The sequence below is a fragment of the Phaseolus vulgaris genome, chromosome 7, assembly GCF_000499845.2.
Source record: "Phaseolus vulgaris cultivar G19833 chromosome 7, P. vulgaris v2.0, whole genome shotgun sequence".
NCBI lineage: Eukaryota > Viridiplantae > Streptophyta > Magnoliopsida > Fabales > Fabaceae > Phaseolus > Phaseolus vulgaris.
This window is the reverse complement of record NC_023753.2, coordinates 31,513,527-31,657,705: the sequence shown is the minus strand read 5'-3', so window position 1 is coordinate 31,657,705 and position 144,179 is coordinate 31,513,527. Positions and strand designations below refer to the sequence as shown.

Sequence of the window (144,179 nt, the reverse complement as noted above, 5' to 3'; positions counted from 1 at the left end):
ATATTTAATCAGTAGTTTGACCTTTCTTATGTGCTAATATTTTTTTCTTACTAAAATATAACTTTTCAATTTTTAAAAAATGTTAAAAAATAATTAAAAAAATTATTATTACTTGGACTGGTTGGATCCAAGGTTGAGAAATTTGACTCGTAGCTACCTTAGAAAGAGCTTCCATAATTCCATACTTACCTACCAAACATTTAAAAAATCAAACTTTGTTATGTCATCACGGTTTGTAGTTTGTGTTAGAACTAAAAAACTTTGTACATTTTTTTTATTATTCTCAACTTTCATTTTTACTTAACATGAAAGTATTTTTTTAAAGAAATAAAAAATTTCTTTTAAATTCCCACGATTATTTTTAAATATTAACTAAATTTTTCCAACAATTTCTATACACAAAATTTTATTCAATTATATTAAAAAATTAAAAAAGTACACTATCATGTTGGCCCAACAAGAGGCCCAATTGGGACTAAAATCCACGCCCAGAAAGGACCGTATTACCCTTATTCTCTCTTTTAATTTGAAATCTTCGTCTTTTTCTTTCTTTTTCTGTCTGAGGAAAAGTAGTAGAAAAAACACAGTGCCCTAGATTTGCTCTTCTCTGCTTCGGAAGAAAGTGAAACAAAACAACGCAAAATTGCAATGGCTTTCGCTTCTTTCCTTGGCAGAGTCCTCTTCGCTTCCGTCTTTATACTCTCTGCTTATCAAGAGTCAGTACTCTCTTTTTTTTCTTCATTTTTTCATATATTTTTCCTCAGTTGATTTGTTCCGTAAGATGTTGTTTGTGTAATTTTAATTCAAACAGATGAAGTAGTAAAAAGTTGTGGATTTTTCGTATGTTTGTTTAATAGATTCAGTTATTTACATGCTGCAGTAGTTGGATCCGTAACGTTTAAGGTTTGGAACCGTTTCTCCGAGTAAAATAACCGCGTAGATCTGCGTTTAGTTTGTGTTTTTTGTTCTACTTAGATTACGTAACGTTGTTGTCTTAGATTTCTTGTTTTTAATTTGAGGGAACTTGTGAACAAGTTATGCTCAGATTTGGTAGAAGTGCGAGGAACTCGATTCTATTTTTGCTTTTTAATATTCTTAATTGTGAGATTAGCCGTCAGTTATTGTCAAGTCTGCAGATTTGTATTTCTGGATTAGTTTTTATGGTGAAATATGGTATAGTTGTCGTTATGTTTGAAAGTTACCATATTTTTCCGTGTTTTTGTGCAATTCTGCGTTGACTTTATCCTGTTTTCTTTCTTACTGAATTGAGTTACTTTGAATTATTGAGTGTGACTTCATTATTACGATAAAATTGTGCTTGATTTAGAAATTATTCATTGTGAGTTTGGTGGGGGTGACGGTGTTGGTTGGTTGTACTAAATTATTCTTTACCTTTCTTTTTTATACAAGTATATATACAGTTCATCCCCTCTTTTTTGTGCTGAAGTGAAGTTTCTTTTTAACTCTGTCCTCTTCTTTACTATAGATTTAATGAATTTGGAGCTGATGGTGGGCCTGCAGCGAAAGCACTCAGACCAAAGTTTGATGCATTTACACATCGCGTGCATTCTCAAGTTGGCTTTCAACTTCCACAGATTGATGTTAGTCTCCCTTCTCTCTATCATTTGTATCTTTTTCTGGAAAATTAGGTCTGTTCATCGTGTCTTCATTTCAAAGTAATTGGTGAGTTAATTAAATACTATAATAAATATCTATTTAATACTTTCTCATAGAATTTGCAATTTATCTTGAACTTTTGCCCATACCAAATTTAGGGTCCTCGCCAGGCAAGATTTTTCAGTCTGTGTTGACCATGAAAAGTATTAGAGCTATCACCTTAGTTTACATAAAAAAATGTACTTTGTATCTGGCATGCATATTATATTATCTTGTATGGTAGAATTTATCTGATATTGTTGATGTCCTGAACAGACGAAACTTTTAATTGCTGGGGCTATTGCTCTGAAGGGCCTTGGAGGAGTTATTTTCATATTTGGCAGCTCTTTTGGAGCTCTCCTTCTGGTTTGTATTCAAATTTTCTTCAATACATTGGATTTCATATTCTTCTCACATGCTCCTTATTCTAGTTTTGACTCTTTATTTAATTTATTTATTGTGGCTGCAGCTCCTGCATCAGCTTATTGCGACTCCTATTCACTATGATTTCTACAATTATGAGAGTGAGGACAAAGAATTTACTCAACTTTTCATCAAATTTACACAGGTCAGAGAAGTAACTTATTTTTAAAAAAAATTATTTTCAATACAATGTTCCCAGATGTATACTTACACTTGTTAAATATATTATAATTCCTTGCAGAATATGGCTCTTTTTGGGGCTCTGTTGTTTTTCATTGGCATGAAGAACTCCATCCCTAAAAGGCAACACAAGAAGACCCCAAAAACAAAAACCTATTAGTAGCAGCAGCATTGGAGGACCCCCTTTCAAGGAGTGGGGGCTGTTGTTTCCTGGCTCTTCATCATATCCTCACAAATGTCCAGGATTTGTGTGGATATTCTCTTCTCTGGTTCAGAATCAATCTTCCTCCCTTTGAGTTTTGTAGTTTTTGGTTCACTTGGATTAAATTATTGTCTATTATTTTGTATGATCTTGTTATCACGGCTTTAGGAACTATCTTTCAGTTGCCCTTGTCTGTCAAAAATGAAAACAAAAGAATGAGAAGCCTTTACGCTTAAACTTCAGAATGTCAATTTCATTCTGTTCTATCTTTCTTGATGTAAGTCTTCAATGCCTGGCATTTGAAGTTATGTAACTTAACTAGAGTTCTCCACTTCAGCCCATGAGTGTGTGCCCGCTCTTCCCTTTTTGTTTCTTGTACCCATGTTTTATTTTTACCTACCTGTTGTTCTTCATTTCCAAAACAAGCTTATAATGTGTTGCGAATCGTGGAAAACTACGTGGACGGTTTGTATAAGCAAATTTAACTAGGTTATAACTTAATTTGGGAAATTTAGTAAATATCCGAAGAATTAATAATTTATGCCATTAAAATGAGAAATCAGAGATTGTCCTTTTTGAGTTTGTATATGCTAATTTGAATTTATGGGAGATATTTTATTTATATTATTTTTTAATCATTTTATTTTGTTCTCTCATAAATATTTATTAAAGTTTGTGTGAATTTTGATGTTGTATGTTTTGGCTTACGGTTTGGTTTAATAGTATTTTTGTTTCTTCAATCGTACTTAATTTTTTATTGTAATAATTTCAAATTGAATTTAGCTCTTTCGGTTTGAACCTGTTTATAATTCAAAATTTACAAATTTATCTTCTTCTTTTTTCTATGTAAAACGCTTACTTTTTTTTATGAGCTAACCTTATTATATTATTTTAAAACTGTTTTTATAAAAGATCAATTTTTAACCTTGCATTGATATAAACTTAATAAATATTTAAGTTTTGAAACATTTAAACGTTTTTAATCTCAAATTTATGTAACTTAGCTCTAGTAGTTAAGATTTTTCACTTAATTATAGTAATTAAAATATAAAGGAATTAATTCCAGAAAAGCTATATATCTAGAGATTAGAATAGTATACTACACATCCTATTAAATATTTTGCTCTTTAAAAATGAAGTAAAGTAAAATTTAGAGGAATTAATTCCAGAAAAGAAAACCAGAGATTAAAATTGTACATTTAAAACAATATAATTCAAAATCCTAACAAATCTTTTGTTTTTTAAGTTATAAAAGTATTTATAAATGAACAAGTTCCCAAGTTCAGTTAGACATGTCAGTTCTTATTCACTTGTATATATGAATTTGTGATCAAGTTCAGTTGTTTTTTTATAAGTATAATCAAGATCACTTAGGTTTGAAATTATTCTTTTCACGGGTTTTAGTTCATAACTTCTTTAACAGGAAGACTATATTAGATATGTCAATTCTTGATTCACATGTGTTACATGGATTTGTGATTTAAAAAAATGTTCCTTTTAAATTCTTCATATTAAAACAATTTGATGGGATTATTATGAAATGATTATCATTCGGTTTGGATTAGTGTTAATCTGATATTAAATTCATCTAATCTAATTTCATATTTTATGGCTTGAATCAGATTGAATAATTTTCTTATTAAATCCATTCAATCTAATTAATTTTTTAAGGTTTTTAGATTAAATAACTACATATTTGTATCAAATTTTAAATAAGTTTTGTACTAACGGGAAAAACAAGAAATTGTAACATCCTATAAATTCTATCAAATATAGTTATTGCTTGAGCGAAGATGTAACAGTAAATAACCTTATGCAACAACTCACACTACTTTCAAATTTCAACCAAAACCAATTCCATCAACTTCAACAATCTTAACATGTTCAAATTTAATCATATACCGCATTACTTCCACATTCATTCTTCTTTAAACATAATTGACCATACATGAGTTAATGTGTCATTCAAAATCAATTCAATTATGTGATGAAATCCTACATTTAAATTAATTTATCCTAATTCACAATTCTCGAACAAAATCAACTATATTAAAACTCATTCGCACATTAATTTAACTCAAAACTCCATTCAAAACTCAATCTAACATCTACTTCAAATTTCACAAACCAACTATTCAAAGGGTTGTGTTCAAAGAGGGGGTGTGTACTAAATTATCACAATTTTTCACTTTTTAGAATAAGAACCTTATCAAATCTTTTAATTTCATAATTTGATGATGACTTCATAGTAGTGCATTCAATAAAAAAATATAATAATTCAAGAATATGTGAAATTGTGTGATAGAGAGATGAAAACGACAAATTTTATAATGATTCACTTAATACCATACTAAGAATTACTATGGTTGTTCAGTTACAATCAACTAAACTTAGTATAATTTCAAAGTTTTACAAATACACAACCACAAAAGTAAAAGTTCAAACTATATATTTAACCCTACAAGATTTTACGGTTCACTTAGTAACACCATGTTAATACTTAGAAAACCTTATCCAAAAAGGATAGAAAGATTGAAAAATGATTTAAGAAACAAGAAAAAAGTCACCTCGAACATAATCATCACAACAAAAAAGAAAAACTCATGAGACGCATTATGCTTTTCAAATTAAGATATAACCATTCTATGAAATTTTGAACTCAATTTTGAACTCATTTTAATCTCTATCTCAGAAAGTAAAATATTTATAACTCTAAAAAAAATTATTAAAAAAAAATTAATCTTAAAGAAAAAAAAATAAAGGTAATTAACTAAAATCTTGATAATTAATTAATTATCAATTTAGAAACTATTTATCAATAATAAAAATAAATTTAAATAAATTCAGATATTTTTAATCTTTTAAAATAGTATCTAATTTAATCAATATAACAAATAATTTTTTAGTTGATTTTGAAATGAGGAATGTATATAAGATCTAATATGACAATTTTAATAAATTAAAACACTTTTAATCAATTAAAATAAAGCCTCCAAAGATAGCAGAGTTTTAATAGATTAAAATTATGTTTTACATGAAATTAATTGATTAATTTATTATTTTAACATTAAAACAGAAAGGTCAAAACCATTTCACATCATCCATGAACACTTTAATAGATTAAAATACATTTTAACCAATCCAACAACAAAAATCTTATCATCAAATCAAAAGTATATATATATATATATATATATATATATATATATATATATATATATATATATATATCTCCAAGGGATTCCAAAATATTTAAAAAAAATAAATTAATCAAAATAGTAGGAGCAAAATATTTACCATCTTTGGTTCTAAAGGGTATTTGCAATGATACTTAAACATAAGTGAGAAGAAATTCTATATATAAAATCTATACAAAGTAGATATGAAAATGATAAGTCTAACTATTGATAATATTTCATTATATAATAAGAGATATTTCTTTTCATTTGTGGAAAAATAATAACCTCAAGGTTACATCTCTTTTACCATGATTATCCTTTAAAGTAAAATAAGCAAGATTACCAAACTTATATTTACCCCAACGTTTGTTCACAAGGTCCCTATATATGCAAACAGGTTATCAAAAAACTCCATGAATCACATCACATGTCACTCCTCCAACAGTATACATAACACAAGTAGTGAACACAGAAATGATACAGACAATAGATTATGGTTCGTACAAGACAATATGCACTAAAGGTCTTCTCAGACAGATGCATCGAACCATCTTCACCAAGCAATTCATAAGAGCAGAAACCTTACATGAATACCAAATAAAATAATTGCAAACTTAGCACCATCTTCAAATAACTACAAAAAGACTTGCCAATTAAAATTTATTACAAGGTAGAATATTAGAATTTGCAGGACCTCTTGAATCAATTAGATTCAGAAGCAAAAACCATACACAAATGGCCACAATCTTTGTACACCCTAACTGCACAGTTAGATACTTATATAGAAAAAAAAGAAACAAGATGAAAAAAAAGACTTGCAGAGCAAAAATACAAGAGAACAAAAGAAGAATAAGATGAAAACCTGGATACTGATAATGCACGCAGTGGGGCTTGGAAGGATGGTAACTTGAAGAATGGTTGCATTGGAGTCATTTCACTCACGGTAGATTTTTCATCTTCAAAATTTTCCGTAGAAAACAGGAATAACATTTTATGTATTTTCTGATTAGGGCTTAATTTAGAAAAAAAAAAATTGAGATTCCTTTTCTAAAATTCAACCAAACATGTATACATACATGTTTCTACTTTTATTGAAAAAGAAAAACATAAACAGGTCCTAACATTTGGAGTATAATTTCAAAGATTGAGTTACAACAGTCACTGAAGTAGCTTTATAAGTTTCCAAGAATCAAATGGATTTTATGAATGCATTGTGCTCTTGGATTGCAGTAATTGAACAAGCGGCCACAAGATATCCAATCTGTGTAAATTTCTGTTGTTTTGGCCCTGTGGCAGACAATTCACTTTGCATCAATCACTTGGTAGTTGAACGTAATGCAGTGAGTTTGTTTAATTGAATTAGAAATAAAGCTTACTTCTGATCTTCCCTCAACCACAAAACATATACATGTCTTCTCACCATGAGCTTCTGTTGCACCATTCAGTATTGTCAGCCCCATGCTTCTGATGGCTTCTGCTATCTCAAGAAAATGGCTGCACTCCTCACACAGCATCTGCACCATAAGTCATAATTAGCATATACAAGGGACATATCTGTGGTTAGTACAATTTTAGAAGGGATTCTTGCCTCCATTTCCCATATGGAGATTTTCTCTTGTTTATTCTAGAAAAATATATTAGATTATAATTTTCAACTCCTAACACACCTCAACTAGCATCTGGCCATTCTTATTAAGATTCTCCACTAATATGGAACAAACTTTCAGATGGCCTCCTACTTCCATTGCCCAACTTGAACCTTGTTGATAACTTGATGATCCGTTAATGTCTTTTTGAATGTGATGCAACTGCGCAAGTTCAATAGTGTGAAACAATGGAGATAGTATAATAAAAATGAAATCACTCATTCATAAATCATTCAAATGGAGCAAACCAAACTTTTGAAATGGGTCATTCGACAATCAACACTATAAAAACTTGCTAGCTTAAATAGCAATTGAACAAATACATAAAATTTTATGATCCTGCTAAAGGGAAAATGTTGAGAATTAATATCGTTTCTAGTAAAACACATTTTCTTCTGAGGCAAAAGATACGTAACTCAGTCACAGCATAAATCAATACCAAAGTTAAATATTCAGTAAAGATTATATTTTAATATATTAAAAAATAATTTTGAATTTAAAAAACTGAAGTTTTAGTGCGGAAAACACAACAAGTGTCCTCTAAAAAATGCCAAAATCTTATTTGTGCAAGACAAAGGCCAAATAAGAAACAAGTGTATTTATAGGAATTAAATATCAATACTCATTAACTAAAGTATAATCAGTGAACTTCTTTTCAGCCCTATGAAACAGAGGCAGACTTCTAAAACTCTATCAAACTGTACCTTCGTCTTTGTGTCCCCAAATTTATTTAGCTTGTCAGCATGCTTAGTTACATTCTTGAGAAAGAGCATGTGTTTTATGGTGCACTCCAGTAGCGAATCAATACTGCACTGTTGACATGACCATATGAAACATTTAGCTATCTGAATTGGAACAACCATAAAAAAAAATCAAAACTTACTGAGACAGGACTATATACGACAGATACCTTTGCTCCATTGGGTACCAGTTCCCTCAACTCCTTAATACGATCTTGGATAAGTTGTCTGTCCCTTGGTCTAGGCCTACAACTTTCACCAGGCCTAGCCCTCTTCTTGCTGTTCTTAGTTGGTTCAGAAGATCTCTCAAACTGTTCACTACATGAACTAGGACATGTAGAAGAAAAACCCTTTGGGGACATTATACCACATATCCCAGATGAACTCAAACTATAATGTTTTTCCTCTCTACCAAGATGAGGCTGATCTATGGAACAGCTTTCAGAATTAATAGTGTGCACAGTGTGGATGGAACCCTCAGGATTACCTCCTGAGGCTATTGCAGCCTGCATTGTTGCCGAAACTGACAACTTGCTATTGACATTATTATTATGGCCTATGTTAGCCACCATAGCTTCCAAGAGATGCTCTCGCTGAGGTTCAGACGTCAATTGGCTACAGCTAATCTCATCTGATATCTCAGTGGCTTTAACATCTTGATTTGCCTTCACAGCCCAATCAAAATATTTGCTCTCTTTTAGAAAACTTGGCCCAAGTGCTTCATGTAACTCATAGCCAGCAGGAAACTTCAATGTGTATGTGGTATCCTTGGAACAAGGTTCAGTCTGAAACTTTGACATCCCAGTATCTTTTTGGGAGTATGCATCTAAAGGTCTGGACCAGTTCTTCACTCCTTTTTGGTTGATATCTACATAATGAAACTTTTCACTCTCACAAACAACTGTATCAAGAAAGTCTGAAGAGAAGGATACAGAATTAACTCCAGCATTTTCAGATGGACATACTAAATCATTGACACCATTATTATCTGTAACCAAATTGTGTAAAAAAGATGACAATTTTTTTCCTGATTCCACACTTGTATCTTCACGGCCACTACTGTTCCCTTCAAACTTTCTCTCATTTACAGGTCTCATCCCTAAAAGTTTCTGCTGCTCCACATTCATCATATTAGACATTGACTGAAGCAAAATGGAACTTCCATCACTGTTTAATTCAGGCCCCTCATGCTTGGCCACATCAACAGTCGTTTTCTCATATACAGCATGAGGTGAATCATTGTTCCCAGGACATTGAAAGGGCATTATGTTATCCAGTAATTCATGCTTCATGGTTTTCTCTGTAGTCTGCAAGTAAGCAGGCACACTTTCTGAAGTTTCTGAATCCATCTGAAAGAGAAAGATGAAACAAATCTTATGATTATGCTCAATGCATCCGTGATAAAAAAAAAAAAAAAAACTTTATACACATCATTTGCTCTGTTAGTGTGTGAAAAGATGTATATGTCAATGGTCACACAAGCACATTCATGCAGACTGAAGACACATACACAGAAAGAATGGAGAAAAATTACCACAGACGAAGAATTCTTCAGACTATTTTGTAATTGATTAGGAGCATGGCAAATTGTGTAATCTTGATTAGACAAAAAGAGACTTCGGATACATGTTATAACCCCCATATCTTCAGCAACCTGATATCAGGGATTACAGAAAAGGGGCGGATTATTAAATATTTCAATAATAAATAGACTTCTGCTTAAATATACATCTGAAAATATTCTAAATCTATCAATCATATCCATCTAAATCTTAATCAGAACATTAAGCACAAGGCCTACAAATTTACTGAATGCTTCCTTGTCAACGTGTTAGAATAGATCATAGAAGTAATTTCAGGAGTAAAAGGAACAACTAAGCACAAGTCTGTAATAAAAGCTAGAAAGCTTTCCCTAGATTAAGCAATCAACTTTCCAGCCAATTTACATAACAAAGAAAACAAAGACATGCCAAAAGCAAGGGGTTTCATTACCATTTAAATATGCAAGCATGTGATTTTCATAGTAGTAGCCTCAGTATTATTATATGTAGAATTGTATCCATAGAATCAGCACTAAAAAATCCATTTACATTTTATGGCCAACATGGACTACTAAGTTTACACAAATACAATTAGTGAAAAGGATTGACAAGTATTCAATCAATACCCTAATAACCACTCAAGCAGTTACCAAAATTAGATGGAGAAGAAATAAGAGGCAAATCATATTATTTGAATACTTATATTGTGATGGCAAATTACAAAAAAATCCAAACAAACTTTAAAATACTGAAACCAAACGTATGAAAGAGAATAGTGTATGATAACAGATGTGTTACTGAACTACAACAGCAACCACATTCACCAACAGCATGGGATTTAAGCACAAAAGTAAAAGAAAGAAGAATGTAGTCATCTTACTTTATTTAAGGAACCAAGTTGAACAACTCCAAGGGGGACTACGGCTATAACAACAATGGTCTACAATACAAAACAAAGGTCTGTCAATGAAAAATAATATTGCAGAAAAAATCATTCTCCAAAAGAGAACCACAGGTTTGCTAACAGAATACACTAGAAGTCCAGATTCCAGAAACCTAATTTTTCCTCACTTCATTACTATGCAACTACAGCAATCCGTCTATCATAGCACAAAAATCTAGCTCCATCTCCTTTATTTAAAAAATATAACTTTTAACAAATGAAGAGTCCTATTTAGGATCAAGTGAAGAACTCTAAGGCAAAATAATGTTACAAATTCATTGGCAATAGTGCAATACATGTGATTAATCAACATTTTATATAATTCTAAAATATGAATCACCAAAGCAGACTTTAATGCTCAGCAAGGTAAAATGATAACATGCAGATATCATTTGTTCATCTGAATCTACCAACTTTTGCAAATGCAGCACTCTAAATAAAAATGTACGGATGGGTTTGGTTGCAGCAAGTGAAATAGGAGCCAGGGTTCTTCTATGGCTAGATGATTTGTCATATCATCAAGTCCATTATCATAATAACTACTATTTTCCAAATATATTATTCAAACCAAACCATGCATTGAGCGTCATCCTTAGAAATGATAGGCAATTCCAATTTCTGGGTAAACATAGGAAATTCTGTCTAGCTATTTTCATTGAGATTGATTTCTTCACTGTGAGGATTATCTTACCCTAATTCCAGCAGAAAACTGAGATTGCCATCCATCAGCAAACTGAAAACAAACCAAAGAAGAGGGATGGAGATTGATTGGACGATTAGTTATGTACATTAAGCATCTTAGGTGTCAAGTTTCAATTATAGAATTTCAAATCTTACAAGGCAAAGAGAACACTAGTGTCTAGTGATAACATTTAAGAAGAATAATCTTCACCTCAAAAGATGGGACAGAGCTTGTAACTTGATTATCTACACAGATCCATCGATGTTTTCCTGTAACAGCTACCTGTCCAACAATTCTGTAAAAAGGAAGACATCAAGCTAAGAGCTGGAGCTACATAAGGATTATTTTTTTAATCTTAAGTATCCCACACATTCATTAGTTAAGTCATATACCCTTCCCCTAACGAATATACATGATATGACATCTTTGCCACAGCTAACCCTAGAGGATCATGCGAAAAATCTGCACTGCCAATCCGCTCCCATGTATTCTGGCAGCTCTTATTTTCAGAAGAGTCACAAATATTAGGATTGTCATAGTAAGCATCCTCCCATGTCAAGATCCTGAAGGCAAACATTACACCCAGAAAATAATTTGAGGAAATACGTTGAGTTTGAATCTTTAGCCTAAAGTACACGCAAGACCAACAAATCAATAGATGACTACACCCTACACAGTATCATAATAAAAACAATAAATGCAATCAAAAGGACGAAAACAGAGGACATCCAAGAGCAAACCCCTCCCGTTTGTCTCCTTCCAAAAATATTATGCATTCATGGATTCTGCATACTCAAGCTACGCCCTTTAGTTTAAATTCCAAAAGTAGATAATTCGAGCAAGTATCGTACATATATGCTCATACATGAAATCACCAAACTAAAATGAAGAAAACGTACTAAAAAGATGCAGTGAATAAATAAAACTAAAAAATAAGGTCAAGTTAAACTGAGAACATAAACCATACATCCGAGCCCGGTGTTTGAGCTTCCAAAAGATGGCATACTTCCAATCAGTACCCAAACAGAAGCTTCTGAGCAGTCGGTGCAAGTTGCTACCCATTTTCTCCTCCTTCACAAAATCAAAACTTTTTGACACCCTAAAAAGGGGTTGTCAATCAAAACCTCCAAAAAACCAAAACCACAACCACAAAACCAAAAACAACAACGACAACAACAAAACCCCTCCAAATCCCACTATACCACCTTTGCCTTAGCTTCCTCTATAAGACCCTCTTCCAGCCTGTTTCCTCCGCAGCCCTGCTCGCCGTTTTAATGGCGGTCCAACCGTCCCCGGTAGCAGCCGATCCCTACCCATTACTACTCACTCCACCAAGCTTCTAACTTTGCTACCTTAGGAGCTTCTAGAAGGACTCACACTGTCATTTGCTGCCACAAGAGATTCAACCAAACCCAACACACAGACACCAGCATTGCAAGCTTCCATGGCTGAATGCAGATTCCAAAGAGGTGAATGAAAAATCAAACTTAGCTTATATCTGAAGACATGGATGAAGCCAAAAAAAGAGAAAGCGTGAACTGAAGCCAGCAAGATATGTCAACTTAGAAAAAGAAGGTTATGGTGAAGATGGAAAAGAAAACACAAAGTTCAAGGCTTTATGGAAACTCAAATCATTAATTTCTACACTTTATGCTTCAATCGTTGGAAACAAGAATGCTGATTGTTTTACTTTCTTTCTCTAGAGAGAGAAACAGTTTCCTTCCGTAGCTAGAAATGCAGAAATGGAAGTGGTGGAAGAGAGTGTTTTATACTGGAGTTAACATGCGCACTTTGTTTCTTTCTAGCTTCTCAGTGGGGGGAAACGTGAGCACGCAGTGCACTTTAGCAAAGGGCAAGGGCATAATGGGCAACACATGCTTAACAATCAACACTACTGCTAATGAAGGGTTACATTAGAGGCTATAAAAAATTGAAGTGTAACACTGTAACCATGAGGCAAAAGGTGAAGGGAAGAGAGAAAATAATGAAGTTGTGGAACAACCCAATTGGGTTATGAGTAGGGTTTATGGTGTCAATTGATGTGGCCAACAACATCATACCAAATTGAGGAAAATGCATCCTTATCTTTTTCCATAAAATTTTCCCATCCATTTTTTTGAAACCCTGGTGAAGTTACTCCCTCTTGAGCCTTAACGTCCTTTTCAACAATGATCTTATAGCAGCAATGATCTTATTGGCCTAAAGTTGACACATTTTTCATCACATGTTGTAACCTTTTCCTACTTTATGCCTCATTATAATGTATATTCCTTAAGGATTCCTGGTCTTAATAAGTCATTTTTATCCCTTGAGGGTTCTCTTTGGGCCTACCCACATTCCATTTGTAGCGCTAGCAGCCATGCCCTGTGATCATGCCATGCACAGGTTTAACCGGGCAACTTCAATTTGATCCTGCTTCAAATGGGATAAGTCAAGCATGTTCGTCATTTCATTCAACAGGTTTTTTTCCAAGATGTTTTTCTCCTACCACCACCTTCAAATATGTACGTTTCCTTGCCCCGCACTAAACCCAACATCATTTTTTAAATCCCATTATTTGTTTTGACACTGCTTATTCAAGAGGGATTATTGCCATTGATCTTTAATCATTATATTTTTCTTCATCACATTGGTGATATATTAATTCATTTTGTTTTGGAGTAGTCTTTAGGGCAGTACTTCAAGCAGTATTTTAGAGATTCATAAACTTTCTAACTTTTTTTATATGGTTGAGTGTTTGATATGCAACTTCTATCATATACATTAAATGATTTTAATAAATTATTTAGTCTTTTATGGAATGTTGATTTAGGTAATGTAAAGATTCAATCTGTCGGGAGCAGTTAACTCATGGTTTCAGCAGTATTAAGGCACAATCACGCAACCTTGTATCTTGTTGCTTAAACATCTCACTGGACCCTAATAATGGCCCAGCATCTATCATCCCAAATTTGACTGCGAGAGAATGCTGCTGGAATTCAAATGGGTGTCTAGATATTGCTTCAAAATCTTATCTTGGTCAAAACCCACAAACAAAATAATTATACCAGTCTATAAAATATATAAACAAGCACAGCAGAGAGAAAAAAAATCATTACTATTATTTACCATAGCAGAATGAAAAAATAAAACAACTCTGAACAGCTGTTATTGTTGTTGTTATTATTACTTTGCAACAAATTTAATCTCAGTGTGATGAAAAGCTAGCTACAGGGTTGTGGTGATTGGATAAAGTCAACTAGGCTACATGCATGAATAAGCTTAGTGATAAGAAATGACTGTGGTTATCATGAATAATGCAAAGAGACAAACAACAATGATTTCTCCCTTGTGTTTTTTCTCCCTGTTTTCACCTAGAAAATTGAGTTTTTCTCTACTTTTACACTTTCCTTTTCAGTGGATTTCAATTAATTACCATGAGAAGGTAATGTAGTGGCAATATCATATCTGAGTTTTTTTCTTGCTTTTCCCTTTTTCTCTTGACATGGTTGGCAACCCAAATCATCGAAGTAGATCTTGTACTTGATCTTTTAACTAACACGTAATTTAAGGATGAGTCCTTAGCCTACAAAGTCATGAGTGGTAGTTTGATCTTCCTCTTCTCTCTCCTAGTCAATATAGATGGGCGTGAAAATGAACACCCATATGAAACTCAACCTTAAATATGATGAAACAAGTGACATTAGTGGCCACTACCTCAATCAATAATCTTTTACAAACAACTTAAGCAACCAACATTTACACTTTTAATGTCCAAACAAGATTTTTCTTTACCCTAACTTCCTTTTGCCAACACACTATCTTCAATACAATATTTCATTTTAACTTTTGCTTGTTTATTAAGCCCGTCCAACCAAAGTGACAAACACAGGGTATAAGGAATCCAAAGACTATCATCACCCTTCAAAATACTACACTCCTTCTTTGAACGAACTATGTTTCAAGTTTTGAGTGTAAAAGAAGATAGAAAAAGAAACTTAAGTTCTTGTAGGCCTTTGATTTATTTAGAAGAAAAAAAAGGTAAGTTTGATTAAAATTTTAAAAAAAGTGATTTTGATATATAATAGTCTATTAATTATTTTTTTTAGATTTAAAATATATGTATATATAATTTATGTTTGTTTACCAATTACAATAATAAAAATATTTTTTAAAAAGAAAGACCCTTGAACTTAATCACATCCAATTTTTTTATAATGGAAGATAATCTTTTTTTTATGAGAAAAAAAATAAATTTTATAAAAAACAACTGATTTGAATCAAAATGTATATTTATTTCAGCTTCGGTTTATATTAAAAAGTTAAGAAAATACTCGAAAAATTAAAAGAAATGGTATTTAAAAAAATTACAAAAGAAATTGTAACAGTACAAACATTTAATTTGAATAAGTTAACCATGCAAAAGAGTTGAGAAATGTTAGGAAGCCGTTTTCTATCCAATTTTTAAACAGGTTCTCTTTTATTAGTAAAAATTTATTTAAAAAATATGAGTAATACTGATCATTTTTATTATGATTTTATAACTTTTACTAAATTTTAACAAAAAATTTGAAAGTTATTCTTAGCATTCCTAAAAAATATTATATGTGTGACATTATTTAATTATAACTAGTATTACCTCATTTAATGAAATTATTGTTTGATGCATAAATTGTTGAAATTATTAGATGTGACCAGATATGTTGTGTTACTTAAAATTAAACTCTATAAAATGAATTTATTTTAATTTCCAGAAGGAATATCATAATTATATTTGCAAAATGTTGTAGTCCATTCAAGGACCACTAATAATAGTGTATGATGATAACAAGGACAGTTAAAATGGTCCAAAATCGAGTTGTCGCTTTCATGAAAGCTATATTTCTAATAGAATAATGAAGTTACTATTGATTTTTATTAGATTGTGCACAAAGTAGACATTGACCATATCCAACACCATGTTGTAATCTTAAATGATACAGTTGCAAGGAAAGTCAAGCATTATGTTGTTTTAAATTGATCAACTTTGGGCTAAAAGAGCTTATTCCTACCACCATGAAAGCTACAAATCCTTCTGTAACCAAACGTGATTTTGGCAAGATAAAGTGCTTCATAATCACATTCATCCCATACAAGACAAGCTAGGTTTAGTGGAATTTGTCACTTGTTAGATAGTGTCACCGATATTGTATACATCATATGCTCTCTTCTTTGTTTTATGTTAACTATTCAATGTTATTCACTCTCTTCTATATTTCTTACTTTAATAACTAAAACTGAAAATATTAGAATGCAAAGTTTTTTTCTTTTCCATGGTTATATCTAAAAGTTGAACTGTTCTTTCACATTATAACTAAAAATAAATTTGAAAATCTCACATTTACTAAATATAAGACCAAATTATAATATATAAGTGAAATAAATCTTTTTTTTATTGAATTCATTTAATGACGTTGAGTTAGGATTAAAATCATTATCCTTAATATGGTATTAGAGTCTACTATTATACAAGAGTTTATCATAGTCGAGATTTTGGACCTATGGTGCAACCTGCTATCGGATCCCATCGATTCTCATACTCGATGTCCTCAGCATGAATCTCACTTTAGTGAGTTGGTTTAGTATTAAAGTTACTCATGTGATGGTGTGAGAGTCACTACGAGTTTGTCCTAGTCGAGATTTGAGTCTAAAATATCATCTGTTATTGGGCCTCCATTGATTCCCACGTTCGATATCCTTGACGTGAGAGAATATATTGAAAATTTAGCACCATCTAAAGATAAGAGCAATTTGAAGTATATATAGATTAGGAAACACTTCACCTTATTAAATTAGGTTAGTGAGGTTGAATAAGGCATAAACTTCTTACATAAAATTAAAATATTTTTTTATAAAAAATAAATAAATTACTTTATTATTTTTAAAAATAATTTTAATTTAGATATAATTATTTCTTTGTAAGAGTAAGGTTTTGTTTTTTTCCTTCAAATTAAAAATTTATCCCCCTATAGATCTTATAGTTGATAAATTACTGTCTACTCATTTCACATTACAAGAAAATCATTAAATAGAAATTAATTTTACAGACCAAAATAATTAGTTATTATTTGACTAAATCAGAGATCATTTTTATAAACTAAAAAAATTATTGGTATCTAAAGTAGTTTCAATTATTAATAATAAATTATAAAATAGTTACTAAATTGTTATCTAACCATTAACTACCAAGATTTTAGCTACTTATTACTTTTTATTCTAAATTAGTTTTGTTAATATTTTAGAAACTAATTTATATATTAGAAACTAATCTTGGTATCTAATTTAGATACCAATGTTCAAACCATTTTATAAATTTTTATAAATAATAGAAATCACTTTAGATACGGTTACTTTTTTAGTTTCTAAAATAACATATAATTTAATTAATATAATGATTAATTATTTTTATCTTTAAATTTTATTATTATTTAATGATTTTCTTGTAGTGTTATAGTAAACATAGTTAAAGATTTGAACTTATATAATTAAAAAGTTTTAAATTTTTTATTTAATAATTCACTTTCATTTGTATTTTTATCACTAAATATCCAATAATATATTTATTTTTATTTCAAAATATTTGCTTTGGGAAGAATATAAAAAACATTCTGGCACAGGACTAAACCAATTTCTTTTTCAAATTATAAGAACTAAAAATATTATTTAAATTTTAAAAGAAAAAAAAAACTTAACTCAAATATAAAGATTACAAATATATTAACTCATGTATAAGTTAATTTTAAAGTTAAATACATTTTTAAATTTCTCATATATAAGGATATTATGTTTTAGTTCTTCAAACTGCTTTTCTTTTATATTCTTTCAAAAAATTTAAATGATTTTTTCAAATTTTTGAATACTAATACCGTTAAAACGTTTGTGACTGACAAAATTAATGCCCGAATGTTGAATTTAATTATTTATTTACTATTGGTAATTTGTATCAATAAATTTCCAAGTGCAAGATTCTCAAGTTAATTGATTATTAACTTATATACTCACGTACGAAATTAATTAATTGATTATTTAATTATATAATATATTACTTTCTTCATAGGTTTTATAAGTACGTCTTAAAAGAAGTCATCTATATTGTTTGATATTGAGGTAAGAAGATCTAGATTCTCTGATGCTGAAATTGTTAAGTAACGGGTTTGTTTATTAACTAAGGACTATTCTAAGAGAGAATGTGTAGATACGCATCCATTAAAATTCCGTTTGATTTTGTGGCATTCATGGATATAGAGTTGCAGCAGTTTAATATGGGAGTTTGAACAATTGGATGGAGTTGGAGCAGTTTAATGTGGAGTTTGAACAATTTGATATAAAGTCATCTTCCTCCATAGTAATGTAGAAGAAAATATTCTGATGTTTTAATGAGAAGGTTTTGGAAAAACACAGAAGGAGAATTCAGCCTACAAACTGTAGAGATTCTTGTATATGATTTGGAGTCTCAAATAGAAGTGCAATAGATTTCATCAATTTATTGTCTCTCATGATGCATGTATTTATCATAAAATAGTTGAAAATCATTTCGAGATTTATCTTATGTCGTATTATGTATGATATGTTTAAAATGTTATTCATAAGTTTGAGATTTAAAAGTTGAAGTCACTATCCGTAAAATTCTAGGCATGAAAATCAGATGGGATTGTGCTAAAAATAAGTTAAGTTACATTTAAGTATATTTAAAAGTTCTTGAGTTGTTTTGGCTGGTGTCAAGTTAGTTGCAATTTTTATGCTATTGTCTATTCATATATTTGTAATCAGTACCACTCTATTAGAGTCAAAGAAGGAATACATGACTTGTGTTTTTTATGCTAGTGCGGTATGGAGTTTGATGTACGCAATGGTGTGCACTAAACCAATTCTTGCTTAAGTAGTCAGTTTGATGAGTAGGTAAATGTTTAATCTTGGTAAGGAGAATTGGTTGGTGGTGAAATGTATACTAAGGTACTTAAGGAGTATGTTTGACGTGGGTCTGATCTATAAGGGTGATATTTTGTGTATTCTTGTTGGATATTCTAATTCAGATTATATTGGTGATTTGGATGCAAAACGATCTATAACTGGTTACCCTTTCATAATGAAGAATTTGTTGGTCAGTTTGAATTCAATTTATAGTTTAAAGTGACTTTGTCTACTACTGAAGCATAATATATGGCTTTTTGCAAAGGTAATAAATAAACAAATATGGTTGAAGGGTCTCTTTAAAGTAGTTGAAGAAGATGAAGAACTAGGATACGAATTAATTCACACTAAAGTCATTCAACATCTTTAAACATTCTTTCATTATGCAATGTATGATCAATCGGTAAATCCGAGTCAACCGAGTCTTTGTTCATCAACTTTTCCTGCGACTGTTCTTTTTCTTTTCTTTACTCATTGGAACCCCATCAAACGTAAACTAGAACACCCTTGTGTGGTTGCAATGTTCAGAGACCTTCAGACAACATTACATAATGAACACTGTTGTTCGCCTCCGCAGCTTCCTCCTCCTCCAATGGCTCTATGTTACTTACCCACTCCAATCCCTAAAATCTAACAATAACTCTGAATGTTAAAGAAGAGTCAGAGATTTTTTTTTAAATAATAATAATAAGTATTATTATTAGGGTTACTCATATTTTTCGTGAAGGGAATGCATATGTTGATAAGTTGACTAATTTAGGATTTATTCATAGAGAATCAATTCATTGGTATAATAGAATTTCATCTAGTATGTGCTTACAATTCTTTATAAAAGAGTATAGTTATTACGAAGTGGACTTTAAACCTAACTCAACCCCATAAAATCGGCTCATGAGGTTCAGGTTTGCACCCACTTATATATAATGAAAGACTCTAATCTCTAATCGATGTGAGATCTCCAACAATAGTCTATCTATGTATCGTTTTTGTTAACATATGAGTTTTGGTATAGTTTTCCCATATCTTTGTATTTTCTTTTTTTTCTTTTTTAATAATATTTTTTATGGGATGACAATGATTGTTGTTACTTGAGATGTAAAATTACATAGTAACACCTAACATAAAAACTTTTATTTTAAAAAAAAACTTGTCAAACTAGTGTGTTGAAAGTCAGTTTTTTTGTTAAATAATCAACTTGACAAATGACCCTAATTAAAAAGATAAAATATTGAGACATGATGTTAAAAGTCAATACGGATGAATGAAGAAAAAGAAAATACAAAGGAGATAAATAAATGAAAAAGAAAAAAAAAATTGACTTTTTGTCCCACAAAAATGCTTTTACCAAACTACACGTATTTAAAATAATGACTCTAGAGGCAGCTAAGTTTATGTTTGAAAAAAATATCTACATATACGATGCAAAACAAAAATAAGATATATGAAATAAATTAAAATTCATCCAATGGAAACAATGCATACACAATTTTATATTTTAAGTACTAGAATATTATAACGAGTTATAAAAATATCTTAATTTAATATCACAAAATTTTGTTCCCTTTTTTGAAAAAAAAATTCTCCAATTAAATACATACCAAAAAATTATAAAAAAATTCATTAAAATATCAATTATACACGTTTGACTTGAGATATGTATGGTTGAAATCTTTTAAATATTAAATAATACGAATTTTCCACTAGTTTTTTTTTTAATCTAAAAAATTTAGTTGATCTTTTAATTCAGAAGTAAAAAGTTGAATCTTATATATTTATTGCATAGTGATGTATTGAATGTGTATTTTTTTAGTTCCGATCACATGCATTGGACTAAAAACAACAATACATGATAATGATGACATAAAAGGCAACACATATGCCAAACATAAGAATTACAGTTTGTAAAGTGTTTGGAGGTGTATTTAGCTTAAGTGTTAGGAAGTGTATTTTAAGTCTAACTCAACCTCATAAAAGACGAGACGAGGTTTGCATCCACTTATATATTATGAAAGACTATAATCTCTAGTTGATATACGATCTCCAACAAGTCTCCATCCAATTCTTGTACTGGCTTCATTGTTCATTGGAGAAAATCCAAAGTCACAACAATCATCTGCATAATTCTGAAACAATAGTTGTCACTACGTTAACTCAGTGGAAGCGTGGCACAGAACTGTGTAAGATGATGAGTTTCTGGTTCTGTCATTAGAGTTTAGACTGTTCAACATTCTTTGCCCTATGTAATGATGTAAATAGGCAAAAAAGAAGAAGCACTAGCCGCAAATATAGGTTTTTCACTGTGTAGATTCAGCTGTGCTTCTTTTTATTTACTACTTTTCTGAAATGGGGTTTTTGTTTTAAACAAAGTCATGATCTCAACAGTGAAATTCCTTGGATTTTAGCAACCCAAGAAGAAACTCTAGTTATGCAAGTTTTTAAGTATTTTTTTTGTGTGTTTTCATAACTTATTATAATATTTGACATAATATTTTGTGTAATTACAACATCAACACCAAAAACATTTTATAAATTCTATCTACATTTTATTCCCTTGTTAACAAGTCCTTCAAGTTGCTTAAGATTTTAAAGGCAAAAGGATTTACTTAAGCTTTATATATGGGTAAAGTATTTACTTAGGAGTGATTTCATCCCATTAATCATAAAATATATTTTAAATATTTCACTTATTAAATGTTAAACGTTATTGTTTATATATTATATTCTATCAATATTTAGTAAATATAATACTTAAATTTATAAAAAAAAATAACAAATCACATTCATCAAATAATCTTAAACTAATATAATCCTCACTTTATATGTTAGTTTATAATGACAAGATTGATAAAACATGCAAGTCTTCTCATCAACTTTCCACTATCTTAAAAAAATATTCCGATATTACTCATGAAAAAATATTCTTTTTATCTTTAATATAAGATGTTTCTAACATAATCAAAATAAATCATAAAATCTAAACCAATTAAAATAAAGGTAAAAAAATATTTTAGATCCATATAAATTCTTAAAATATTAAATATATTTATAAAAAGTTAGTATTATTTTTATCCTTCTAAAAGTCAAACATATTTTTTCCTCTAAAAGATTTTCCACCTATTACTACTACTATTACTATCACTATTATTATTATTATTATTATTATTATTATTATTATTATTATTATTATATAACAATCACATTAGAAAAATATGTTTCAATTTTACAGCACAAAAACAATAGATTTTTTTTAGAAAAACATATTTGATACATTTGAATTTTTAAAAGGAGAACAAAACACATTTTACCCTAAAAATAATTAATTCAATTTATCTCAATATACCAAAATTTTCCTAATTATTAATCATTTCTAGAATTTTCTTATTGTTATATATTAATAAAAATGATCTATTAATAAAAATAGATATAATTATAATAGTTTTAATAGTAAAACTTAATATTTCATAAAGACAATGAAATGTATTATAAAAATAATTATCAATTTCTTTTAAAGTATGCTAAGGAGTAGATTATTATTTATTTCTCATATTTACACCACCGATCCTTTTCCTGTCATGATCAAATAACAATATTGCTCAACGAAAGAACATAAATTCAAATTAATAAATGTTAATTAGTTTCCATTGTGTATCTTAATTATTGTGAAACTAAAAGTCACAGGAAAGGAAAAGAAAGAATGACATTACAAAGTGAGCAACTTTTGAAAAGAAAAATAAATATATATTTTGGGTTATATTTTTAATTATATAATCTAAAAATATATTTTTAGTTTTAGATTACACAATTTGAAAACATATTTTGAATTATATAATTTATACTGAAAATTAGGCAATTGAAAATGTTTTCAATTCATCAGACAATTAAACTTTTTTTCACACCCATAAAGGTGCATAAAGAATATATGGAGGTGATAAAAGAAATTGTCCAAAATGAGGAAAGGAGTGTGTACATAAAGAGGGATAAAATAGAAAAGGGAAAAAAAAGTGGAACGTGAAAAGATGAACAAGGGGTGTCAATAGCATGGCCGTTCCTCATTACTCTTTTGGATCCAAGGAGACGTTTCACGTGCATTTTGTTGTGTTACTTTTTTTTAATCAACAACAATAACAATAATAATTATTATTATATTAATTATTATTATTCATCCGTATTTTGATTATACTAAAATTTAAGCTTTGTAACAAAAGTTGTTTTAAGAACTAAATTTTTTAAGAGAAATTATGTAAATAAAAGAAGACCACATTTGATCGAGTACATGAAACAACTCTTTTTATAAATGAGTATATTGCTTAATAAGTAATTATTAATAATTTTAACGTCCTAATTGTTACTTTAGTATAACAAATTTCAAAACTAAAATTAAAAAAAAACTACTTAAGAATAATAGTTTAATAGTCTCTTGAGAAATATTAAAATAATTAGCGTTAATGAATCATTTTAGAAATATAAAAAAACAATTGTAATTCTCATAAATTAATTTTAGAATAATTATTTTTAAAATTTTCATTTAAGGACGACAAAACAAATCATTTATATGTATCCATCTGATTCATTCATAAGAAAATACATTGAATCTCTTTATTAAAAAAATATAAAGAAAAATTATATCAAATTCATTCATTGAATTTTATAGATGATTAATATTTCATCAATTATTTATTAAAATCCAATCAATTTTCCTGTCAATACTTAACAAATAAAACAACCCAGCTATTTTTTTCATAATTAAACTGTTTTCCATGAATATACTTTTAAATTTGTTTTACAAATCTTACTTTTGAAAATATAATCTTTAAAGATATTTTAATTTTTTAAAATATTATTTTACCAATAGATTGAATATCCAATGAAAAAAAATCTTAATGGAGGATTGGAATATATTTTGATTAAATGAATTATGGACTTTACTTAGATCTATATGAATTATGGACTTTACTTTTATATTTTAGTGAAGAAAGGCTTCCCATGTATATCAAGAAAAAAAAAATCATATAATACACGAATGATTAATTATTATGCTTAAAACTAATCACACACATAAGATTGAAATTATAAAATTAATTCATCTTACATTCTTAGTTATGATTTCGCCCAAATGAAGCAACTCTCAAAATTGAGAAATTGTTGTTTCTATAGCATACAAATTGTGACTTAAGAATAACAGCATTTAGTGTGAATGAAGACATGTGATTCAATTTCAATCAAGACAAATTGGAAAACTCAAATTTGCTTGTTTGGGAATGATTAAAGGTGAGAAATAATAAGCTTTTTTTTTCCAGAAGTTCTCACAGGAAATTGCAAAAGTTAAGTGATTTTTTTTCTCAAATTATGTTGATAGCACGCACTAAATTGTTCCGCTGAGGTATCTAGCTAAAGCAGATATGAGAATAAAAACTTTTCAGGATGAAAGAGATTAGTTTTTTTTACAGAAGAAAGAGAGATTTAACAGCTGGATGGTGCAAACTTCCATTTGCATTAGGTGAGAAAATAACGTCATCAACTTAATGGAAGAAAGAAAGTTCTGATATAATTTTGTTCCTGATTTTATCTTTGATACACTCACCATCCATATACTAATAAAAATTGTAATAATATATAATCATTTCCTTTTGGTTGGGTGGATTTTGGTCCCTCTCATTTCAAGTATATTTTAGCAACACGAATTTCACTTAATGGTATAAAATTTTTAGATGAACCAGGAAATGTTGCAACTGCAGGAGAAATAGGAACATATTCCAGCGAATCTACTGATAGAAAAGGAAAGATTGCAGAGTTGGGAACTAAAAGCAGGAGAAGGGAAGGGAGAAGAAATGAAAAGCAAAGAAGAGTAGACGTTAGAAATATACATATTAGCACAAGATGTTCGCACAGATGAAATTTTGGCCTCTAGATATTTTGAATAAAAATGTTGAAAACAATGATGCACTAAAGAAAGAATCTGTTTTCCATCTTAGTTCTCTAGCCTAGATATTCCAACCAAGAAGAAATAACAATTTCCAGAAAATGGAAAAAGCTATGTTCATGCCATGGAATAAAATCTTTTGCATTACTTTGCATATTGGAGAAGCATAATTCAACGGCCTTAGTTTTAACTTCTACCTATGCATATCTGACATTTGCCACTCGGGAAACTTCAAAAGACCTTGAATCTGCTTTTCTTAATCACTACTTCCTCTAGCTCCTCTATATACCTCCGACAGAATATTTTTCACTTCACAAAAGACACAAAATATTGCTAAATTAAGGAGTAGTAAACTAGAAATACATTTGATAAACAATAAATAAATTACAACTCCTTTGTTTTTTTAAGATGTTGAATTTGTAGTATGTAACTGTATAATGAAAACTCACTTCATGACAACAAAGTGTACAACTTCTGTATCCTACTAGTTACTAGTGACAGTTCTTAACTCTTTGCATCTTTTGCTCTCTAATTGCTTAAGAATTAGTTCTGGGATGATATACATATACTTAAACTAATTTAAAACATTTTGCAGGACAAAGTAGTTAAATTTTAGTTTTTAATTAGCTGTTTTTATGGCAATTTGCTTATCATGAGAAGACTTACTCTTGGTGGATCAATCTAGAAGTTAGGGTGTAGGTGAAATTATTGGTACTAGTGTTTTAAATTGTTGTGGTGGTGGAGGTTATGTTGCAATGTTTGATATTGTGGAAAATTGCAAACAAATGCAAATACAATTGATGTTACCACAAACCAGATGTGGTTGTACAGAGCAGTTTAAAACAATGGTGACGAGACGACTAATTATTTTCTGTGATGACTATGATATGTGATCGAATCAGCCATCAACTTTCCAGGACAGTTTAAAGTTGAGACAAATATGCAAGAATATTATGAGAAAAGATCTTGCGTGTGTATAAATAAGTCTTAATATTTGCATCCCATGTTCACAAATAACCAGGGAGACCTAAGTTTAGTGCAGCATTCTTAAGCTATGTCTAACAATGAACGTGCATTTGGGGTGATGTGTGTGAAATTCAAGCCTCACCTTCTCATGTGTGTAATTCAGCTGCTTCTTTCGTTTCTCTATTTCCTAGTAGAGGCTTCATTAAACAAAGGGATGAACCCTCATGTCTTTGTTACCTATAGGCATGTTGTTGGGGGCATAGTTGTGCTTCCTTTTGCTTATGTTCGTGAAAGGTACATCCCATATATGTGTGTCATGTGCTTCCGATTGTTGTACATGCTCTTGCCTTCAAAAGTTTGCAAGAATAATGCTAGTTCATAGTTTATACTGCATATAAGTACTTTTTTCCATTTTAGCAACTAGCAAGTTATGTTTCAGCACTTGAAGAAGTACTCATGCTAGACCTATGACATTGTATGTTGATTAAAAGAACATACGCTCTGATCTCACATTTTCATCTTCAAGTGTTACCAATCATTCATATCTAACTTCCTTCTTTGCAGAAAATTATGGCCAAAGTTGACTATGACAATGTTCATTGAGCTATTTTTTCTTTCCCTCTTCGGGTACTCTTCTTAAGTCACGAGCTTTCACAGAAATACACAATTTAGTCTAACCAATTCAGGAAGAAACTTACATTTATCTTTGTTTTCCTTCATTGTGAAAAACAGGACCAGTCTTACCCTGAACATGTTTTTCGCAAGCTTGAAATATACCACTCCATCCTTTGATGCATCCATGACTAACACAATCTCATCCCTCACTTTTATAATTGCAGTTGCACTCAGGTGAGTAGCTGAAGTTAATATTATCAAAGTCTGACTACGAAAGTAGAGTTCTATTTTTGACTATTTTCATTCTTGCTTTCATGAATCTTGTAAACAGATTAGAGGTTGTTGATGTTAAGAAGCCTCGTGGAGTGGCTAAAGTTTTTGGAACCGTGTTATCTTTGTTTGGTGCATTCATAATGACTTTGTATAAAGGGCATACGATACAAAGCTTACGGGGTGCCCCGTTCCATGTCAGAGGCAATTTTGTTCATAATAACTGGATTAAAGGATCACTTTTGGCTGGTGCAAGTTGCATATCATGGTCTTTATGGTTCATACTACAGGTACTTTTATTTATCTATAATCAAGCTATTCACAGCATGGAAAATTGTGCAGTGTTTCATGAAGCAGCTTCAGAAAGCTTACAAGGGATTAAAATACCATTTATCTTAAATATACATGCATTCATAGATTTGGAAGAGTTTAAAATGTATGCACGTGGTTTTTGCTTGATTGTAGGCAATCATAGCGAAGAAATATCAAGCACAACTGTCACTTACAGCTTGGATAAATTGCATGGGTGCAGCACAGTCTGCTGTCTTCGCTGTACTCGTGCAACACAAGCCTAGAGCATGGTTCATTACATCCACTGTGGAACTCTGTTGCATCTTATATGCTGTAAGTAAAAAACATTAAGACGCTGAAATTGAAAACTAAGATGAAATTTTGAAAGAATTCTAACATAATCACACGTGAGTTATGGCAGGGAGCTATATGTGGCGGTTTGATTATATTCATCCAATTCTGGACTGCAGAACAAAAAGGGCCCGTCTTTGTCAGTATGTTTAATCCCCTTGGAACAATTTTGGTGGCTATCCTGGCATATTTTCTTTTTGGTGAACAACTCCACACGGGCAGGTAGAGAACATTTCAGATTTCACTGTTCAAGCACAACATCATGTTTTCGATTCAACAGTTTTTAATTGTGTTTGACTGTTACAGTTTATTGGGAGTAGTCATTGTCATTATTGGTCTGTACTTGCTGTTATGGGGAAAAGACAGTGATCAGGATTACAACTCACAGCAATCTTTAGCAACACACGTTGAGCAGAGAGAATGTAGGACACAAGTAAAGATTGCGATGGAGAAAGAGGTACCGCAGAGGAACGTATCACAGGACACCAATTAACGATGCCTGGTCCAAATAAGATGTTTTTGCTATACGATGATTACTAGACGTTGTTGGTTGACGGCACGATCAGTTGGTGATTATTAAATGTAACGTTAGGACTTAATGTGCACTTAGATGGAAAATATGGCCAAGGGACAAAGTGGTAAATTCAACTACCATTATTGAACCATGTGCATGTTATATAGATTGAAAAAAATCCCCGTGAACCTCTTATTCCTACCCAAGAATTCCATCTGTCCACTGCAGTTTTCTTTCTTTAATTTAAGTTTTTATTTAAGTATTTTCAATCAAAATTCATGAATAATACAGCTATTCAAAAGATGTACCAAATTATAATCATAAAGACAAAAATAACGTTTTAAAAATTGTAAAACAATTTTTTTGTTTGTTTGAACATTCAACCCAACATTACTCGGTTTAGTTCAATTAGAATGAAGTAAATATAAAGACAAGTATATTGAACAGCTAAAATTAGGATGCACAATATCCTGTACAAATAAAGGTCAATGATCAGGCTATTTTGCGACTCACCATTTACAAAAGCACAGCCTCATAAACTCCTAAAGGAAAATAAATTGTGCATCAAGGAGCAGCCCAAGGACTTTACAATACAGAATTTGCTTCCTATGTTGCTTCTTCAAGAGATGCCCGAATAGTTTCAGCGCTCAACATTTTGTTTATGCTACAAAAAATACAAGTCATAAAGTCAAAACTAGAACAAAGGGCAAGGTACATGGTTAAGATAGTAAATATAAAATAAATAACGCACTTAAACCAAAGCAACTTACAAGAATAGAAAATCTCCACTAGAGACCTGTTTCTCAGAAATCCAATCGGGTGCTAATTCTTGCAGCAAGCTTAGCTGCTCTTCCACTTCACCTAAGAATACAAACCAGACAAAATTGGTATATAGAAAAACTATAAAATACTAAATCACTTTCGCATAAAACAGAGACTTACTTCTGTCCACAATATCGCTGTGGCTTGAAATTATCTTCATTACAAGCTCATCTTTAGTGATACAGTTACGCTGTCGAAGCAATAGGCGAATCATATCAAAGAGCCTAGGGAGGTTAGCTATTATTTTTTTCCTTTTCTTTGCTCGAGTAATATCTGGGTCTCTTTCCTCCATCGCTATTCTTTCCTTTTCTCTAATCTGCAAGAGGCACAGTTAATGATGATCTCACTCATGCAAAGGGTTCATGAAGTAGACAAACAATTAGAAGTAGACAAACAAATATTGTTTTACTACATAATTCATCTATGCTTCATGGCACAATAAGTGGAGAAGCAAAGACTATAATACAAACAAGCAACATGTTTACTGCGAAAATAAATAAATAAATAACGATTATGTAGGGCATACCGATTGGATAAGTTTTCCAGGGAGGATGTCAAAAACGTCATCATCTATTGGTAAGGCACCAGCATTGCCTTCATTCACAGCCTCCTTGTTCTTCACTGGGGTGTCGAATTTCAATGACCTTGACCGAGGTGGTCGCCTAGCTAACTTGTTCAAAGAACTGATAGGGTGGTCATCTGGGCTCATATAATGTCTTTTGGGTGAAGACAATGCAGGTGTGGCACTCATCAACCTTGGAGTAGAAATAAGTTTGGTTGGTGTTGACATGGCATCAATGATTTTGGGAGAACCATCTTTGTTTACTGTGTATTCAATGACTTTTCTGGCTGGAGTAGAGAACGCATCTATGGTGGGAGACTCATATTTGTTTCCTGTGTCCTCAAATGTTTTTCTAGTGGGAGTTGAGAGGGCACCAATGCTGGTGAAAGCCCCATCTTCGTTTTCTGTGTACTCAATGGATTTGATTGGAGTAGCAAGGGGAGCACTGGATGATTCCAGAGAAGCGCAACTTGTTGGAGAATTTACAGAACTAGCTGCTTCCGACGCCAAATCGGATGGGGAAGGTTGTAATGAATCTAATGCAGAATTTTGTTGTATATCATCTGCTCCATCTAGTTTACATTTCAAAGAGAATCGAGCTCTATAGGATGGAGCAATGTGAGAAGGTGCTGTCAGATTTTCATTAGTCAACAATTTTTCATCTATATCAGCAGACTCTGTATTATTGACAATGTCAATGTAGCGCATGCAGGTTGACAATTTTGTTGGGAGACGAGTTTCCAACATGTCCAAAATATTATCTTTCTTCGGGCGATTGAATGGCTCAGGCAATGTTCCTTCTGGAATTTCATCACCCTACACATAGAAGAAACATTCAGAGCAAATAATACGCATGATTAAAAAGTAATTGATCCAATTGAGGTCGTGATTGCTCACTAAAAAAAAGCGGGATCGAGAACAAAGTAATTATTCTCATTGTGCTTATCATAAAAAATAACTGAATTCATTAAAAATCATCATATAAACTGTGAATTTCTAAACAGAGGACAAGACTAAAGTTGATACAACATCTCAAGCGCTTGGCCCCAGCAACAAAGAAACTTCAAGCAAACACTATACCATTAGGAAATCATAGCATTGCACACCCAAAATAATGTTGCACAGTAATCACAATCATGAACAAAACCAGTCAACCACTGAGTAATGTTAATCAAGGCAAATTTCAATCCAATTCAATCCAAAAGAAAAAATGCTTCAGGAAAAATTTCATTAAGCAGCTAAATGGTTTGGATGTGACTCACATCGGGATGAGATTCCAAAAAATCCCTTAGTCTCGCCTGAAACAACTTCTTTAACGACACTCTCCTCCGTTGTACTCTCGTATCAGACTCTACCGCCTCTACCGCCTCGGGGTTTAAAGAAATGTGAATGTCGGGCTTCATACAACAAGTCCGTTCGTCATGCACAAGAAACTTCTTAAGAACAATAGCCTCAGGTAAGATGTATTTCAATTGGGCTAGATGCCCAAGAGTAAACCTCCTAAACAAATAAAACACAATTTCATGATCGAATACGAAACTTAAAAATAATACCAAAATAATAAAAATGCAAAAACAATTTATTAAAACATGCACATCAAGAAAAACAAAAAAAACAACCCAATTGATCAGTACCTGTCAGTTAAAGATTCAATTCTAGAACTGATCTCTGTAAAGGATGGAGTCTTCCCTTTCAGGCGGAACATAGAAATCAAAGTATCCAAACGATCGAAGAACTGATTCAAAATCTCATATCTGCACACCAACCATAAAGCACAACAAATATCAGCAAAAAATTTAAAAAAATATCCTAAACTTTAAAAAATGAAAACGAGAGTTACTTTTCAGGAAGTTTGGAGGATTCATCTTCAGTAATCTTGGATTTACTGGGAGAAGAAGGCCACAGTGAGATCTGTCTCCTCACACTCTTGCTCTGCTGTGACGATGTCGCTTCACTGCGTCGGTTCATTTCCTGCAACCCTTTGCCGACTTTTCTTATGTCAGCTATTGAGAGCGCGACACCGCGGTTACGGATCCGCTGCGGCGGTTTCTCCGGCGTCTGAGAGGCGAAGCCAACAGGGTTTGGCGATTGGACCTTGGAGCTTGGGACATTGGGTTTCTTGGATCTGCCTTTGCGAGAAGGGGACGCGGCCATCGAGAATTTCTCCATGGCGCTGAAGAATCAGTGATGTGTGAGTACGGAAATGAAAAATTAGGGTCGATTCTTATATACACTACTTTTTTCGCGGGAAAACTGAGGTTGCGCGCCTCTTGTCTCGTGAGAGACGTTGCTTCCCGCCAAAAATGAACGTTGCCCTATAAATCCCCAAGCTAATAAGCCCGGCCCAGAAAAAGATGCCTCTTGTTTTGGGCTTCAACTTACCTTGATATTCGTCTCAAAAAACAAAATTATTATTATTCGTGTATATATAAATAAATATATATAACAATAAATAAAAACATTTTTACCCTTCAACGTATAATCAACACATTTATTTTAATAAATCTATTTTATCCTTCCATGCATTCGGTATATTTTATTCAAGAGATAAATTAATCCAAAATTTTGTTTTTTATTGATTCATTTAATAAATTTCAATTATTAAATTCTTTACGCTTCATTTATGTGACTCATGTTAAATCAATTTTTTTTTCCCAAACGCATGTAAAATTTTATTTATTTCATTAGTTGATTATAGATTATTATTAAAAAAATTTCATTTTTCATTTTTCAAATTGATGATTTGTATTAAATCAAATTTTTATCAAAATATTCTAAAAGTTTGCATGATAATAAATCTCAAGGATTAACTTTTATATGTTTACATGAGAACTGATATTAAATCTACTTATTTTCTTATCAAATTAATTTAATTAAAATTAAAATTATACTAAATTAAATATTTTTATAATATGTTTTTAAATCAAATCAATCTACTTTATACAGGAATACTACATCAAAGAAAAAATTATTAAAAAAAATATATATTTTGTTTCTTAATTTAGAATTCAAAATTCATTACTTACTAAATAAATCATATAATTCAATAAGGCGTTCTTTGTCATAAAAAAAATTCCAAAAAAAATACTATTATTTTACATGACCTCTAGATAGAATTATAGTATAACTATAAATACTTTGACATAGTTATGCCTACATCTCAAATAACAACAATTATTTGTTATTACATAAAATAAATATTATTAAAAAAAAAGTCAAATATTAACTTAAAAAAATAGATAGAATATTCACTAGTCATCTTAATAGGTTTAAAATTGAAACAAATAATTTAAAAATACAACTAAATCGAAATCAACTTTTTTATTTTTGCATCTAAGTTTCCTTATCTGTTGTTGATGGTGTCTTGTGCACAGTTTTAATAATACTGTATTAATAAAAACACAAATTTAATTTCTAAATATTGGTTTCATTTGTTTAAAATTTTATATTAAATTAAAAAAACTAAGGTAACAGCTTCAGTTTAATATTCTGTTAACAAAACAGATTATCATATACTTTTAATTAAATATAAAAGTAACAAATTATCATATTCTCTCCAACCTTATATTTTTAACTCTCAGTCTTTCTCTCAGAGTCTGTTTCTATATTTTCAACTTTCCTGATTTTCTGCTGATTTTCTATGTAATTTTATCTCTTCCCATCTTTTTTTTCCTTCTTCAGTTGTGATCATTCTTGTTTCGTGCAAGTTTCCGGATAATGTAACTTTGATGCCTCACTGGATTTTTCGGCTAATTTGTTTATACTATGCCACAGTCACTTCCCATTCTGAATTTCTGTTTTTTTATTTGCAAACAGAAAATCCAAATGGTTTTTCACCTGTGAAATTGAAATTTGCTACCTGTATCAGCCTCTTCAAGTTTCGGGTAGATGTGATTCTATTGTTTAGTCTGTGTACTTGTAGCATCATTGGCATATTGTGCAATGAGACTGTGCAATGATAGTTCTTTGCGGTTGGGTCTAATGTGTCCTATTATAGATATATATTAGCATGATGTCTCTATACAATTTTCTAGCCTCATTGTCCTTGTAAGATGCTGATAATGAACTGTGATGGTAATGGTTGGGTAGGATGCTTCTTGGTAGATAACACGGCTTAGAAATCACTGGTAATTAATGTTTTTCATGTGCTTGTTGAGCTGATTATATTTCTGTTGGGATTTGAAATTTGTAGCTTTTATTACATAAAATGGACCCAGTGCATTGGTAGCAACACCAAGCTTTAACAGTTGTGCTCCTAGTTTAATTTGGCAGTTTATTAGGCTAGAGTATGAAATACTTTCCCTTAATATCTCTCTCTAGAATGGAAGGCTAATATTGATTCTGTTGTGTTTGTAGAATCCTGTAATGAACATTTAGGTCTCTTTATGCCAATTGTCTGTCTGAAAAATGTTTAACTGGCCAAGAGATGTTAGTGCTTTTAATGCATTCAATTGGAAACGTCAAGGTGAATCATCTGAGAGAAAAGGTTTACTTCAGGATGTTCCAGCAGAGATTGAAATGTCGGATTATACAAGCATCCCAATTGCAGGTAGTGAGAGCCCTTCAAGCCTACTTGATGGTGAAAGCCTTAATGTGCAACCAATTGCCGATTTGGATTTCTTCTTTGAAAGGCTTTACAGCTATTACTGTGAGAAAGGGCTCTGGTGCATCATCATAAAGTGGATTGTTGAACTTCTGAGTCTCGGGTTCACCATATGTCTTTCAGGATTTATCTTTCTATATGTTGACTGGAATGGACTCCGTAATGCAAAGTGTGGAATGAATGCAGTTGAATCTGGAAGGGAGCCTTGTGATCTTGTTAAGGAAGCTCTTCATCAACACCCTTTAACCCCATTAACTTTAGGCAGAGCTATTATTGTTGGATACCTGGGAATATTTTTTGTCTTTTGGATATTTTGCTTCTTGAGATTCTTTGTTCAACTGAAGCATACACTGAAAATCCGTCAGTTTTACTACAACAAGTAAGTATGCATTGATAAACAATTGAAATATATTGATAAATTTTGTATGTGACTAAAGTTTTTCTGCCATAATTTACCTTGATCTTCTTGCAGTCTTCGTCTAACAGATAACGAAATTCAAACTATGCCCTGGGCTACAATTCTTGAAAAGACTGTTAATTTGCAAAACTCACAACAACTCTGTGTGGTAAAGAATCTTTCTGCTCATGACATTGTGATGAGGTTGATGCGAAAGGAGAACTACTTGATTGGGATGCTCAACAAGGGTGTGCTTGCTTTCCCCATTTCTAAGTGGGTTCCAGGTGCTGGATCAACAGTGAAATCTGGTCCTGACGGAACACAATATTGTGCAATACTAACCAGGACCCTTGAGTTGGCTTTAAATTGGTGCATCCTGCAAAGCATGTTTGACTGGTATGTTAATTATAGTACAAGTACCTTTTCATGCATAATCATTATATTCAGTATCACTTGATCCTGAAACTTGTAAATGTAAGGTCTTTCATCATCTGAGGTGTAGTTATTCATTTTTCTCTTTTGACCAGTTTTAGAATGGATGGGTTGGTCGGGCCATTTAGGTGCAGAATTATGACTCAGAACTTGATATAATAATAGAGTTTGTTCTGCATGTTTCAGGTTGAAAATTAAAATTTATTGTGGTGACAGTGGTTACTTTAAACAAGATTCTGGAAATATTGTGATATAAAGCTATTAATTGCCATTATGGAGATAAAAATGAGGTACCAAATGGCAATATCACAATAGCATGAGAGAGTAAAGATGGATATGGTCACCAAAGACTAATATGTGGTCCTGGGATTCGACTTCTGCTGACCAAATATATTAACACTTCAATTCTGGTAAACCTTACAACCACTAGGTCCAGAGGCTTGGTTAAGACATATTTAAGTCTAAAATTAAAAGTGAGATACCAAATGATAAAATCACAATCATAACTTGATGTTAAAGACATCTTTGAGGATAAACATTTGTTGTTGCACTATTTACTGGAAATAGAGTAAACTTGTGAACGTCTGGGTCTAAACTCACTTTGCAAGTTTTAAACAATCTAAAATCTGCATGCTGAAGAAACAAAGACAGGCTTAGGATATTATTATTTTTTATTAAAATATTTTTTTTAAGGAAAATTATGCTTTGATCATGTGAGAATTGTAGTGATAGATTTAGATATAAATATATATAATAAGAGATAAATTTGTAATTTAATAATATGAAAATATTAAAATTTTGTAATGTGATTGTTTAAAAGTTATGGATTATGTATTATGTATTATTATTATTTTTTAATTCTTTTATGTATAGATGGACGAAGGTAAATGAACTAGAAAAGTAGTCTCTATTTTTCTTTTTTAACTATTGGACTTTTGATATATTTTTATTTAATTTTCATTTTTAAAGTTCGATACATAAATTTCTTATATCATTTATATTCTTAGTATTCACCTAATTTTTTAATTAGTTTATATATATATATGTGTGTGATTTATTGTGATATAGAAATAAAAAATAAAATAGAAATATTATAAAAGAAATTAAAATTAAAAAATTTGTTGCATTTTTTTGTTTTTCAGAAAATATCTTAAACGACACCTAAAAAGAATTGAAGAAAGTATTTGATATATTAATTTCTTGCTATCAAATGCTAAGGGGTTTCTATCCTGTGGTGAACTTATTATGGATTTTTAAATGAAAAGTAAAGCTTTTTAAGATTCCAAGGTATTAAATGCTCTGACTTTCATTAACTACTTTTTTATTTATTTTTGAGCTCCTTCTTAATAAAGTCTGCTTTCTGATATGTTTATTTAGAATAATTGAGATTCAACTAGTTTAAATGCAGTTTCTTTTACTGTCATTTCTCTACAGTAATTGGGACTCAACTAGTTTAAAATAAGTTCAACTGTAAGGCTTAAGTCCAGTTTGTTTTTGGTCTTTGAAAATATGATGCTGCCATTTTGTTTTAGTTATTATGGGTTTATAATTTTTGAGTAAAAACAAATTGAATTTAATTAGATACTAGTTTAAAGAAGACTTAATCTGAATCTCCAAGATAAGGATCTTAGCAAGAATCTTAAAGCTTAAAAGAAATCTCTATTAGAAGCTGATTTGATGACAGTCCTAAATTTCAGATTCTGGATGATAAAAATAATTCTATAACTGCATTAAAGTATAAAAAAAAAAACTATAAAAAAATTAATTTTATCAGATCTTTGTCTTGGAACAATACTTGAAAAAGTATTAAAAGTGATGTGGTAAATAAGATTAATATAAAATAAAATAGCACACGATGATATGATATGATATAATATGATCCTTTCATAGAAGATAAACTAAGCAAAGACATGTTTAAGCCTAATATTAATTATACTATTGTGTTTTTGATGTTCGTTTTCTCCTTTGAATGTGCTTTGTCTGCAGGAACTTTTGTGTCAGAAAGAATTTTGTGTCAGATTCAAAGACATTAAAGAAAAGGCTTATGGTAGTAGGGATTGCAATGTTTTTACTTTCTCCATTTCTTGTCATATTCATGCTGGCACATCTCTTTCTGAGGTACGCTGAGCAATTTTATAATCAACCTAGCACAATATCATCTCGAAGATGGTCAAATTTGTCACGATGGGTCTTTAGGGAATTCAATGAGGTGCTGTTTTCTTTACTTTCACATTAATTAATGAATGGAATTATTGAAGAAATCCAATGAGTAACTAAACTATGTTGTATACGACAGGTTGGAAATTTTGTTGCATGCGTTTTATTGTAGTTTCACGATAAAATTATTACATTTGGAAGTGGTATTATTTATATATTAACCATTACTATTAGAAATTGGTTATAATTCCAAGCTCAGCAATAACCTGTTTTATAGGTTGATCATTTGTTCAAGCATCGGATGAATACCAGTGTATTTCATGCTTCTAACTATATCAAGCAATTCCCTTCACCAATCATATCTGTGATTGCAAAATTCATCTCATTTGTATCTGGTGGCTTTGTTGGGATTCTGATCAGCCTTGCTTTTTTAGAGGAGTCTCTGCTGGAGGGTCATGTAATATCTTTTTCCTTCTTTGCCAAAGAGTATTTGCACAGAGTTCATGACTGTCATTAATAATAATTTTTCTTTTTTAAACAAAAAATCAATGCAGATATTTGGTCGGAACTTGCTGTGGTATGCTGCTATTTTTGGAACTATAAATGCTCTTAGATGGGCTGCATTTACAGATAAGGAGCTTTTAGTCACTGATCCCAAAGGAACAATGTCAACAGTAGTTGACCATACACATTATATGCCCAAGAGATGGCGGGGCAAAGAAAGTACTGAAATGGTCCGGAATGAGTTTGAAACCTTATTCCAGGTACTCGGATGTCGGTTTAAAACATTTACATTAAACTAGACCCACCATTCTATGTTGTCATTGTGTTCATTATAACATAGTTTTGAACTACTACAATACTACTTATTATGCTAATAATATTTTTTTTGGTGGTGCAGTATAGTGTGATGATGTTACTTGAGGAGATGACTTCAATTTTCGTTACTCCATTCTTGCTTTTGTTTGTTGTCCCAGAGGTTATTGCTGTACTAGGACATAATAAGTTTCCCTATTTTTTATGCAGAAGAATAGAATTATATCTTAATTTATACACCATTTAGTATATTAAATATGTTTTGTTTTCATTTTGCAGCGGGTTGATGATATCTTGCAGTTTATTGAAAATTATACTGTATATGTCGAAGGTGTTGGTGATGTTTGCAGGTTGGCATGCAATGCAATGATTTCATCATTTAATTGTGTTTTTGGGACTTCTTATGTTAATTTGTCCAGGGTAAGCAAACCATATTATTTATCTTTTATTCTTTATTTTATCAGCTTTAGTGTCTTCAATTTTCAAGAGCATGGAAACAGAAGTTATGGCTCTCCATTTAATGTGCCTCGTAGCCAGAGGAGTTCTCAGGGGAAGTTGGAGAAATCATTCTTGAGGTATGTTCTTGGCAGAACTCATTACAGTCATGAGATTGATCTTTAAAAAGTTCCACTACAGTCTATTTTCATATATATGTATGTTGTGTAAAGGAAGATAAAGTAAGGCTGAAAAAGTTAATTATGATAATATTGAGTAGCAAATGAGGAGAAAGAGAGTAAGAAGGTTTTCTCTAGATGGAGTTTGGTATATACATCCAGAGATAACTTAAAAGTTTTGTTTAACTTCTGCTGTCATTGCAGCTTCCAGAGTAGTTACCCTTATTGGGAGCCAAATGCTGAGGGAAAGCAGTTTCTACAAAATCTGAGAACATTCAGAGACAAAAAATTAACAGACCATGTAAACAGACATGGATTTGACCCCCTCAGACCATGGAGAGATGATGCCAATATGGGAAGCTATAGAGACAGAAACAGTTTTACATCCAGGGGAATGTCACATGGTACTTTTGTGACCAGCAATCGAAACAATCACCCTTATCTTTTAGATTGGTACTACATTTCCCAACCTCGTTATGCAACTCCCAGACACGTTTCAACTAATCATTCTGAAGTAACTCAGCATCGTTCCCCAGATAGGATGCTTTCCTTATTGGAACAAAATGAACATGAATATGAAGAATACATGAACAAGTTTTGCAATGAACGTGCTGGTTCATATCTAGGGGCTTCCACATCAACTTCCATCTTCAAGGAAAGCCTAATTGATGATCCACATTCCATTGATGTGCCTCTCACTACCAGGAGTCATTGGTGGCATAGAAGTCAACCCCGGATTGAACATGATCAGACGAGCTTTATGGATCCACCGGATTTCAATCACCAAAGAACATACAATTACCACGATAAATTTTCCGATAGAGGGTCAGAAGATCAATGTCAGGAACCTAGGTTTTTGGAGCCACCAGATTTCAATCACCGAACACCAGACAATTACCATGATAAGTTTTCTGATAACTGGCCAGAAGATCACGATGAGAAGCAATACTTGTACGGGGGAGATTATCACGAGCAATCTAGTATGGCACAAGCAGATAATTTAGATGCAAGAGAATTGAGTCTTCATTTTGGTGATGTTTATTGCAGCCCCCCCTAGAAAATCCCACTGTAAATTCAAGCACTGACTGAACCTTTTGAGTTATGACTTTGCCCTTCGTTATTTATTTTAGCTGGTTCTTTGTCTCTGGAATGCAAGAGTTCCCATGTCTAGTCCTCATTTCTCATTTCTACATTATTTATGTGAAATGGGAAAATGATAGATTAAGAATCTTTTATGCTATATTATTTTTTTTATAGGATGAGTTTAAAAATAAATATATATAATAAAAAATAAATTTATAATTAAATAATATAAAAAAATTAAAATAATAGTATTAGGAGTTATAATTTGATGATATAAAAATTTGGGATTGTGAAAATGAAAACTATTCTTTGCTTTTATGGACATATTTGAAACAAATTACATAAATAAAATGATAAGTTGGATTCCGATAGTGCTACGTCATTTTTAAGAAGTCATCATTTTCTAATACTTCTTTAATATAGTTGCAAAAATTTTCACAAAAGTTACTTAGACACCATACGAGTTTGATTTGGTGGAGACCGAAGAAGTCGTGCTCACTGAGGATAACTTTATATAGTGTTAAATAATGTTAAATTTTTTATTTATTTAAAGTCGTCTGTAAAAAAATACACAAAAGTGGTGCATGAGACAAATGGGATGAATGACAGTTCCTAATGCAAATTTTTATTTTTTTATGATAAAAAGTTATTTTAATGATTTGTGGCAATATTGAAATGTCTAAACAGTATATTCATTAAACGAAGTATTTTATTAAAAAAATATTTATTAAATTTTTTAAAATTTTAATATAATTCTAGCATAATTTAAAAAAAAAACATTAATTTTTAAAAAATTCAAATTTATTATATCAATTTTATTATGATTATAAAAATAAAGAATAAATTAACATAAAAAATATCTCCTATTCCAAACAAAATTTAAAACTTGTAATAGTTATATAGTGTACACTTGTTTTGAGATAATAAAATGAATTAATTGAAAATTTAATAATAAAAAATGATGATATTCGTTTCTTTAAAAAAATTATTTTTCTTTCTAACTGAGTTTTATTTCTTTTTGTCTCTAAGTTCAAATTTAAAATAAAAAATAAAATATAATTTAGAAAATTATGAATTTTGAGGTACATAATTTGTCATTGTTATGAGATGTTATTTATTTAGAATTGTTATCGTTAATGCATAAGTTATTCATGAATATTAGTAAAAGTAATTTTTAATAATAAATTAACAAGAACCAAAAGTTAAAATTAACCAATTTTAAGTCTTTAAATTCCCAACTCATTCAGGCGAAGCACAGCATAAGTTTGAACTATATTTTTGAGATAAAACATGTAACATACGAGAAAACGACAGCGTTTGCAATGTTTTTCTACTCCCTTCCTTCCCTTTTACATTCTCCTTTCTCTCCCTTCCCTTCAATGGAGGGTTTTACGAAGGTTTAACCCAAACTTGAAGTGAACGATAAAGCTCCACAATTCACAAATATGAAAAAACTTTGGCATTCGTTGTCTCTCCTAGCTCGTCGGAGATCAATTTCTTCCTTCTCCAAATCGTACGCTTCCGATGCGCCCTTCAACCGCTGCACCAAAACCCATGAGTTACTGGTCCGACCCAACAAGTTTGTCACCACCCCATTTCGAAACATGGGCACCCTCGTCCAGAAAACATCTCCAATCCCCTCCAGACAGCGCAAAATCATGGAAAAATCGCAGCTTGAGGAGACTTTTGAATCCGCAGAAACCACCGAAGAAATGCTCAAGGCGTTCCGTAACATGGAAGAGGTTTTCGATGAGAGAGAGCTTGGCTTGGCTTCTTTGAAAATTGGCCTTAAACTTGATCACGAAGGTGAGGATCCCGAGAAAGCTCTTTCCTTTGCTAACAGAGCTTTGAAAGCTTTGGATAAAGATAATACCAGCCCTTCTCTACCTGTTGCCATGTGTTTGCAGTTATTGGGGTCTGTTAGTTTTAGGTTGAAAAGGTTTAGTGATAGTTTAGGGTACCTTAATAGGGCTAATAGGGTGTTGGGTAGGTTGCAGGATGAGGGTCTTGGTGTTGATGTGAGGCCTGTGCTGCATGCTGTGCAGCTTGAATTGGCCAATGTTAAGAATGCCATGGGGAGGAGGGAGGAGGCTCTTGAGAATCTTAGGAAGTGTTTGGAGATTAAGGAAATGACTTTTGAAGAGGGTAGTGGGGAGTTGGGTAAGGCCAACCGTGACTTGGCTGAGGCTTATGTCGCGGTTTTGCACTTTAAGGAGGCGCTTCCTTTTTGTTTGAAGGCGTTGGACATTCATACGAAGGGGTTGGGGCAGAACTCAGTGGAGGTTGCCCATGATAGGAAGCTTCTTGGGATTGTGTATAGCGGGTTGGAGGAGCACGAGAAGGCGCTGGAGCAGAACGTTTTGGCGCAGAGAATTTTGAAGAATTGGAATCTTAGTGCAGATTTGTTGCGCGCTGAGATTGATGCTGCAAATATGATGATTGCTCTGGGAAGGTATGATGAGGCCGTTGGTACTTTGAATGGTGTTGTGCATCAGACGGAGAAGGATAGTGAGACTCGAGCACTTGTGCTTGTGTCAATGGCGAAAGCATTGTGTAATCAAGAGAAGTTTGCGGAGTGCAAGAGGTGTTTGGTGGTTTCACTTGGGATTCTTGAAAAAAGAGAACGGATTTCACCTGTGGAAGTAGCCGAGGCATACTCGGAGATATCAATGCAGTATGAAACCATGAATGAGTTTGAAACTGCGATTCTGTTGCTGAAGAGAACACTAGCTTTGCTTGAGAAACAGCCACAAGAGCAGCACTCGGAGGGGAGTGTTTCTGCAAGAATAGGTTGGTTACTGTTGTTGACAGGCAAGGTGCAGCAGGCTATTCCTTATTTAGAAAGTGCTGCTGAAAGATTGAAAGATAGCTTTGGTCCCAAGCATTTTGGAGTGGGTTATATCTACAACAACTTGGGGGCAGCGTATTTAGAGTTGGATAGACCCCAGTCAGCAGCACAAATGTTTGCAGTAGCAAAGGATATCATGGATGTATCTCTTGGTTCACATCATGCTGATACAATTGAAGCATGCCAGAATCTTTCAAAATCTTATGGCGAGATGGGAAGGTATGACTGGTTTTATTGTTTTGACTTCATATGTTGATATCATTTCTCTTTATTTGTTGATTATGGGAACAATTTTTGTGTGTGCACTTATGATAGTTGTTAGAATAGGTTAAGTAGGTTTTATTCAAAAACAGCTTTTGGGTAGTACCTATCTGTTCCTAGGATTATTTGTCTTTTACTCTTTCCTTTCCCATCATTTTGTCACATATCCGTTGTATATAAAATGAGCACCCAAGGGAGACATTTTTAAGCTCTGTTCTCTTTTTGTTTATTTTCTCAAGTTGGTATTAGAGTCTATCCTTGGAAGATTTGGTGGAACAATCGTTCTACCTGCTATTAGACCACTCACCAATATTTAGTTTCACGCTCGAGATGTCCATTTCTTGACATGAGTCGGGTATGTTGGAGATCTAATATCGACTAGAGATATGAAATTATAATATATAAATAGGTGCAAAACTCATCTTACGAACCGATTTTGTGAAGTTGAATAATGAATCGAGTTAAACTTTAAGTCCCCTTTCTAAGAATAGTATATGATGTACTGCATCTGATGTAACTTTTCGGGTCTATCTAAACTCTAAACACTATACTTTTGAACATATACCCATTACCGTGCTATCCAGATTCCATTAGAACTACTGTTTTGGACTTGTGAATACCTGGATGGCTGAATTCTCATGCATTCTCCTTTAATAATTTATTACAGAGAAGAGTTTGTGATGATTAATAAGTCTTCTTGTGTTTTCACATTATGTTTACTGACAGCTTCCTTATAAGAATTATGCAACACTCATAGTCCTATACTTTGTGTCTTCCACTCGCCCTCTTATTATTTTTCATCAAACTACATTTTAGACTTTATTGCACTCTAAAAATGAATTAATTTGTAAACCATTATCCTGTGTTTTGTACTTAGCACAGGATTTCTGATTTGGGGCTACTGTAGAGTTCTATTCTTCAAATGTGAGATAGAATGTAATTGAGTTGAAAGAAAGGGATTATGTCCTTAGGAAAGGCTGCAAATGTAGACACCATACACGTTTTGCTTCTGTTCTGAATTTTCAGCCTAACACATCTCATGATTGAGCTTGGTCAGTTTGAGTGCCATTGCCAATGTTATTTTATTTAGTCTACAGAATTTTATTTTTGAAGTTGTTATGTAATGATCCTATACTGGGAATGTACGTTAGAATTATATCTATGTGGTGCAATTGTTGTTTGATGACCACACAATGGATGGATATAGAATATAAGGGCCTGTAGGAGAATCTGTTTGCCACCATCTCTGCATGTGTTATTCCATATTTCTGCTAGTAAATGCAAAATGTCGTGTTAATTAAAAGATTGACGAGTTAATTTCTTTTGGTAAGCTACCTTTTATGTATAAAGTTTCTTGGGTGGTTCAGTTGGATGCATTATTTTAATGGAGATAGAGAAATAATTAATTGGATGACAAATTAGGAAGAAAAAAAAGTTACTACTTCATTGGAATGTGAAAACATCAGTCAATTTGAGAAATTTTTAGATGGCTAGAATTGCAGTCATTGTGAGATGGAGTAATATGATTTTAGCTGTTCTACCTGGTTACCTAAGATGCTTGAAATTGTTTAGTTTTGTTCATTGATGGATATATTTTACCTATTTTACGATAATTTTAGGAATTGGGAGGAATGCAATTATATTTGAATTTAGTTGTTCTTAGTTCTCAGCTTCTCTAGTAGTGATATAAAATGTAGCAAAACCCTCCTATTAGGTGAATGGAATGCACAATCATGTTCCTGTAACTATTTTTTCTCTGTTGTCCCTCTGGGGTATCTGATACATCATGCATATCTGACGAAAGGGATAAGTTCATACTTTTCTAAACAGTTGAATCTTGGAATTGCAGTTATGCCCTTGCAATTGAATTTCAACAGCAAGTCATTGATGCTTGGGAAAGCCATGGAGCAACTGCAGAAGATGAACTTAGAGAAGCCCATAGGCTTCTTGAACAATTGAAGAAAAAGGCCCATGGTCCCTCTGCAAATGAGCTTCCTATGAAGGCTTTGCCGTTGGGGAAAACACCTGCAACATCCAGGAACTCCAAGCTGGAATCATGACATAAATCCTCAGCAGTTTAGAAGACACTGCCATTCCTCATTGTAATGAACTTCTATGATACTGGTAACTGTTTACCAGTTTTGAGGCTTCCTCACAGATTTGTGGGGTAATTACTGAAATTAATTTGTTATACCTCAATCATATATATTTTGGATTTGCCATTATACCATTTAGATTTTATTTTTCTTTTAAATTCTAAGTCAGTACTCAGTTGTTTGTCACTAATAATATGGAAATTCCTCTCCAAATAATATACTTCATTCGCTAGTTGTTTTATAATGTTGCTAGTGTTCATGGGTTATATTGGAGTAAAATTTGAATTGATAGTGTTTAATTTGATTGATTTGCTTTGGAGTTTGGATATTTTTGTATTGATATGTTGATTTGGTTCAGGTTATTGGATTGTGATAAAAATAATATATTAACTTTTTATGTTTACTTTTTGGTTGTTTCTATATACTTTTTAAATTTAATTTTGATGTAAGGTAAAAATATTTATTATTTTTATAATAACTATTTATTATTTTGCTTTTCTATAGTTATTGCTTTTTTTTTTCTTTCTAAAATATGATGAAATGTTATATAATAAACATGACAATTAAGATATTTGGTAATGCTAGATAAACTAGAACAAAATTAAAAAAAGTATAAAAATAAAAGTTAAATATTAAAATGTATCAATTTAGATGTTTGAAAACCATCTACTTCAAGAAGATGAAGAATGAGAATTAAATAAATTGTAGTTAGTTCAGTTGGAATTTAGCGATAAAAACATCAAAACATGTCTCTTGCTTAGAATAGTTGAATTTATGGAATCTTATTGAATTGATGAATACCCTTTCAAAAGGGACTAGGATTACTCGCATTTAGAATATTGATTCCTATTTCTTCTAACACGAAGAAGGATATTAAAATGTACTTACTACAATATCAATGGGGTATTTTTTTAGCTCAGTGTGTCATAATTTTAAATGACCATTATTTTAAAATGGACGAAATATTAAATAACGAAGAACATTATTGACACTGAAATTTATTGAGACTGTTCATGACTCTCTTATTTTTTTACTGTTTACAGAATCTGTTGTATAGATATGGTGTAATGTTTTACAAATAAACAGTTAAAAAATGTAACCATAATGTTTCTCTTACGATTAAAGCATTGTAAGTGAAAGTTATTAGGAGAAATTTGATTAAAACATTTAATAGAATCCTATGTCTGAGAAGGTAGTTTTAACAGATGGTGAACAAGTAACAGAAGAAGTATTCATGAATGGAGTTTCCAAAACATATTGTAAATGGCAAAGCTTCATCTAACCATGAGAACTATTTACATATTATACCAGTCCGCAGCCTGACGATCCTACAATCTGAAGGATAGAAATCAATTGTCGGTTGCATGTATTCTCTTAGCCATTACAAGTACACATATTATTAAAAAAAAAATTAAAGTCCTTAGTTATTTTGTATCAGTATCCTTATGACAGTAGGATTGCAGTTTTTTGATTTGTGGGTGATATCTCTGGCATAAATCAGCTGGCTGCAACATTCCTGAAAAGTTGTGACATTAGAAAAGATGACTAACGCCTAGCCACGGGGAGATAGTGGTTAGGACCTATAAAGGGACAAGGACAAGCACAGTGTTAAAAAATTAAGCTACATTGAATGCTGTATCATGCAGTTGCCCCTTGTCCATATGATTGCAATGAGGCAAAAAGGTAGTATTAGTGATAATTTCAACAAAAGACATTTCTCATGCTTCTACTTATGGTTGCTCATTGCCTGGGTCCTATGCTCTCTGGCTTCCAATAAATAGCTTCTACTTATAACACATGCTTGCTTCTTCTACCCCCATACACATTATCCGGACCCAAATACAATGCACTCAAATCAAATAAAGGAAATGGAATAATGAGCATCATAGCATGCAGAAAAGAAGGACCCGGAATTATAATTCCCAAGTACTAGTGTACCCAGTGAAAACAATCAGTGTGAAAGTGATACACTCCTAACAATAATTTACATTCATCTCAGGGTAAAACCAAACTTTAGAAAAGAAAAATGCCCACGCCTTGTAATTTAAGCAAGGTACTAATTACTTATTCTAAAAGCAAAGCTTTTTGATTTTCTTTTTCACAACAATTCCACTGTCAGACTCACTAAGTCACTATCATTGCAAAAGTCACTCTACACTCAGCATTTGCTTCTGCCAATTTTCACCACTGGGATTCAAAGATCTTTGCTTCATTTGAATGACTAAGCCAACCCAAACTTGAAGATCTCCATTTTGATGACTGAAAGTAGAAAATAATACAAACTCCAATTCTGATGGAAGAACAACATATTTTTATAACTGCATCTAGGTTTTGTCCAAAAAACGCAAGAGATGAAAAAGAAAGGAAAACCTTCTCACACTAAACATCATTTTCCAAAGGAAGAACTGTCTTTTTGGATCCCTTTCCATAACAAAATGGGAAGAATGCTCTTCTACATTTGCTGTTACAGTACTCACTTGCACTAGCCTCATTCTGATGCCTGTTTTGTTGTATTATGACTTGAGCATCCAAGTAAGTTTGTCTATCATGTGCTGAATCCATTGAGAAAGATCTTCTAATTGGCTGAATGAAAAACTGGTCATCTTTTTTTCTGATATCAATACACTCATCACCCATGATGGAAACATGGTGGCACTTCCTTGGTTTCAAGTGCTCCACCTTCCTTGTAGAGTGGTTTCGATGTGCCAAGCTTCCCCTTGAGTCATTCCTCTCTTGTTGCACCTGTGGAAGCACTGCTCCAGGCTCTCCCCCCAGTTCAATAACCACAAAATCTTCATCACTACCCATATTGGAGAGCAACTGAGAATCCTGAGGAGAAGAACTTGGAGCTATGATATGATCCAATGGACAGTGTGAGTTGCCTGAAATGCTAGATCTGCAAAGCGGGCAATTGGAATTGGCCTGAAGCCACATATCAATGCAGTCCAAATGAAAGGCATGGTTGCAGTTGGGAAGAACTTTTAGCACATCATGTTCCTTAAACTCAGCCAAACAAACCACACAGCCATACACACTTTGGTCCTCACCTTCTCCTTTTATGAACTGAAACGTTGGGATTTCTCTGATGACAGATTCATCAAGCCCTCGGTTCCACATAGCAGGAGAAAATGCTATGAAGGGATCCTCATTGTGTCGCATTCGCAGGAGGGAAATCCATCTCATTGGGTTAACTTGACGCCAGTTTGAGCAGTATCTTGTTAAGAAAGTGAAGTAGCTGAGGAGCAACAAAACAGTGGCCAAGACACTGAGCACAACAATAACAAATATGGGAAAAGCATAGTCTGATGAAGCAGGTTGTGGGGGGTCTTGGAGTGTTTCAGCCTGGGCTTTGATGGGTGGGAGAGCTTCATATCCAAGCTTGTTGTTGTAGGAGTGGTTCTTGTTCAGTGCCATAAGCAAAGATGTGAATGAGAGATATGGGAATCACTTCATAAATAGCTTTGACTAACGTAGTTACCTTTTTTTATTTGGTTGAATGTAGATTAGGATCAAAGATTAACGTTATCTGTTAATCTTGTCACACCATGTTAATACAAATGATATAGCTAAGTAAAGAAAAAAAAGTCATGCCAGCAAGTGAATTACATTAATAAGAGAAATGATATTATATTAGTGATATTATTAGTCAAAGAAGAGTTGAGGAAAGTGTAAATAAAAGGTATGAAAGAAGAAATGGATTAGTTGTAAGTAACAACAGGTTAAGAAAGACACATGTGGTGATTAATTAGAAGGAAAAAAAAAGTTGTGAGATGAAGAGAAGCACGAGGGGTCAATGTTTGTAGCATGTTTTGGTCTGTTTTCAATGGTTTACTTATTCTTGGAGGTTTCTCTTTTCTCTTATATGAACCTTGCCTCCTCCTCAATCTCACTAGTGAGATCACATCTGATATCTATGATGGCCCTACCACCCCACAATTAATCACTCAACATGTTATCAGATCACATTCATCCTTCACAATAACATCAAATAACATGAAAATATGAAAAATTATGACACATCATGCTCACAGGGCTTCTCTTGTCTAACTATTCTTCTTTTAACAGAGTTCTCGGGGGACAAACTTTTTACTGCATCTTTGTTTGGATTCAACGTTCACACACTGCAAAATATTTTATGTTATCCCTTAATCATACAATATTATTACATTTATTAGGAACAACTTCTCACTGCCAATGCCTTTCACACACTCTTTTAATAATGAGATAATATCTGATTGAGTGGTAAGATTTGTAGTAATAACAGTCCCTGTGACTTTCAAATTATTTTTATAAGAGTCTCAAGTTTTCAATCATTATCAACAGCAGCAGTTTGTTTTTGTTTGTCTTCAATTTAATATGGGTTGGGCCGGCCAAACAAAAGTCTGGTAGCCTGAGAAACATCTTCTTGAGATAATTTTCTAAGCCTTATACAAAAATATTATATTATTTTAGGTATCAGATATCAATCGTGGACCAAACAAAATCGGAGGTATTTCTGATTTACTACCCAACATAAAAAATAATATAGTTTTTTAAAATTAGACAGCCGGCAAATGATTCTCTGCAAAAATAAGGAATAAATCATATTAATTGGGTCTCAAAATATATACTTCATTGGTTAAATCAATCGTTAATATTATGAATTGAGAAAAATACCTTAACATCGATTAATACTTAAAAAAATTATTATTTTATAGTATAATATTTTATTTTAATAAACGTGTCAAAAGAAACTTTATTAATAATTTAATGTACTTGATGGATCAACGTTTTCATCAAGTAGAGTCAAAAGGATATAGAAATTCACGACATGTATTTTTCTTGTTCCTCTTCAACATCAAGACATCCAGTTTTGGCTTTATAGTCTCACTGGTGAAACACAACCAAACTACTAAAATTAGATGGATAAACTTCTTTCAAGCCGGTTCAATCATGAATCTCTCCCTGGGGACTACATATTCCCACCAGAATTAAGACCAGGAGACCTCAAAATCCCCTTTAGCAGCAGTATTTCTGTAATTGATCTCAGTGAAGCACAAAATGGTGATAGAACCAACACAATTCAGAAAATTATCAAAGCTTCTCAGGAGTTTGGATTCTTTCAGGTTCAGATAATGATTTTTTTTTATTGCTGTTATGATATTATTTTGGGTAAAGATTAATATTTCTATGCAGAAGTTGAACATGTTATGGTATGGTAATGTTTAATGGAAAGTTATATGTATGATTAGAGCAGGTTATCAATCATGGAATTTCCGAGAATGCGATGAACGAAGTAAGAAGTGTTTTCAAGGAGTTATTTGAGATGCCCGAAGAGGAAAAGCAGAAACTGTGTTCAAATGATCCTTCCAAGAAATGCAAGATGTTCACTAGCAGTGTCAATTATGCAACTGAAAAGGTTCATCTGTGGAGAGACAATTTTAGGCACCCATGTCATCCTTTGGAGCAGTGGCAACACCTCTGGCCTGAAAATCCATCTAGATACAGGTAAATGAAAGTGGGAAATTATAAAACTTGAATCTTTTCATTTGAGTTGAAGAATTGTTTTTGCTGCATTCAAATTAAAAAGTTCTATTCAATCAAATAGTTACTACTAGTGTAGGGTTGTTTTCAGATAAATGGAGTTCAAGTCTTAGCTGTGTAAATATTTAAATGATTTGTCTTCTACAGTAGTCTTGTTCATCTTTTGCAGAGAGTGTGTTGGGTCGTTTTCAGTTGAAGTAAAGATGTTGGCTTCTAGGATCTTGAGTTTGATAAGTGAAGGGCTTGGTCTAGAGTGTGGATATTTTGAGAAGGGTCTTACTGAGTCTGTATTTCTTTCAATTAATCATTATCCACCATGCCCTGAACCAAGTTTGGCACTGGGAATAACAAAGCACTCAGATCCTAATCTCATAACCATTTTACTCCAAGATCATGTATGTGGCCTTCAAGTGTTCAAGGATGGAAACTGGATCGCAGTTGAGCCTATTCCCAATGCATTTGTGATAAACATAGGCTACCAGTTGCAGGTACATTTCTCTTAATTCATCAAACACTTTCATCAAGAAAATTGGAGATGTGATAAATAATGTGCATGATGGAGAAACACAGATATATAAAATAACACTGTGCTAGAAACTTTGTATGTTTCCACTTGTTATTTTTTTTCAAGTTGCAATTTCTTTCACTAAACTTGCGGTGGGAAAATTTTGTTGATGTGTTACATTGGAATACAGGTAATAAGTAATGGAAAGTTAATAAGTGCTGAGCACCGTGCTGTGACAAATTCACATGATACACGTACCTCTGCTGCTTTCTTCGTTGCTCCTTCAGATGAATGTATCATAGAGCCAGCAGAAGCTCTCACTGATGAACATCACCCTCCAATCTATAAGGCCTTCAACTACAAGGATTTCAACTCTCACTACTTTGCCAAATATGGTAATACAGACATAGTGCTGAAATCATTTGAAGTACAAAAGGGTTAAGTGAAATGTGGAAAGGTAAAGGAATATGGAGTGATGTAATAAAGGGAAACTTCAATTTGTCATCTTTCACTCTGTTGGCTTTGCTTAATGGTAGAGAAGATCCTTCATGAATAAATGAAGTTCCTCAGTTTGGTATAGTAAGAATTTCTCCTATTTTAAAGCACTGTATTTCCATTGTTTGCAAATTTATAGATGCAAGATATGAATATTATTGATGAATATAGTTAACCATGTGATATTCAGTCTTATAAAGTACTATCCACCTGTACAATTAGAGTTGTTTATTAATATATATATATATATATTTGGAAGCCTACCTTCCTATTACAATTTCAAAAGGACGGCATAAGTTTTTTTTAAAGAGTTTAATTGAAATACATAGATAATGTAAACATTTTTTACACCATTAGTCAATTATAAAAATATCATATATACTAATTTATAATTTTTTTTATAATAATTATCTTATAAATTATATTTAAATTATTTTCTAATTGATTGTAATGTTTACAAAATTCACACTTTGATTCTTAACAACCTCCTCCTCGAGTGTGAGTATCTTTCACATTGGCGTTTTCAACCACAAATAGTTAACTAGTTCCCTTTATTTGTATTGTCATTTTATCACAACAATGGGCCACACTTGTTGAAACCCGTACTAGAAAGACTTTCAATATAAGAAGTTCACAGTCTATGATTCTTCACCCACGTACTTTTTCGAGTTGGTCACCAAGATGAACCAGGATTTGATACCACTACTAAATCTTTCGAGGGAGACACACTAAGGAGATTTGACATCAATGAGCTATGAGTCAAACTCGTATAGAGATCATGGTACCACCTTTAACCTAAAACAAATCACTACAAAAAAATTATTAAATAACAACCAAATTTAGAGATAAAAAAAATTAGTCACTATATTGACTAAATTATATATTATTTTAGAGTCTAAAAATGTTCGATATCTAAAGTAATTTCTATTATTAATAAAAATTTATAAAATAGTTTCTAAATTGGTATCTAAATTAACTATCAAGGTTTTAATTACTAATAGTTTAGATTCTAAATTAGTCTTTAAAAGACTAATAGAGACTAATTTAGAATATAAAATAGTTAGTAGCTAAAACCTTGATAGCTAATGATTAGATACTAATTTAGAAACTACTCTATTAGTTTTTATTAATAATAGAAACTACTATAGATATCAATAATTTTTTAATTTATAAAATGATCTCTAAGTTAGTCAATGTAGTAACTAATTATTTTGCTCTCTAAAATTAGTTTCTATTTAATGAATTTCTTGTAGTGATTAAGGCAATAAGTTTGTGGGTCTTTCTCCTTATATTGCTCAACTTTCTCATTTCTACTTAATGTGAGACTCAAACTCACACTTGGATTCTTAACACCATTAATAATAAAATATTACAAGTATTGTTTGATCCCATTCATGGCTTGCATTGAGTATACAAAAAACTACTCCTAATTATCCCTTTATTTCCCCCTAAAATAAACATAATATTCTTTGATGCTAAGACACTTTTGGAATTCCCAAATACTTTATATCTACCACTCCTAACTTACAATAAAAGTTGTTTATATAGAGATTACAAGAAAAATCTTAGTAGAAAGGACATGATTTTTAAACACTTCTTGCTAGAGCGAAATACTTCATGAAGTGAAGAATTTACAAATAAAAGACACTCTTTATACCGTCTAATAGATAATTTGTATGATTTTTCACTTAAAAACTTTTCAAATGTTGTTGCATGTAGAGTAATAAATAGTAATATAGAATGGTTAAAATTTTCTTGTCATTTTTGGATGGAAATTTTTTATTTATAAACATTTGTGAAAGACTTTGGGGTTTGGATTAAGATTCTTTATCCTTGTGTCAATGTTTTATCATAATATGATTTTCTTTTGGTAAACATATTTTTTTGTAACACTCAACTTGCTATGCGTAGGACAACTTTTTCTTTAAAAACCCTTTTTAAGTGCTAGCAACACTAAATTGAGCATATAATAATAAAAAAAGATTTGTTCACTTTGTTATAATCTACTTGACATTTGTTTCTCAAATTGCATACATAATATACAAGCTATTTATTCAAAATTACGTCTTATGATATTTACGTGTGTATAATATCTACTTTTTATGGTTGATATCATCTAGTCACTTTGTGTTTCTTATGCTTTGTGTCTAGTCTTTATCCTTTTTTAGACTTTCATTTCTTTTGTTCGTGTCGTTTAATATTTATGTAGTCTTTTATAACATCTAATTTTCATCTAGCATCTAGTTATTTTGAGCTTTAGAATAAACATATGATCTTTCATGGGTTTTTCTAACTTTTATCACAAAAACTTATTTTTTATTATCATGATTACACTATAAAAAAATATGTTTTATGGTGACGGTTATTGTTGTACATATTGTAAAGAGAGATGCTTGTAAACGTCATTATTGTTGTTAGTATTATTTTATCGGCAAATAAAAATCATGAAATGAAAGTATTTAAGGATACATCTGTTGAACAAGATGCTTTGATGTCTCCAAATCCAAGAGAAAAGCTTGAAGACCTTGCTGCTGGGTGTCTGTGTGTGTTGTCCAGTTGTTTGAAACTTGTTAATTCACTCCTTAAGATGATCCAAGTTCATTTGAATCTTTAACCTTTTGAAAAGATGAGTTTTATAAAATGTTGTTGAAATTTCAACAAGTTGTTTTTTGAAACAACAGGTTGTTTTACCTTAGTAGTTTCAACATGTTGAAATTTCGAAAACAGGTTGTTTTACTTTAGCAGTTTTTGTAAAGGTTTTGAAAAACTTGACTTTGTTGTTAAGTCAATTCAACCGATTGTTTCAACAAAACAATTGATTGTTTTTATGAAAACCTTAACATAATTCTGTTAAGTGGTTTTAATATGTTTTAAATGATCATAACTACCTTGGCTCCTTTATTAAATGTTTTTGACCACTTGGTTGGTATATATAAAGGTAGTTTTACGCTCCTAATCTTGGAGTAAGAGAAAGAGTTTATCAAAACAGTTTTTCCAAGATTTGAAAGAACTTTGGATCATTCTGAAGTGTGTGGAATAGGATTGGGTAGTAATTCTGAACTTTAAGCTTTGTAATACCCAGGTGTATTCTATTCTCTTATTCATTGATTACTGTATTTCTGTATTTGTGTTGCCAATGAGTGTTGTGTGTTCTTGAGGTATTCAAGATCAACATTCTTGGTGTGGTTTGCCAAAGGTAGTGTGTTTCTTGAGGGGTTCAAGGTCACTACTTTGGTGTGTGGTGTTTGTAATTTGGTTTTGATTGTATAGTGGTTTTCCCAGTGGTTTCTGGAGACTGGATGTAGCTCTTGGTGTAAGAGTGAACCAATATAAATTGCTTGTGTGCTTATCTCTTACCCTTAACTCTTTAAATTCTATTTTTAAGTTGTTTAAGTTCTAACTAGTATAAACAACCGATTGTTTTTATGATATCATCTTAAAACAATTTTGGGTCTTTGTTTCCTTGATTCTTTTCTCTGTAATTCAGCATTGAATTTCATTATACCTTTAAAGTTTGCGGAAATCTCTTATAAACAATTCACTCCCCTCTTCTTTAAAGCCATATATTCTAACAACTTCAATCATGATTAAAAAAGCCATATATTCCTACATAAAACCCAAATAAGATCCAACATGATCCAAAGAAATAAACCCTCAAAGACTATATGCACACGATTTGTAACGTGCATCAGACATAAAAATCATGGTCATTGTTGTTATAATCTGACTTTTTTTTATAATAAATTTTAAAATGTAATACGTGATTTCCAACTAGGGTAATTTGAATATTAAATTATTAAATTTTAAAATGTAACATGTATAAGTTTTTTTCAGTGTAACTATTAAGGTATTATTTTCATCATTTAACTATAAGAAAATCATTAAATATAAATCAATTTAGAGACAAAAATTAATTAGTTGTTATATTGACTAAATTAGATATTATTTTAGAGACTAAAAAATTGTTGATATCTAAATTAGTTTCTATTATTGATAAATAATTTCTAAATTGGTATCTAATTAACTACCAATATTTATCTAAAAACTTTGTAGGTAAATCAACATTACCTACAAATTACCCACCGATCAAAATTCATATGTAATGTGGATGTAGGTAATTTACCTACAGACAGTGTGTTTGTGGGTAACAGAAAGAGTAGTTACCTACCAACTTCAGTCCCTCGATAAATTAATAGGTAATTCAACATATTTTATTTTTAATTTTTTAATTTTTTTTATTACATATTATTAATATTAATAATATTTAATATTATAAATATTATTTATATTATTACCTATTATTAATATTATTAAATATTATTTATGTTATTAATATTATTAATATTATTCTATATTACTAATATTATAAATAAATAAATAAATATAAATATAGGTGGATTGGGATTCTTTTCGTGCAGCATAATGATCCGAGGAACCACTTTGAGAGTTTCTCTTTAGATCACATCAACTCTAAACAAACAAAATAGTATTTAAGTTACATATGGCGCAACTCAAGTCTTGATTATGGCTGGCTAAAATACAGGAAGAAATCATTCACGTACTCCCTCTCATAATGGATTATTCCTAAGTGTATTAAAAGTTGTCATTAAAAAAGAAGTTGGGCAGGGGTGTGCAAAGGAGTAGAAAACAGCAGGGGAGGGTCTGGTCTGAGGGGGCTGGGGCATTTAAAAACGCACACAAGTGCTCTTAAAAGTGTGTATGCTGTTATGAGTGATTTTAGTCTTAGTAATGATCTTAACTAAAGACTAGGAAAGGTTACTTATTTGTGCAGGGTGACAAGGATTGGAAGGAAGGGATCGTGAAGTAAAATAAATGAATTAACTTATCAAATTCTTCAAGCCGCAGCAGAGGACGATGTGTGCGACTATGGTTGGCGATGATTAACATGGGTGGATGAAGGAGTGCTGGGCTGCATTGATAATATCAGTCTTTTTTTGGTGTATTTTTTAGGTTGGACTGTATGACTAACATAATTTGTATGTTTTGGTGATATGTACAGGGCCATAAGTGAAGCCAATTAAATCATTCCCAGCCAAAACAACTCCATTTTACCACTGTTAAAATGATTTTTTGTGGCTAGGAATGGTCTCTTGTAAACAGGTGGTAGTTGGGGAAGGATGAGGAGATGAAAAGGATGCATATCTTTTGCAGCAACAGTAGTTTCAAACAGTAGAAAGACTTTGTAGAGTTGGTGCTGTTGCTGTAGGAAAAAAGGAAAGCTATGACTTAAAAGAGAAGAATTCCTGGACCAATTACAGGGATATCACAAGGAGAAGGTTACAGTGATCAAAACCCACCCAAATTTACGAAGAGGAAAAAGAGAAGGGTAGTTCCTTTTGATGCATAGGCGTCTAGTGCTCATATGGGGAATGCCTAATAACCCTCATTTGGTTTGAGCAATCTTGTTACAAGTGTATAGAATACCTAAAAGGTGGAATGTATAAAAGGATTGTGAGACCAAAAGTATCACATTTTAATTTAATTTATTTTTGTTGATAATTTTTTTTAATATTATTAAATATTAATAATATTATAAATAGTATCAATATTATAATAGTATTAATATTATATATAATAATAATATTTTTTTATTAATATTATTAATAGTAATATTATTCGTAATAATATTATTAATAGTAATATTATTTTTATTAATATTATTCGTAATAATATTATTTTCATTAATATTATTAGTAATAATATTATTTTTATTTTTATTAATATTATGATTAATATTATTTATATTATTAAAACTTTTAAAACTATTAAGATTATTTATATTCTTAATAAAAATATTTATGTTAATAATTAATAATAATATTTAATTTATTTTAGATATAGATTCGTGGTTAAAATTTGTAGATAATGTAAAATTTACCTACGAATAGAGATCTGTGGGTAATAATATGTAAGTAATAATCTGTAAGTAAAGTTGAATTTACTTACATATTGAGATTCGTGAATAATATCAGTAGGTAATGATTCGTGAATAATATCGGTAAATAATGATGAATTTACCTATGGATTCAAATCAATAAATAATATGTGTAAATAATATTAAATTTATTCACGGATTTAATTTAGTTAATAAAAACTAATTATTTTTAATTTTTAAAATTATTTTTTTTAATAATTTTCTAGTAATGTTTGTACCTCTATTAAAAAAAACTTAGTTGTTGTATACATATAGTTTTGTCTGCTCATAAATGTAATTGGTTCACTACACAAATTTGTTTGAGAAATATTTAAAGCTTTGTTAAAAAAATTAATTATTTCAATAGAATTTTCAATGGATGCCCATTATAACAATTTTTTTTCAGTAAAAGTAATGTTATGAAAATATTAAATTCATCAGTTTAATGCAAATTTGCAGGTAATTATAATACGGGATAATTATGGACAAACATTAAAGAAATGATTTTTTTTGACGAAATTAGTTATCAATTAATTTTTATATTTGATTATAACAACTACCTTTTTATGTTACCAAATGTTTTATATATTTTCGAATAATTTTCAGTTTTTTCTGTTGGTGAAGATATACTAATTTTCAGTTGCTTTTTGACCAATGTTTGTGGCATAGTTGGTCGGTCAAGTGGCTCTGTAGTAGGGCTCCTTTGTCGGCCCTAATGGGCCACAAGTGAGAGAAGATGAAGCTGGAAAATGGGTGGCTGAGAATGTATGCAAGGACCAAACTTAGTACTTCTTTCACTCCTAAAGTCATCACATATAGGTACCTATAATAGTTGCCTTACAACATTCACCTTCTGTTCAACTACCATAATCTTATCTAACTATAATAGTGAAAATTATATTTCTGATTTATAAACACAATGATCACTTACAATACAGTTATAATACGATGTCTGTTACAGAAAATAAACCATGTTTTGATGCCCTTTTGTATTGCTTAAAATTGAAGAGCAGTTTATTGTGTTTGCATATGTTTGAACAAAGCTACATCGGAGACAGCAAAATCTCTGAGGTGAAAACCATGACGAGGACCGTTCCAATTTCCACCCAAATCCAATGATGTAAGACATGATGCTACAGCTGCTACCGAAGTTCAATGTTTCACCTTAGAATAATATATTACCCACACATGATGAACAAAAAGTTATTATTTTATTAATTTCATGATCTTTGTCCAATCCAACCCTCAGCTTCACAATGATAATAATATTCAGGTAACCCAATCAGAACTCTACAACAAAACTTTTTGTTCCTTAATTCACTGCAACTAAATTCTGGTTGAAAGAGATGAATTAATTTGATCATTTTCTATTTTCAAACATTTTATTTGAATGACTCACGTAGCATAACCCCTTCTGTATAATGTATCATCCTTGTGACCTCACCTTCAATCTGGTTGAGAACCAGAAATTCTAACATTCATTTATGAATAACTCCAAAAAAATTGTTTGAGGTGACCCTCCGCAGGCCTTTTAGCCATCACCAAAATTTGTGATACATCCACATACGTTGAACTCTCTAAAACAATCTCAATCACAGGGTATCAGCATATTCATTACTTTTCCAATGCATTGAACCTATGGTGAATTTGGCACTTATGTGTAGCAAGTATAAATAAAATGGTAGATGTAACAAGGGTTAATAATTTTTTGGTGAGCCACAATGGAAGAGGACTCCTCTAAGGACAAAAACTTGCACACCAAGAAAGAGCCACACTATAGAGGAGTCCGGCAGCGGCCGTGGGGGAAGTTCGCCGCCGAAATTCGGGACCCCACCAAGCATGGTGGCCGAGTGTGGCTGGGCACATTCCTCACGGCGGAGGAGGCTGCCAGAGCTTATGACCGTGCTGCCTTTGAGATGAGAGGTGCTTCAGCCGTTCTCAATTTTCCAAATGAGTATCCTTCATGCTCTTCTATGAGCTCCTCTTCGTCATTAACACCTTCTTCTTCTTCTTCAATGCTTAAACATGATCATGGTAAACAAGTTATTGAGTTTGAGTGCTTGGATGACAAATTGTTAGAGGACCTTCTTGATTTTGATGACTATGCCTACGAGAAAGACTTGCCTAAGAAGTGAACATTAATTTGTGTGATCAAATTTCTATGCTATAGATCATTTCAATGCTCCTACCTACCATAATGTCTTCATCATAAATAATTTTATTTTAGCCAGTATTTTACTTTAGTGTGTTCTATTTGTAATATATTTAATTAAGAATGATATGACTGAACCTTTTAATTACTTTTATTGATGTCTCCAATTCTCAGAATAAAATAGAATAACTTGCATATCTGTTCACCATTGTGTAATATACTTAATCTTCCCTTTACCATTAAATTTCAATTTCTTTATTATTATTATAACATATATAAAATAAACATCTATAATAAAACAAAAACTACATCTTCCTATGGCAGGTGACATGTATAGTTTACTTTATTTTAATTAAAAATATTTAAGCACTATAGTATTAAAAATAAGAAAGTCTGCATATAAAGGTATGAGTCGGTTTTCACTTGAGTCACCTGAGCAATCAGCATCACAGAGAAGTCAGCAAGATTAAGAAATTGTATTAACTTTTTTGGACATAATATCAAATCATTCCGTTATTTTCTATTCATTCTTTACTTTACATGTCTTCTCTTTATATATATAGAGAGATAAATAAATAAAATTAATTATTTAGTGGAGAATCACAAATAATGTTGGTTGTAGATGTGGCATTTACTAGTGATATATTCAACATGTAAGTTTTTAATTCCGACGTCAGTAAATATGATTAATATATAACATATGAAAAAAATGGGGCATGAGAGAAGTGATTTCCAGTTAGATAGATAGATAGATAAAATGAAAATGAACTAAAATAGTATTGGATGGTAAAACTGTGACAATTTTTTTTTTTATTGAATTATCCTAAGGTAAGTAAGTAATCATAGTTGAATCATAAAAAGCAAATTTTATTAGCTTTTAAAAGAAAATGTGATATAATTAAATTTATATTGATTCTACCAGTTTAATAGTCAATAAAAATATCATACTTAATTAAGTTTTAAGAACTTCATAAATTTAAGTCTTTTAATTAAGTTTTTATTGATTTTTTATTTATTTATATTTTTCAATTAAGTATCTTATTGTATGTTGATTGAGTAACATTATCCTATCTCGTCATTTTATCTTTTGTAATTAATATAAAGTGATGTGGTTATTACTGTAAACAATCAAAGTTACATGTTATCTTAAATTAACTAAAATATTTATCACATAATACATTAAAAAAATCATTAAATAAAAACCAATTTTTAGAGATAAAAATAATTAGTTGTTATAGTGATTAAATTATAAACAATTTTAAAGACTGAACAAATTATTGATTTCTAAATTAATTTTTATTATTGATAAATAGTTTCTAAATTGGTATTTAATTAGCTACCAAGTTTTAACTACCAATTATTTATATTCTAAATTTGGTAGCAAAAACCTTGATAGCTAATTAGATACCAATTTATAAACTATTTATCAATAATAAAAACTAATTTAGAAAACAATTTTTTTAGTCTCTAAGATGATTTCTAATTTAGTCAATATAGCAACTAATTATTTTTTATTTGTAAAATTAATTTTTATTCAATGATTTTCTTGTAGTGATATTATTTTATATTAATTACAAAACATTTTATTTCTTAACACATAGAAAATAAATATGTATAATAACGGGATAAGATAATAACCACATCATCCAATTAAATAAAAACAATTAAGACTCAATTGAAAAATATAAAAAAATTTAAATATTTAATTGATAACTTTTTAAATAAAAATCCAATTAAAAATACATAAATTTATAAATCACTTAAAACTTAATTAAACCAAAATATTATAACTGTAGATATGCATGTTCTATTGTAATGTGGACTATAATATGAGCTAGTTAGTTTACTTTTCAGGAAGTTTGAATAGGAATAGGAGGGCTTAAATAGTAATACCCATTGGTGTCCGCCATTCCTAATCGGGTTATAAGTTCAGGACTCAAAACATAGGATTATTTTTTAAAAGTGGACCAACATGTTCATATAATTGAAGGCAATTGCTTCCTGTACCATATCACTACAACCAATCACAGGGGAAAAACCAAAAATACCCTTGGGATACATATAAAATTACATTTCGGACTCCCTTTTTCAGAATACAATAATCTCTTCTAGATAAATTTTTTCGGAATGTATTCTTTTCAGTTCCAGATTTTTACCCTTGATTGATTTTCCGAATTTTTATATCCGAAACACAAATATCTCTTCCGAATTTATTTTTCCAGAATACATTATTTTTAATTCTAGATTTTTATTTTCGGAATAAAGGGTATTTTCAGAATTTTTGAAATTATGTTGGGTGGAGGTTCAAAATGTTCAGGGAGCATTTGCCATAATTGAAACGTAACAAGCTTACAGATTTAGAGGACGATTCTATTTACACTTTTTATGTGTTTGGAAAATACTTTAATTTTACCTTCTTTAACGTTGTCCCTATTTTAGCATTTGCCTTATTCATTTAAACTAATTTTTGAAAGCCTAAAAATGTTAACAATTCCACAACTTAGTTATGCAAGTATTGCAACTTTTTACCTTTTTATAAATTTATTTATAAAATGTATTAAATATATATTTTTAAATCGAGACATATACTTATTTCCAAAATATTTTGAAAACGAGTTGTTAGAACATACAGAAACCAAAACCAGAGAGGGTGTGAAGAGAAAAAACAGGGGTGCAAGTAAAAGAACCCTTACCTTAAGTTAGATTAGGAGTTATTCTACATAATAATCAGTCATTATACACTATTTGAACGTGCATGCATGCACCCCAACTTAGGGTGTGTTTAAATAAACAGCTAAGTGTTTATTGAATTATTATTTATTACGCCAACACTTAAGTAAAAGCTATTTTAATAATTAAAGAAATAAACTATTTTACGTAAGTTATAAGCAGTTTTCATAGGATATTCTAAATGCTTATAAAATAAGTCATTGTAAGTTGCACACTTCTAAACAAGTACTCCCAAACATTTTCACAATTGTTTATGATATAAAATATAAAAAAAATCCAAATAAATTGTAAATTAACTCTTTCAAAGTCACCCTTATTTATGCAGCCTATTTGGATAATGCAAAAATAAAAAACCATTTGAAGATAAAAACACTAAGATTTTTACTAGAGAGTCATAAATTAACCATACAAATAAATCTCACACACCAAATTAAATTCAAAATCTTGAACACATTTTTAAAAACATTATCGTAAAAAGCATTGTTAACTGTATGTATAATACAGGTTGCAGTTTGGATAATTTATACACTCCGACAAAAACAGTTAACATTGTGTTGTTCATGGTTGTATGTGTATAGTACATCTAATACCGTATGGAATTTGTTTCATTTTTTTAAAAATTAAAATAATTTATGCTACGACATCTCACAATACACACAGGTGTGGCCACATGGTACTTTGTTTGGATCTCAAATCTATTAAAAATAAAATAAACTTTTGTAAAATTCAAGTCATAAATTATAAAACAGATATATTTTAATAAAATAATATTATGTAACATGGTAGCTTGAAGGAGGTATTATTAATTTACTATTGACAAAAGTAGTAAATTAAAATTATTAAGAGGACACAGAGGTGTATGCACATGGTGCTTTGTTTGGTCTGAATTCTATTTTAGTCAACATTTATGTAAGATGCAAGCTTCTAGATCGTGTTATTATACATTACTCCCAAAAATATTTAAAACATCAGCGTACCTGTTAAGTTGTTCTTCTGTACGATAATACATGATAGATACTTTTACCACTCTTGACCAAGAATATAGGGAGAGTATATAAAATAATATACTCAAATAGTTTTAATGTTTATTTTTTTTTATGTAAAATCATTAAAATTCATTTTGTTTATTTATTTTAATCGCCATAATTTTATATAATATATTGGAGATGATATTATTTGCATATTTTAATAAATAGTTTTGCTTCTCTTAATAAATAGTTGTGCTTTTCTTTATTGCAGTGATTTGTTTATAAACTTTGGCGATTGATTTTTTGCAAAAACTATTAGTCAAGTGAAGACCTTTTAAAGAAAATTTTATTATGTCTTTTTAAATAGATAAAATATATTATTTAATTGTTTATATCTTATATAGACGAAATATTTGTTATAATTTCCTATAAATAATCTCTACAAAACAACTTGTTAATGAGTTCAAGTGAAGTTTCTTCTTTTTACCATGTTTTTTTATACAAACTTAAATTCAAACTCAATATTGTATATAAACAAACTTAATGGTGTAGATAAATCCATAACAATAAAATAAAAAGGGTCAGGGATTCACGTAAATTATTATTTTTAACTCAAGAAGTGAATCTTTCATAAAATTTCATATTCATAATAAATTATCATTAAGATGTTTACCTTAAAATTCCAAATTAATTAATACCTTAAAAACTGTGCTTTGAAACTTGGCTAATAAATTATAGCTGAGAGGGATGAAGAAACGACAAAACAGTTTCCTATTATGACAACTTTTCCTTTGTTTCAGAACCAGATTGGAACACGTTTCACGTGCCTTCAGAAATTTTGTTTGAATCATTGTCAAACAATCTAGATAAAGTCCACGTTTGACTTTCTTTCATTAAAAGAAAATAAGTACTTAACATCGATCTGTTAAAAACTGACAAATCTGATGTTAATTTGTTAAAAACTTACATTAACAGGTAAAATCTTTTCCTGATGATATTTAGTTAATAATGTTGGATATGCGTTTCATATGTATTAGACTTTAAACTATAGATGTTACTTTATTATTATTGATTGTTGAAGATTGATTCTAATTAATTTTAGTTAAATTGATACTAATTTATTATTAATTTATCATTAATTTTTAATTAAACAATTTAGTATGAATTAAGTTGACATTAATATATTTTATTTTAAAATTTATTTAATTTACATAAAATATATTTTTAATATTAATTTAATTTATATCGGTTTAATCGATGTTAATGATAATAATTTTTTTAAAAGAAATCTCAATGTCTTCATCTTTAACAAAATAATATCATTTTTTTTGAACTACTTGAAATGAGCATAAGTTTACCTCAGGACGTGTAGAACTCTGAATAAAATCAAGTGGCTCAAGTTGGGGGGATAGTTTTCGAAACTAGTAAGAAAGGATATGAAAACTCAACTTGAGACACTTGAACTAGTTTCAGAATTTTGCAGATTATGCAAACTTGTTGGACGAAATTCAAATATTAGAAAATCCGAGAGCATTAGGGTGGATTTGGTCCTATGGTTTGGTCGATTCGAGAGCAATGTTCTTGTTGGAAAAAATTCGGAGAATTAAAAACTTGAGAGCATTGGCTGCTGGGTGAGCCACTCTCATTGGGTGAATCTGGTTCCAATGGTTTGGTTGCTAGGCTAGCCTGAAATTCATTGGGGAATTTGGTTCCAGGGCTTGGTTATTAGGCGAGCTTGAGCCTCACTGGGTGAGAATGTTCTGTAAAGGGAATTATGATTGTGAAAGGTTCTAGTATATTTTAAAAGTTAAACTTGTAGATGATTGTATGATATATTGAGGTAGTGAATAAATTATGAATCATGTGAAAGTGTGATTGAGACGTAGTATTTTTAGGAAAGGGGAAACACCGTGTTGAGATTGTTTAGGATATGCATTGAATTAGAGATTTATCTAGAAGGAGATATCCCGATTATACTGATATATTTGAGTTATATAGATGAAAATTATTAGGTGGTGAGAGTTGAAGGAGGTTCATATGACTAAGTCTACTATTTAAAAGATAACTCGTCTGAAAAGTCATATGGATTTATCATGTCATATGGCATATGAGAGGACTTAGTTCCTTTGTTCATGTAGTTGTGTGGAGAGAAACTTAGTACGACAAATGTATAACTTTGAGTCAAATTCAAGACATGTGTCTTTTGGAAGTAGAGTAAATTGTTTATGTATGTATATCAGTTCTCTTATGAATAATATTAAATATAAGTTATTTGTAAACACTATTGTTTAGTAAATCGTAACAAATAAACTATAAAATTTGAGATGTTTGTAACTTGTTTGAATTGAAATTGATGTTGATATCTTCTGAAATCTCTAGCTTATATTATTTCTTGTTATGTTTTTTTTTTTAAATATATGATGATCATGTATTAAAAAAATATGTTGCAAAGTGATTGTACACTACAATAATAGTAGTTAGAGTTTCAGTTTTTTTTTGTCTTGTTTTGAGTATATATACATATTTAATATATATATATTCAATAATTTAAAATAATTTTTGCATTCATTATTTTTAATTAAATATTTTTAATTCAGATGATTATACCAGTGATAATTTGTATTCACATATAATATAATTAATAGTACCTATTAATATTTGCAAGTATATACATTCAGAAAAAAATATGAATTTAAATAAATTTAATATTAATAATTAAATTATTATTATTATTATTATAACATTTTGGACTGTTATTTCCAACAAGAGCAAAAATTTGTCCATATAAAATTAATTTTAACAATTATCAAGTAAAATTATTTTTTAATTAAACAGGTATGCTATTTAATAGCAGTTGCAGATCTTTTTTCCATAAAAAATAGTGTTATTTCTGTAGTACAATTTTTAAATGAATACGAACAATTATAAAAGATAAAAGGATAATAAACTAATATTAATTATATTAATTTTTCTTTCTAGTTTTATAGTATTGACAATGAAAAAAGAATCATACAATAACATTTTTAAAATAGGAAAAAGTAAAAAAAAATAGTTTTAATTTGTAAAATGATAGGTAATTAGTTTTTCTTTCAATAATATTATGTATTATGTAAAAAAATGTAATATTCTTCGTAATTATTATAAATTATTGAAATCATTGTTCGTATTAATTACTCCATTAAACAGTAGATACTAGTATAATGAAGGATTCAAATTGTAAAAATTTATTTGTCTAAAATAGTGTGAATGTTCACGTGTGCATTATTCCTTGCATAATGTTGTAAAAGAAATGCATATGGTGTCCAGAAGCAAGATATTATTATATAGAACAAGAAATTTTTTGGTTCAGCGATATTTAATGCATATGACGGCGTGGATGATAATTTGGAGAAGCAAGAAAGAATGAAGACAAAGAGAAGAAAGACATGACAAGTTGGCTAGATCCTCTTCCTGCTGCGCTGGGAATGCTAAAAAACTAAACAATTATACAAACCAAAAACTTCATCACACACTCACTTACTTATTTTATTTCAAACTCTTTCTACATTTTCTTTTGTATTATTTAACAATTTTTTTTCAGTAATGGAAAATATATTTTGTTGTTTTATGATTGGAATAGTAAGAACAAATTTTATTGCTAATATTATTCATAAAAAATGAATTCACAATAATACAAAATTACCAGCCTCCATTTAATCTTTGATTTATTTGACGAATGGGTCTGATTTTTCACCTTCAAAACATGATAAGGGAAAAATTACCTTCAAAACATGATAAGGGAAAAAACAAGAAAACAACATTACAATAAAATCATGAAATAGAGACCAATTTTTAGAGACAAAAATAATAATTAGTTGCAATAGTAACTAAATTAGATACCATTTTAGAAACTAAAAAATTTATAATTAGTAGTTAAAACATTGGTAACTAATTAGATACCAATTTAGAAACTATTTAACAATAATAAAAACTAATTTAGAAACCAAAATTTTGTTTAGTTTCTAAAATAGTTTTTAATTTAGTAACTATTACAACTAATTATTTTGGTCTTTAAAAATTGGTTTCTATTTGATGATTTTCTTGTAGTGCAAGAAACATGATAAGGGAAAAAACAAGAAAGCAACACTACAATAAAATCATGAAATAGAAACCAATTTTTAGAGACAAAAATAATAATTAGTTGCAATAGTAACTAAATTAGATACAATTTTAGAAACTAAAAAATTTATAATTAGTAGTTAAAACATTGGTAACTAATTAGATACCAATTTAGAAACTATTTAACAATAATAAAAACTAATTTAAAAACCAAAATTTTGTTTAGTTTCTAAAATAGTTTTTAATTTAGTAACTATTACAACTAATTATTTTGGTCTTTAAAAATTGGTTTCTATTTCATGATTTTCTTGTAGTGCAAGAAGCAATTGACTGTCAAAATACGTGTGATATAGGGATAAATTAAGGAAAAAATATTCCTAACAACACCGAAGAAAATTAATAATTTTTCAAACTGTACCTAATTTAAATTATTAATAATATAATAAATGGGTTGAGTTTGTTTAGAAGAAAATAAACTAGGCAATAAAAATAGTAAAAGGAAGCATGTTTTTTTTATCAGCAAAAGGAAGCATGTTGATTATCAAACTTTTTCAACAATGAATTCTTCGTGAGTTGATAAATATATATCATCATTCAATCATCTAAATAAAATTGAATTGACCAAACATGCATAAGTTAAAGACAATTGAATATAATTAATGAAACATGTGCCTACTAATTTATTTAGTACCTTACTCATTTTCATACGTGTATTCTCTCTTGCGGAGGTGTAATGTACGCTTTAATCAGTTTTACAATATACACTCTTTACATAGAGTACTTACTTGAGCGGGAAGTACCTTTTTGAAGTCCACGACCTAACACCAATAATAAAAGGAGGAGACTTGAAGGAAGGAGCAGGGAGGCTACCGGCACATCAACAATTGTACAACCAGTTCCGGGTACTATCTAGACCCCTCTTTGTCCATACAAGTACATGGATGAAAGAGATGAGTGTAGATGAAAAAGATAAGTGCGGATGAAAGAGATGAGTGTGAGGAGATTTATATACGAATTGAGAGACGAAAATTATGAGATTTGTGATCTTTAAATTTAGACATTTGGATTAAAAAAAAATTTACATTCGTATTGTCACAATGACATACAAATTCATAACAATGCTTAACTGACACCAACTTTAATAAATATTGAAGATATTAATATTAGTAACCATAAATATAAAAACTTCTACTTAACCAACACTAATATTCATTTGTTTTACAAAATTTAAAATTTAAAATTTAAAATTTAAAAATTAAAACATTTAATATTATTAGGGTCGACTAAACCAATATACTATCTTTTCTTAAGATATTTTTATTATTAAATTATATTTAATATTATTAGAATTGATTTTTAAAAATATATTTAATATCATTAAAATAGGTTAAAATGATTTTAATATCTTTTATACATATTTGTAATTAGTAAAATATATATAATATTATTAGAATTGGTTAAAGTGAATTTAATATTTTTTAAAATATATTTAATAATATTAAAGTTATCTTAGCCAATTTTAATATTTTTTGAAATATTTTTATATATTATGAAATTTATAATAATTGTATATATTATATATTATTAAAAAATTATAAATATTTTGTGTTGAATCAAAGACAGTTTAACCTAATGTCTCATATACATCGACACTAAATTTTAAAAATGATCTGTACATTTTGTTGTAGCTTAATATTTTAACACTCATCTATGATGGGGTTTGCAGCCAAATAAATTAAAGGCAAAAATGGAAAGATGATGAACCGACAGAAAACAGTTGCCTTATACGACTTTGCCTATTTTTTTCAGAACCCAGATTGGAACATGTATGAGGAATCAATTAAACGATAAACAAAACAAAATGGGCATATTAAATTAAATATTTTGAATGATATTATTTAATAGCTTTGGATAAATGATATAATCCCTGAATTAAACAAATCAAATTAATATTGGAGCAAGAATCTGTACTTTGGTCTGAGGCAAATAAATTGAAGTCAAGAGGAGAAAGAAGACGAAGAAAGAGACCACAGTTAGTTGCCTACAAGCCTAGCTAGTAACATGACTTCTCCTTTCTTTCAGAGCCCATATTGGGACATGATCATGGAGATGCAAGAGCCTTCAGAAATTTTGTTCCAATCATTGTCAACCAATGATGTTCTTGACCCTCTACACGATTCTCTTTCCTTCGACATGGTTGACTTCTCCACAGCACCAACAGAAGGAAACCACAACGAGGCAAAGCAATTGGTGGTGGAGTCTCAAGAGCAGAATAGGGAAAGGTCATACATAGGTGTGAGGAAAAGGCCTTGGGGGAAATTTGCTGCAGAAATCCGAGATACAACCAGAAGGGGCACAAGGGTTTGGCTTGGAACCTTTGACAGTGCAGAAGCTGCTGCATTAGCTTATGACCAAGCTGCATTTTCCATGAGAGGCCATAATGCTGTACTCAATTTTCCTGTCAAAAGGGTTAAAGAATCTTTGCAAGAGATACAATATAGCTGCTTCAGTGGGTGCTCTCCTGCACTTGCACTCAAGGAGAGGCACTGCAAGCAAAAATACTTATCAAAAGCTAAAAAGTGTAAAGGGAAAGAGAAATCAAATTCAAATGTGGTGGTGTTAGAAGATTTGGGAGTTGACTACCTAGAGCAACTTCTAACCATATCTGATCAAAGTGCAAGCCCTAGCCACTTCAACTAAATCTTGCTCACTATTCTTTTGTTTCTTTTTCCTTCTTGTTTTTGGCCTTTTTACATAATCAACAATTTCCAGGTAGGGAGTGTGTATCTGTTATGACCTCTCTTTAATATACAAGTCCAGTGCCAATTCTTCTGTGATGGTTTCCACTTAGAAAATCCCTAAATGTATTATTTGATCTTTTAACAAAATGTTATAATAGTCAGTGATTGATCAATTGAATCTTTACTGCAGCAAAAGTGAATTAAATTTTGTCGACTCTCCTATTTGGTTGAACCTGAATTCATTCTGCCCGCAAATTTATGCTGGCACCTACATTTTCGATGCCCCTCTTATCATGATTCATATTTCAACACCCATCTCAAGAATTCTAATAAAGTCACTATCCACTCATGCAGAAAAAACCTTTCATCCTATTGCACCACTACTAAGACTTATAGTATCAATTATAGAGCATGAGTAGCAGAAACCTTATTGTCGAAAATGGTGTTTTTCCTATATGTAACTAGACTTCAGTCCAAATCACAACAAACCAAATCACATACCATGTTTTCTCAACTTTCTTTCCGTATATAGCACTTTTTAGATAGTAATTGGGAGAGAAAGATTTGATTGAAACATATTGAAATTGCTTTTACCATTCAGACCAGTGATTTCTCAAGCCTTTCTAAAAGCAAAACAAAAGGTTAAAAATAATTTGTTTATCTAACATATGTGATATAATCATAACACATCACAGATACAATTAATTAAAGATTTATATCCAGATAGAATCGAGTAATTTACTAATGATTTTAGGGGCCTTTTGTGTTATATCTAATATCCTTGTCCCTTAAACTTTGTAAATTGTGGTCAATCAATTCAATGAGGATTTTGCAATCACTGTAACCAGAAAGTATAATACTACAAACAAATGTTCTTAAACTCATTGAATACTTCAAGTGTAACGCAGGAAACCTAAAAGTCTATCGAATTAAGAAACTCAAAATATTGTGTCTGAATATATGAACACAGTGATTTATCATTTTCAACAAACACATATGACCCCCCAACAGTGTATTCCGTTCATAACACCACAAAAAACATAAAATAACAAAAAGCGAAACTTCATTATTTTCAGCTGAAGTATACATAATGGAGAAAATCTTATTTTCATAAATTTGTAATAAATCTTTAAATAGAAAATAAAGGAAAATAAGAAAATATTTCTGAAATAGGCCATCACTGCAATAAGAACCAATTCTGTATATACATTTCTTTAGCAGCACTTTGTAATTCAATACTTGTATCCAGAAAGACAAATAGATCTCAAGCTTCATATTTATGCATTCTACTTGTCAGCAGACTTGGGCGTATAACTTGTTACTGATTTGGAAGATGTTCAACTTAAATTATTTCTAGCTTTTATCAGTAAAAAATAAATTTAATTAAAATAAAATATCTGAGGAATACTCCAAATCTTATAAAGAAATGGTAGGAACAAACCAACCCATACCTATACATTTTTTTTTATCAGCAAATAGCACCCATACCTATACATGTTTCAGCTAAATCCTGCAGTTATGTTGAGCACTCACATCTAATCATTTTCTCTCTTATGATCTAGATCTCAAGAAGTAATATATAACAGTATAGCTTCATGAATTAAACAAGGGCATAGTAACATTTTACTCAGAAATAAGAATACTAGACCACAGAATAAAACTGACGTTTATAACGTTATAAGCACCAGATTTCTCAAACAGTTGTGTAATATTGGAAGAAAATTTTAAGGCAAATCTTAAGTATATTTATTGATTCAGAAGTTGCTATTTTACTGCTGAGTATACTAAGCATTATGCCTGTAAGAAACTATACATTCAAAATAACGCAAAGAATAATCAATGAAACCCCAATATTACCGATTCTCAAAATTTGAATCAGTAGGTCATTCCAATTCCTCCAGATATGCAACAAAAAAGAATGCTATGTCCTCTTTACGATGATGAAATTATTCCATTTCCTGAAATACCTGACAGAATCAACAAAAAAATGAACGAACAAAAAACAAACATACCTCTTAGTCCAACACTGTTTCTGTTGTTCCAGAAATATTTTCCTGAAAACGTTAAACGAAATAAATTCGCATCATTAATTTGACTTAGTTTTGAGGGAAAAATATTAAGGGTATCCTGGTTTGTAGTGAGGAATAGGGTTTAAAGGAGGCGGAAGAAGATAGAAGAGAGTAAGTTTCAAGTCCAAATCCCACAGTCAAGACAAAAGGTAACAGTTATTATTGTTTCCGTCTCAGAAAACGAAATTACTTAAAGAGAGTTTAATATTTATTATATATTATCATATTTATAATTACTTTTTGGGTACATACATTTATAATTAGTTCCCCTAAGAATACATTTTAAATCCTCGACTTAAATGCTAATATTTTTATTACTACTTATTGTACTGCTATTAAAAAAACTATTTATTGTACTGAGTAATGATTAAGGTACATCCTATTTCTGGGCGCGTAAACAGAGAAATACGAGGAAAAAGAGAAAAAAAGTAACAAATATAACAAAAGAGAAAAATATGATTGAAAATAGGGATAAGGAAAAAAAATGAGTGTATTATAATTGTTGTTTATTATTTTATCTAGTGAAAGGAAATAAAACAATCGAAAATGTTTTATTAACTCCTTCTACAAATTTGACATCATAGACGTAAGAATGTGGTAGTAGGATTTTTTGTAATTTTGATGGAAGTGATGTGTCATTGAGAGTAATTTTGTATAAGTGTATGAGTTTAGTGTTTGAGTGCGAGTGCAAAAGCGAGAGAGTTTGGAACGAAAGGAAGAAAGAAGCAACGAACTCGTCGAAGGGAGAGACAAAGAAGCAGCGAGAAACACAGACCATAACACTACAAGAAAATTATTAAATAGAAATCAATTTTAGAGACAAAAAATAATTAGTTACTATAGTGACTAAATTAGAGACCGTTTTAGAAACTATTTTTTTTTTGGTTTCTAAATCAGTTTCTAATATTGATAAATAGTTTCTAATTTGGTATCTAATTAGGTACCAAGGTTTTAACTACCAATTATTTAGATTCTAAATTTGGTAGCAAAAACCTTGGTAGGTAATTAGATACCAATTTAGAAATTATTCATCAATAATAGAAACTAATTTAGAAACCAATAATATTTTTAGTTTCTAAAACGGTCTCTAATTTAGTCACTATAGCAACTAATTATTTTTTGTCTCTAAAATCGGTTTCTATTTAGTGATTTTCTTGTAGTGTAAACGTCTTTCTTGTGCGGTTGTCGTTGCTTTTTTGTTTTTTGTTCAAGTGCTCAACATCATTGACTTCACTCATCAATCAGAACTGACCCTATATTACACCAATTACTTGACCCAACCACTGCAATATATGGCATAGCTTCCTACAGACCTACTGTCACAGCTAAAGTGGTTACCTGTGTGTGTAAGTGGCCACCTGTGTTATGTTTATGGCCACCAACTCTTCACAACATCAACTATCTCAAATGAGCTAGGAATTACTTTTGCATCACCCCCACAACATTAAAAACTCACTCTTACTCCGTAATCACTTTCAATTTCGTCATTACAACCCTTTCGGCTAACCACATGGTTACCCATGGCAGAACTGGACACCCACCCTACCAGAACTGGTTACCCAACCACAGGTTTCTCCACATGTACGTACTGGCACACGAAAAAATGGTTACCTGTGTGCTCGTAAGTGGTCACTTCTATGATGTTTATGGCCACCCACAATTCATGAAAAAATTCAAAAAGTTTTTGAATATGGGCCATATATTACACCCATGGCAGAACTTGACACACACCCTATCACAACTGGTTACCTAGCTACAGGTTCCTCCACATGTAATGGCACACACGCAAAACTGGTTACCCGTGTGCCTGTAAGTGGTCACTTTTGTGACGTTTATGGTCACCCGCTCTTCATGAAAAAAAATTCAAAAAGCTTTTGAATATGAGCCATATATTACACCAGTTAGATGACTTAACTAGTGTAATATAGGTCATTCTAAGTAAAAAAAATATATATTACACTGGTTGTTACTAAGAACCAGTATAATATATTCATTTTTACCATATTTTAAAGCTCGCGTCTCACTGCTCATTAGCGCTACTACCTTATTTACTATGTCACATCATTGCCACGTCTGCAGTGTCAAATGTGTGTTATAGTGTGGACAATGTCAATATATCAAGACTCTAAAACAATTTAAGAAGAAAGGTTGACGGTTCTACTTACTTTTGTTACATAAAAAGAATTATTTTTACTTTTTTTTTCCTCTAACATATCTCATCACAGAATATATTTTTTCTTTTCAAAAACGCATTTTGAAATGAATATACATAATAAATTTTATAAGAATTAAAACTAACATTTCAAATTATTTTAGAAATTAAAACATAAAAGATTTAAAGATAAGCCATAAGATAAAGAATGGCATAACCCATCAGCATAGGTCTTTTGTAGAAGTTGGTCCTAATGCCCAAAAACTGATCCTACACAATCAACATGACCAAAGAGGAAATTTGATTTAAGAAGGAATATAGAATCCAAACATAACACCTAATCAAACAAAACTTAAAATAATAGAAGAGATCTGCAACTAAATCCTAATTTGTTCTTGCAGGGAAACCAAGCTGAGGCAAGGTGGAGAATGAAATAATAATCTTGAATGGATGTGGAAGATAGGATGGAGAAGGTGTTTGTTTGAATGGTAAAAGGAACAGGAGCAACAACTGATAATGTTGTTGGGAAGGAAAAGCTTAAATGAAGAAAAAGCGGACTCGTGGTTTGGAGAGATAGGGAATCCACAAAGTTTACAGTTTCAATCAGCTTACAGAGTGTTGAAAGGTGAAGGGCAGGTTGAAGGTGTTACTATGTATGAGGCGGGGAGGAATAAGGCACAACCATCAACTCATTTTATTGCTTGGAGAGTGTTGGAGGATAAGATAGTATCGAAAGTTAACCTGGTGAAAAAGGGGATAATTGTGGAAAACGGTGTTTGTAATATGTGTGGTGAGAGGAAACAATGTCTCACCTCTTTTGTACATGTCGAGTAGCTTGGCTTGTTTGGTCAAAATGTTATGAGTGGGTGTGCATGACATTGATGGTACACCAGGAGCCGAAATGCATTTTTCTCAGTTTAGGATGATTGAGCAAAGTGAAGTTGTTAATCAGATATGCATGTGTGTGTGGATAGTTATAGGGGAATTGTGGAAACAAAGAAATAACAAGATTTTAAAAAACGAACGCATAGATCATACCGAAATTTTACGATGGCGCAGCTGAAAGCTTGGTCATTAATAACCTTGAAGGTACGATTATCATGTTTTTCCTATTCTGATTGGTGTCTGGAACCATTGATGTGTATGAAATCTATTAAAAATAATATTGGTTAGAGAAGCGTGGGTCAACTATTGGATGTATGTAAGAGATTGGAGGTAAGGTAGGGAAGAGAAGGTTTGCTTAAATCTGGGTATTTTTTGTCTCTTGTATAAGGGTTAAGGTATTCCTGAAATACCTCTATTTATATATTCTTTTCTTGCTGATAAAAAATCTGGAACTTAATGAATTTTTCCTAGTTCAACAATCATAACACCTAATAATCATAACTTAATCAAAATAAGAATTTTGCACCTAGAGCATAATTTTTCAACAATAGCGCAGTGGGAGAGAATTCATGACACCTAAACTCAACACAAATTTTCATTAGGTGTTCTCTCATTGCACTTAAACTTTCTTATTTTGACCTCAAATCTAATGCTTTGATTAGGCTCATTGCATTCAAAAAAGGGTTAATATTTTTTTTATAAGTCCCAACAAATTTTCTTCTTCCCAACTTAATTAAGGGGTATCAATAATCCAGCTCCCCTACAACAATCTGTTAGCTTCTTAGCAGAAATTTCCTTGATCAACATGTCAGACTAGTTGCATTTGTATGAACCTTCTCTAGGTACAACTCTCCATCCTCCAAATCATTTCATATCCAATGATAACGATAATCAATGTGCTTTGTTCGAGAATGAAATGTAGGATTCTTAGTTTGGTGGATTGCACTTTGGTTGTCACAATGGAGAACATTCTTGAACATGACCCAATTCATGCAAGAAAAATTTCATATATTATACCTCTTTTCCAGCTTCAAATAACACATCTTTGTAACTTGGATTGTCAAGATACAACTCCCCTATAAAAGTAGTTAGACCCGATGTGGATTTTTTGGAATCTACAAAAGTATTTCTTCCAATTGTAGTTCATGTTAAAACATTCCTATGCTTTGAAACTCATTAAACAGCATGCCATTATAACTGACTACTCAGGCATATGTGCAGGAAATTTTGAATGAAGGAATCAATAACCAGGTTTTCTACTTCATATACATACAGTGGCTGCAGTGCAGGATCGACAACAATAACAATAAGCAGCTTTGTGCCATCTGATTTGCTGGTTTTTGGTGTTGGAGAAGTTTGTATTTTGGTTCTGGTTTGTTGAGTTTTCTCTAATCTAATTATATGAGGAAGCCTAAGGTTGTTATATGTTATGTTACATCTTTAAGTTTATACTAGATGTTAGACTTTTGTTTTGATATTTGTAAAAACACTTTTTGAAATGACTCATTTACTTTCATTATTCTTTACTGATAAAAAAAAAACAATAAATATAAACTAACAGTACAATCAGAATACAAAGATAAACCAGCTTTTTAATCCTCCTAGTCCTGTCTTCATTCTTTGAAATATCTGACAGGGTTTATCATAGAAACATTCTAGAAGAAACAGAACAGAACAAAGAAAATTAGAATAACTCTTCAAGTTTGTTGATTATACTTACAAGTATATGTGTGTGCCTGGTTGCTGTAAGCTCCGTTATCATATCCAATGCTCGAAGTGCTGGTTGTCTTCATGGCACAACGCCTCTGCCATAGTTTTGAAAAGTTAACTGTGACAAACATGAAGATGATTAAGACTAGAGAGCCTTCAATATAGGATTAGTGCTTATTACCTTTTTGACTCAGTCTTGGTGAACTTATAGCAGCCAAGTTCAGACAAATTAATTGTGATTGCGAACCAACCAATTTATGAGCGGGTGCTGTTACATATATACTCTAACAGTATGAATTGGAAAATCAAAAAGTGGCAATTACACAGGTGCATGCATCATTCTCGAACTTTGAAAAGGATTCAATTTGATATAGAGTGATGAGATGATGACGAGAGGCTGCGCGTTTGTGTAGAGCGTCCAGATACAGATTCATTCATTTGGGTGGTATTGCATGGTTCATAGATTTAGGTCTAAATCTGGCGAAGTCCACAATTTCATTTCAAAAAGCAAAAGCTCCCTTTGACACTAGTGCATAGGTGCAACAACTAGGTATATGTATACGATGAAACAACTGCTCAATACCTTGCATGTATCCACAATCTTGCACCCAATTTCGATTCTGACAATCCTATATATTGAAGCATGTGCTATAAACCATCCTACTAATTCTTCAGTTATTACCTTTAAATAAACAAAAAATTACAAGTTGGAGGGTTATGTGCAGTACCATATTTGTTACAGTATTACTTTTGATTAATATAAGACAAAACGATGTCTGCATCGGGAAATTTATATCTGCCATATAAAATATTTGGCACGCACTATGCAGAACTTTTTTTTTTCCTGCTATGCGCTACCTTTCTTTCTTTTTTCTTTCAAAAACCACTGTTTACGCTTAGTTTGATTCATCTTTGTTAATATTTTTATTATAGTTTAGTTAAAATTTTAGTACATATAAAATATTTTGATTCATCTAAAATATAATTTAAAGATAAAAATATTATTTATAAGAAAATTGTATGTAAGAAGAAAGAAGATGTTTTTATTATGTGTATTTACATCACTTTATTAGAAAATATATATTAGTGTAGGAAAATTTTCTCTTTTCAAATTACAATCTAATTAGATAGATCCACTCATCATGATATTCTATCATTATTAAATTATTGCATATAATTAGGTATCGTATTACAATATTGCATATAATAATTACGTATAATTTGATAATTTATTATTTCTTTAATATTATTTACGGTAGTTTTATTATATAAATAATTTATTACTCTATTTTATTCTTATTTACAACTCGGTAATGGAAGAAGAAGCCAAAAATAATACATATAGAAAAATATGCTTTTCACAACTTTGAAGTTGCATAAAAATCGTGATGTGAAGGTTTTAGAAATATATATATATATATATATATATATATATATATATATATTATTACAGATTCTTTTTCTTCTCTCATTTTCCCACTAATTTTGGTGAATATATACGTGAAAAGTTTTCAAGAGATAGGAAAGAAAGAGTAGAGAAAGTGTTCATAGCCAAGAAACTGAATTCGAGGGGAGAAAGACTTGGCTTCGTGAGATTGATAGGGTGCAGAATCCAAACGAACTAGAAAAGCAGCTAGACTCAGTAAGATCGAAAATACGAAGATTCACATGGAAAATACTATTAGAATATCATTAAATAAAAATTAATTATTAAATAAAATATAATTAGTTATTATATTAATTAAATTAAATATTATTTTATAAACTAAAAAATTATTAAAATTTTAAATAAATTTTAAATTTTTAACTTAACTTTTAAATTAGTATTTAATTAATTATCAAAACTTTAACTTCTAACTTTAGAATATAAAGGAATTTGTAGTTAAAATTGTAAGGTAAAAGTTAATCATGAGCGTTAAAAGATAAAAGTGTGAAGTATGAATTCATGTATGTGGTTCCTTTTCTTTGATATAATCATGTATCTAATGCATCATAAACAAGAATACAGGGCACATTCTAATGCGAAAGTGGGCTTTAATAAAAAAAAAGGCATAGACCACAGTAGGCCCTAATGCAGGTTTAAGCAAGTGGCTCATTATTTATCTGCAAAATCTTTCCATTCGTTTCAATAAATAATTTTAACTCTCTCTTTCGCACTTCATTTTTTTATTTCTTTTCCTTTGCATTGATGTAGATTGTAGAGTGAGTAGATTCAGGAATAGTATTGCATCACCATTGGACAATGATGACGATGTTGATTAATTAATTTGGTGACTAACGGAACCAACAAAACATGACCAATTTCACTAGATCCTCTGCCTACACAAACAAACAACACAGTTATCGAAACCTAAAAAGTTAGTGACACGGACACAATTCCAATGATCTTTAAAGTGTTTCCACATGTTCATCGTACCTGTATTATGTTCTGTTAAATATTTGAATTAACTACCCCCGTCCATCACCTTTCTAAATAGGCTCATTCTACTCTTTGACTCACGTGCTTGAAAATGAAATTAAGCAAAACTGAAATCAAGGGCCATTGAAATTCGTACATAGTTTGGTAGTGGACAGTGGCTGGACTTAAAAGTTTGTGGGGGAGTTTGTGTTGGAGTTTTTTATTTTCTTTAAATATAAATTATATTATAATTTTTAATATTATTATTTTAATATTATTTAATTTTAAATTTATCTTTTATTATATATATTTATTTTTAAATTAATCACAGAATTGTATATCATTTAAGAGTTATTAAACTATATTTTTTAAATAAAAACTTGATTTTACATTATAACATATATCAATTAGGGATACCAGAGAAAATTTCTTCACACAAAAAAATCATAATGTAGGTTTCTTGAGTATAAAAAGGAAGAAATAATTACCAACTTATAGTCCATGCTCTTCCTAATTTGTTTTCAAGGTGTCACATATATTATTATTAAGTACACTTTATAAAGTGAGATTTGCATCCATTTATATAACGGTTCGATAGCAAGTGACCTAATAAGTTCAACAATTTTTTTATAGAATAACCTTTAAATGACACTGATATCATATTAAGATTTAAACTTTAAGTTTAACTCAACCTTATAAAATCGGTAAAATATTTTTATCTCTAGTTGATGTGAGATTTTCAACACACAACGACAATAATAATTTCCTACAGTGTCACTTTATTAAGGAAAAGAGAAAGACTTGGGTGATTTATTTGCTTTACTTCACTATCACTATGGTTGATTTGGATTCATGTAAGCAACACTATATTCAAAGGAGAGGTGCATACAATTGACGTGTTTTTTCATCTCAAATTTAGATTTTGGGCATGGGTATTCAACAAAGTTGATGGTTTCTCCTATTTTTTAAAAATGGTCCTCTAATCATACATGATCTATACCGTATGGACTAGTTAAGTGTCGAAACGTTAAAGAAATAAAGTTTTATTTTCTGAATTTAATTCTAAATCTTTACATGCTTTTTGTGTTCGGAAATTGAGAGCTCACTGAATCGTATATACCGACTAAATGATGGAATGCTAATGAAATGATTTTTTTCCGAATTTAATTCTGAGCCCTTTGCACGCTCCTGGTGCTCGGGTCTATAGGGCCACTATACCGTACAGTTCGGCTATGTGCAGGGACGTTAAAGAAATGAATTTCTTTTTGAACTTGGTGCTTTTTGTCCTCGCTTGAGCCTAGAAAAAGGAAAATTCTCTAAACCGTTTTCAATAATTTCTTGAAGATTCACTCTTTTTTAGAAGTATTATTTGAACTAAATTAATAAAAAATGAGCTTTGTTGAACCAAATGACATCTACAAGTTTTGAAGGAGAAGTTTGTTTTTGCTCTTATTATTTTTGAAATTAATCACACTTCAAGTGATGTCTCTCTCTCTCTAATACATTGTCTCATTAGTTGTTTTAGTTTTTGCATAGGTTTTGGTGTATTTACTTAGTAGGTTTCTACATCTGGTTATATTTTTATAGGTATTCAAGAAATTTCATAATCTTGAATTTGTTGCATATTGCTTATGAATAGTGTGTATCTAGTTTGTCAAGAGTTGTATAATAAAATTAAAATTGAATGTAGATTAGGAGAGAATAAAACTTTTTTTTATCAGCAATTAATAAATTAAATTAGAGGGTTACTTCAGGGATAATCCAACCCATATACACAATCATAAGGTTACAACCCCCTTGTGATATAGAGCAAAGTCAAATATCCAACAGTTCTGAAACTTTAGATGTCAAAAACCTACAACTAATTGATCTCAAACTGGTGTAGACAGGTGTAAATTTTGCACCAGCTCTACCTAACATTATTACCAAAATCAGCATCAAAATAAGATAATAGTAGCTCAAAATCTTCCAGCACAACAATTGACCATAAGTTCCCATTTTGCATCATTCTGTCCACGCAAACCAGGATACCCTGTTTCAACCAGAAAAACCTTTCCTAGCTTTTAGCTAAGATATTAGTAATACAAATTGATAAAAAACGGTTGTAACAATCTTAGAAATGATTCTATATTACGCATCACCCATCCCTCCTTCATAACCCCTCATACCCTACCACCATTAACCTATCTTCCTTTCACCTTGACTACTTCCCTATACTCCTTCCATCTACTATAAGCTTTTAATGCACAAGATAGGATTTAAAAGCCAATCAGAGAAACAATAACTAAAGGACTTCATTCTATACCTCAACCATAACAAAGTTTTAAGTTGAGCCATATGAAATATTTCCTTTGTATCAACACTATCTTGTTTAAAGATAGTTATGTTCCTTTGATCTCAAATGCTCCATACTATAGCTGCCCATACACCTTTCCACACAAAATTTTGTTTATAATTCATCTGCATCAAATAGAAGCTCTCAAAATGGTCCCTGGGGATTTTTTGTTGTACAAACATAATTCCAATCCATCTAAAACACCAGTTCCATACCTGTATTGCAAATTCACACTCTAAGAACACGTGCTGAGCCGATTCAGATCACTTCTAACAAAGAGCACAAAAATTTCTTGTATTTCTTTGTTTATTTCCTTCAGCAGCAGTTTTTTTTTTATTGTTCTTTCCTCTTCTTGACTCGTGAAAGATTTCTTCTAAAATCTAATAATATGTGGTTAAGATTTAGAATAATTGTTTTTTTTTAAAAGATCTTTGAAACTAATTCACCTCCTCTTTTCATATTGTATAAGTACGTTCTTTATTCTTACAAGACCAAGTTAGTTTAGTTTAATTGAGATCAATTGAATCCAAATATAAGAAACATACATAATTCTGTTTTAAAAAAATGCATAAATTTATCCAAAACAAATGTTCATATATAATTATATCGTTGAAAAATAATATTTATATTATAATTGACTTACGTGAGCACAATAATAGAAGAATTATATAACTATATATAAAATCTTATATATAAAAATAAATAATACCAAAAGTGTATTATTAATTTCATTAAGAATCATTGAATTTATAAATTATAAATTCCATAAATTCAATATTATAATTAATTAAGATTAAATTCGATTGATTTGGTTGACAACTTGACGACAAATCTTATGCAGTCAAAATTCAAACTAATTCAATTTAATTTGAAGTATCAATTAAGTAGTCTATCCAAAAAATTTACATACTTTGACCAATGTGTGCCTAAGTGGCTTGTTTGGACAATAATTGATATGTAATAGGAGATCAAATTTTGTTCAAACTATATAACTGATTTTTTAGAAAAAAAAAACTTAAATTAATCAAAAACTGACGTTTAGCCGCCAGTCGGCAAATAAAAGTTAAAAACCGTTGCGACTTTACCAAAATAATAATAATAAATAATGTTGATTTTGAAATCGGGAAAATTCTAGAATCACGACTAATTTAGTCAAGAATCCTCACAATCTTGCTTTGCATTATTGACTTTACTTTTTTTTAAAAAAAAAAACTGATTACCACGTTTCTTATAAAAGAGAGCAAGTCAGAACAGAATTTATGTGAAGCTGTATTTTTAGATGATGATGGAAAAAGTAAATGGGAGAAATTTTTTTAAAAAAAATACATGGAAGGAATGATTTTTTTCTATTATATAGATAAAAAAGAAAAAAGTATTTTCCCTTTAATGGTTAAAAAGATAATTGTTAAGAATATTGATAAATTTGTTAGATATAGTTTTTTTTTACTCAAAGTGATGTATTTTTTTTTTCATATTTTTAAAATTGTCAAACAAAAATTCTTCAAAATAGATGAATGATTAATACGACAAATTTAACAAAGAAAACTCATCAACTGTATGCACAAATTTTAAAAAATAAAAAAAATCATATAAGCAAAATACGATTTGAATTTAAACAGATGGGACTATAATCTACATTTTACTACGATATGTGAATTTGCTCTATTGTAATCTTGAACATTGAATTGATTTATTTGAAAGTGATTGAATAATGATTTTTCTATTTTATTACGTATACAATTATATTGTCATGCCAATATTGGTATGCTTTCAGTTAATGTCAAATTTTGATATTTTTAAAATATTCATTTTCGATTCTATTATCTGCTCCAACTTTCTGATTAATTTTTTTTTTGGTTATTTAAGATTTATTAAGAATTCAAAATAATTTTAATGTATTAAAAACCAAAAATTATATTTAATTTTTTAATCATGTATAATAAAAATTCACTCACACTTTAATTATATATAATAAAAAAAATTAGTTAAAATATATTTTTTAAAAACTTAATTTTCTTTAATTATATAGAAAAAAAGTTATAATAGTAAATTAAACTTATTTAATTTCCTATTATTTTTTTAAATTTAAATACTAAAAAATGTACATTAAATTATTATATATTAATTTATATTATAATATAAGAAATCGTAATATATTAATTTAAATTATAATGTAAGAAAATGTAAAGTGAAATACGATTTTTAACTGAAATAGTGTTTTCTAAATACCTTTTTGGTTGTTTTTTTTATAAATTTTATATATTAAAATATATTATAATATTTTGAAATTGTATTCGTATATTTTTTTTAAAAAAAATTGTACACGGAGTTGACGAGATTTTTTATTAAATTTGAATTTCGCATTAAGATTTATCTATTTGGGGGGAAAAACATTTACCCATTTTAAGAAAATCGAGAAAAAAATTAAAGACCTCGGATACTTTTATAGATTATTTATTTATTAAAAATTCAAATGATAGAAAGTATGGTTTTTCATCAAAGATTGAATTAATACAAAAATAATTTTATATTAAACAAAGCGTAAGTTATGTGAATAATTTATTTACAAGAATGTTACTAGTACTATAGGTTTTACAGCAATGCAAATTCCCTTTCTCTCTTTAATTAATAATATTTTATTATCACTTCATTCAACTTGGTTTTCTCCTTAAGAAGGAAAGTTTGTGGTCCAATTAATCAGTAAAGGTTGGATTTCAAGACACTTCTTACGACTTCAACGTTGTCATGCACTTTATTAATGTTAAACCGACCCTCAGTTTAAGGAAAACATTCACTTTTGGTGTTCTCATCTTATATACTACCAACAAAAATTAGTGATGGATTAAATACATTAAAATAATAACCATGGTAGCCATTTCATATTCTACTATAAGTTTGACAGAATATTCTTTACAAAATGGCCAATTAAAAAAAAAAAAATTGCCAATAAATTACGCTTAGAACTTTCATCCATAAGTTTGTCGATAATGTTATCTTCAATAACAAAAATATGTGTAGTAATGCTATGGATAAAAACTTACACTATAAATCTAAAATTATTAAATTAATATATTTTAATAAATTATTATTGTACCGGTCGGCATCGGACGACCGCATGGTTCGAATTAAAATTATCTAATTAATTAACGTGGTTACGCGTGGGACAAACGGTTACAATTCCCACTGAACAACAAACACACGTGAACACTCCCTGGATTTTCGGGAACATCCCCTAGATCCCAGGAAACCATCTAACACGATCCAAAAACCACAAAACACGTCGCGAACCACTAACGACCCAGAGGGCCCAAGCCCAAGGGGAACATACAAAAGAAGAGAAAGAAAGAGAGAAAGGTATGTTTTTTCAGATTATTAAGGATTCTCACTGAGAGAGATTACTGACTTGAGCGTCGGAGCACAATCGCAGGTACCCCCACCGGCCGACCGAGGCACGCGAGGAAGAAGGAAACTCGAAGGACAAGCAATTAAGAGCGGAGCAGACACCTTGTATCGACGTGGACCAACATTATTCAGCCCCCAATATCCATACAGGTACAATTGGCGCCCACCGTGGGGCCGAGTAATCATTATTCCCAGACCCAAAGATCCCAACGCTCGAAGATGGGCTCAACGGCAAACAACAACAATGATATCTCAGAAGAGCATAGGACCATACTCCAAACCCTCCAGATTCAGATGCAGGAGTTACTCCAAAAAGGAGTCATCGACTAACTTCGCCAAGATGAAGAAAGGAAAAGACGAGAAGAAGAGCGCCAACAACACGCAGAAGAGATAGCCCAATTGAAAGAACAGAACAAGAGATTGTTGGATAGACTCGAACAATCTGAACGTGAAGGGCATTCACGTGCGCCTTCTCCATCACCGTTCCAATCAGGAACGAAAACAATGGCCCAGACTATACCTCACACGTCACTCATTCAACACACCCATCAGAGTGTAAAGCCAGTAACCCCAAACGAGGTAACAAACCCGAAAGGCCATCCGTTCACTGATGACATCATAGCCACTCCCCTCCCTGACAAGTGGAGGGGCCTAACGATAAACCTTTATGACGGATCCACAGATCCAGACGAACATCTGAATATATTTAGAACTCAAATGACCCTTTACACAACCGACCGAACAGTATGGTGTAAAGTCTTCCCCACCTCTCTCAGGGAAGGACCCCTTGGATGGTTTTCTGACCTTCCACCCAATTCCATTACAAGCTTCGACGCTTTGGAATTGAAGTTCACCACGCAATACGCCACAAGTAGACCTCATCGGACATCCTCCATGTCCCTTCTAAATGTCAAACAAGAAAGGGGGGAATCATTGAGAACATTCATGAACAGATTTAGCAAAGTGTGTATGAGCATTCGTAATCTTAATCCAGAAATAGCCATGCATCATCTGGTCTCAGCCATACTACCGGGAAGGTTCACTGAAAGTCTTATCAAACGGCCTCCGTGCAATATGGATGAATTAAGAACAAGAGCAACAAAGTTCATGCAGATAGAAGAACATATTGACTATCATCGAAAAACTTATGCTGAGAACACAGACAAGAGCAAAGGGATTCGTCCCCCCATAGTACCGACCGACCGAGAACGACATCGCCCCAATAGGGGTCCCTGTTTCCACAACTACACTCCCTTGATTGTACCAAGGGGTAAGGTTCTCGACGAAGCACTGCAGATTGAATTGATTCCGGCATTGAAGCAATCACAAACCCCTCCCAATGCCGACACTAGTAAACGTTGCCAATACCATCGTAACTATGGCCACACGACCGAAGGGTGCCAAGCACTGAAAGATAAAATTGAAGAGCTCGTCCAGGCCGGTCATCTCCGCAAGTTCGTGAAAACCACCATCACTACATCCAGGTCACCCCAGCGTGAGCATGATCCCCGAGAACGTTCGGGACGGAGAGACGACCGGACCCGTGACAACCACTATCGTTCAAACAGAAGAAAAAGAAGCGAAAGTCTGATCAGACGAACGAGGCCTAAAAGCGAAAGCCCTGAACGTAGAAGTCGAACTAAACAAAAAGTTCGCGCAGTCATCAATACAATCGCTGGACCGGTGTCGCTCGGTCAGCCCCCTTAAGAAATTAATTACATTGCAGGTGGCTTTGCGGGTGGAGGATGCTCTAATTCAGCAAGGAAAAAACATTTGAGAGCAGTTCAATCCGTTCATTCGACCTACACAAAACGCCGACCGCATATACCACCAATCACTTTCACTGACGAAGATTTCACAGCAATTGATCCATCTCAAGATGACCCCATGGTAATAACTGTGGAGATAGATAAATTTGCAATCGCAAAAGTTTTGGTAGATCAGGGCAGCTCGGTCGACATCCTGTACTGGGAAACGTTTAAAAAGATGAAGTTCCAGAAGCAGAGATACAACCCTACAACGAGCAGATAGTTGGTTTCTCAGGGGAAAGAGTGGATACGAAAGGATTTATCGATCTATACACTACGTTCGGCGATGATTACCTTAGCAAGACCATCAATATACGATACCTACTCGTTAATGCCAATACATCATACAATATTTTGCTCGGTCGGCCATCTATCAACAGATTGAAAGCCATTGTCTCAACTCCTCATCTAGCTATGAAGTTCCCCTCGGTCAATGGAGATATAGCAACAGTGCATGTAGACCAGAAGATAGCGCGAGAGTGTTATGTAGCTAGCCTGAAGGTGGAGCCGACCCGAAGGCTTTATACCACGTCAGCCGAACGAACCACAGAGCGAAGAGGCCGGTCGACAGAAAGACGCTCTAGAGGAAGAGAATCCAGAAGACACTTGGTCGCTTTAGTCGATCTAGATCCTCGATTGGATGATCCTCGGATGGAAGCAGGGGAAGATCTTCAACCCATATTCCTCCGGGACAAAGACCGAAAAACGTACATGGGAACATCTCTCAAACCAGACGACCGAGAAGCGATCGGTAAAACATTAACAAAGAACGCTGATCTTTTCGCTTGGACGGCTGCAGACATGCCAGGGGTAAAATCAGATGTGATTACCCATCGATTGTCTGTTTATACAGAGGCCAGGCCGATCGCTCAAAAGAAAAGGAAACTAGGTGAAGAACGGCGCAGAGCTGCACGAGAAGAAACAGACAAGCTAATTCAAGCTGGTTTTATTCAAAAGGCCCACTATACGACATGGCTAGCCAATGTAGTGATGGTAAAAAAGGCGAATGGAAAATGGAGAATGTGCGTAGATTACACAAACCTTAACAAGGCGTGCCCAAAGGACTCGTATCCCCTCCCTACTATCGATCGACTAGTCGGCCGTCTCACGTCGTTGTCTCGATTCGTACCTAAGCTTGCCGAACGAACGAGACCCATCATAAAACTTTTGAAGAAAACGACTAAATTTGAATGGACAGATGAATGCGAACAAAATTTCCAACAGCTAAAAACATTTCTGGCATCTCCATCGGTCATCCAGAAACCGAACGCACGGGAACCCATTGTGGTCTACCTCGCTGTCTCCAATGAAGCAGTGACTTCCGTTCTAGTACAAGAAATTGAAGCAGAAGAACGTCCGGTATATTTTGTAAGTCGAGTCTTACACGACGCGGAAACCCGATATCAAATGGTCGAAAAAGTTGCCTTAGCTTTGATCATTACCGCACGACGGATGCAGATGTATTTCCAAAACCACAAGGTTATTGTTAAGACTAACTATCCCAATATGAAGATTCTCACTAAACCTGACCTCACCGGACGAATGATAGGTTGGGCAGTCGAACTGTCAGAATTCCACATCGAATACCAACCTAGGGGGGCTATCAAGTCCCAAGCCCTCGCCGACTTCACAGCAGAACTCACTCCCTATCCGACCGAACGAACTTCCCAATGGACACTGTACGTAGATGGGTCATCAAACAGTCGTTCGTCCGGGGCGGGAGTTGTACTTGAAGGACCAGGGGAGATTGTTGTCGAACAAGCCATGAAATTTGAATTTAAAACTTCCAATAATCAAGCCGAATATGAAGCTATAATCGCAGGTTTGCATCTGGCGATTGAATTGGAGATAACAAATATAATTTGTAAGAGCGACTCCCGTCTAGTCGTCGGACAGCTTACAGGGGAATATGAGGTAAGAGAAACATTACTCCAACAGTATTTTCATTTCGTGAAAAATCTTCTAAACAGGTTCAAGGAAATCTCATTCCAACACGTACGGAGGGAAAATAACACTAGGGCGGACGCTCTATCGAGATTGGCTACCCTTAAAAAGAAAGGCGTCCACCGGTCGGCCATACATGTGACCCTTGCTAAACCGAGTGTTGGTACCGAAGAATGCATGGCGACCGACACGCAACCTAACTGGATGACTCCCATAAAACAATATCTGACCGATGGTGTATGCGATCCACATCTGGAGAAAACGATGAAACTACAAGCCGCCCGATACGTACTCATTGGCTACAGGAGAGGGTACTCCCGTCCCCTCCTGAAATGCCTTAGTCCAGAACAAGTCACCTATGTAATGACCGAGTTACACGAAGGGATATGCGGAACCCATTCAGGAGCGCGGACTATGTCCGCCAAAATTCTAAGAGCTGGGTACTACTGGCCGACCTTGCAGGGAGACTGCACTGAATACGTTCAAAAGTGCGTGAAGTGTCAAGAGTTCGGCACCTTATTGCACCAAAAACCAGAACACTTGCACTACATCCTATCCCCCTGGCCGTTCGTGAAATGGGGAATGGATATCATCGGACCTTTCACACCCGGAAAAGGGCAATGCAAGTTCCTACTGGTGGGTATAGATTACTTTACCAAATGGATTGAGGCCGAGCCATTGACAGCCATCACCGCCCGTAATGTACAGAGTTTTGTATGGAAAAACATTGTCTGCAGATTCGGCCTACCTCAGATCATTATCACAGACAACGGTCGACAATTCACTGACCGAGGGCTAGCTGAATTCTACGAGAAACTTCATATCAAACATATAACAAGCTCGGTCGAACACCCTCAAACCAACGGTCAGGCGGAAGCAGCCAACAAAGTTATTCTCAACGAGTTAAAGAAGAGACTTGGTCCGTCCAAAGGAAACTGGACTGAAGAATTGTTAGAGGTTCTATGGGCCTACCGTTGTACCCCCCAATCAACGACTCAAGAAACACCGTACAGCCTGACGTACGGCACAGAGGCCATGATTCCGGTCGAAATCGGTGAGCCTTCACTGCGTCGACAGATATTAGACTTAGACTTGAATAAAGAAAGTCTACTGGTCGGCCTCGACCTCATCAACGAACTAAGAGACAAATGCCAGATAAGAGAAGAAGCATGCAAAATACGAGCAGCACGAAGGTACAACTCCAAAGTGAAGCCACGAAGCTATCAGAAGGGAGATTTAGTTTGGCGCATGCGCAGCGACGCTCGGAAAGATGGGGGAAAGTTTTCAAGTAATTGAGAAGGACCATTCCGCATCTCCGACACAGCAACAGGAGGAGCTTATTACTTAGAATATTTGTTAGGAAAATCTATACCGAGAACGTGGAATGCCACGCATCTCAAATTCTATTACAGTTGATGAATGAATTCAGTGCACTCTTTCCTCGCTCGGTAGTTTTATCCCTAAGGAGGGTTTTCTACCGAGAAGGTTTTAACGAGGCACTTTAAATTACCAACCTTGGTCAGAAATTAATTAATTAATTAACCGTTCATTCGGTCAGAATATATAACTAAAGTTATCCGAATTATAACTTAAACGTTATTCACCAACCTTGGTCAGAAATTCAATTAAATTATTGATTAACCGTTCATTCGGTCGGAATATATAACTAAAGTTATCCGAATTATAACTTGAAACGTTATTCACCAACCTTGGTCAGAAATTCAATTAATCTATTAATTAACCGTTCATTCGGCCAGAATATATAACACGTTATAACTTAAACGGCATCTGAATTATAACTTCAACGTTCTCAATTAACTAACTGGTCATTCGGTCAGCACATATAACTCACGTTATCTACCAATTTCGGTCAGATATTAATATTTCGGTTTATTAGTCAAAAGTTCGGTATGTATCAACCGTTCGTTCAGTCCGATTATTATATAAATGTCCAAGTTACGCGAGACATCAAATTCTTCATCAAAGTACCATCGTTCGGTATTAAACTGCGTGGTAATAGGAACATGAAAATAAATTCGATAGCAAAAAGTAAAATGGTTCAAAACACGTCATAGAGCAGTAAAATTGTCTTTAGCCCACACCCCGGGCTCAGGTAATGAAAATATTAAACAATGTCAAGGGTATCATCCGGTTGCATCGACTCCTCCGGCTGTACGGTATCATCTGCACGAGGCATCTCAGCTACAGGACAGATGGTTTGATCATTCTCTTCGGCCTCCTCATCCCCAAGAGGCATCAGACGGCCGTCCACGACATCCATGTTCGAGTCGTATCGCTCATCGTCGTCCGGCACCCCATGGAAAAAGGCGACCTGCCGAACGCCCTGCCTGAATTACTCCTCGTTGATGCTCAACATGAACCCTTGAAGCTGTTCAACTTGAGCAGTCAACAATTCTTTCTCCGTGGCCAGTCTTTCCTGCTCCTTGATGGCATCTGCCCGCCCAACCGCTACTTCTTCTAAAGTAATCTTTAAAGCCTCATGCTCCTTCCTGGCCAACTGAGCGTCAGTCCGAGCCTCATCCACAGCCTTCAGGGCATCCTTCAATGAGACAGCCGATTCATTAAGCTGAGATTTCAGTTTTGGAATCGATACTGTCTTCACTCTCCTTAGCTCGTCCCCAAGAGCCCTGGTCGCCACAGCCGCACGACATTGCAGCTCGACCGTCTCCTCGACCATATCTAAGGTGGGAATGTTAGCAAAAATTTCCTCGTCCTCCGGACGCAAGTCAAATTGCATTGTAGGTGCCACCCTGACGGATGACACCAACAAGCTAATTGGACTGCCCGACGAAGACGGAGCCTCCGTACGAGGCACCTTAGCAGGCCGTCCCCTCTTCTTTCCTTGAGCAAGAACAGGAACAACCTCCACCGGAACGACCTCCCGCTCAGTCGTCCGCGGGACAATCCCAGCGATGGTGGCTATCTTACTCTTATTAGCCTGCCTCTTCAAACTATTCATATGCTTCTTCAAACTCGGATCCATGCTCACAACAATTTCTGCAACATAAACACGAAGGTAAGAAACAAATATGCTATTAGCCGAACGACGGCAAGAAGAAGGTGCTCACCATTTAGGTCCGCCCACTGCTTGGACGACCCATAAAGGGCTATCAGTTCCCGCGTAGGGAGCCTACACGGTAGTTGATTCACGACCATCAAAATTTCTTGGTCGATGGGAGACAAAGATTCCCAAAGCCGATGGTCAAGGGAGGTGGGATTCTCCGTCCAATGGAATGGAAATTTTGTGCTTCCATCGGCATTATAGAATAGATCCCGGCCGTCCGGCTCGACAAACACTTTAAAAAAGTAATCCTTAAAATTCTTATAAGAGGTAGTAAAAGCAGCAAAGCGTACATTCCCCGGACGACTGGATAACGACAACCAACCTACTGGGGTACTCGGGTACGTGTTATAATAATATAAAAATGATTCGGCGGTCGGCATGAGTCCAAATATCTGACAAATAACTCGAAAGGCTTGTAAAATGGCCCACGAGTTAGGGTGCAATTGTGTCGGTGCGACATTGAGAATCCGAAGGATACTCATGGTAAAATCATCAAAAGGTAAACTTACGTGCAAATGGGAAAACAAGGTGCTATACACAAAGAAAAAGTCGTGCGGAGCATTCTCCCGGCCATGACACACACGGTCGGTTATACCGCATATATCGACATATAACGCATCGGCCGGGCAATCTGAGGTTAGAAAATTTTTATGGGTTGCTAGAAACTGATCTAATTTATCCGAAGACTTTATTTTACTGGGAATTCGAAGAACGGCAGGATCAACCAAATCATAACTTGGGCCGTCCGATGCCTGACTCGCACCGCAAGTCAAAGACGAACCCACGACACTCGAAGACTCCTCAGAAGAAGGCATGACTAACCTTGAAATGAAGAAGAGGACACTGGCAGCAAAATCGGCACCTAGCAAAACAAAGCAAGCGACGCAAAACTCAGAGCAAGAGAAACGAAAAACCCTCAACTCTACAAATGAAGTACTATTTATAGGCAAAGAGATGAGAAGCAAAACCCCTGCGTTCGTCTAGCACCATTAGATCAAATCTAATCTAACGATCATACACGCTCGGCATATGAAACGGCACGCAATCCCTACCATTCAATCGATCTAGATGTGACAGCATCCCCAAACGGCAACTCTGCCATGCGTCACATCTCTGCCACACATTAATGATGCCAGCTATCACGCATTGTTTCAAAAACCCCCTGCGTCTTATACGACTCTTCGTCCTTCCATGACCTTGAGCCTGGGGGGCAAGTGTACCGGTCGGCACCGGACGACCGCATGGTTCGAATTAAAATTATCTAATTAATTAACGTGGTTACGCGTGGGACAAACGGTTACAATTCCCACTGAACAACAAACACACGTGAGCACTCGCTGGATTTTCGGGAACATCCCCTAGATCCCAGGAAACCATCTAACACGACCCAAAAACCACAAAACACGTCGCGAACCACTAACGACCCAGAGGGCCCAAGCCCAAGGGGAACATACAAAAGAAGAGAAAGAAAGAGAGAAAGGTATGTTTTTTCAGATTATTAAGGATTCTCACTGAGAGAGATTACTGACTTGAGCGTCGGAGCACAATCGCAGGTACCCCCACCGGCCGACCGAGGCACGCAAGGAAGAAGGAAACTCGAAGGACAAGACAATTAAGAGCGGAGCAGACACCTTGTATCGACGTGGACCAACATTATTCAGCCCCCAATATCCATACAGGTACAATTACTTTAAAAAACATTATTAATTTTTTATAGTTGTTTATTATAAAACGTACACAAATAATTTTATATAACAAAGTTGAAGTAATGATTAAAATATTCATTTAATTATTTTATGTAATAAAAAATAAACCAAACTTGTTATTATAATCAGTTAATAAATATAATTTTTATTATTAATTGAAAATTTGAATTATTATTGTTATTATAATTACAAAATGCATGTTTACATAAATTCAATAAATGTAAAATATTTATTTAAATATTAAAATTATTATTAATTTAAAATATAACCTTAAAATTATTATTAATAAAATTAATTAACCATATGTTTAGTTATTTTTTGTTAATATAAATTAAAATTAGAAATAATAATAAATATTTGGTGAATTTAGTTGAGTATTTTTTAAATTATGAAAGGAAAATAGATAATATTTATGAAAGCCTTTCAAGAAAAACCTTCATATTATACAACTTCAATATGAATGATAACTTTGAATACTTAGTACAACCTTCATATAATGGTTCGTTATTGTCCTTCAACAACGCATCAAAGTTCGTATTTCCTTCACCATGCAACATATCATCTTGTGTACCATCATCTTGAGTACCCTCATCAATGTGATCATCGTGGTGCCCCACAAACCCAAATGCATCGTTCAACATGTCTTCTATTGGATTATGAGATTCTATGAAATCTTCAATGACACGTGCACTTGTAACAATCACAAACTCATTTCCACTTGCTCCTTCACCGTGCATATACCAAGTTTGGTAGTTTTGAGGAAAAGTTGTACATGTTAAGTGTTCTTGAACTACATCCCTTGTTTGCCACTTTTTGAAACCAGACTTTGAACATGGACACTTTATGACAACACCATTAGCATGTCCAAATGCAAATTCCAAAAATTCATTCTAACCATTTGCATATTCAATGGTGTTTCGTGGTTTAGAAATCAAACTTTTATCAATTGGCATGACTACAAAACAAAGTACCATAACAAAAACGTACTTATATTAATGCGTTAACTACATGAAATAGTTAACCGAAACCTATATTTATCAAACTAGCTTTTGGTAAATTTTATGGATCATACAAACAAAAATTTAATTTTACAAGTACTTGGATCATACAAACACATCATACAAGCAATCAGTACCCTTGAAAACAAATGTGGATGCTTGAATATAAAATTAGACCCAAACCAATTTGCAAGTTAGTTTGGATCGATTGTTGTCTCTATAAATTTCTTAACCATTTTATAAATATCCATTATCAAATAGAGAACATGTTGATCATGCAAAAAGTTATAAAATACCATTAAACTTGGGTTGTTGTACAAATACAACTCTTTTATGATATTCCAACAACCAACTACACCATGTGATGATACTATTTTGATCAATACCATTTCGTTCTTTCTACCAACTAAAATAAGCACATAATAGACACTAAAATGCCCACAAATAAGAACATTCTAATGATATTCATGCAACTAAAATACCCAGAAATAAGTACATTGTTCTCATATAAGCACACAAAGATACATGAAATTCGAGATATAATATGAGAGAAAAAGTATGCTACACTCAATTGCAAGTTTATTATGCATATATGTCTTTGTGTGCATAACATGAACACTAGCTTAAAATCAGTTTAAAAAGCAAAGATTATTTTTTTACTGTTATTTCAGTTTATATTGATATTATTTTTTGTACTGTTAGTTGATAAATTACAAGGTTAAAAGTATATTTGTACCGGTATGGGCGAGGCCGAGGTCCACCTGGCTGATCGAGGCCGAGTTCGCTTGACCGAGACTAGGGGAACTTGGCTGGGACTTAAGAGATTTGGCCGGATGACGAGGCCGATGACCTACCTGGCCGAGACCGAGGTCCACCTGACCGAGACCTTAGAAGGCTTGGCCGAGACGACCGAGACCATTGGAATTTGGCCGATGGCCGACCCATGCCATAATGACTTGGCCGACGGCCGACCCCTATTACAGTTAACACTCAAACCAAGATCAATGAAGTTAATCTATCATTAAGAATTAGGTAATGCAAACCTAAGAGGTATCCACCTCGATAAACGGGCCCAACAAGGTAGGCCCACTAGAATAATATAAATAACACGCATCCCAAGGAGTAAGGTATGTCATTTATTACTGTTCACCTACCTGAGGGTTGACCACCCGCTTTACTGACTTGAGCGTCGGAGTGCCTTCGCAGGTACCCCCACCATCCGGTGTTCACCCGAGGCCGAGTGCCGAAAGAGAAGCAGGAGGACAAGAAGAATCCCAGCTCATCATCCAGTCACCTGATCGACCGAAGGAAGGAGAATAAGACTTCAATAGTTCTGTAGGTCCCATCTCCCTAGCAGGAACAATATTGAAATAAAATAGTATATTGTTACTGTAATCCTTCTCCACTATGTAAAAATCATGATGACATTGCAAAAGAAAAATGTTTAAATTTCAACATGTAACATTGAAATTTCTATCATTAGGCGAGGCACATAATACCTTTTCATTTGGGAAAAGCTAATGTTTTTTGTTGAGTAAAACCAAGCAAGAGTAAAACAAAAAATTAAGACACCTCTATGCACCAAAAGCAAAAACAAAACAAAAAATTAAAAATTGTTGAATAGTGGAAGACAAATTTCAACCATTCAAGTATGATAAATCATAATCCAAGTTCAAGGGTGAATTCACAAGCAATGAAGATTCAAGCATTAAAACACACACACATGCATTAGTACAAAACACATAAAATGAATAAAAAAGTACAAACATGCAAAATGAATATTTAAGTAACAATTTAATAACAACATAGATAGAAACTTAAACAACACATACAATAACTACATACCTTAATGTTGTAACAGTAGTAGTGAGGTCTTTGCCTTCACGAAACTTTACCAATATATCAAAACCATATTCAATGCATTTCAACCCATCCCTCAAACTGTATTTATCAATCCAATATATATTCAATCCAAATTCAAAATCATATTCAATGCATTTCAGCTCATACCTCAAACTGTATTTAACAAAATAAATACACACAATTTCAAAATATATACACGCAAATCAATTTCAAAATCATATTCGACAAACATATTTACACACAGAAACATATTGGCAGCAACGTACCTCTTGCGACAAGCGATGGTAATGGCGACCAGAATTTGCGCTGAGAAGAGTGAGAGGGATAAGATGGTTTGCTATGAGGGTGAGAAAAGTGGTTTTCAATGAGAGTGAGAAGAGGGGTTTTCGATGAGACTATGAAGGGCTTCCGGTGAGAGTGAGAATGTGAAGGGTTACGGTGAAAGTAAGAAGATAAGGATTGCAATGAGAATAAGAATGATTTTGCAGTGAGAACGAATGCGAGTGAGAAGAGAACGATTGCGGTGAGAGAAAGGGAATACGAATGGGGCAAGGTGTAAGAAATACGAAATGGGATGGTGAGGGTTTACGAGAGGTAATGTGAAGGAAATGCGAAATGGGATGGTGAGGGTTTACGAGAGGTAATGTGAAGGAAATGCGAAATGGGACGGTGAGAGTGAGGGTTTACGAAAGAGGTTCAATGAATGAGGAATGTGAAACTTGATCAGTGAGGGTTTACGAAAGAGGTTCATTGACTGAGGAAAGTTAAGGTTCAGTGGGGAATACGAAAAAATAGTCAAAGAGGTATATTTTTGAAGAGTGAAATAGGGGAATATGAAATAAAAACTTTGGGAAATAGGAAGATTATGGCGGTTCTACATGCCACATTTCGAAGGGACATTATGGCCCTTATAAAGTTGTCGTATTATACAACTAATTATGATGATTTTTAATAACCGCCATATTATAACGGCCACCACATACACGTTTTTTTTGTAGTGTTTTCATTATTCTCTTTAATCTTTGTTTAATTTTTTTAATGGTTGTTCTTTTGCTACACAAATTTTATTTTCTCTCTCAATGTTCGACTCATCCAATATCCACCAAATTCTCTAATTCTCAAGGTATTTTTCTTCTTATCATAACCTTAATTACAATTTTTTCCCTTCATAAACTTCAATTTATTGAATTAAATCGATTTTAGAAAACATAATTGATATTTTTCCTTTTTTTATATTTTTGTTTGTTGTTTAGTTTTTTATCACATGAGGGTATCTTAATATTTATTTCGAGTGTTCAATTGTATAAACCCTCAGTTTATTAATTATTTTTTAAAAAAAATATCTATTATTTTATTTTGATTTTTAGTTTCATTTTATGTATAGAACTTATCTTTCGCTATACATTTTTTCATTCTCTATATCAACTGCTGAATTCGTTTGATATCCATTAAGTTTACTTAAATTTTCGATGTATTTTCTTTCTCAACATTTGTAAAAGAATAGATGTTATACTCTTTTCTATAATTATGTATAAATCTTTACTCTGTATATAATTATTTGACATTTATGCAATTATTATTCAATACTCCATTTTAAGATTTATGAAATTATAATTTTTTATTAAAATTTGAATTAAATTAAATAAAATGTGTACTCTTTTGACTTTAATTTTTTTAATATCATATTTTTTTTTTTATTTTTAATAAAATTATTTAATTAATATTTTATATACGGTTTACCCGATAGATATGTATGAGACAAAAATTTCATACTTAATAGAGAAGAAGATAAAGATAAGATCAAATTTTTTACTTTAGAAATGAGAACAAATTTAGTCATACATTTATCCGTCTCGTCCCATTTTCATTCGTAAAACGAAATGATAGACTTAGAAAAAACCAAAAAAAAATGCTTCAATATTTGTTCTTCAACACATTTCAAAGTTCACATGGTTTCTTTGCTACTTTTTTTTAGCCTTTTCCTAAATCTAAAAGTATCAATTGTTATCATAATTTACTTATGTGAAATGATTGTTTAAATCAAAATTCTTACAAAATTAGTCCTCCTATAAAGAACTATGACAAAAAATGCATGTTCTCACCCAAATCTCACCCAAAGGAAGAATTAATTGGAGAAGGAAGGAGACCACGACGAGAAGCAACAATGCACACAAGTGAACTTCCATTAGTATAGGATTGGAGTTGTTGGTGTAGAGAGACAACAACTGTTGGCTTTCGTCGACGTGCTAAACTGTGCACAAATGTGAGTGTCCTTTAAGTATCTTGGGATTCAAGTCGGAGGCAATCAGAGAAAAAGGGAGTTTTGGAAAGAAGTTCTTGACAAAGTGAGGAAGAAACTCTCTAAGTGGAAAGGCAAGAATTTAATCTTTGCAGGGAGAGTAAGGTTGTATCTCATTTCTGAAGATAAGGGGAAACACATCCAATAGATGGGTAACTGGTCAGAATTAGGTTGGTCTTGGAATTTGATTCAGAGAAGGAACTCTTTGTATGAGAGTTAGAACAATAATCACAATTTTTAACAGACCTGGACAACCTCAAGCCTAATAAAGACTCTCACGATAAGGTTGTATGGTTAGCTTAGGAGGATGGTATGTTCTCTGTTAAATCCACATATGATGTTTTACAATCTTTTGTACATCTTGAACCATGTCTAGCCATGGAAACCTTATGGGATATCAAATTTCTACCCAATTTCTTATTCTTAGCTTGGAGAATCCTCAAAGACAAGATTCCAACAAGGTGAACCTTTCTAGAAGAGGCGTCGGCCTCCCTTCTTTGTCGTGTCCTATATGTAATCAGGTAGAAGAATCGACCGAACATCTTTTTGTGAAATGTGGGATAGCTTATCCGGTATGGTCGTTGGTATCTAGGTGGGTGGGGATAGAGGCAATTTTTCATAATGACCTTAAAAATCATCTGTTACAGTTCTATTTGTTTCAATTCAACTAAAAAAGAAACAGAGTCGAGAAATGCATTTGGATGACAGTTTTATGGAGTATTTGGAACCAAAGGAATGAAGTTGTGTTTAAAGGGAGAAGAGTGAATGCTGACGTTTTTTTAGCCTAGCACAACTACAAACTTGGTCATGGTTGAAGAAAAAAATAATCAGTTTTAGCTTCTCCTACTCCGAAGGGGTTCTTTACCCCTTGAATTGCTTGTTCTCCCTTAGCTAAAGAGCCCTTTTGGCCTAAACTTGTATAGACCTTCTCTTATGAATAGATGGAGCAGCAGGTTTTCTGATGCAAAAAAGGGCTTCTTAGTGGTGCAGCTTTGACCTCTGCTCATAGTTTTGGTGGCTTATGATGTACCAGAGCCTACGCTGGGTTCTATTTTGCCCTGTTCCTACTTGAAAGCTGTTATGCTGCTAAGGAATACTATGAGCTTGGAATGACTCAAAGGCAATGTTTCAAGGAGCACTTGGCAACGAAAGTAACAGAATTGCAGTAGAAGGGTTGTATAGATAGTGTTGCAGGTGCATCAGGTGCATAGGCTTTGGAGGTTCACGCAGAACCTGAGGCGGCGCTTTTCTGCTGCATAATTCTGGTGCTGCATAATTGAGAAGCCTAGGCATACTCTGCTATAGGTTTTGTTTTGCATTGCTCCTATCTAAAAGGCAACACTTTGTAAGAGCTTGGTATGATCTCTGAATGCCAATCTCTCTGGTTTTAGCCTAGATAATTTAGCTGCACCTTATCTACCAACCCACCAATTGTGGTTGATCAAATATGAACGCTGGGGATGTGCCATATCTACCTACTCAGATCTTGACCGTACCAAGCAAGCAAATGAAAAGAAGATATATCTGCAGTTCATCAAGATAGCAGTTTAGCTACAAGCAGCAGTGACGGTTCTAAGAAGCCTAGTTCATGGTTTCTTAAGCTGTAACGTTCTTATGCTCTCTTGAGATAGGCGGTAGTTCTGCACCTTGTATGTTTGGAAGGTTAATGGTTGGAACCCAAACCAAAGATCTTATTAGAGTATGGAGAACTAAGGTGCTCATGGCAACAAAGATTCTGATGCTCTCCAACCCACTTCAAGTGCATAGAAATAGGCATGTGGAACAGAAGGGACAGAAGTGTTGTTGAACAGGAGGAGGTTATGCAGTAGATGGACTGAATCAGCTCTGCAAATCTGGAATGGAAGTGATACTAGGCAGAAGTTTAGAATAATGACTAAGGTGTGGAAGCAAAAAGAAGAAATGAAGATGCAGACTTTGCTAACATGAAAGAGCGCAGTGGTAATAGCTCACGGGATGAAGGATCTTAGCCAATTAGGAGAAAAGGAACGACTTGGTTTGTTAGGAAGTCTTATTGGAACTTTTTCTACTGTTAGTGGAGTCCAATCAAGATCAAATATTTAAAGCAAGTGGCATGAAGAAGTGGAGAGAAATTGATGCAAGCAACATATGAAACGCTTTAGTGCAAAAGAAAACATGATTATGCATAAATTCTCGATCAAGGGGCATGATGGAGTGTAGGAGGATCTGATTAAAGATAAGTGAAGGAGCAATAGAGAGGTAATGTTGTACATTAAGACAACATGCAATGTGTCTGTCTGCAAAGTAATTTGGACCAAAGCTAGTGTCTATGTATTTCTTTAGCAGACTTATGTTTCTGTTTTTCTGGTATTTTTAGGCTCTTTGACATCCCTCTTAAGTTATTTTATGATCCTTTTGTTCAAAGGAATGCCTCCAAAAGCATATAGCTTAGTAAGGACATGTATCTGGTAAAGTAGGATCTCTGTTGTAAAAAGGTTTGAGCATCTTTGAAATGCTCCGTTCTATTTTTTTAATTTTTTATTGATAAAAAATCTTAATTATAATAAAATATACCACATAAATATGTTTAATATGTTAAAAGTGTATAATATGTATTTAATATTTTTCACTAATCTTGTTGGAATTTCAATTAGTATATATACATATTTAGCGCATTCATTTTTAAATAAAACAATATTGTTTTCTCTCTTTATTTCTTTAGATCATACGTCTATTAGAATACAAATCATTTTTCATCAGAGTTCGGTCAAGATTCTGTGTATTAGGTATGATGACAAGTTTTTGGCATATACATGCGTCTTTCCTTAATGCATTAATAAATATTTTCTAGTTTTTGTCTTTATATCTTTAAATACCAAAATGAAGAGTTAATAAATACTTAATATCAATAACATATTTTTAAAAAAATTCTAAAATCCTTCCTTTTGTATGCCCTTTAATATCGGAGACATAATTTAGACTACCTGGTTTAGCACATAGTATAGTTTTGATTTAGCACATTTTGCATAACTTAATATTTCATAGAAATTAATTTGCAAATAGTATTTTTATAAAAATTAATTATTAATTAGGATTAATATAGTGTCCGTTTTTTTTAATAAAAAGTTATTTTATGAAAAAAAATATTATATAATAAATAATAATAATAATGTAACTACAACATTAACTTAATAATTCAAAATAATGTAACAGTGAAACAATAATCTGAAAATCATAAAGATAAACAAGATTTACGAGTTTTCTATTATTATTTTAAAATTTTAAATATGAATTTCATATTATTTTATAATATGAATAACTTATTAAAATAAGTTAAAACTATTAAAAAAAAGTACTTCATTTAACAGGAATACAAATGAAATGACTTCATTAAAAAATTATCTTTCAAATTCATTTAGATGAAACACTACCAAATACTCACTTAATAATCTATAGTTGGACCTGAACATTAGATAACTGAAATTAATATTTGAATAATAATCTATGACCTGGGTTGAGGGGAATAAATAAAAGCCATGATGGGAAGATTTTGAAGCACTCAAATAATTGGCTACTATGACTTCCCCTTTCATCCAGAACCAAGACTGGGACATCTCGCATGAGCCCCCAGAAATTTTGTTCAATTCTTTGCCAAGAAATGCTGTTCTTGACCCTATTCACGATTCTCTTTCCTTCGATATGGTTGATTTCTCCACGGCACAAGCACAAGGAAATCACAACCAAATGGTGGTGAAGACTGAAGAATTGGAGAATAAGGAGAGGTCGTACAAAGGTGTGAGGAAAAGGCCTTGGGGAAAATATGCAGCAGAGATCAGAGACACAACCAGGAATGGCACAAGGGTTTGGCTTGGAACCTTTGACAGTGCAGAAGCTGCTGCGTTAGCTTATGACCAAGCTGCATTCTCCATGAGAGGCCATAATGCTGTGCTCAATTTTCCAGTGAAAAGGGTGAAAGAGTCTTTGCAGGAGATCCAATATAGCTGCTTCAGTGGTTCTTCTCCCGCACTTGCACTCAAGGAGAGGCACTGCATCCGAAGAAAGTTGTCATCAAAAGCTAAAAAGTTTAAAGGGAAAGACACATCAGAGGATCCAACACAAAGTGTGGTGGTGTTAGAGGATTTGGGAGTTGACTATTTAGAACATCTTCTAAGCATATCCGATCAAAGTCAAAGCCCTAGCTGCTTCGACTAAACCTGTTACAGTATTTTCTTTTCTATTTTCCCTTCTTATGTATGGCCTTTTCACAACATCAATTTCCAGCCAAGGCCTGTGTATGTACTGTGTTCTCTCTTTAGGTAAACCTGAATTCATATGCCCTCTCCCCAACGAACTTATGTGGCTACTTGTGCATTTAGGTTTCAAGTTGAAGTACTTATATGAATCCATTCTTGCACCAACCATTGTCCATCATCCAGAATATGTTCATTTTCTTCACATTCCAACTTCTCAATTTCAACTATATGGATAAAGTTTATGAGAAATTCTACGATATCCTAAAAAATTCTTAATTAGTTTTGGTAATATTACTGAGAAATTTGACCTTACCCTTCTTCTGTAGCATGCTTAAACTCATTCAACTTTTGAATATTGATTAAAAAGTCAATTGTACCAAAAAAAATTAGATATATCTTGGTGCCATACATACAGCAAACTCTCAAAGTTTAAAACATTACTCGCTACCTGTTTATTTGTATATCAACACTAGTCTTGGATTGTTTTTATAGGAAGAAGATTTATTCAGTAGCATACAATAACCATGCAAACAGAAAATCAAAGATTTTACCTAATACAAATTGTAGGACTGACACAAATCTGAAAACAGATTGATTTTCATTTTCTTCATTAACCATGCCCAAGATATAAGTTTTACAAGATATTCTAATCCCAACAAAATAAAAAACTTATTGACATATATACGTACTGTGTTTATCATCTTAGATAAAGGTTCTTTCTAAATATATAACACACTACCTGATATAAAACCATAGAACATCACAGATATGAAAAGATTTTAATCAAGATAGTTGAATGATTTGTAACCTGATATAAAACCATAGAACAGCATAGAATTAATTTATTAATTCTTTGCTAATAAAAAAAAAGTAGTTGAATGATTTGTAACCTTAATTTCTTTGTTATATCTCCCATCTGGCTTTTTTCAAATACGTCTCACCTGTGCTCAATCCAAGAAAATGAGAATTTTAAAACCGCAGTAATCAAGAAAGCTTTCAATGCATAATTGAAAAGCAACAAATACAAAGAAATGTGCTCAAATTTAATAAATACATCAAATGTAAGCTTGAAGCTGATAAAAAAAGGTAAGCTTGAAGGTCCTAACGTACTTGAAGAAATTAAAATCTAGTTACAGATAATACACATTTGAGATTTATCATTGTTTCAACCTAATTGAGGGCTAATAAGGAAATGAGGGTTCATCATTGAAATCTCGTATTGTTCCTACCGATGAATAATATGTTAAAGTCAATTATTGCATTCGAAATATTGTTGGTTATAGAGTTCGTAGTTTTATCACGATTTTGTTATATCAATTCCTAAAGAATATGAAACTATTGGACATACAATCATATTTTCAATAAAAACTTAACTACACATACCAGAAATACCAGTAAAGCATGAAATTATACAACACCCGTCAACAGCATTCCTTTCATTACACTTCCAAGAACATAAAATAACAAATTCGAAACTTCACACAAAAGCATATGATTTGGCTATCCATAGTTATAGCAAAGTACAGCTTTAGTGTCCATAATGGACAAAATATCTTGTTTCCCTTTTGTACAAATCTTAAAATGATTTTTTATAATTATTTGTGAAAATAGAAGATTGAAACAAACTGTTTTCTCAGATGAAACAAGTTGTAATGTAAATTGTCTGAAACTAAAACTATTTGACTTATAGCAAAGCCATCACATTCAAGTGATATTAAATAATAATTGAATAAAAGGCCTCAGTGCAATGGGAACCAGGACTATTTGTAACTCAATACATGTATCCAGAAAACAAACAGATCAAAATTATTCATTGTACTTGTTAACAGCAGTGCTGGGGTGATATACACCTTCACATGTTATGGAAGAGGTCATTCTACATTTTATCTTGTGCTTATCCTGGTCTCATGACATGGAATGTTCTTGGTCCCATTATCTTGACTTATCTTGTGCATGCTTATCTTGGTCCCATTATACTAAGGAAAATAAGAATGAGGGGATATAGCTGAGTACTACAAGATTATCATGTATACCATTCGCTCCACTAAATATCGTCAGAAACATTCTAAAGTTACTGATCTCAAGAAATTAAACATTCTCATGTGAAGATTTTACTCAGATATCAAAATGGTAGATAATTAAAGGCATTTATAAAAAATTAATAGACAACAGAAGAAAGATGAAACTGATAATGTCAAGTTTTAAACAATATAAATTAAAAGAAACACAAAGAATCAATCCCCCACAAATGCACCGAACCAGCTTATAAGAATTCTCATAATTATCAACAGGAGAAATTCCTTGACAGATACAAGAAATGCTATCATCCTCTTTATGATGATCCAACTAATTCCATTCCCAGAAATAATTCCTGACGATAGAGTTTTCCTTTTCACCCATGAAAATGGAATGAAAGAAATCACACATACCTCATATCCAATAGTGTTTCCATTGTTCATCACCATCTTTCCTGAACATTTTCCTGGTTTTACCAAAAGGACAGCTGAAAAGTGAGACAAGCATCGAAGAAACAGTAGCATTAATTTGACTTAGTTTTGAGGGAAAAGTACTTAAATGGTGTTGTGGTTTTGTGGGTGAAGGATATATAGGGTTTAAAGGAGGCGGAAAGAGGAAGAAAGAGAGAGAAGGAAGTAGGCTTTCTTTTCCGAATCCGACAATGAACAAAAAGGCAACCAAAACCTTGTACTCTCTTTATTATATATTTCTTAACAATTTTCGTGACTTAAATTTCAGTCTGTTTATAATTATCATCTTGTACTGTTTATCGTTTTAGAAAATAACTTACATACAACACAATATATATTGTTGATGTTATTTTCTAATTATATTTAAGATTTCTCTTAATTTTAAGACACATTGCTGCCATAATATTTTCAAAGTGAATTATAAAGCAGCATTAAAATACCAATATTAATGTAAGTTTTGTCCTTTTCATCCACCCTCACTTTCTCCGTAATTTTCTGCCCGACACCTGGAATCCCTCATAGTAATACAGGAACAAAATTTGAAATTACCTCTTACTTTTGTGGGAACTCAAGAATATTTGAATCCTATAAATCTTTTCTCCATGTAGAACTATTTTGCTGCAATTTTTTAAGCCTTTTGCTGCATAATAGTTGCTTACTTGTGAAGCATAGGGCATATGTTTGGGCCTACTAAATTTGGTTCTAGTGCAAATTTGGAAAGCACTTTTGTATTGGAGTACTGTAGTTAAACGAAAGCTAGAAACAAAGTATCTAGGTTAGAACTAAAGTACCTAGGCATGTGTGTTGATTGAATTTCGGTGGATTGTATTGGTAGAAATAATCCATGTATAAGGATTGCAACATCTCTAAATATATTTATTGTTGATAAAAAAATTAGAACTATTTAAACATATAATTTAAAATCAATAATAAACCAGAGAACAATTTTCATCATTCTCATGCCACTATGCAATACACAAAACAATCAATAATTATATATTTAGCTGCTAGTTATGTGGAGTCGAGGAAAAGGAAGTAGTTTCACTGAAATTGGTGGATGGAGTATTGCTAAAAGAAAAAAAAAATACTATGTTCACTAATATTTATAAATAGATTGGGATATTCTAAAATATTTCTTTTTAATTAAATTAATTTTTTACTTATAAAAAAAAATATCACAAAAATAGTCTCAGCAGACTATTGAACATATATCAAACATATCAAATGATGGACGGTGCCTCCAACTTAGATGTGATGGCATTCTCAAAGATTACACCGTGTAAGATAATGCCAACTATCATGTGTTTGAGAATACTAAGTCAACGGGTAAAATAGAAAAAAAAACTAAAATTGTATATAAGTGGAAAAATGCTTGAATTTTGTTGGCCTAGACTTTTGGACAATTACCAAGCAATTTTTTTTCTCAAACGATTATTCGTTGAAAAGTCTGGGACTAATAGTTCATCCACACTTTGCTATTGGACTCACACTCAACAATTTAAAGGCAATAGTACTTTCTGTATTTTAAAATTTTCTTCTTTTACTTTTTTCACATTTACGATTGACTAACAATTAGAAATGTAATTTATATATAAAATTGATGACTTTCAGATCTAGCCATCTAAAAAGAAAAAAAAATCCAATACAGGTAGAAGCAATTGCCCAATTTGAAATGGTATAAGAGCACACTGGCCTATAACTGTTGATATCCAAACTAAAAAAAACAGGAAATAGGCTTTGAAGCTTAAGAAACATAAACTCATGTAAGTGAATTTCTTCCTGCACTCAATATGTACCCAAGAAATATATAAGGTGCAGGAAGTTTAACTCCTGGTATAAACTAAAAAAAAAAAAGTGTCTTTTAAGATAATTTGAACAACATAAAGATAAGCCTAACTTATTGAAAAAATTACAACTAAAACTTGACATCACGTTAAGGTGGTATTTATTTGTCAACCTTGAGACTAAGATGGTATGTGCAAGTCACAATCAAGCCAACAAATAGATCAATTCAATTGAAGAGGGGTCTTGGTGAATATACAAGTCTCACATACGACAAAATAGAGAAAACTAAAGTGTATGCAAGTTGGACTACATGAATATAACTTGTCTAGACTTTTTGGACGCACTCTATTGCTGGCATCACCTTATAACAAAATATATATATATATATATATATATATAATTTGTGTATTGTTTTTCTATGGCATGAAATAATTCTTTAGATTACTTTGCATCTAACTAAAGAAGTATTTAAGAGAGTCCACAATCTTCGACTTACAAATTACAAATGTTCTTCAACATGGTGGTGGTTTGACATAAAGTAATGTGGTTATAATCGATTTTTCATACAAATCGTACAATTTAGATCCTTTATTGTGGATATAGATAAAAAAAATATTATGAATTTAGACAAGTTATATCTCCTCAAAACGATTTCATACAAAGAAATTGTGTTAGGGACACATGACTTTCATTCAGAAAGTTATGATGAAAGTTGTGTCATAACTAAATCAATTTGTACATACATCATATAATGCTTGCATGACTTTGATTAAGTTTGGGATTTATGTTTAATTAAAATCGTGTAATGTTTGGGATTTGTTTGCAAAGAGTACTTGTTATTTGTCTTTTCTACCACAACAACAATTTTTCCTTTTGAATAAAAAGCTTTGCACTTCCAATTCTCAAATCAAAGTAAATAATTGCGCTACAAAAGTTGTGTAGTGCTAAATAAATTTTTATCTTATTTTGACACATAAAAGAGTATCATGAATCACTTTGGCCGCCTCTTGCTTTATTGTGACTCCAATGTTTCCTTTTCCTTCTACTTTGACATACTCTCCATTGACTAATTTAACTTTTGAGGAAAATGATGAATCCATGTAAACAAATGCTTTTTTTTTTTTTATCTCCGGTCATATGATTGTTGCATGCAACCATTGTCTAAATACCACACATTTTAATGTTCTTGAGTTGTCATATTAATACCACTAAATACTCTTGATTGACATTCAATATGCCTTCAATCTCCTAAAACCTAAACTTTGTAACATGGTATTCAACAATTAAACCTAGGATTAGCATGATATGATTGTAGAAGGGTACCATCTACAAATGTAAACTTCTTCATTTTCCCTCGTATGGTTTGAAATTTGTAAAGTAATAGTTTTCCTTGCAATTTTTATTTCTTTTGTTGGTTAGGTCCTGGTCACAAGGAGAATACAAGTTTGTTTGCATTTAGCTTAGACGCAAGGGTCTGGAGTTTGAACATTTTCCCCCTCTTCTATAAGAGGAGTTTATTTTTGAAATAGAATGGAAAGTTTATGTAATATGTTGTGGATCATGGATTTATGCTTTATAGACAAGTGTATTGCTCTAGTTAAGAATCAAGTGATGTGACATTTTAGAAAGGGATGTACATGTAATATACCTTTTTACGCTATAGGATTTTTGTATATGGGTTAGAGTATCTCTAGTAATCATATTTATTCATTATTGTAGATAAAAAAAGATTCAAACCAAGATTATTAAAGGGGTATACCCGATCAAACAAATGATATGATTGTAGATGGTACTCGTCAAAAATATAGTTTGTTCGATTTCAAAACCAAATTCAACCTGGATAACCTCCTTCCTTGGTGACTAGTACAGAGAGTAAGTGAAGAATGTGAGAATTTCTTGTATCGAAAGTTTGAGAAGTTTTAGGAAAGCATATCTCATTATGGTAAACAATACTACTAAAGTAAAGGTAAGAATCAATGAAAAATATACCAACTTAAAAGGCACTCACACTTAAATAGAAGACGGTTAAAAAAATGTGAAGCTAAGTCTCACATTGAATAGAAATAAAAAAGTAATTATTAAAAATTTAAATATTAATATAAGTCTGATATTGAGTAAAAATAAAAAAAAAATTGAACAAAAATATAAGAAAGAAAATCACTAACCCATTACTTAAGATTTTTGGTTAAAAATTATATCAGATTTTTTGGTTAAAAATTATATCAGATGTCTTACATAAGTTGACTCATTCTTGACACCACTATTTCCGTATGATAGACTAACTATATTTGTTAGAGAACTTATCGGCTACAAAAGCAAAACTTCCACTACACTAGGTTTGGGAATGCTAGAATCTTATACAAAAAAACTAATGAAAAAAGACAGGAAAAAGAAAAAGAAAACCGGCAAAAACAATAACTGAGAGAGAAAAAAATGTAGACAAAAAGAAGGGTTAATGCAATGAAAAATTATAATTGAAAAAAAAAAGATTATCTCTTTTATATTATTTAACTAGTACGAGGTTTTCTCCATATAGTTATGAGCAACAATAACAAGCCAACAACACAATCAGACTACAAACAAACATTATGGAATTTTTACACTTGGTCAACTTCGCATTCGTATGAATATGGCAGAAAAGTGTAACAGGGTTTAAAGGATTTAGAAGGTATTGATACAAGTAATTAGAAGAAACTCTTAAAGTTGGTTAATTAGTACGAACTTACACGCGGTTGGTTAGGCCCGCCATAGTGTGCTTGAAATGCAGGTCCTGGAAATTGAGTTATCTTGGTGTCAACGCCATAACCATTATCTGAAAGTTATGACAAACATGTAAGCACTAAAGAGATAATAAGACTAAAGAGCTTGCGGTGTAAGATAACTGCTTATTACCTTTTGACTCACTCAATTCCTCAACTTAGCAGCCAAGTTCAGACAAAGTAGATGTGATTGCGAAGCAACCAATTTGTGAATGAGTGGTGTTACATATATACACTGTAACTGTATGAATTTGAAAATTAAAAAGTGGCAATTACACAGGTGCACGCATTATGCATACAAACATGCATTATTCCCGAACTTTGAAAATGATTCAATTTGACATGGAGTGATTATGACGAGAGGCTGCGCATTTGTGTAGAGTGTCCAGATACATGTGCAGATTCATTCATTTGCCTGGTGCATTGAATGGTTCATATTTAAGTCTAAATCTGGCGAATTGCACAATATCTTGCATTTCTAATTTCATTTCAAAAAGACAAAAGGAAGAAATCTAGCCCCATTTGACACTAGTGCATAGGCTCAACAACTAGGTATATGTATAGGATGAAACAACCTGGGTATTTTCTGAATACCTTGCATGTATCCACAATTTTGCACCCAACTCTGATTCTGACACTGCTATATATTGAACCGTGTGCTATAATACTAACTTATGACATCGTCTACCACCCTACTAATTGTTCAGTTATCATCTTTTAATAAAAAAAAAATTACAAGTTGGGGCGTAGCATATTGTGATTTGTGACACGTAGTAATTAAATAATTAGTTAATATACGATTTTGCAGAAAGCCCAAGATGCATGTACGTGAATGTGCACATCTGGAAATTTTGCATTATATTATATATGTATATAATCTTAGTGATGGTTACTTTTTGACTTTGTACCATTTTTAGCTATTTTTTTATGTGGATTGTTTAGTTTAAATTTTAGTCCAATGAAAGTTTTTGTTTTCTTTACCAAGTAGTTACTCTTTAATTAATTTTCAGTTAAGTGTATCTTTTTGTTTTAAGTTTGATTTCTCTAACCCCATCTTAAACGAAATGAAAATTTTGTGATAGTTAGAGATCGGAGGAACAATGTCTAAAATAATTTTCGTATATAAAACTAATTAAAAATTAAAAAAGATAGATGAAATAAAATATCACATTTTTAAAAGACATAAACTTTAATTACACTTTTATTTAACATCAACATTTAATTACTAGAATTTTAATACCCGACTATACTCCAAATTATATACAGTCAAAAGGGAGACGGAAAGTTAAATATTAATGAAGTGATTCTGATTTGGGAAAGTTGCGGCCAACACTGGCTTTCGAATTAATTAAAAACCTTATTTTATGTTTTATGCAGAATTTCTAAGACTTGCTGCTTCGGCTTATCCTAGGTTAAATTGTTAATCTTTTTCTTCGAACACTCAATTTCGATTGTCCTGGGTTTCTTGTAATTAATTATCTTAGAGAAAATGTTCCCAGATTTAATAGGGATTATTTCCAGACACGCATGTGTTTGTTTATGGTTACTAATTTGAGATTAGAGTTAGGGACACTCTCTAATAATTTTTTAATGTATTCTTTTTTATTAATTAAATTTTGTTGAAAACTACCAAATTAATTGAAGCATCAAATAAATTGCTAAACGATACATTTTTTTGACACAATTTATACCGATACCAAAACGCTGATAAAAAAAATACTTATACCAAAAAACTAATAAAAAAATACTGATATTGAACTTTAACACTGCATGATACACTGTACCAAGATGCTAATTACTTTTTAAAACATTCAAGCAAAAAAAAAATAGACGTATAACAAGAAAAGGTAAAGTTAATCAAGAACGTTGTTTTTTCTTTTTTTTTTAATCAGCAATAAAGAATAATATAAATGAGAATATTTGGGGTATTCTAACCCATGTAAAAAAGCCTAGTTCTTACCCAAAGTTTATACATAAACAACAATAAAAAAATAAAGCAACAATATAATCCATGTCAATGATAAATCAAGAACGTGAATAGATAAAAATATAAATTATTAATTCATGTATGTGGTTCCTTTTCTTTGATATATATTGATGTATCTAATGCATCATAAACAAGAATTCAGTGCACATTCTAATGCGAAAGTGGGGATTAATAAAAAAAGGCATAGACCACAGTAGGCCCTAATGCAGGTTTAAGCAAGTGGCTCATTATTTATCTGCAAAATCTTTCCATTCGTTTCAATAAATAATTTTAACTCTCTCTTTCGCACTTCATTTTTTTATTTCTTTTCCTTTGCATTGATGTAGATTGTAGAGTGAGTAGATTCAGGAATAGTATTGCATCACCATTGGACAATGATGACGATGTTGATTAATTAATTTTGTGATTAACGGAACCAACAAGACATGACCAATTTCACTAGATCCTCTGCCGACAGAAACAAACAACACAATTATCGAAACCTTAAAAGGTTGGTGACATGGATACAATTCCAATGATCTTTAAAGTGTTTCCAAGTTTCCACATGTTCATCGTACCTGTATTATGTTCTGTTAAATATTTTCAATTGAATTACCCAGCCATAATCTTTCTAAATATGTTGACCAATTCTACTCTTTGACTCACGTGAAAATGAAATTAAGCAAAACTAAAATAAAGGGTTTTTTGTTTTGCGCCTTTTAGTTTGTATCTTATAGGTTAAGCCTAGCTCTATGTATTTTATTTTACTTTAAATACTTGTGTTCTGCATATATAAAAGACACATGTTTTTCTGTTAGAATAATAAATCTCTTTCAATTTCTTCTTCTTTCTTCCTTATCTTATTTTTTATCCTTTTTATCGAAATTATCAATAATATGTAGAAATTCAAGATGGTATCAGAGTGGGTCTGAACCTGTTTTGCTCTACTGCTATTCTTTTCGTTTTCTTCCTTCTTTCATATTCTTGTTTTTCTTCTTTAGTTTTCTTGCACCTTTCGATTTGCACCTTATAGCTAAAGAAAAACCCTCACAGCAAAATGATCAACAAAATTCAACCAATGCATACTATCTTCACTCTGGGAAAAAAATTTAGGTATGGATCTTGTAACACCGCAATTAGATGGATCGAATTACCACTCGTAGAGTAGGGCGATAAAACGTGCTCTGCTTTCGAAAAATTAGTTCAAGTTTGTTGACGAAGATATTCCAAAGTCATCACGCGGTGAAAGTCAATATGAAGCATGGGAGAGATGCAACGTTATGGTTATCTCATGGATTGCGCACAACATCTCAACACAAATTTCACAAAGCATCGTTTATATTGACAATGCGAAGGAATTGTGGGAGGATCTCAAAGAGAGGTTCTCGAAAAGCAACCATTTCTGAGTGTTTGATCTTTTGCAAGATATAAATTTTATTAATTAGGGAGAAAGAAGCATCACGGAATATTATACTGACTCCAAAACATTGTGGGAAGAATCATATTCTTTACGGCCATTGCCAAACTATTATTGTAAAGTGAAATGCAGTTGTGATATGATGAAGATCATGGCAAGTTATAGAGATTCGAAGTGTGTTATGTGTTTCTTGAAAGGTTTGGGAGAGGTTTACAACGCTGTCAAGACACATATCTTATTAACAGAACCTTTGTCGGTATTAACAAAGTTTTCTCTTTGGTTCTACAACAAGAAAGACACATGAATGAAATTTTAGGAATGGACACAAAGATTTTAATCAATAGCATTGATCAATAATACAAAAGAACAAATAGAACCAGTAATCATGGGCAAGGTTGACGCAACTATGGAAGAGGAAGAGGAAAAATCTATGAAAAGTAGTGTTCATTTTGTCACAAAATGAACCACACCACTCATGAGTGCCACTTGAAGTGTGGGTTTCAACCTTGGATGAAGCAGAGGGTTAACTACAAATGCTACTGAAAATGATGGAGGCTATGAGAACGACAGAGGAAAACATAGACCCAATGACACTCTCAATTAGCAAAATTTTAAAGCTATCAATTTTGAGCAACTTCAACAACTTCTAGATATGATTCAGAATTCAAAGGGAAAAGAAAAGGTTGTTAACAACACCATAAGAGATTCCTCGACACAAAACAACAACATAGGTAAAAAAAGGTATGAATTATTCAATTCTTGATACTGGAGCCACAAATCATGTGGTTTGTTCCATCTCTGCTTTCATAAGTTACTACATAATAAAACCAATAAAGGTTAAGCTTCCTAACAATCAAAGTGTTACCGCTCTTTTCGCTAGAACTATTTTTCTAACCAAAGATATTATTCTACATAATGTTTTGTATATACCCGAGTTTATGCTAAACATAATATTTGTACAAAGACTAACAAAATCTTTGAAGTGTCAAATTGTTTTTACCCGTGATGTTTGTTAGATACAGGAGAAGCCTACCTTGAAGACGATTGGTCAAGCTGAAATCAAGGATGGACTTTATCACATGCATGCATATAAGAAAGATATCCTTGTTTACTCCATGCTTAATGAAGCTGTTTTTAAAACTGCTGAAAATCTTGATGTTTGGCACTATAGGATAGGCCATCCTTCGAATAAGGTCTTAGAACTTTTAACCAAAAACCATAATGATATACATTTTAATCATGAAAACGTTTGTTCTCATTGTCCTCTTGCAAAGCAACATAAATTGCCTTTTTAGCTTAGCAAAAGGTTTAGTAAATCTGCTTTTGATTTGATTCACATAAACATATGGGTCCCCTAGGTATTTCTTCTATTCCAGGTCACGGGTACTTCTTAACCATTGTGGATGATATTAGTAGACATATGTGGGTTCATCTTAAGAAAAATAAGAGTGAAATCAGAGATCTTTTGCGACATTTTGTTACTCACGCTAAGAATTAGTTTCATAAAAATATGAAAATCATTAGAGTTGATAATGGCAAAGAATTTTGTTGGAATGATTTATATGATAAAAATGGTATTATACATCAAAGTTCTTGTAATGAAACTCCACAACAAAATTCTATTGTGGTAACAAGTGTGGTATTATTGAGTAGTACAAATTTAAATCCTAGGCTTTATATGGGTTCCTTTAAAACACCATGCCTGTACTTTGGAGGTTTGGTAAATCTATATTACCCATTATTATGGGTTTTGGAATAGATTTCAGCCATCTCGAAATTAATTTGTTGATGCTCAGATTCAGAGGAAATTACTCCAGTAGCTCCTCCTAAATGCACTGATAGAGACCAAACTAGTCCTTCATAGCAGCTAAACTACTCAGCAACTTTAATGAGTATGCCAAGCTAAAGAATTCTATTAAAAATGTTTATTAATTTTTATGCTGATTTCCATATTTTAGTAAATATTTCATTTAATTTCTTCTTATATAATGAGATTCTATATTTCAAAACAGTAGTGGTGACGACTATGTGTACAACTTAAGCAAGTATTGACTTGAATGATGAAAGACTTGAAATAGAATAGTCTTGATAGATTGTTAATTTTACATCTCATGGTATATTTGATTGCGATTTCATTATGGGTCATTTTTTACTGTAACAAAGATAAATGCATGCTAAGAGCTAAATGTGCTTTGTTCTATTGATAAAGTTTGTGATAATGAAGAGACTAGTTCCCATAATATACACTATGGTATGCCATTTTCCACAAGAGATAATGTGGCCTATTAGATATCAAATGAGACCTGGGACCTAATGAGTGATAACCATGATATATGACACAATGGGTTGGTATTGTTTCCTCATTTACCAGTGTAGTTATTCACAATGAGTTTTATAGAAAAATGCTAACCTTAGTTTTGAGTTATATTTATATTTTTTTAATGAGTTCTCAGGAGGAAGCATTGGCTTTATATGAAGATTTATCTTGTATCTGATATTTCTTTCTCCTTTTGTTACCATAAATTCATATTTTAATTTGAACATTCATGCAATGTTTGTTTATCCGTTCTGACTACTTTGTTTACTAAACTCTTAATAAGACTCCATGACTCACATTTCCTTTCTCCTTTTCCTCATATTCTCATATTTCCAAGTAGATTGTTCTTGGGCTTGGCAGGTTTGTCCAGGAGTTCTCTCATAAAAAAATATGCACTCTATCAAGAAACTATCCAAAAAGAAGAAGCTTAAGCTATAAAATGAAAGACCATGAATGGTTTTACTTCTACCACAAAACTTTAGGCAAGAGTCCTATGGGCTTGATGTGATGACAATGCATCAGTCCACAAGAAATGTCATACATATTAACATGTACCTAAAGTTGAACACCAATTAAGTGAATGTTTATGAATAGTTATACATCAAACTCATACCTTTTCCAAGAATAGTTTCAATCTGAAACTCATGTCTATGGTATTAGTGAATATTAGAACTTTCTTTTGGACCAACCCCAACTTCAACACAGCAAGGATGTAAAGTAACTTATGAAGAAGAGAGATCCAAATCAAAATTTTCCTTGCTATAATGGTTCATTTCCTTCTAATAACAATGAAGAAGAGAGATCCCAAACACAAAAAACCAGTAAACCCCCCTTCTTTATAGAAAGAAATTAGAAAATATTTTCGAAGACAAAACGAAGAATTAACTAAACTGCAATTAAGTTCATAATGGCAAGAAAGACAGGTAGAAATATATTACCCATAACTACTGAACATTTTTAGGAATGATCTCTTCCTTGTCATTTCCCACTTCAGGCAAAGTCAAAATAAATGGGTTGTGTAGAATCAACTTCTTTAGTTTGTCAATATCCGCACTGCAGCAGACAGTACATTAAAATTAAAAGGCAATAGATGCCCTAAAATAATGTCATGAAATGATCAATGAGAATACAGAGGAAAACGCTTTACCAGTGAAACTTCACAGAAATAATATTTTATTTAATGTGTAACTAACATACAATATGATCTATAAATGTGCAAGAAAAATCACCATGATTGCTCTCAGTTTCATATGATGAAGATACAACAAACAAGCACATCCTTACATAGGGGACAAAAATGAAGTTGATCACACTAGTGCAAGCTACACTCACTCACACTATTGAATAAATTTTTACTAGCTAATTTTATCCCTAATATATAAATATGTGCAGAAAATTCAGATTAATCCAAATGTAATTCATATCTCATTTATACACAGAAAATAATGTAATAAGCTTGATTCTTTGTTTTACAACTATGATTTACGTGCATGAACTGATATGATAGAGGCATTCTTTGTTTAAATTAACTCACTAGCCATATTAGCCTACCTTTATGATAATCCATTTGTTAGCCCCTTGAGCCTATAGCCTTTTTCTTATTTTTAACCCTCATTACAAGCCTCAAAACAGAAAAACAATGTTTGTCCCTACCTTAGAAGATAGATAAAGGAGCTTTGAAATTATTTGGGAATAGGTTTTTGAATAAGTGTGGGGGTGTATCTCATTTTCATAATTTACCTCTTCAGTTTTAAAGAAAAAAAAAGGGTAGAAAAAAAAGGAATACAACAAGAAAAAGAAAAGCAAAGCAAAATAAAGAAAATAAGAGTGGATCCTCTAATACATTGGATTGATTGTCTACTATATGAAAAAAATTATATCTTGAAATAAAAAGAGGAGTTGAATTGTTATAATACTTACACTTGTTTTTATACCTATCGTCCATTGCTCCTTTGTTTTTCTATGGTTTTTAAGCCTCTTTTCCCCATTTTACCTACCTTTACCTTAGCCTCATTACATCCTTTATGAAGTCCTCTTGATCTTTGATTGCATGTTTTTTCAATTGTTGTGAATATTAGAGTCTTGCTAAGCATATGGTAGTGTTTGTCTGCATGGGTGTTGAGTGTAAATACAAACCCTAAACACTTGAGAGTTTGAGAGTGTCCAGTGAAGTTTTGTCAATTTTGATTCAACCTTCGATTTCAATTACCTACTTGTATATTAAAATATATGAATTTCCATTCACATTTTTCTTGATTCCTTGATTTCTTGAAATTATATCATGTTTGTCATTATGCATTCTTAGAATTTGGTATTTGTTATTTGCACTGCTTTTACTTTTTTTTAAACCTTAGAATGTTTTGCCCGGGAGTGCAAAAGGATAAGTGTGGGGGTATTTGATGAGCATATATTTATTCACACACAATAGCCTTAATCATAGATTATTGGACTATAATAATAAATAAATTCATTGTTTTAATTAATATTCTTATAATTGGGTTTATTTGGGTCTTAACTATTATTATTGTTAATTTTGTGTTTTTAGAGTAAATTATCCGTAGGAAGCATCTACCTTTGTGAATAGGCCAAATATGCAAAAGTCTAAGTTGCTTCTTGAACCAAAACAGAAAAAATATTCTGAGGAGAAGAAAGAGAAAATAAAAGCTACAAGATTCCAGAAACAGAATTTGAAGCAAATCTTCTGCAAAATAAAAAGAATTATGGAAAGTGGAAACTGTTTACAAAATCTAAAATGCAATATTTTCCCAAGATCGTTGGAGCAGAAAAGCCTATAAAAGGACACAAGCATCAAGGAGAGAAGGGAGAGCTTCATAGGGTTTTCTTAGTTTATTTTCTTCTTAGTAATTCTTTTGTTTTGTCTCCGCATGGAAGGCTAAACCTTTTTGGTTGATTCCTTTGTAATTTCCCATTGAGTTCTGAGGTTTTGTTCAATAAAAGTTTCGATTTTTAATTCTCTATAGCAGTTGTTTTTATTGTCTAATCTTATGAAAAACTAGTTTTTGGGAGAGGTTGTACTTGAACGCATGATTGAGAGTCTTCCTTATCTTAAACTTTGATTTCTTAGTTAGTTCGCATTGTTCTAATTAATTTCTTGGGCGCATGATTCAAGGGAAAGGAGGTAAGCATTCTCATGGAGTATACGCAAGGAACAAAGTGGGTATGGATTAAATCAGTAGACGCATGCTTTACTGGTGAGTTTCAGTTGAATCAGATCGGCGCATGTTCAATCTGGTTTAGCTCTGTTGGAGGATTGAGAAAAGATTATTCTTTAGAGAACCTGTGAAGAATTCAATGGTGGAAGAACTTGGCATCAACCGCTTTTTATTTGCTATTTTAATCTCTTTTATATTTTCTGCACAACTATCTCAAACCCCTTTTTTATCTTTATTGTTATTGCTAACTTTTATTGTTTGCAGATAGATTTTAAACCCTGATCAATTGATTTTACTATTGGATTCGTTGGGAGACGACTTGGGGACATTTGTCCACAATTATACTATCATCTCTCTAGTGTTAGACAAGTCTACACTAGAATCATATTAATTTGACAGCAAAACGACAGCTATCAGCGTGCAACCACGTCCTTGAGAGTACACAATTTTAGTTTGAAGTGAAGTTGAATGGTGAATAGCGAAAGGTGAAGTTTGAAAAAGTATAACCAAAATGAGTGGAATGGCGACGTCCTGAATTGGAGTGGGTTTCGCAATCCCTTTCTTGTGTAAGGCGCGAAGGAGACGAGCGTCCACGCCGAGCTCTTCGAAGCTTTGGTCCTCTGCTTCTTTTTTCTCTTCTTCTTCGCCAATGCTTTCTTTCAACTTGGTTTCCGCCATCACGAGTCGGCTACCGTTGGAAGTTTGAATGTAGCAATGGTTCATAATACGATGCCACGACGATGCCAATCTTTGAATGTCGGTGGTTTGAGTTTAGCACACCTGCAACTGCCTTTTGTTTAGGTCTTCACAACCGAGACACACTTTCTTCAATGCATTCTAACTCCCGATCAATGGGCATCACACATGGGTGCTACCATGCGTGATCAGGCCCAGGCTCAATATATATAGGTGATTGCTTTCTCCATCCGACGACTTTTGAACCGATATTTATGTGAAATAATAAAATGTCCTTTTACTTAATCTCTATTTAGAAATGCTTTTTTAGATTTACAGAATTTATTTTCCAAAATTTTGTTTTTGGAATGTCTTTTTTATTTAAAAATTGTTTTTCCATAATGTATTTTTTTATTCCAGTTTCTCAGAATGAATGGTAGTTTTAAAAATTTAAAGTGGACAGAATCCATATTAAAAAATAATAGGGTGTAAGAAGAAATAACCTTAATTTAGCCATAGTTTTGTGTGTGTTGATTTAGCCTGGTTTGGTTGTATTGTTTAGAAGCTAAATATTTCGAGTTTTTTACCACAAAGAAACAGTAAATATGATATATTCTTTCTTCTAATTTTGTATAGTTGGTTTGATATTATATTTAATTATATACCCATAAAAAATATAAATGGTGATTTTGTTATACTTTTATGCATTTAACAAACTAAACTATTTAAAAATGTATAAATAATATTTTTTTTTACCATATTATTGTTATACTATATTTCCTATAATGTATTAAAACAATATCACTATTTAAGCATGCCCACCTTAAAATAAACAATTTTTATTAGGTTATTTAATGATGATAAATTTATTTCTTATTTAAATTCTTATTATAGCCATTTTATTGTGATTTACATGCATATGCATGGAGAGGAAATAGCTTGGGTAAAAAAAAAAGTGCTTATGCAAAATATGGTGGATTAGTGGAAGCTTGAAAGTGGAGGAATATTAAATACAATTCTTTTAGTGGAGGGATATTTAGAAAAATCAATGAAAAGAAGAGAAAATAGTTTATTTCAATAGTTTAATATTTAGTTCTTATTAGACTTAATTTGATAGATGTTATATTGCAAACTCATATTTTGGATCTACAAAATTTGTATATATCTTAAAATATAAAAAAGAATTTCATGAAATTACACACTCATGTTTTTAACCATTACAATGTTAGTGTAGTATATAAAGGACATGATAGTAATAATTTCAAAATTAAGGAAGTGTTACCCACCTCAAGAACTTAAATACCTTCTATTTAGACCAAACATGTAAAGATGTGACATGTATTGATTGTTTTAGAATTAGGCATGGATATGATCACATCTTTAATTCTTTGTTTCCTTCAAGTGTTCTAAGTGTACCAATTTAAACTTTTTTAAAATTTTGGAAATGTAACCTATCACACTATTGGGTAACTACTACAAAAATATTTATTAAAAAAAATTAATATTTAAATTAATTTATGTTATTAATAAATAGTTTATAAATTAGTATTTAATTAGTTATCTATATTTGTAATCACTAATTATTTAGATTTTAATTTAAAAACTATTTATTAATAATATAAATTAATTTAGATATCAATATTTTTTTAATTTTTAAAATAACATCTAATTTGGTTCATATATCAATTAATTATGTTTTATCTCTAAATTTAATTTCTATTTGATGATTTTTTTTTTACATCAACAATAGTGAAAATCATGGTAAACCCAAATTAGTGATTATAATTAAACAAACTTTAATAGTAGTAAACACGTTAGTTTTCATTTATATTTTTATCATAAAGAATTTAAAGTTTCTGTTTTCAATTAATTTACGTATTTATCATAAAAGTGAAAAATGAAAAATAACTAATATCATTCATCGTAGAGTATAAATGAGAAATGGTAAATTAAGAAAATATATAACTATTTATGAAAAACCAAAAAAAAATATTGTATTTTTTGTCGATGTACAAAAACCTGAAACAAAATTTAAAAACAAATGAGAGTACTACCTAACTGTTTTAAAACTATAGAAGTTAGTGTGTCATTTAAAAAAAAATATTAATAAATGCAAATGTAACTTTCTCCAATATGTCTAACAAAAATTTTTATAAAAAAAAAATATAATTTTTCTCCATAGCGCATTTTCAACAAAAGTTTAAATATTGATTAATAGAATACAATAATTATATGAAGGGTAAAAGTTGGCAATAAAATTTTGTCTATGTATTAAATTTGTTTTCATAGTCTAAATTTATTGGAGTGAGTCTTGGTAATTCTTTTTTATGACGAAATTTGAATGGTAGATTACTATATTAAAATTTTGTAATTTTTTAATGACAAATTTTGGTTGTAGATTATTATATTAAAATATTGTATGATAATTTATTATTGATATGAATATTAAAATATTATAATACTTATAAATTTGTTTGTTATATAAAAAATATTAAAGACTATTTTATTAATTTGACTTTTTTACTATAAGAATCTAGGATTGAACTATACAGAAAAAATAGATTTTGGAAAAAAAACATATTTAATTTTTTTATTAAACTATTTAGAATTTTAAAAACAAAATAATTAAAAAAACTTTAAATTTAAAATCATAAAAGACACTTCTTTACAATGAATAAGAAGCATTATTTTCAAATACAAAAACATACTTCTTACAGTCACGTTGAATGTTACTTGGCTTGTTAAGTTAACTAATAATATGATGTTGCAATCATGTGTAAACTTTTTTATAAATTATTCTTTTGTTCCTAATTTTTTTAAAATTCAAATTTGCTCTATAATTTTTTTATCCCTCTTACTGTCTTATTAATACTTGGACAGATGCTGATAAAAAAAACTTGGACTGATATAAATTCCTAAAATATTTTGTTTAGTCTATCTATTAAATATTATTTTTAATTTTTCAACGAAATAGTCATATGATTAAAAAATTTCAATTTAAAAACATTATTTGTAATTATGAGGAACAGCGCATTTTTATTATATATAGATAACAACTAAACAAAATAATAAGAAAAGATAAAAAAACTATAATTTTTAAAAGATTTCTAAAATATTTTGTTTAGTCTATCCTATTAAATATTATTTTTAATTCTTCAATGGAATAAACCGAATAGTCATATGATTCAAAATTCTCAATTCAAAAACATTATTTGTAACTATTAGGAATATATATAATATTTAAATACATATCTATTTAAATTCATATTTTTTAAATAAAATAAAAACTAAATAATAAGAAGAAATAATAACTAAATCGAATAATAAGAAGAGATAAAAATTATAATTTTTAAGATATTTTTAAAATATTTTGTTTAGTCTATCCTCTTAAATATTATTTTTAATTCTTCAACGGAATAGTCATATGATTAAAAATTCTCAATTCAAAAACATTATTTGTATCTATCAGGAACAACGCATTTTTATCATATATATATATATATATATATATATATATATATATATATATATATATATATATATATATATATATATATATATATATAAATACATATCTATTTAAATTCATATTTTTTTAGAGAGGTGAATAAATGGAAAAAAAACTTGCTTACATGTAAGAACTATTTCACGTTTAAACTTTAATATTGATAACTTTTTTTACGAAATGAGAGTATATATTAATTTTAAATATAAAAAAGAAAATCAATTTTTAATTAATTATAAAAATAATTAGTTATTTAGTAAATACTTAAAAAATAGGAAATGATTGAAATATTTAAAATAAAAATTGATAAAAATAAAATGAAAACAAATTTGTAGATAATCTCTTTTATATATAAGTATACATTATACTACACTACAAAATCTTTAAAATCTAAAACTATTAGACAAATATTTATGACAATAAATAACGTAAAAACAAGTCAAAAATATTGCTTATGAATATTTTTAATTCTCTATATTTTTAACCCATCATAATCACACTTTTAAAACAAATGATAATCCCTCTCTTTCAATCTTGATATCAAGGATTTTTAGGCCCATTTATTTCATAAAAATAGTGTAAACACATGATAACAAGTTTAATGTGATGGAAAGGGAAATCAAAATGTCAATTTATTTGTTGTAGTTTTACATTCCTAAAATTTTGTTGTGTTTAACATTAAAAACTTTTTGAGATGTCCTAAAAAAAAGTGTGTCAAATAAATTAAAAGTGATAATTTAATATATATATATATATATATATATATATATTATGGTTAAACATTAATTAATTAATCATGTGCTATATAAGTATGAGTTGTCTCTAGAATTGTTTAGAGGTTATTATACAAGGTAATATAAACAAACAATAGAGTCGAACTTATTTTAGACTATATAACTAGAATAGAAAATAAATATATAGTAATAGGTTAAGATAAATATTTCAGAAGTTAGATTATAATAAGGATTTGAATATTTAATTGTAAGTTGAATTTAAACTATACTTAAAACATGGAAAGAAATTTCATTTTTATTATAGCATTTAAAGCTCTCCATTATTCTTCTTTCATTCTTCTTTTTCCATCATTTTCTTTCTTTCACATAAAACAAACTTAAGTATTTTCACCCTCCCTTGGTTGATTTAAGGCTAAAAGTCAATAAAGTCAACATTTAGAACATTAATCTTAAGTGTTGTTTTCAGTAAGTTTTTATCCTTTTTATTTTGTCCTATTGGTGACTGCATGCATGTTAGAATTTTTGGGAATATGACAATTTCTAAGTTTGAACTAAATTTAATGGTGATTATTGGTTTAAGTTAGGGTTTTGAACTGTGTCAAGGAGTTTCTTAGGGTGTTGCACATTCTTCACACCAAAGTTGTAATTCTTTATATTGCAAGGAGGATTAAGATGAATGAAATTAGGCTTTAGTTTTTAGTTTCAATTTTGTTTTTATGATAAAAAAAAATTGGATAAAATTAAGATTATTGAACATGCAAACTTCAGGATTACATTGTTTGTTTTTTAGAAAATATGTGAAAGCTTGGAGAATAAAACTATATATTTTAAAATGAAGATGTGATCATATTTGTGATCCTTCTTTTGTTTATAGTACAGTTGGTGTTTTGTAAACCACAAGGACCAATTTTCTATTTTTTTGGGTTACCTGAGTCTATTGATTTGAGTTACCTGAGTCTATTTTATTAGGCTTACCTTGACTTAATTATAAAAAAAATATTTTTTAAGGACTATCTGTACATTATGCGATTTTAAATAAGATAAATTATTCATCCATAATTGTAAACTCTAAACTTTTATATTAATTGATCCTGCCGGTTGACTTAACGCAAGAGCGTTGTCTCGTCACGATCTTCCTCACCAGCTTGACACCATGTGCCCTCCAAGTCCGATCCACAGATAGCCTCTCTGAGAACCTGAAAAACACACAGTGGCGCCTCTGCGGCCGGTGGCGCTCCGACGCTCAAGTCAGATCACAGAATCACTAGAAAAACAATGTGTATAAAAACAGCGTGTAAAAAACTATCTCTCTGAATCTCACTCTGATTCTCTTTTATGCCTCCCTCTGTACCTGCGCCTAACAGAATTCTGTTATGCCTCTCTGGCATGTGTCAGAACCCTGTTGTGCTTTTCTGTGGCAACGTACCTCCAGAATCAGTAGAACGCGGGTGTCTGCGCGTGTCTGCGATTGTCTGTACCTTTGGCGGCACGGAGTGCACCTTTGTCTGGACCGCGTCCCTCTCAAATGATGACACGTGGAGGCATGCAACTAACCACACACGTGTCATTACTTGAAGGCTCTAGCGCTTCTCACTGCGTGTCTAAGTTATCCCCTGGCGGAGTAACTTAGCGCATTCCCTTCATCTGGGTAAATCGCATACTCTCAGGAGAACGCCAGGTGTGGCTGGTCTAAGCACACTCACCAGGCATTGCTCTCTGTGCAAACGATTCCCCCTTCGCGATGTCATGCACGTAATGGGTTGAGGGAGTCACCAATCACTGATCGGTTTACTAGCCCCCCTTAGGCCACTCTCATGCACGATTCTCTGAGACATGTTCATGCGAGGTCCGTGCGTAACGCTCTTGCTGGGAACCTCAGCCCCAGCTTAACTGCGTGTAACACGAGCCCCCGATGACCATGCATCCGATGACTGATCGGTGCTCTCTTGCTTCTCGTGTTCTGCCCCCAGGTGTTCATCTGGGAACTGATCTGTCGATGACCGCTTGGTTACTGGCCACCGATCACCGTTCTGGGTGATCTGTCCCCTGACTTCTCTGCCAACTGGTCTGTCGATGGCCACTTGACTACTGACCATCGATCACCTCTTTGGATGATCTGCTCCCTGATCTCTCTGTCACCCGGTCCACGTGTCACCCTACGAGTGGTCCACGTGATTGTCTTTTGCTGACGTCATCAACCACCGATGACCGACCGGATCATTAATTGTAAAAAATCAATTTTTATTTTTTAAAAATGTTTAAATAATCTAAATGAATCATAATCTCACATTTTAAAATAATCTATGTTGTATCTCATACTTTCATACCTTCCTTAGAGTCACATATCTCTCTTTCATTCACAACATCTTTATTATTTTTCAACCATGACATTTGAGAGAACAGTTTCATCATTTAACATGTTTTAATTTACTCCATAAGGTAAATTCACATTTACATGAATGCTTAGGTCTCTTGTAATTAGAAGTTTTTTCCCAAACATCGCATAAATTCTATCAAGAAAATAACTATTGTTGCACTTGCAATGGTTTCATGAAGTGGACTATAATTATAAATTGTGAATCTTCAAAACCAAAAGTTTCTTTTACAATGTGAAGATATTATTTTTTAATTTTGTATTCTATTTCTGCACATCGTTAATTTTTTTTTAGGTTTTGTGGCTTTTGAATTATACAATAAATGAATAAAAACACGGTCACCACCAATAAAAATATCATAAAATTTACTTCAATCATCAACGTTCAACACAAACAACCACCACCACTTGGAAAAGAAGGAGAACACACCACACTCTTCATCATACTCAAAAGGGTATTATTAAAATTAAAAAAAAATATGGAGATGTTGGAAGTAGGTATGGAGTTTTGAATTAGAAGTTTTATTTAAGGTACTTAAATATCCATTGAAATTTTCTTGTGTCGTTGTCCACCTCATCTAATTTAACTACTAATTATTATTAGTGGAAGTGATGTATATCATTATATGACATGAATTATATGAATCAAATTTTTTTACACCAGCTTTTAACCTTCCTAATAATTAAACTCATAACACGCTATCCATTATATAAATTTAAAGATAAAATGATATTTTAAACATTCATACCCCAAAAGTACAACCATACTCATTATTAACTAAATAAAAAATAATATTCCTTTCATAACAGTTTAAGAATCTTTTAAAAAGTAAAAGTCTACCAACGACTAATAAGTAAAAAAGAACATTATCATCTAATAAAAAATCATTATTCATAAAGTTTTTATTTTAATAATACCATCAATGAAGATAAACTGTTTTATATTAAAAAAAACTTAATTGTAAAAGTTTCTTAGAACATATATTACAATTATTAAAGCACCTTTTTCAATGATTTATTCCTGTAATATATTTTCTTTTTTATCCTTGAGGAAATTCAAGTCATTGAATAAAATTATTTTGTTCTCATATTTTATTTTAATCATTGCAAAATACTCTCTTTTTTGTTTTCATCTTTTAATATATATAGATATCCACTTTTAGTTCATGTCCTTTTTTCCAAAGAGACTAACTCAATCAATAAAATACTATTGGGACTTACAAAAACAAGAGACAAGAGACTTTGAAGGAATGCGAAATGATAATTTCAATAAGCCAAATTTGATTTTGTAATGAAAAATACTAACTTTAGGGGGAATAATAATTCTAATACTTTTACTATTTTTGAGTTAGGATATTTGGAACTAAATTACAAGAAAATTGAGCCTGTTATAAGGCTTTGTGGGAAAAGGGTAAATCAATTAAATACCCTTATTCTTTTTGCGTTTATGTCTATCACTGCTATTGTTGCCATCGCTTCCACCAGTCTTCCTAACTTTGTGCAGTCTTTTTGATGCCTGAACAAAATGTATAAAAGTCAGAATACAGAATAATCTAAAAGAAAGTAACAACTAACGACATATTCAGCATTATCTTTAGATCAGTGCAACATTTAATTTATATTTTATATGCATCCACAAGTGTTTTTGTCCATCTTTTGTTTCCCTCCTCTCCAAAAGTCGCCTTTTCTCTTACCCTTCCCCGTTAACGATTCAAAATTGGCATAAAAGTAAGGTAAAATTGATGATAAAAGGTTAATCATACCAAAGCCTTCAAAGGGTCTCCATCTTTTTTTAATTTTCTCTTGGGTCCTTTGCGGCGATTATTATTATTTCCCATTGCATCCCTTGCAAGTTTAACCATTTCCCTTGCCTCTTTCGTTGGTTTGTCTAATAGGTAGTCAGGCACATCACGTAGGTGCGGAGGTGGGGCATTCTTGCTCAAAATTTTGTCATGCTTCAGTAGATCTGCTCAAATATGATTTTGATCCTTTAAATTCAACTTCAATATTAACAGCAACAAAGCCTTATCCAATCAGCAAGCACAATAAATGTCAATGACATATTTAACAATAATATCTACCAATTACATTACCTAGGTCTCTTGGATTAGTCTCAAAATGGGCTTTCAACCTTCAAAAAAACACAGGTATGCAGCAATAATTAGAACGGGAATAAAATTAAGATCATAGATAAAGATCTCAATAATACACCAAATACACAGTACTCACTTTTCAGAGTTCAAAATTTCATTCCTCAAATCTTGGGCTCGTGACTCTCGGACGGCAATTCTAGTTACACTCTTGGCAACATCCTGCAAGAGAAAGTCAATCATAGTATATCAACTTAACATCAGGTAAAAAAAAAGGTGCAAAGCAATATATATTCCATACGCCATTCATTCAAAACATACACGAGAGTATGTGCATCATGCAGGTCCATTACTCTCAATTATAACTAAGACATGAATAACAAGATAATCCCAAAACAAATGTCTGACGTTTTGGTGGTCAAAAACTTTTAAAATATTGACAAACATAAGATAAATGTTTGATCAAGCAGAATTTTACGTTAACAACCTAATACAGAAGGAAAAAGTATACAAGTCAAGCAAAAGAGCTCTCTTGGGTTTGATGGATCAACAGAATCCTATGTTAGCTTTCCATCTATAATAATGAACAATGACAAATATCCCATTGTGTATACAATTTTTTTTTTCAAAATTACCCTTAAGGGATGACTCTTTTTTTCTCACACGAAAGCTCCCACTAACAACAAAATTGTCTCCAATCAAATTAATTTGTTAACTTTCAGTAATCTATAAAACAGTCTGGGATATTATTCAAAAACAAAACTCAATATTTCAACTGCTACCCACAAACAAATCACTCACCCACGCATGTATGTCTATTCATTTTAGTTGTTACCCACAAGCAAATCAACCACCAATGCATCCCTATTTATAATATAAAAAAAAATTAATATAAACATTAAAATTTTAACTCAATAAAATAAGATAACATGATGAAAGTACATGCACACAAGCACGTTTATGTTTCCGCTAATCAAGAGTAAAGGAAATAATAAATCACCTCTGTCCTATACCGTAAAGATTCAACAGCATTCTTGGTGAGGAGGGGAAACTCAGCAATAGAACTTGTGCCTTTGTTTTCATCATCCCCAACAAAAGATCTTATTTCTTCTAAAGTATACATCTCATCTGGAGAAACCTGAGATAAAACAAAGCAATATCTAATGACACTATTATGCAGATTGGTGCCATTTAGGATCTCCACGGAATACCCAATGGACAGGAGAGAGAGAAATGCAACTAAGAATACATTGTTAGAATTTAGGTAATAGAAAAAAAGTGGATTCGTTTTGTCCCAGAGACTCACCAGAGAGACAGAAGCACCAGAATTGTACGCTCTACCTGTACGTCCAATTCGATGTACATATCCCTCAACACTATGAGGCATTTCAAAGTTTATAACCTGTTCATTAACAAGAGAAAGCATTACTAATGGATTTTAGAGAACAAAGCTTTGTCACCATGAAACAAGGATATAAACTAGAAGATGCAATTTACCAATTAACATAGTACACAACACTTACTAACAATAGGATATGCAGAACAATTTCAAACAAGTCAACATTACACCAGAGATACTAGAGAGAACTTGCATACCGTGAATACATTTTTAAAGTCAATTCCCCTTACAACTCCGAATTCAGAATCTAATTTAGCACGTTTTCTAGACTTCCGTGATACAGCATTACTTTCCTTAGACAGTTCATCTTTTTCCTTTGACTGACTAAGATCTGTTGCAATTAGATAATCAAACAGGCCCGCATTGAATTCCTGATAAAAAAATAGGTTTGTCAAAATTGAGTGAGAAAATAAAGATCCAAAATCGTAATGAATTGATAATAAAGTAACTTTTCAAAGAAAACATAAACTCCTCAAGCTTGGCAGGAAAATTCTGTAGCACCAGGTTAAGTAGAAAACTCTTAACAGCTGTTGCACCAAATAAAAGAAGGAATTGAATAACATTGCCTACCTCCAGAATATGGAGACGGGAATTCTGAGGCAACTCAGGATTTAAAACAGCAGATCTGATCCCAAACTACAAGGAAAAAAGGGAAATGTGAGAGAGCAAGGAATAATGACAACAAAATAATCACATTGCAACTACAAATGTTTTAAACACAAAGTTGATTCAAAACTTAATCCAAACTTTTCAAAAAGATATATTGAAAGGGGGAAGGGAGAATTCAAAGCACATACGTATTTATTAAATAATCATCATCCATTAAATTGGTACAGTATGAAAATCGACACAAATAAAAATAGGAATTTCACATGTTTAACTTGGGGAACTATCTATTAAAAAAAGCAAAGAAAAAGGAGGGAGCTTCTTTTTACAGGAATAAGGAGACATGGAGGACAAATACACACATCCAATCAGTGGTAGCAATGTACTTGGAGGAGAAAGTGAGGAAGCAATCAACTTTGAGTTTGCATCTTCTTTCATCACATTTTCCTTCACTTTCTTACATTTCAACCTCAAATTGTTTGCATCCACAAAAAGTAAAGGTTAACAATTGTTGTTTTGAGTTGAAACTGGGAGAAATACACACTCCAAAGAACTCGCCTATATGAAATTCTTTGAGATAAACCTACAACTCATTTGTTTTTTGGGAATTCGTTTTTATGGCATGAATGGGTAACAAGTGTGGTATTATTGAGTAGTACAAAGTTAAATCCTAGGCTTTATATGGGTTCCTTTAAAACACCAGGCATATACATTGGAGGTTTGGTAAATCTATATTACCCCTTATTATGGGTTTTGGAATAGATTTCAGCCATCTCGAAATTAATTTGTTGATGCTCAGATTCAGAGGAAATTACTCCAGTAGCTCCTCCTAAATGCACTGATAGAGACTAGACTAGTCCTTCATAGCAGCTAAACTACTCAGCAACTTTAATGAGTATGTCAAGCTAAAGAATTCTATTAAAAATGTTTATTAATTTTTATGCTGATTTCCATATTTTAATAAATCTTTCATTTAATTTCCTCTTATATAATGAGATTCTATATTTCAAAACAGTAGTGGTGACGACTATGTGTACAACTTAAGCAAGTATTGACTTGAATGATGAAAGACTTGAGATAGAATAGTCTTGATAGATTGGTAATTTTACTTCTCATGGTATATTTGATTGTGTTTTCATTATGGGTCATTGTTTACTGTAACAAAGAGAAATGCATGCTAAGAGCTAAATGTGCTTTGTTCTATTGATAAAGTTTGTGATAATGAAGAGACTAGTTCCCATAATATACACTATGGTATGCCATTTTCCACAAGAGATAATGTGACCTATTAGATATCAAATGAGACTTGGGCCCTAATGAGTGATAACCATGATATATGACACAGTGGGTTGGTATTGTTTCCTCATTTACCAGTGTAGTTATTCACAATGAGTTTTATAGAAAAATGCTAACCTTAGTTTTGAGTTATATTTATATTTTTTAATGAGTTCTCAGGAGGAAGCATTGGCTTTATATGAAGATTTATCTTGTATCTGATATTTCTTTCTTCTTTTGTTACCATAAATTCATATTTGAATTTGAACACTCATGCAATGTTTGTTTATCCGTTCTGACTACTTTGTTTACTAAACTCTTAATAAGACTCCATGACTCACATTTCCTTTCTCCTTTTCCTCATATTCTCATATTGCCAAGTAGATTGTTCTTGGGCTTGGCAGGTTTGTCCAGGAGTTCTCTCATAAAAAAATATGCACTCTATCAAGAAACTATCCAAAAAGAAGAAGCTTAAGCTATAAAATGAAGGACCATGAATGGTTTTACTTCTACCACAAAACTTTAGGCAAGAGTCCTATGGGCTTGATGTGATGACAATGCATCAGTCCACAAGAAATGTCATACATATTAACATGTACCTCAAATTGAACACCAATCAAGTGAATGTCTATGAATAGTTATACATCAAACACATACCTTTTCCAAGAATAGTTTCAATCTGAAACTCATGTCTATGGTATTAGTGAATATCAGAACTTTCTTTTGGACCAACCCCAACTTCAACACAGCAAGGATGTAAAGTAACTTATCACTGGCAGAACATGAAATCTGACACAAATATTTAATGAAAACAGTTAAAACCTTATCAATTCCATAGGAAAATCAGAAAGAACAGCCATAAATGAAAAAAAAAAATATTATACAAGTTGATTGCTTTCAAACATGCTCTAGGAAGAAACATAACATCAGACATTAAATTCATAAAACAACCTTGAAATATTCTTAGGATCACTGGATCAAATGACATTTTTATTTTTGTAGTGTTAAAATCTTTCTCACTCCAAATCAAAATTTTCCTTGCTATAATGGTTCGTTTCCTTCTAATAGCAATGAAGAAGAGAGATCCCAAACAGAGACAAACCAGTAAACCCCCATACTCTATAGAAAGAAATTAGGAAATATTTTCGAAGACAAAACAAAAAATTAACTAATATGCAATTAAGTTCATAATGGCAAAAAAGACCGGTAGAAATATATTACCCAGAACTGCTGAACATTTTTAGGAATGATCTCTTCCTTGTTATTTCCCACTTCAGGCAAAGTCAAAATAAATGGGTTGTGCAGAATCAACTTCTTTAGTTTGTCAACATCTGCACTGCAGCAGACAGTACATTAAAATTAAAAGGCAATAGATGCCCTAAAATAATGTCATGAAATGATCAATGAGAATACACAGGAAAACACTTTCCCAGTGAAACTTCACAAAAATAATATTTTATTTAATGTGTAACTAACATACAATATGATCTACAAATGTGCAAGAAAAATCACCATGATTGCTCTTAGTTTCATATGATGAAGATACAACAAACAGGCACATCCTTACATAGGGGACAAAAATGAAGTTGATCACACTAGTGCAAGCTACACTCACACTATAAAATAAATTTTTACTAGCTAATTTTATCCCTAATATATGAATATGTGCAAAAAATTCAGATTAATCCAAATTTATTTCATATCTCATTTATACACAGAAAATAATGTAATAAGTATTTTAATATATATATATATATATGAATCTAAAGAACTCATATCGTTGTGCAAATATTGTTGGTGTAAAAGTAAGTGTAACTCATGGGTGTGAACTAATATGATGATATAATTCAATGACAGGTCAATGAAAATCGCATTTTATGTAAAGCTATTGATAGTGTGAAGGTGAGTGAAACTGACAGGAAACGTGACAAATATCATAAGTGGAAGAAACATCATAAATAACACACCTTGATGTTGCAGACATAAGAAGACACTGGCAACTTCTGGGAACATGAGGTGTAAAAGCTTTTATATCCTTTTCATACCCATATGACAGTAGAAGATCTGCCTGAAAACATTATTTTGAACATTGATCATGTCACAAAATACTAACCAAAGATTGTTCATCAACTACTTGAGTTGTTATTAATAGCTTAGACCATAAACCAAAGCATGAAAACTACACACATTTGCAAATGCTATGTGAATATAATTCATATTTAAAAAAATGCTAGTTGTTTCATAAATAGACAACAGCCAATAAACAAAGATTCTAAATAAACTATTCACTGCATCTGGTTTCACCTCATCAAGAACAAGAGTTTCAAGTGATTCGCTAATGGATTCCGCCTTAAGTATGCCACCGGACAAACACTTCGCTACACAAGTAGGAGTGGAGATCAAAATATCAGGAGGTCCAGCCAATGCTGCCCGCTGCAAACCCAATTCAAAGACAATTACAACAAAGAACATTTTAAACAAATCGTAAACATAAATAGAATATCCACACGTGTAGCAGATAAAAAAAAACTAACTTCCTCCCTAATCAATAACAACAAATAAAATTCTAGAAGACATAACCAACCAAGTCATTGGCTAGCATGTTGCTATTCAGCTGCACAACTTTTAGTTTAACTTTGCATAACTCAACCAGCGACAACACTTCCGCATACACCTGAATTTATGGATGGAAAGAAATAACACGAAATTAAGTTATACAATTCTTTTAAAAAAAGGATGACAAAAATCGAAACAAGTTAACACACCTGTTGACTGAGTTCGCGAGTAGGGACAAGAACAAAAGCATTGGGCGCCAACTTCTTCCGATCAGCCCTAACGGTAAAAAGTTTCTGAAGCAACGGGAGAAGATATGCTAAGGTCTTTCCGGAACCTGTTTTGGCGCGTGCAACCACGTCCTTGCCTTCCTGGAAACAGAGAGTGAACAAGTTTAGGTTGAAGTGAAGTTGAATGGTGAATAGCGAAAGGTGAAGTTTGAAAAAAGTATAACCAGAATGAGTGGAATGGCGACGCCCTGAATTGGAGTGGGTTTCGCAATCCCTTTCTTGTGTAAGGCGCGAAGGAGACGAGCGTCCACGCCGAGCTCTTCGAAGCTTTGGTCCTCTGCTTCTTTTATCTCTTCTTCTTCGCCAATGCTTTCTTTCAACTTGGTTTCCGCCATCACGAGTCGGCTACCTTTGGAAGTTTGAATGTAGCAATGGTTCAGAATACGATGCCAATCTTTAAATGCCGGTGGTTTGAGTTTAGCACACCTACAACTGCCTTTTGTTAAGGTCTTCACAACCAAGACACGCTTTCTTCAATGCATTTACTATAATGTATTGAAACAATATCACTATTTAAGCATGCCCACCTTAAATAAACAATTTTTATGAGTTTATTTAATGATGATAAATTTATCTCTTATTTAAATTCTTATTATAGCCATTTTATTGTGATTTACAAGCATGGAGAGGAAATAGCTTGGGTAAAAAAAAGTACGTATGCAAAATATGGTGGATTAGTGGAAGGTTGAAAGTGGAGGAATATTAAATACAATTCTTTTAGTGGAGGGATATTTAGAAAAATCAATGAAAAGAAGAGAAAACAGTTTATTTCAATAGTTTAATTGTTAGTTCTTATTAGACTTAATTTGATAGATGTTATATTGCAAACTCATATTTTCGATCTACAAATTTGTATTTATCTTAAAATTTAAAAAAGGATTTCATGAAATTACACACTCATGTTTTTAACCATTACAACAAGTGTAACCTTAATCTTTTGTTTAGAACAGGAAATACACATAGGATTGCCCTTTTGATCATTTAAACAGAAAAAAATAGACATGAAGATTGGGGAAAGCCACTCCATCAACGCCACTATTTAGTAATAATCAGAGAAAACATAAATAAGTTGAAAATAAAAAAGAACAACACATCCAATCCAACGCAGAACATCGAAAGAGAAAGTGAGGTATGCGAAGCGAAAGCAGAATCCGAAAGCGAAAACTAACCTAGCAATGCTGTGAGGGAGGGCGATTGCGACGGCGGCGAAACTAGCCAAACGCTAACCTAGGGATGCTGTGATGGAGTGCGATTGCGACGGCGGCGAAACTGGCCAAACGCTAACCTAGGAATGCTGTGATGGAGTGCGATTGCGACGGCGGCGAAACTGGCCAAACGCTAACCTAGGAATGCTGTGATGGAGTGCGATTGCGACGGCGGCGAAACTGGCCAAACGCTAACCTAGGAATGCTGTGATGGAGTGCGATTGCGACTGCGGCGAAACTGGCCAAACGCGAAGTTGAGGGGTTTTAGATCAGGGTTTAGAGTTAAATTTGTGAATTTTTTATTTGCGTTTAAATAATGCGAGTTCGCAGAAAAAAAATTCTCGGGTCGGGTCAACATAACTAAACTCGGATCAGTCTTCACTTTTGTGGTATATGGGTCGGGTTCGTTCAGATTTCCTTCTTTAGGTACCAACTATTAAATATTTCTATATTATAAATTTTAGATTTAAATGTTTTTCTTTCTGAAATATAAAATTCCATTCTTTAAAAGAATTACCTTATTTTGTCTCAAAAATTTTATTTTTATTTTTTGCATTTCATATAAAGCCTTTTACATAACTCTTTTTAGCTTCTATAACATATAAACCCTGTATATTTTTAGTTCTTATCTAATATTCAAAAATAATTTTAAATAAAAAATATTATAAATAATTAGTAGAAACATGTTTGTCCACGTTTATCTGTATTCACTTTTTCTTACGACAAAAAAAAAAATCTTATAATAATTATTAAAATAAAAAAGTAGTAAAATTAAGAAAAAATGTTCATAAAATATAACTACAAAATAAAAAGTTTTTTCATTATGTGTATTAATAAATGAGTTATATTGATAAGAATAAAATAAAATAAAATTATACGATAGAATGAAAGATCCTCTTTATTAATAGTTATGGTAGATTAAATAATAAATATATTTAAAAAAAAATTGGAGACCATCCCTACATCCATTCTTACTTATTCCCCTCCTACTCTAATTTTTAAATGCATTTTGACATTATTAATTATTAAATTAAGATTTAAATGTTTTTAATATCTAAATTTAGAGAATTTTGTATTTAGTTGTTAATAAATTTTTTATTTACTTTTAATTTTGGACATCTTCATAGATTTTGTGTTTGTTTTAGGAAACAGCTTTTGTATATATGTCATATGATTATTATTACATTTACTTTTCAAAGAGATTCGGAAAATATTTTTAGATGAAATATTTATTTTTTATTATACAGTAAGATATAATGTCAGTAAAGGATTAATATAATGGGAGGGGTCAAATAAAAATATCAAATATTTTTAAAACAAAAATTAAATGTAAAACCTTTTAAACTTTCATAAATGTATTTTCAAAAACAAATGAAAATGACTACTCTTACTATCAACTTAATTAGATTTTCTCTCTCTCTCTCTTTTTCTTTTGTTCTATTTCTTTATTTTTCTTTAAACAATAATCATGATTATTTGATAATAAAATTTCTTTTCTGCTACATTTTAAGTATATTAAACATTAAATTTAACTAGAAACAAAATAAAGCATGTATGCTTCACATCCATTGATAACATAATTTATCCTCAATTTTCATTATTTACTTTTTAAAATATACAGATTTTGAAATTTTTAAATACATTAAAAATATTTTTAAAATATCAAAAAATTAGTATATTTTAAAGATAAATTAAAAAGATAACACAAAAACCTTAGTAGAGAATATGTACTCGGTGCTATAAATTGAGTCCGTAATTGTTTCTTAATTAGGAAAAGGAGAGTACCATATAATGTATGATATTTGTACTAACGACTTAAGCTTTGCAAAATCCTTCAAATTTAGGTTTGATTTATATGAAATCAAACTTAAAGTTAGTTTGTTTAATTTATCTATTGCTTACATATTTTATTTTAATGAAAACAGTTAAAATCTTATCAATTCCATAAGAAAATCAGAAAGAACAGCCATAAATGAAAAAAAAATATTATACAAGTTGATTGCTTTCAAACATGCTCTAGGAAGAAACATAACATCAGGCATTAAATTCATAAAACAATCTTTCCAAATCAAAATTTTCCTTGCTATAATGGTTCATTTCCTTCAAATAGTTATGAAGAGAGATCCCAAACAGAGAAAACCAGTCAACTCCCCTTCTCTATAGAAAGAAATTATGAAATATTTTTCGAAAACAAAACGAAAAATTAACTAAACTGCAATTAAGTTCATAATGGCAAAAAAGACAAGTAGAATATATTACCCGAAACTGCTGAACATTTTTAGGAATGATCTCTTCCTTGTTATTTTCCACTTCAGGCAAAGTCAAAATAAATGGGTTGTGCATAATCAACTTCTTTTGTTTGTCAACATCCACACTGCACACAGTACATTAGAATTAAAAGCCAATAAATGCCATGAAATAATGTCATGAAATGATCAATGAGAATACATAAAAAAACGCTTTACCAGTGACTCTTCACATAAATAATATTTTATTTAATGTGTAACTAACATACAATATGATCTACAAATGTGCAAGAAAAATCACCATGCTTGCTCTCAATTTCATATGATGAAAGATAGAACAAACAAGCACATCCTTACATAGGGGAAAAAAATGAAGTTGATCACACTAGCGCAAGCTACACTCACTCACACTATTGAAAAAAAATTTACTAGCTAATTTTATCCCTAATATATGAATATGTGCAAAAAATTCAGATTAATCCAAATGTATTTCATATCTCATTTATACACAGAAAATAATGTAATAAGTATTTTAATATATATATATATATATATATATATATATATGAATCTAAAGAACTCATATCGTTGTGCAAATTTAGAAAATTTGACATAAATAATGTAGGTAATAAAATACTATAATCCAATGGCCAGATCCATTCAAAATAGTTTATATAAATCTATTGTTGGTGTAAAAGTAAGTGTAACTCATGGGTGTAAACTAACATCAAAACAAGTTAACACACCTGTTGACTTAGTGCGTGAGTAGGGACAAGAACAAAAGCATTGGGCGCCAACTTTTTCCGATCAGCACTAACGGTAAAAAGTTTCTGAAGCAACGGGAGAAGATATGTTAAGGTCTTTCCAAAACCTGTTTTGGCGCGTGCAACCACGTCCTTGCCTTCCTTGAAACAGAGAGTGAACAAGTTTAGGTTGAAGTGAAGTTGAATGGTGAATAGCGAAAGGTGAAGTTTGAAAAAAGTATAACCAGAATGAGTGGAATGGCGACGCCCTGAATTGGAGTGGGTTTCGCAATCCCTTTCTTGTGTAAGGCGCAAAGGAGACGAGCGTTCACACCGAACTCTTCGAAGCTTTAGTCCTCTTCTTCTTCACCAATGCTTTCTTTCAACTTGGTTTCCGCCATCACGAGTCGGCTACCGTTGGAAGTTTGAATGTAGCAATGGTTCAAAATACGAGTCCACGACGATGGCAATCTTTGAATGTCGGTGGTTTGAGTTTAGCACACCTGCAACTACCTTTTGTTTAGGTCTTCACAACCGAGACACGCTTTCTTCAATGCATTCTAACTCCTAATCAATGGGCATCAGACATGGGTGCTACCATGCGTGATCAGGCCCAGGCCCAATATATATGGGCGATTGCTTTATCCATCTGATTCCTTTAGTGAGGTGCGGAAAATCTTACACCATATCGTTTGATCCACGGTATACAAGGTCATTTGAGTCCTGAAAATGTTCAAGTGCTCGTCCGGATCAGTAGAGCCATCATATAAGTTAATTGTTATGCCCCTCCACTTGTCGGGGAGAGGCGCAACAATGATGTCGTCCGTGAAGGGATGACTTCTCGGGTTGACCGGATGACCGTGAGCTGTGAACTTGACACTTTGATGTGTATGATGCGTGGTTGACGCGTGAGTCACCATCTGAGTTTGTGGGGTCGGTATCTTTGTTCCAGACTGGTGTGTGGGAGGTGTTGGTGCACGGGAATGCTCTTCCCGTTCAGATTTTTCAAGTCATTGAAGTAATCTCTTGTTCTGCTCTTTTACCTGTTGACATCGCTGCTCTTCATGACGCCTTTGGTCTACAACCCCTTTATGGAGCAGTTCCTGCATCTGGGCTTGTAGGGTTTGGAGCATCATCATCTGCTCCTCTGCTATGTTATCATTGCTGGTGTTGTTTGTTGTTGAAACATAACATCAGACATTAAATTCATAAAACAACCTTGAAATATTCTTAGGATCACTGAATCAAATGACATTTTTATTTTTGAAGTGTTAAAATCCTTCTCACTCCAAATCAAAATTTTCCTTGCTATAATGGTTCATTTCATTCTAATAGCGAAGAGAGATCCCAAACAGAGAAAACCAGTAAACCCTCATTCTCTATAGAAAGAAATTAGGAAATATTTTCGAAGACAAAACGAAGAATTAACTAAACTGCAATTAAGTTCATAATGACAAAAAAGACAACTAGAAATATATTACCCAGAACTACTGAACATTTTTAGGAATGATTTCTTCCTTGTTATTTCCCACTTCAGGCAAAGTCAAAATAAATGGGTTGTGCAAAATCAACTTTTTTAGTTTGTCAACATCCGCATTGCAGACAGTACATTAGAATTAAAAGGCAATAAATGCCCTAAAATATTGTCATGAAATAATCAATGAGAATACACAGGAAAAGGCTTTACGAGTGAAACTTCACATAAATAATATTTTATTTATTGTGTAACTAACATACAATATGATCTACAAATGTGGAAGAAAAATCACCATGCTTGCTCTTAGTTTCATATGATGAAGATACAACAAACAAGCACATCCTTACATAGGGGACAAAAATGAAGTTGATCACCACACTAGTGCAAGCTACACTCACACTATTAAATAAATTTTTACTAGCTAATTTTATCCCTAATATATGAATATGTGCAAAAAATTCAGATTAATCCAAATTAATTTCATATCTCATTTATACACAGAAAATAATGTAATAAGTATTTTAATATATATATATATATATATATATATATATATATATATATATATATATGAATCTAAAGAACTCATATCGTTGTGCAAATTTAGAAAATTTGTCATAAATAATGTAGGTAATAAAATGCTATAATCCAATGGCCAGATCAATTCAAAGTAGTTTATGTAAATCTATTGTTGGTGTAAAAGTAAGTGTAACTCATGGGTGTGAACTAATATGATGATATAACTCCATGACCAGGTCAATGAAAATCGCATTTTATGTAAAACTTTTGATAGTATGAAAGTGAGTGAAACTCATTATTGAGAACTAATTACACGTGATATAGGCACACATATATAGAGAGAGATTTGAAAACGACAGGAAACGTGACAAATATCATAAGTGGAAGAAACATCATAAATAACACACCTTGATGTTGCAGACATAAGAATACACTGACAACTTCTGGAAACATGAGGTGTAAAAGCTTTTATATCCTCTTCATACCCATATGACAGTAGAAGATCTGCCTGAAAACATTATTTTGAACGTTGATCATGTCACAAAATACTAACCAAAGATTGTTCATCAGCTACTTGAGTTGTTATTAATAGCTTAGACCACAAACCAAAGCGTGAAAACTACACACATTTGCAAATGCTCTGTGAATATAATTCGACTATAAAAAATGCTAGTTGTTTCAAAAATAGACAACAACCAATAAACAAAGATTCTAAACAAACAATTCACTGCATCTGGTTTCACCTCATTAAGAACAAGAGTTTCAAGCGATTCGCTCATGGATTCCACCTTAAGTAGGCCACCGGACAAACACTTCGCTATGCAAGTAGGAGTGGAGATCAAAATATCAGGAGTTCCAGCCAATGATGCCCGTTGCAAACCCAATTCAGAGACAATTACAACAAAGCACATTCTAAACAAATTGTAAACATAAATAGAACATCCACACGTGTAGCAGATGAAAAAAAAACTAACTTCCTCCTTAATCGATAACAACAAACAAAATTCTAGAAGACATAATCAACCAAGTCATTGGCAAGCATGTTGCTATTCATTTGCACAAGTTTTATTTTAACTCTGCATAACTCAACCAACGACAACACTTCCATATACACATGAATTTATGGATGGAAAGAAATAACACGAAATTAAGTTATACAGTTCTTTTAAAAAAAAGTATGACAAAAATCGAAACAAGTTAACACACCTGTTGACTGAGTGCGCGAGTAGGGACAAGAACAAAAGCATTGGGCGCCAACTTCTTCCGATCAGCCCTAACGGTAAAATTTTTTTGAAGCAACGGGAGAAGTATGCTAAGGTCTTTCCAGAACCTGTTTTGGCACGTGCAACCACATCTTTGCCTTCCTGGAAACAGATAGTGAACAAGTTTAGGTTGAAGTGAAGTTGATTGGTGAATAGCGAAATGTGAAGTTTGAAAAAAGTATAACCAGAATGAGTGGAATGGCGACGCCCTGAATTGGAGTGGGTTTCACAATCCCTTTCTTGTGTAAGGCACAAAGGAGACGAGCGTCTACGTCGATCTCTTCGAAGCTTTGGTCCTATGCTTCTTTTTTCTCTTCTTCTTCGCCAATGCTTTCTTTCAACTTGGTTTTCGCCATCACGAGTCGGCTACCGTTGGAAGTTTGAATGTAGCAATGGTTCAAAATACGAGTCCATGACGATGCCAATCTTTGAATGTCGGTGGTTTGAGTTTAGCATACCTACAACTACCTTTTGTTTAGGTCTTCACAATCGAGACACGCTTTCTTCAATGCATTCTAACTCCCGATCAATGGGCATCAGACATGGGTGCTACCATGCGTGATCAGGCCGAGATCCAATATATATAGGCGATTGCTTTCTCCACCCGATTCCTTGAGTGAGGTGGGGAAAACCTTCCAATTTTGATATATTATTTTCTTACAAAATAGATAGTTAATAAACTGTGTTACTATTTTTGCAAAATAAATGTAATCTTTGATTATTTTTTTTTTGGAACTTTTATATTACATTAAAATAATTTAATTATTAGTTTTCAAAATATTTTGGCTTAAACTAATTATTTTGCAACAATGTACAGTAGAATAAAAATTGTCTTGATAAAATATAAAATGTATGATAATTATTATTAATTATTATATTGTACTTATTTATTTTTTAATATTAAAATTTCTCAGTGTAGTTTTCTTATTTTATTTTGAAATATAATTTAAATGGACGTACAAGTTATTTTACCGCTATTCTGTCCTAATCCAAATTGCTATTAATTGTTATTTTATTATGCTTAATCATAGGATGAGATTTTTTTAATACTTATATAACGATTGGAACATCACAAGTGTCCTTTTTAATTTCTTAATGATAAAAAAATCAATCTAGATTAAATATAACTTATAAAAGGTTTTTAATATGAATATAACTAAAAAAACTCAAGGTCTTAAAATTTTAATTCGTTCTTGAGAATAAAATACATACTCATTGACCACGTTATCAAACTATTAATAATTTGAAAATCAACTGAAACAAAAAAGTAAAATAGATGTATTTTTGAATAAAATTCATAAAATTTATTGAAGCTCTTGTGTGGGTTGGAAGGAGTACTTTTTTTTTTTGGCTAACAACGCTTGAAGTCTTTTGTATACGGTCTTAAACAATGAAAATGAAATACATGGAAAAGATATTTTGATACCTAAATTACAATTCAATATATAATACGTGAAATTGATAAATATTGATTCAATGATGTATAATAATTGTATAAGTATTGTGCATATTCATAAAATCTTAATGGACCCTCAATTCTGAACATGTATTAAAATAGGCCACAAATTAATTTCAATGTTAAAATATAATTTTATACTTTTAATTAGATTAATTACGTCTTATACAAAATTTGTTTTTTTTTTTCTAATAATCAAATTCAATCCTATTATCCATGTAATGTCCGATCTTCCAGTTACAATATTATTGATTATTGTACAACGACATGAGATAAGCCCAGTCATCATCACCTTATAAGACATTCAGCCATTAATAATGACAGAAAAATACAAATATACAAATTCAACAGAAAAAAAAAAACATTGAAATAAACCTAGAAAAGTAGAAGAGTTCGTAACATAGACACAAGGCTGCGCAAATCTTAGGATCATTGGACATGCTCCTTGTGTTGTGTCATTGAATTATTGGTTCTTGAATATATGATAAATAATCATTCTCTTTGATCCACGTGTCTAACCAAACCCATCATAATTTCTTGTTCAAACATATTCATTTCAAAACAAGTAACTGTTAGCCGCCACTCGGACACATAAAAGTTAAAACTCTTGGAGCTTTACCAAAATAGTAATATAAAATATGCATTTCATTTTTAAGACCAGGAAAATTCTCGTTCTATAAACATCGCAATCACCCTTTGCACTGTCGATTTTACTTTTTAAATAAACAAATAAATAAATAGGTACTCGTTGACTCTTTCGTTGAAAAAAAAACACTAATCTGAATTTTGTTTATTGATAAATGAGGATATTTAAAAAGAGAAAAAACTAGTAATCTTATTTAAAACATAAAAAAAAACTTATTGAGATAATTGCGTAGATATAAGAGGTGTCTGCGAATCACATTAAATTTGTGGTCTTATGTTATTTTTATTTATGATATTGTTTTGAGTGTGTTCATAAAAGATCCTAGGTGTATGGGTAATTTTGTTGTATGCAAGGCATTTTTCCTAAGAATCTTAATTATATAAGAGTTGATGGTCGTGTAGTTTTGTAAATATTAAATGAGATGATATAGTGGATATACGTTAAAGAGA

At 31.8% G+C, this 144,179-nt stretch overlaps 13 protein-coding genes across 26 annotated transcripts; 9 read left to right on the top strand and 4 right to left on the bottom strand.

Moving 5' to 3' along the window:
• Window positions 1-488: 488 nt before the first annotated feature.
• On the top strand, window positions 489-2,802 carry LOC137830005 (uncharacterized). The gene is made up of 5 exons (XM_068637074.1): window positions 489-716; window positions 1,487-1,601; window positions 1,933-2,022; window positions 2,126-2,224; window positions 2,321-2,802. The coding sequence occupies exons 1-5, from the start codon at window positions 649-651 to the stop codon at window positions 2,417-2,419; spliced, it is 471 nt and encodes a 156-aa protein (XP_068493175.1). The 5' UTR covers window positions 489-648; the 3' UTR covers window positions 2,420-2,802.
• Window positions 2,803-6,683: 3,881 nt separating this feature from the next.
• On the bottom strand, window positions 6,684-13,220 carry LOC137830004 (transcription factor EMB1444-like). Of its 6 annotated transcripts, XM_068637068.1 has the most exons (11): window positions 12,160-13,220; window positions 11,585-11,755; window positions 11,403-11,487; window positions 11,202-11,243; window positions 10,448-10,507; window positions 9,561-9,680; window positions 8,197-9,375; window positions 7,991-8,098; window positions 7,308-7,448; window positions 7,017-7,154; window positions 6,684-6,927 (listed from the first exon to the last, which is right to left on the bottom strand). In XM_068637068.1, exons 1-11 carry the CDS (start codon window positions 12,252-12,254, stop codon window positions 6,841-6,843), a joined length of 2,226 nt encoding a protein of 741 aa, XP_068493169.1. In that variant the 5' UTR covers window positions 12,255-13,220; the 3' UTR covers window positions 6,684-6,840. The 6 variants fall into 6 exon arrangements, with proteins under 6 accessions (XP_068493169.1, XP_068493171.1, XP_068493173.1 ...); XM_068637070.1 differs by lacking the exon at window positions 9,561-9,680 and having other exon boundaries at window positions 12,160-13,066; XM_068637072.1 differs by lacking the exon at window positions 11,585-11,755 and having other exon boundaries at window positions 12,160-13,006.
• A 12,771-nt stretch (window positions 13,221-25,991) lies between these two features.
• On the top strand, window positions 25,992-28,257 carry LOC137830003 (WAT1-related protein At3g18200-like). 2 transcript variants are annotated; one of them, XM_068637066.1, is made up of 7 exons: window positions 25,992-26,301; window positions 26,572-26,634; window positions 26,740-26,856; window positions 26,954-27,182; window positions 27,358-27,516; window positions 27,605-27,756; window positions 27,841-28,257. In XM_068637066.1, exons 1-7 carry the CDS (start codon window positions 26,096-26,098, stop codon window positions 28,025-28,027), a joined length of 1,113 nt encoding a protein of 370 aa, XP_068493167.1. In that variant the 5' UTR covers window positions 25,992-26,095; the 3' UTR covers window positions 28,028-28,257. The 2 variants fall into 2 exon arrangements, with proteins under 2 accessions (XP_068493167.1, XP_068493168.1); XM_068637067.1 differs by having other exon boundaries at window positions 25,996-26,157.
• On the bottom strand, window positions 27,399-31,733 carry LOC137830002 (CDT1-like protein a, chloroplastic). Of its 2 annotated transcripts, XR_011084124.1 has the most exons (8): window positions 31,273-31,723; window positions 31,067-31,186; window positions 30,695-30,932; window positions 29,397-30,248; window positions 28,991-29,186; window positions 28,819-28,909; window positions 28,562-28,712; window positions 27,399-27,514 (listed from the first exon to the last, which is right to left on the bottom strand). XR_011084124.1 is itself a non-coding variant. In XM_068637065.1 (7 exons), the coding sequence occupies exons 1-7, from the start codon at window positions 31,599-31,601 to the stop codon at window positions 28,655-28,657; spliced, it is 1,884 nt and encodes a 627-aa protein (XP_068493166.1). In that variant the 5' UTR covers window positions 31,602-31,733; the 3' UTR covers window positions 28,463-28,654. The 2 variants fall into 2 exon arrangements, 1 of the variants encoding a protein (XP_068493166.1); XM_068637065.1 differs by lacking the exon at window positions 27,399-27,514 and having other exon boundaries at window positions 28,463-28,712; window positions 31,273-31,733.
• Window positions 31,734-33,717: 1,984 nt separating this feature from the next.
• Window positions 33,718-39,599, top strand: LOC137830032 (autophagy-related protein 9-like). The gene is made up of 9 exons (XM_068637116.1): window positions 33,718-34,414; window positions 34,508-34,828; window positions 36,851-37,073; window positions 37,299-37,478; window positions 37,576-37,785; window positions 37,923-38,000; window positions 38,117-38,187; window positions 38,302-38,412; window positions 38,656-39,599. The coding sequence occupies exons 1-9, from the start codon at window positions 33,840-33,842 to the stop codon at window positions 39,506-39,508; spliced, it is 2,622 nt and encodes an 873-aa protein (XP_068493217.1). The 5' UTR covers window positions 33,718-33,839; the 3' UTR covers window positions 39,509-39,599.
• A 1,189-nt stretch (window positions 39,600-40,788) lies between these two features.
• On the top strand, window positions 40,789-44,983 carry LOC137830001 (protein KINESIN LIGHT CHAIN-RELATED 2). Its single transcript, XM_068637064.1, has 2 exons — window positions 40,789-42,601; window positions 44,493-44,983. The coding sequence occupies exons 1-2, from the start codon at window positions 40,980-40,982 to the stop codon at window positions 44,701-44,703; spliced, it is 1,833 nt and encodes a 610-aa protein (XP_068493165.1). The 5' UTR covers window positions 40,789-40,979; the 3' UTR covers window positions 44,704-44,983.
• A 1,724-nt stretch (window positions 44,984-46,707) lies between these two features.
• On the bottom strand, window positions 46,708-48,193 carry LOC137829999 (RING-H2 finger protein ATL16-like). The gene has a single exon (XM_068637062.1). The coding sequence runs from the start codon at window positions 48,151-48,153 to the stop codon at window positions 47,119-47,121; it is 1,035 nt and encodes a 344-aa protein (XP_068493163.1). The 5' UTR covers window positions 48,154-48,193; the 3' UTR covers window positions 46,708-47,118.
• Window positions 48,194-49,507: 1,314 nt separating this feature from the next.
• Window positions 49,508-51,461, top strand: LOC137829998 (protein DOWNY MILDEW RESISTANCE 6-like). Its single transcript, XM_068637061.1, has 4 exons — window positions 49,508-49,844; window positions 49,976-50,226; window positions 50,432-50,750; window positions 50,958-51,461. The coding sequence occupies exons 1-4, from the start codon at window positions 49,641-49,643 to the stop codon at window positions 51,207-51,209; spliced, it is 1,026 nt and encodes a 341-aa protein (XP_068493162.1). The 5' UTR covers window positions 49,508-49,640; the 3' UTR covers window positions 51,210-51,461.
• A 7,457-nt stretch (window positions 51,462-58,918) lies between these two features.
• LOC137829397 (ethylene-responsive transcription factor ERF096-like) lies at window positions 58,919-59,332 on the top strand. The gene has a single exon (XM_068636200.1). It carries the CDS (start codon window positions 58,919-58,921, stop codon window positions 59,330-59,332), a length of 414 nt encoding a protein of 137 aa, XP_068492301.1.
• Window positions 59,333-69,024: 9,692 nt separating this feature from the next.
• Window positions 69,025-69,971, top strand: LOC137829997 (ethylene-response factor C3-like). Its single transcript, XM_068637060.1, has one exon. The coding sequence runs from the start codon at window positions 69,207-69,209 to the stop codon at window positions 69,843-69,845; it is 639 nt and encodes a 212-aa protein (XP_068493161.1). The 5' UTR covers window positions 69,025-69,206; the 3' UTR covers window positions 69,846-69,971.
• A 15,370-nt stretch (window positions 69,972-85,341) lies between these two features.
• On the top strand, window positions 85,342-86,544 carry LOC137829396 (uncharacterized). Its single transcript, XM_068636199.1, has one exon. The coding sequence runs from the start codon at window positions 85,342-85,344 to the stop codon at window positions 86,542-86,544; it is 1,203 nt and encodes a 400-aa protein (XP_068492300.1).
• A 15,548-nt stretch (window positions 86,545-102,092) lies between these two features.
• LOC137829996 (ethylene-response factor C3-like) lies at window positions 102,093-102,731 on the top strand. The gene has a single exon (XM_068637059.1). The coding sequence runs from the start codon at window positions 102,096-102,098 to the stop codon at window positions 102,729-102,731; it is 636 nt and encodes a 211-aa protein (XP_068493160.1). The 5' UTR covers window positions 102,093-102,095.
• Window positions 102,732-127,204: 24,473 nt separating this feature from the next.
• On the bottom strand, window positions 127,205-135,674 carry LOC137829992 (DEAD-box ATP-dependent RNA helicase 16-like). 7 transcript variants are annotated; one of them, XM_068637052.1, is made up of 16 exons: window positions 135,578-135,674; window positions 134,341-134,661; window positions 134,099-134,257; window positions 133,918-134,007; window positions 133,638-133,766; window positions 133,301-133,401; window positions 132,555-132,669; window positions 131,991-132,122; window positions 130,023-130,088; window positions 129,650-129,823; window positions 129,360-129,455; window positions 129,054-129,191; window positions 128,193-128,275; window positions 128,057-128,094; window positions 127,727-127,929; window positions 127,205-127,479 (listed from the first exon to the last, which is right to left on the bottom strand). In XM_068637052.1, the coding sequence occupies exons 2-16, from the start codon at window positions 134,509-134,511 to the stop codon at window positions 127,384-127,386; spliced, it is 1,791 nt and encodes a 596-aa protein (XP_068493153.1). In that variant the 5' UTR covers window positions 134,512-134,661; window positions 135,578-135,674; the 3' UTR covers window positions 127,205-127,383. The 7 variants fall into 7 exon arrangements, with proteins under 7 accessions (XP_068493153.1, XP_068493150.1, XP_068493154.1 ...); XM_068637049.1 differs by having other exon boundaries at window positions 134,341-134,625; window positions 135,578-135,665; XM_068637053.1 differs by having other exon boundaries at window positions 134,341-134,602; window positions 135,578-135,665.
• Between the last annotated feature and the right edge of the window lie 8,505 nt (window positions 135,675-144,179).

Excerpts from the sequence above, each read along its gene's own strand:
- LOC137830003 (XM_068637066.1), top strand. The coding sequence starts at position 26,096 with ATGTCTAACAATGAACGTGCATTTGGGGTGATGTGTGTGAAATTCAAG. Across the intron at positions 26,857-26,953 it reads ATAATTGCAGTTGCACTCAG|ATTAGAGGTTGTTGATGTTA; the intron begins GTGAGTAGCTGA and ends TCTTGTAAACAG. Across the intron at positions 27,183-27,357 it reads CTTTATGGTTCATACTACAG|GCAATCATAGCGAAGAAATA; the intron begins GTACTTTTATTT and ends GCTTGATTGTAG.
- LOC137830005 (XM_068637074.1), top strand. The coding sequence starts at position 649 with ATGGCTTTCGCTTCTTTCCTTGGCAGAGTCCTCTTCGCTTCCGTCTTT. Across the intron at positions 1,602-1,932 it reads TTCAACTTCCACAGATTGAT|ACGAAACTTTTAATTGCTGG; the intron begins GTTAGTCTCCCT and ends TGTCCTGAACAG. Across the intron at positions 2,023-2,125 it reads CTTTTGGAGCTCTCCTTCTG|CTCCTGCATCAGCTTATTGC; the intron begins GTTTGTATTCAA and ends TTGTGGCTGCAG.
- LOC137830004 (XM_068637068.1), bottom strand. The coding sequence starts at position 12,254 with ATGGGTAGCAACTTGCACCGACTGCTCAGAAGCTTCTGTTTGGGTACT. Across the intron at positions 9,376-9,560 it reads TGAAGAATTCTTCGTCTGTG|ATGGATTCAGAAACTTCAGA; the intron begins GTAATTTTTCTC and ends TTTCTCTTTCAG. Across the intron at positions 8,099-8,196 it reads TGGTACCCAATGGAGCAAAG|TGCAGTATTGATTCGCTACT; the intron begins GTATCTGTCGTA and ends TCATGTCAACAG.
- LOC137829998 (XM_068637061.1), top strand. The coding sequence starts at position 49,641 with ATGGATAAACTTCTTTCAAGCCGGTTCAATCATGAATCTCTCCCTGGG. Across the intron at positions 49,845-49,975 it reads AGGAGTTTGGATTCTTTCAG|GTTATCAATCATGGAATTTC; the intron begins GTTCAGATAATG and ends TGATTAGAGCAG. Across the intron at positions 50,227-50,431 it reads GAAAATCCATCTAGATACAG|AGAGTGTGTTGGGTCGTTTT; the intron begins GTAAATGAAAGT and ends CATCTTTTGCAG.
- LOC137829396 (XM_068636199.1), top strand. The coding sequence starts at position 85,342 with ATGGCCCAGACTATACCTCACACGTCACTCATTCAACACACCCATCAG.
- LOC137829996 (XM_068637059.1), top strand. The coding sequence starts at position 102,096 with ATGACTTCCCCTTTCATCCAGAACCAAGACTGGGACATCTCGCATGAG.
- LOC137829999 (XM_068637062.1), bottom strand. The coding sequence starts at position 48,153 with ATGGCACTGAACAAGAACCACTCCTACAACAACAAGCTTGGATATGAA.
- LOC137829997 (XM_068637060.1), top strand. The coding sequence starts at position 69,207 with ATGACTTCTCCTTTCTTTCAGAGCCCATATTGGGACATGATCATGGAG.
- LOC137830002 (XM_068637065.1), bottom strand. The coding sequence starts at position 31,601 with ATGGAGAAATTCTCGATGGCCGCGTCCCCTTCTCGCAAAGGCAGATCC. Across the intron at positions 30,249-30,694 it reads TTTTGGAATCTCATCCCGAT|GGTGATGAAATTCCAGAAGG; the intron begins GTGAGTCACATC and ends TTCTATGTGTAG. Across the intron at positions 28,713-28,818 it reads AGTGGAGATTTTCTATTCTT|CATAAACAAAATGTTGAGCG; the intron begins GTAAGTTGCTTT and ends TATTTTTTGTAG.
- LOC137830001 (XM_068637064.1), top strand. The coding sequence starts at position 40,980 with ATGAAAAAACTTTGGCATTCGTTGTCTCTCCTAGCTCGTCGGAGATCA. Across the intron at positions 42,602-44,492 it reads TCTTATGGCGAGATGGGAAG|TTATGCCCTTGCAATTGAAT; the intron begins GTATGACTGGTT and ends TTGGAATTGCAG.
- LOC137829992 (XM_068637052.1), bottom strand. The coding sequence starts at position 134,511 with ATGGCGGAAACCAAGTTGAAAGAAAGCATTGGCGAAGAAGAAGAGATA. Across the intron at positions 129,824-130,022 it reads CCCGTCTCCATATTCTGGAG|GAATTCAATGCGGGCCTGTT; the intron begins GTAGGCAATGTT and ends TTTTTTTATCAG. Across the intron at positions 127,480-127,726 it reads GAGACCCTTTGAAGGCTTTG|GCATCAAAAAGACTGCACAA; the intron begins GTATGATTAACC and ends CATTTTGTTCAG.
- LOC137830032 (XM_068637116.1), top strand. The coding sequence starts at position 33,840 with ATGTTTAACTGGCCAAGAGATGTTAGTGCTTTTAATGCATTCAATTGG. Across the intron at positions 38,188-38,301 it reads GGTGTTGGTGATGTTTGCAG|CTTTAGTGTCTTCAATTTTC; the intron begins GTTGGCATGCAA and ends TTATTTTATCAG. Across the intron at positions 38,413-38,655 it reads TTGGAGAAATCATTCTTGAG|CTTCCAGAGTAGTTACCCTT; the intron begins GTATGTTCTTGG and ends CTGTCATTGCAG.
- LOC137829397 (XM_068636200.1), top strand. The coding sequence starts at position 58,919 with ATGGAAGAGGACTCCTCTAAGGACAAAAACTTGCACACCAAGAAAGAG.